This window comes from Hermetia illucens, chromosome 3 (assembly GCF_905115235.1).
Source record: "Hermetia illucens chromosome 3, iHerIll2.2.curated.20191125, whole genome shotgun sequence".
NCBI lineage: Eukaryota > Metazoa > Arthropoda > Insecta > Diptera > Stratiomyidae > Hermetia > Hermetia illucens.
Window position 1 is genome coordinate 73,478,858 of NC_051851.1, and position 144,179 is coordinate 73,623,036.

At 41.8% G+C, this 144,179-nt stretch overlaps 6 protein-coding genes across 9 annotated transcripts; 1 reads left to right on the forward strand and 5 right to left on the reverse strand.

Moving 5' to 3' along the window:
- Positions 1 to 4,982: 4,982 nt before the first annotated feature.
- On the forward strand, positions 4,983 to 6,660 carry LOC119652267 (lysosomal acid phosphatase-like). Its single transcript, XM_038056252.1, has 6 exons — positions 4,983 to 5,181; positions 5,241 to 5,336; positions 5,454 to 5,684; positions 5,749 to 5,901; positions 5,954 to 6,346; positions 6,420 to 6,660. Exons 1-6 carry the CDS (start codon positions 5,074 to 5,076, stop codon positions 6,564 to 6,566), a joined length of 1,128 nt encoding a protein of 375 aa, XP_037912180.1. The 5' UTR covers positions 4,983 to 5,073; the 3' UTR covers positions 6,567 to 6,660.
- Positions 6,661 to 14,873: 8,213 nt separating this feature from the next.
- LOC119651938 (lysosomal acid phosphatase-like) lies at positions 14,874 to 27,326 on the reverse strand. The gene is made up of 6 exons (XM_038055789.1): positions 27,080 to 27,326; positions 26,926 to 27,021; positions 15,730 to 15,960; positions 15,533 to 15,679; positions 15,089 to 15,475; positions 14,874 to 15,036 (listed from the first exon to the last, which is right to left on the reverse strand). Exons 1-6 carry the CDS (start codon positions 27,170 to 27,172, stop codon positions 14,893 to 14,895), a joined length of 1,098 nt encoding a protein of 365 aa, XP_037911717.1. The 5' UTR covers positions 27,173 to 27,326; the 3' UTR covers positions 14,874 to 14,892.
- An 8,066-nt stretch (positions 27,327 to 35,392) lies between these two features.
- On the reverse strand, positions 35,393 to 36,415 carry LOC119651890. The gene has a single exon (XM_038055712.1). The coding sequence runs from the start codon at positions 36,282 to 36,284 to the stop codon at positions 35,535 to 35,537; it is 750 nt and encodes a 249-aa protein (XP_037911640.1). The 5' UTR covers positions 36,285 to 36,415; the 3' UTR covers positions 35,393 to 35,534.
- A 5,794-nt stretch (positions 36,416 to 42,209) lies between these two features.
- Positions 42,210 to 60,980, reverse strand: LOC119652264 (testicular acid phosphatase homolog). Of its 4 annotated transcripts, none has more exons than XM_038056249.1 (8): positions 60,814 to 60,980; positions 43,778 to 43,883; positions 43,620 to 43,715; positions 43,340 to 43,554; positions 43,092 to 43,241; positions 42,633 to 43,025; positions 42,399 to 42,546; positions 42,210 to 42,344 (listed from the first exon to the last, which is right to left on the reverse strand). In XM_038056249.1, the coding sequence occupies exons 4-8, from the start codon at positions 43,541 to 43,543 to the stop codon at positions 42,328 to 42,330; spliced, it is 912 nt and encodes a 303-aa protein (XP_037912177.1). In that variant the 5' UTR covers positions 43,544 to 43,554; positions 43,620 to 43,715; positions 43,778 to 43,883; positions 60,814 to 60,980; the 3' UTR covers positions 42,210 to 42,327. The 4 variants fall into 4 exon arrangements, with proteins under 4 accessions (XP_037912177.1, XP_037912176.1, XP_037912175.1 ...); XM_038056248.1 differs by having other exon boundaries at positions 43,340 to 43,572; XM_038056247.1 differs by having other exon boundaries at positions 42,639 to 43,025; positions 43,340 to 43,558; positions 60,814 to 60,979.
- A 14,310-nt stretch (positions 60,981 to 75,290) lies between these two features.
- LOC119651419 (lysosomal acid phosphatase-like) lies at positions 75,291 to 97,395 on the reverse strand. The gene is made up of 6 exons (XM_038055013.1): positions 97,169 to 97,395; positions 96,792 to 96,887; positions 96,518 to 96,736; positions 76,800 to 76,949; positions 75,671 to 76,060; positions 75,291 to 75,588 (listed from the first exon to the last, which is right to left on the reverse strand). The coding sequence occupies exons 1-6, from the start codon at positions 97,259 to 97,261 to the stop codon at positions 75,445 to 75,447; spliced, it is 1,092 nt and encodes a 363-aa protein (XP_037910941.1). The 5' UTR covers positions 97,262 to 97,395; the 3' UTR covers positions 75,291 to 75,444.
- Positions 97,396 to 122,216: 24,821 nt separating this feature from the next.
- On the reverse strand, positions 122,217 to 140,830 carry LOC119652043. Its single transcript, XM_038055979.1, has 12 exons — positions 140,575 to 140,830; positions 140,417 to 140,512; positions 140,130 to 140,357; positions 139,930 to 140,067; positions 139,467 to 139,871; positions 139,264 to 139,404; positions 130,430 to 130,729; positions 130,274 to 130,369; positions 123,158 to 123,373; positions 122,953 to 123,093; positions 122,451 to 122,843; positions 122,217 to 122,393 (listed from the first exon to the last, which is right to left on the reverse strand). Exons 1-12 carry the CDS (start codon positions 140,674 to 140,676, stop codon positions 122,232 to 122,234), a joined length of 2,418 nt encoding a protein of 805 aa, XP_037911907.1. The 5' UTR covers positions 140,677 to 140,830; the 3' UTR covers positions 122,217 to 122,231.
- Between the last annotated feature and the right edge of the window lie 3,349 nt (positions 140,831 to 144,179).

The following is a 144,179-nucleotide window of genomic DNA, read 5'->3' on the forward strand; positions in this document are numbered from 1 at the left end:
AAGAGTATCTTCCTTAGGTTATGTTGATTATCATGTCATTTTGTCCACAGAATGGGGTACCATCACCACTAACGTCAACTATAATAGTTAACGAACTCCTAGGAAACTTAGCTAATCCTGGAAAATTCAGTATTCTATCTAATAGAAACCAACTACTAGAATTACTAGTAGCTAGGGCGGGGCTGAGCACCAAAACAACCATAGTACCATTTACTAGAAGGCTTGACCATTACAGAGTCATTAAAACGCATGGCGCACAAGTCTTTCTTGCTTGACTTGAAAGATCAAATATTTGCGTATTAAACTAGACCAAAAATTACTCCGAAAGACGCACATTGCGTCCAGAACATATGTCGTTACAAGGGACCATTCGGCTATCCGCACACAATCTTCTGAAGGTCCGGGGAACTCAACCAAGTGCAAAGATGTATAAATCGACAAAAATGCCAAAAATTCGGAGGCAAATGGCCGGTCTTACGGTCAACATGCCCACAGTGATGGCTGCTGTGAATGCTTTGCATCCAAGAAGATGAACGCCAACATATTCGACATCGACCTCAAAAAATGGGCGAACGAACGTCGCCTGCCGCGGTCCAACATGTGATGGTACCATTGAAGGTTTGCAGATAGGACAAGTAAATGGACCCGCCCCTGCATGTTTCTCGCAACCCAAAAAAAACTAGGTTCGCTGGGGTCGCGCCGTCGTCCACTCGAAGCACGGCAACACGCCGCCAATGAATGTTCGCCCCCTTAGCAGGCGTAATTTTCTGGTACGCACGGGCTCAATTTTCTGAAGCCTCAGTCCTCTCCACGACCAGACCCACAAGCTTTTCCCTCAAGAGTTAAAATTAGCGGCAGAAAGCTTGACTTCTATTATACTGCTACAGACAAGTAGACGTGAGTCTTGGCTTGCCCGGAACATTTTTGTAGAGCTTCATTTTAGTAAGAATCAGTGTTCTCATATAGGAGCAGACTTCCTGTGTTAGTCAGGACTGCTGATAGATTCGACAACCTCCCTTGGGTCGTCAGGAAAAAAATCAACTAGCAGACAACAACACTCTCTCAATTATTTTGTAGAACGCTTCCAAACTACGTTTTCGCGCACTCATTCAGAAATACCACAATATTACTACCGAATGTGGGGTTCTCACCCAGTTAGGCATGATGATAAACATAACACCTCCTTGAAAAAGGCCTAGTTTTTAACGTTGAAAAATACAGATTTGTCCAGCAGCAGGTGAAATTCCTAGGCTATCACCCTTATGGCATACAAACCAATCCTGCCAAAAAAGCAATCGGGCAGGTTGTGTTGATTCCAGAAGTCCAGCAGCGAGTAGACGCTACACTTTTGGTGTTCCCTCGACAGGATGGACCCCTAACCTCGTTTGTCGGTGCTTCAGACATTGCGATAGGCACCGACCTTCAACAGCTGATGAACCGAAGCTAGAAGCCGCTGCATTTCCTCACAAAGCAGTTGAATCTCGCTCAACGGAATTACATCGCCTATAATCGCAAATTACTAACCGCATTTCTGAGCACCTAGTACTTCCTAGTATTTCCTTTGAAAGCAGGCTGTTTACCATTTTTACGGCCCATATGTCTCTCACCTTTGCCTTACGGCCTTTGTGCCTTAATCTCCACACAAAAGAATTACACTTATAGATTTCTTTTTGCTACTAAGAATAAAAACGCGAGATAAAACTGCCTGGTCTAACAAAAGAAGTTTAAACTTTTTACTTTACAGTAATTTAATTTTCATCCGTCGGTTACGAAGGTTGGAGCAGAAGGGACCGGTTGTTCTGACTGCTGCTGACTCTCCACTCCTGTGGCGAGTTCTAAAACGGGTGGAGAACGCCGGCGGCCTCATAGATCCGCTCGCATTCGCAACATTCGAAATAAATTCCGAATGTTGCCAATGCTGCTGCGACACAAGACCACACCCGCAGAGAGGTCTAGCGTCAATACTCCGTTATACAGGTTAAATATCCGCTTGGGTCGCTTATCTCCCATTTACAGTTAATTCCGAAACATTGTAAACATTATTAAGTGCACCTGCATAACGGATGCACAAACCAATAGAATCATAAACATTATTAAGTGCACTTGCATAACGGATGCACAAACGAGCGAGCATCGTAGGTATTAAGGTAGCAGTAAGATAATAAAAGGAGGAGTCTAGTTGGAACTGTGGAAGGATGAAGATCAATAAAATATATTAAATTAATAACTTCAAGTGTTATTAATTTTAGTTACATAATAATCCACAAGAAGGGGCCTAGGAGGGATCCTTGTGAAACTCCACATGTCATTTGATATAATTTCATTCCTTCATCTCATTCGCAGCTCAGAAGCGATGGAAACCTCAATAAAGTCGTCGTTGACGCATATAAAGCCAGTTTTTGGGGTAAGACAGTTAAGTCACCAAGGAATGTATCCTGCTGGAATAGGAAGTACAAAAATGCACTGACTCCGTATAGCAATGCAATCAGGGGAGCAAAACGGAATGGCTTCAGGAAATTCTGTGAAGGATCGAACAAATCACACAAGCAACCAGGCATTACAAAGCTTCAGGCAAATACGGGGCAATATCTTCTATCTGTCTCACGAAGGAGGATGGGACATTTACCGAGAATGAGGGGAACAGAGTATACCTGCATCTCAGAGCTCATTTCACGAAGTCCTACCCCACCGTGGAAGGCACAAACATTCTGCCTAGAAATCATCTTAAAGTCTCTCCTAAGGGTGGTAAGGGCAGCATAGCCCCGGGATATATACCAAGAGCATGGAGGTGGGCAAAAGTGGTCTTTATTCTGAAAGCGGATAAAAAGGATCCTTTTCACCCTAAATCTTTCAGCCCAATTTGTCTAACATCGTTCACGCTCAAAACGATGGAGAAGGTCATAGACAACTATATTAGAAGATTCTAAAGCGTAATTCTCTACATCGGTCTCAACACACTTACCGGGCAGAACGGTCAACCGATTCTGCTTTCTATCAGCTGACGGATATACTACGAGATGCCGTAGAAACAAAAAAATAGTACTGTGTGCGTTTTTGGATATTGAAGGAACATTCGATAGCACATCGCGCTCAGGGATACGCAAGGGGTGCGAAACACCTTGGCTTTATGGATGGGCAAAATGTCAGAGAGTAGGCAAATAGAAGTACCCACAGGTACAAATTCTCAAGGTTGTCCACAGGGCGGCTACTATCTCCGCTTACACAAACTCCAAAGACTGACTGGCGTGTGTATCTTTGGCCTGATATGACCTGATTGTTCTAGATTCACTTTACGCGGTAATTAATGAATGCACTTTCGAATACTGAAGTACCGCGAGAATGTTAGAAGAGAACAAAGCAAAGTGACATCGCACTACAAACACACTTTTATTTTTAACATTGCATCAAAATTAGAACCTTTTTCATTGAAAAATCTTATGTTAAATCTAATCTAACTTCGATTATTTTTTTGACCAAATCCGGGCCTACTCCTCCACGGAGAACACCAACTGTCAATCGAATTAATAATAATAATAAATAAATTTCGAATGTTGTTAACCCCGCTGCGCCACATATCAGTGGAATGAGGACATGCCCATCGGCAGGTGCTTCTGGGATTAACCCCTGTCCATCTGCACATACACATGCAGGCAAGCAGGGCAGTCTTCAGGATGGCTCGGAGCATCGAAGGCTGATTAATAGCAACTAGGTTTCACTTGAGTAAGAAGTTTGAAACACCTTGGAGTAACAAGCCAAACTGGTAGAGCGTGGCTGTGACATACGACTTAAACTAGCAACTGATTACTAGGAACACTGGCGGATCCCTCACAGCAAAGAGAGCGGGTGCCGGGGTCATTGGTCCAAGGAAAATGTGCTTGCAGCGAATAAGTAAGCACACCAGCATATTCTAGGTCGAAATATTCGCAACGGGCAGATGCGCCTCCTTTAATCTTCAAAGGAACTACAACAGAACATTGCTAATCTGACTAAAAGCCAAGCGGCGATCAGGTCCTACCAGGTGAACTCTAAACTGGTATGGGAATTCCTTGAGAAACTGAATACGCTCGGCTCGCACAATAAGGTCTGGATTTGAAGATAAACTCAAGAAAATACGCACCACTTCGGTCGGTGTTGCCGTTTTCCTGGATCTTATGATGAGCATTGACAGCGGAGCCGAAGAGAACTGGTAGCACCTTTCTCTCGCATAACTTCAGCAGTCAAACGACCAATTGCGATGGTATCTGGGTGTCGTCTCATGCCCCATTCCACGACAGTTCTTGAGTTCTCCCCCACGCCATCCAATGCAAATTTTTAGAGAATTCCTTAATTACCGGCATATTTTCTCCTCGCATACCACGTATCTGCCCCTGGATCTTTGAGTGAGTACTACTCCAATATGAACCTTGAAAACTGCTTTATGGTCGAAGTTTGCCTGGTCTACCTTAGTACTAGCCCTTCGCTCCATTAATGCTTATAGATTTTCTGCAATGTCGCTGTATGTATTTAGATAAATATAATGTTTCTAAAGCAAAGTGTAATTGCAAAAATAGAATTTATGAGATAAACTGGTTTGTCTTGAACACAGTCTTTACTAATTTAGTTTTGTTAACTGTGTTCGCCAAACCTCTTGCCGTGGAGCAATAACCGGGTCTATGCTGTTGTATTTTCTTATTACTCTGAGTACACATATTTGTCCACAATAATATTTTATTATCACTTCCCTGTTCGCTGCTTTGTAATTACAGCAATTATCTCGTCCCGCCTAAACACTGACATCAACTAACATAATAGTGAGAAAAATCCACTATCTACTATCATATGCAAATACTGATGTTTACCTATTGTCACAAATTACATTATTTCGTTTGTTGATCTTCAGCTTCATCTACCCGTAACGTTGATCACTATAGTTATTTCAATTGGGTAAAATGATAATACTCTTGCATGCAAACCTTGGGAATCACCCGCCCTAATTTGTTACATTTAAAAGGTTTTTTTCTGGGTTTCTCATTGCTAATAGAACCATTAAGCACTCTAGTAGTTTATAAATGTTTTTTTCTCTTGTCGTGCCACATGGAGCTAACAAAATCCAAGGAAGGTTTGCTTTTATTGTTTAGTGCGCTAGTGATCACTTCATTGGACCATGTCTGCGGAAAGCCTGCACTGAAAGCTGTTTCAATGGTAATTCGTATATTTCATTTGTTCGTGTTGGCAGTAACCTTAATCTTATGTGATTCCAGTTAACTCGGCATGGAGATCGGTCACCGTTGATGACTTACCCCCTTGATCCATATTTAAATTACTCCTGGCCCGGAGGTCAAGGATCTTTATCACCGGTGGGTATTAAAATCATTGTGATATGTTGATTTAGATTTTATGTTGATAGAACTATTTTGTAAGATAAAGTGATAATTTTGAAATTCTTTTTGGTGATTTTTCTCAAAACTGTGCAGATAGGCGCCCAACAGCTCTACCATTCTGGGGTAATCAAGTCCCTTCGATATTCATCCCTCCTGAATAGAAGTTGCCATAATAAATCGTGCAGCATAGATACGAATAATATCCTAGTTCTAAGCAGTTCCGCCAGGAGATGTATCTCAAGCGCAACACACTTCCTAGATGCATTTCTGAAAGGTACTTGGTCCCCAGATTTGATCCGAATAATCCTTCAAGATGAAGACGAGGTAGTTTAAATTAGAGATTCAAGTACCATGACTACCGTGATAACCACATCCCTTTGATATACAGATTATACGTCCTCCTGGAAAACCGTGCTCTGATTATGAATACTTATACATCCGCGGGCCCGAATGGAATACACCTGAAGTGATTCATATTATTGATCGGCAGAGCCCCAACGGTCGTAAGTTTCTGAATATTTTGGAGGAGAACACAGGATTGGTAATTAACTTGAATATGCATTGCTTTCAATATTTTCCTAATTTTCCTACAGACCATTAAAAACACTTACGATATACTCGCACTTGAAGATATTTTACTCATCCAGCTCGATCATGGCCTCGAGCTACCTGCCTGGGTGAAATCGATTTATGACAAACATTTGAATCCAATGGCCCTGGCTTTATTCGATCTGTGGAGCTCCTCGGATTACATGAAAATTCGTGGAGGGCGTCTTTTAAACGACATAATTGAACGCCTCCAGAGCTACACCGAAGGATCAAGCAATCAAAACATTCTTCTCTATTCAGGGCACGACACAACGATAGCTAGCTTGATACATACCTTAGGGGTAAGAAAGCAAACTGACATCAGGCCTAATTATGGAGCAATGCTATCCCTCGAGTTGTACGAAAACATTGAAGTTAAAAATGATTTAGAAATCAAGGTAAGGCGTCCAAAATTGTTATCATTCAGATTATTAAGATTTACCAGTTAAAATATGTGGAAATTTTCCCTAGATCGTCTACTACCAAAAGCACTCAGACAATGACCCAATAATTATTGAAATACCGCATTGTAAGGTTCCCTGCCCCTTTAAGAAGTTCTCGATGAACATGCAAACGAAACTAATCAAAAACTACAAGGAATCATGCATACGAAGTTAAAGCCTGCAACTATCTATTCCGAGAAAAAGAGTGCATTTCCTGTAATATAAATTTTAGGTCGAATTCAAAAGCACAATAAAGAATGGAAAAAATAGAAAATCAAAATTATGAACAATGATACAAATAACCAAATGGGTGAGTTTAGAACATGTTAGGACCAAAAGGCATTCTTCTTTTTCTTTAACCTCTGTCCCATGCACAAGTTAGGTCGGCTCGTCGTGGTCGCTGGCTCCATTTTGTTCTATCCTGACAGGCGCGAGACGCCCTTCATTGTCCTTTATAGTCGGCCAACACTCAGAACCATAGAGTCCCACTTAGCGGACAACACTGCGAAAATTTCAGATTTGTGACGTTCGTTGATCATCATCATCATTAACGGCGCAACAACCGGTATCCGGTCTAGGCCTGCCTTAATAAGGAGCTCCAGACATCTCGGTTTTGCGCCGAGGTCCACCAATTCGATATCCCTAAAAGTTGTCTGGCGTCCTGACCTACGCCATCGTTCCATCTTAGGCAGGGTCTACCTCGTCTTCTGTCTCCACCATAGATATTGCCCTTATAGATTTTCCGGGCTGGATCTTCCTCATCCATACGGATTACAGCCCACCCTAACCTATTGAGCCGGATTTTATCCACAACCGAACGGCCATGGTATCGCTCATAGATTTCGTTGTTATGTAGGCTACGGAATCCTCATGTAGGAGGCCGAAAATTCTTCAAAGGATTCTTCTCTCGAACGCGGCCAAGAGTTCGCAATTTTTCTTGCTAAGACCCCAAGTTTCCGAGGAATACATGAGGACTGGTAAGATCATTGTCTTGTACAGTAAGAGCTTTGACCCTATGGTGAGACGTTTCGAATGCAACAGTTTTTGTAAGCTGAAATAGGTTCTGTTGGCTGACAACAACCGTGCGCGGATTTCATCATTGCAGCTGCTCTCGATTGTGATTTTCGACCCTAGACAGGAGAAATTATCAACCGTCTCAAAGTTGTATTCTCCTATCCTTTTTCTTCCCATGTGACCAGCGCGGTTTGATGTTGTTGGTTGGTTGGTTTGCGGTGCTAACGTTGCCACCATATATTTTGTCTTGCCTTCATTGATATGCAGCCCAAGACCTCGCCCCGATTGCCGCCTGCTCGATCTGGATGAAGGCAGATTGTATGTCTCGGGTGGTTCTTCCCATGATATCGATATCGTCAGCATAGGCCAGTAGTTGTGTGGACTTAAAGACGATCGTACCTCTTGCATTTACCTCAGTATCACGGATCACTTTCTCGAGGGCCAGGTTAAAGAGGACGCATGATAGCGTATCCCCTTGTCGTAGACCGTTGTTGATGTCGAATGGTCTTGAGAGTGATCCTACTGCTTTTATCTGGCCTCGCACATTGGTCAGGGTCAGCCTAGTCAGTCTTATTAATTTCGTCGGGATACCGAATTCTCTCATGGTCGTGTACAGTTTTACCCTGGCTATGCTATCATAGGCGGCTTTAAAGTCGATGAATAGATGGTGCAACTGTTGTTCATATTCCAACAGTTTTTCCGTCGCTTGCCGCAAAGCGAAAGTCTGATCTGCTGCCGATTTGCCTGGAATGAAGCCTCTTTGGAATTTGCCAATGATGTTCTGAGCGTATGGGGCAATCCGACCTAGCAAGATGGCAGAGAATATCTTATAGACGGTACTCAACGTGATACCCCTATAATTGTTGCACTGTGTCATATCTCCCTCTTTATGTATGAGACAGATAATGCCTCGTTGCCAACCGTCAGCGATTGATTCGCTGTCCCACACCTTGAGCACAAGTTGATGAAATACTTGGTGTAACTGGTCGCCTCCATATTTAACCAATTCGGCTGTAATTCCATCGGCTCCTGGCGACTTATGATTTTTTAGCCGATGAATTGCACGGACTGTTTCTCCTAAACTTGGTGGTGGCAGTATTTGTTCGTCGTCTTCAGTTGGCAGGACCTCTAACTCGCCGATGTTCTGATTGTTCAGTAGCTCATCAAAGTACTCAACCCATCGCTCTAATATGTCCATTCTGTCGGAAATCAGATTTCCCTCTTTGTCTCGGCAGGATGAGCATCGAGGTGAATAAGGCTTCATCCTGTTGACTTGTTGGTAAAACTTCTGCGTCTGGTGCGGTTGCTCCCTGTACTTTTTGAGTTCACAGGCTTGTTGGTTCTCCCAGGTTTCCTTTTTCCGTCTGTGAAGTCGCTTCTCCGCTCGACGGAGTTCGTGATAAGTCTCTGAAGGTATCCTTCTCCGACTCTGCAGTCTCCTCTGTAGGGGCGTGAACGTTAATGAGGCTTATATTTCTAAACTTACCTCGCAAGCGCAGAGTGCATAGCCGTTTGTTTATGTTTTCAAGGCCGATAACAGCAGCAACTCCGAGCACACGCTTTACTGGATGGCCACTATAATACATGGTATAATAGCTCTTCTCCGGGAAACCGGTCCCTGCCCAACGCATCTCCTCTAACGTTGTTACATCAGCCCTATATTGGGACAGGGTATCGGCTAGCTTCTCAGCAGCTTCATCTCTGTACAGGGAGCACACGTTCCATGAGAAAATGCGGAAATCGTTATTCCGTTGTCGTTGCCGGGTTCGTCATTGTATAATCCGCGCTTCGCGTTTCGGATGCATTTTATGCGAGAAACTTTCTACGCACTTTTTCCATTCGAAATACATACATATTACAGACGTAGATATTATGCTCATGCTAAACAAACAAACATTGTCTATTACCGAATACTGGTTTTAGAATCCACGAAATTCACATGAAATGTAAATGTTTCACCTTCTATAACTTTGTTCAGAATAGTTGGATTTCAAACTTAAAATTTCCCAAAGTTATGCCTTATGTTATACCTTATGCAAGTGGATGAACTTAAGGGGGTTTCCCGATAAATTTCTGTAATATGCTAATATACTCTTATTAATTTTATTTATGCAGATATCGGAACGGGATGTATTTTGGCTGATGCATTTGACTAGATTTCGATTAGATACACCTTTGTGATTTTTTTTCAGATTTTTCGGTTGGATAGGTTCTAAGAATGAGACTTGTTACATTTTTTGAGGGTCATATTTTGGGAAGAGAGGGGGAGGGGGTCTGCTTTCCAGCTAGAAAATCAAGATATCCAAGGTTTTTTCTTAGGTTCCCAACATAGACTTGTCGCTGAAGTAACGACGAAAAGCCTTCATGGATTTCCAGAAGGACTTGACATTTTTCGTTACAGATAAGTCACGCCAACGCTTCCACTTCGCGCCAGCAACAACCATCTTCCGTAGACGTTTGGCTTCCTCAAATAGGAAAAAATTTGCGGTACTGGATCTTGCCCTGAATCGCCTATACGCGATTTGTTTCCTTTTAAAGTACAATTTAAGCTCCGGGGCCTGCCACCTCTTCGGCTGGCCCATGTAGTTAGTGCAAATGAAGCCTTTTGGAAATATCCGTTAAGCGTTTGACACGAAGCAATGAATGCAATGCCTCAGGTGGCGAAGACAATAATGGGAATTTCATCTTGTTGAAGAAACAGCACATTTTAGGCTTTCTCCAGCGATCTCCAATTGAGCCATTAAACCAATTCGAACGAATTGTTATCAATTGTGTAATCGTATTGAAAGACTTGAAGTATTTCTTTTTGTCCGTCGAAAATGATCAAGTTGTAAATCTATGAAATATGATCGACGAATTCTAAATGTCAACCAAGCCGTTTGACGTACTGCCTCTCTTTCTCTTTGTGTTTGCAAAGCATGAGGCGGGGTCATACTAACGAAACGCTTTTCTCGTGCGATTTATTGTTCATCTGAAGTGGGTTGGTTCGCATTACTGTAAAGTTTAGTTGCCTTACAGCTTCGCAGTGAAAGACTAGATCTTCTCGCTTAGAACAGTGTAAAGCTGGCTTCACACGATGCTAGTAACTCGTAAAAGACACTAAAACCGAGTTCTCCCTTTTAGTACTTTCCCTCCGTAAATTGGTGTTCTGTGTTCCAGTAGATTACTCGGTGCAAGTATCCATACATGATTGGACTGTACGCCGTAATAGCACCATAGGAGGTCGATTACATGTTCAACGTCCAGCGCCCTACACACTGCTTTATGCAGATGATGTTTTCCTAGCATCTGATAGCAAAAATGATCTGGAGCCACTTGTCCAAAAATGGAATGATCGCCTCATTCAACACGGTTTCAGATTGAACCTAAACAAAACTGAATTTTTGACAACCGATCCCCATGAAACAGGCACAATCACTGTCAGCGGCAGTGATCTGCCCAGAACTGAGCGATCTAAATACCTCGGGTCTACGCTATCAACCAATAGAGAACTGCGTTATGAAATTGCTCCACGCATTAACGCAACCTGGATGAAGTGGTGTTCCATAACTGGTGTTCTTTGTGATCGACGTATCAACGAAAGTCTTAAATCTAAAATTTACCGCAATGTCGTCTGTCCTGTCGCTCTCTATGGTTCTGAGTGTTGGCCGACTATAAAAGACAATGAACGGAGTATTGCGGTAAGGGAGACGAAGATGTTGCGTTGAAGTAGTGGCATGACACGTTTTGACCACATCCGCGCGATCGATCTGGGGTTGCACCGATCGTGGAAAAACTGCAAAAGAGGCGTATTCGATGGTATGGTCATGTAATTCGTGCTAACAAGAAGTAACTTGCCAAGATTGGTCTGAACATCGAAGTCGATGGTAAACGACCAAAAGGCAGATCGAAACAACGGTGGCTTGATACGCTGGTTAGGGATTTAAAAGCCTCAAGATTGCATCCAGATCAGGCATTCGATAGAGCCAAATGGCGAAACCGATCGCGACGAGCCGACCCCGCTTGTGAATGGAAAAAAGGCTGAAGAACAAAAAGAAGAAGTCGATTGCTACTGAAGCAACAGTTGACTGTATAATCAGTTAAAATGAGCAGATGGGAAGAAGAAACCACTTTTACATTTGTGGAACTACATATATAGAGTATTTAGCAATATGAAATTTAATTCAATACTATTCAAAAGTTGACTTTAGTTATGGTACATATAATTATTATTTAGCAAAATCATGAAAAACTATACAAGGGAATGTCGCAAACGCAGCAAGTGGAATGTTTGCTTAGGTAGTTTCTGCGAATGGGTCCGTTAAAAAAATCATCACTTTCTACCCCTCCCACTCTCCGCCTTTCTAATAAATCTCAAAACTAAGTACTAATCGAGACCTTTCATTTGATACCCAACATGATGCATGTATGGGGACCACCCCTTAATCTCAACGTAAGAAGATGTCACTCACTACATGAAACTGTGAACGCCCAGACAGTTTCCACTTTCTCACCAAATTTCGTGTCAATCGGTATAGTCGTTTCTGAGAAAAGTGCGTGTGACAGACAAACAGACCTGCGCGGAGTTGCCAGATCTCCCATCAGGCGCGTCCCTTGGTGCGGATAAGGGAATGCAGGCGGATGGGTAGGAATATGCATATGAAGCAAACGCCCACCCGTGGATACAAACTGGCTATGGGAAGGATACCCAGAAATAAAACCAAACATGGAGGAACAGAAGGAGAATAAAGTTACGGTGCAGGGCTTCGGAAACCTAGTAAAGGCGGCTTTTGGGAGCACCGATTTGCCTTATCGACACGGCAGGAAAGATGCTCGAAAAGATCATCTACAACAGACTGCTCCCTATCATCGAATATAAGGATGGACTATCGGGGCGACAATTTGGATTTCGTCAAGCTGGCTCGAGACGCGATGTCATCTAAAAAAAGCGTTGGTCATCAAAAATGCGTTTAATTCCGCAAGTGAGGAGTGAATGAAAAGCTCACTGGCTAAAACGGGTGTCCCTAGTAATTTGACTAAGCTCCTGGACAGTTACCTTTCGGAGAGGACACTTTGGTACAACACGGATGAGGGATCCAAGCAATACACCGTCACCGCAGGAGTACCGCAGGGCTCAGTGTTGGGTGCTACCCTGTGGAACGTCATGTACAATGGGGTCCTTGTCCTTCCCGTGCCAAAGGAGGCCACGATAATCGGTTTCGCAGATGATATAGCTGTGGTTGTCGTCGCGAAACAACCTGAAGACGTTGAAATGTACGCTAACGAAACCATTAGCGCCATAAAAGCGTGGCTAGAGATGGCTCAGCTTGACCTTGCGGGACAAAAGACGGAGGTGGTCTTGATTACCAATCATAGGAGGAGGAGTGCGGTTAATATTCGTGTTGGTGGTCACGTCATCACTTCGAAACCGGTTATCACATACCTCGGGGTGATGATTGACGCTTAAATCAATTTCAAGGGACATCTGGACTATGCCTGTGAGAAAGCGGCAAATACCAGCGTATCATTAGCACGGATGATGCCTAACATTAGAGCCCCAAGATACAGTCGCAGATTACTTGTAGCCGGAGTGGTTCGCTCCACACTATTATACGCGGCACCAGTTTGGAGGAAGCACTAGCGTGTGATAGTAATCGTAGGAGGGTAAATATGACTTACCGCTTAGTGGCGCTAAGGGTGTGCAGCGCCTTCAGAACAATATCAGGCGAGGCAGCGTGTGTTATTGCGGGAATGATCCCGATAGACATTCTGACAAGTGAGACACGCTCCCTATACGAGACAAGGAAGATAAATCCTCCTAAAAAGGCTGCAGAATACCGAAAGGCGGCAAGGCGAGAGTCGCTGGAGAAGTGGCAGTAACGGTGGGACGACTCGCAGAGGGGTCGCTAGACCCACACTTTGATTCCCCGTATTGAGGAGTGGATCCAGCGACAACACGGCGAGATAAACTACCTTCTGACGTAATTCAGGCTGGATGATTCTCCCTTTTGTCTGGAATGTGGTTGCACACCTGAGGGCCCGGAGCATGTTATGTTCTACTGTTCACGATTTTTCTCGGAAAGGAGGAGTCTGGAACACTCCCTGAAAACCAACCTAAGCCCGCAGAACATCGTCAGGGAAATGTTGAAGTCGGAAGGAAACTGGTGTACGGTGAACTCCTTAATCAAAAGAATACAGGAGGAACTTGGAAGAGCGGAGCGCGCAAGGAGGACGCGAAGAACGGAAGGCGAAGCAATGCTTTGCGACGGTTCCGCGGGGAAGGAAGAAGGAGAAAGTGAGGGTGGCTTTAGTGGGTGACAATCCCACACGCGGCTGCAACCTGGCGCGGCAGTGTCTTTATAAGATTTCCACCTCCATCCATAACAAAAAAAAGACAGACAGACAGACAGACAGACAGAAGGACAGACAGACAGACATTGAACCGATAAGGTTTTGTTTTGCAAACCAAACCTTGAAAAATCGGACCAGCCCTTGTTGAACCCGACATTGTTTCATATTTAGATATACATACAAAGATACCATAAACCCATATATGGCACGTCAACCATCACTACACGCCATCGAAATTCTTCGTTCCCGGTTTTCCGAAAGGCCTACATTCCTTCTCCACACTTCGCTGCCCCGTAGTAGCATTGCATAATCCGTAATTACATTAATAGTATATGCATAGGTGTCTGGTCTGGTTAACGAAGTTCTTCATTAATTGTTGCCTCTGGCCAGAATATCAGCATAGTCGAGGTAATTAAGGAAAAATAACGTCACCATTCAAGCAGTGCAAACCTTTCCGCCAAGGCAGCAAAACGAATGTCACTGGCAATAAGAAAACAACAGCAACAAAATGGAACTCTGGCGGAAATTGCCTTGGACTTTAAAGCTTTTATCTTGATACAACACGTAACATTTTTCTGCGTCATATAAGATCTAAACTCCGTACACTGCTCCAAAACGATCTGCAAGTTTTTAATGTTGTTAATGATCAGGATGGAAGTTTTCAGAGTGGAAGCCAGATTCTTCTCTGTCTACTAAGCCATCGAGGCTCTCCTTAATGCGTTCCAGGACGATTTTGGCTAATATATCCGCAAGAGTGAGAATCACGCAAATACCTCTCCAGCTGTGACACTCAAGGCGGGTGGCATTTCTTAACGATCATTCACTTATTGGAAATGATCCCAGATTCCTAGCATTCAACATTCTTCATAGGACCATCCAAAGGCTTGCCACTACCTGCAAGCTCTTTCATGATGCTGTATATCTAAGTGAGACTGTTGCTTCTTGTGGCAACTTCTGCTTGCCTTAATTAATGTACCTTACCGTTTTTAGGAAGATACCCAAAATTTGTAAACTAGAACGGATTCTGATTTAGGAACAACGTAATGGCAGCATTAAACCAGGTTGGTTACTTTACCCACGAAGACCATCAGTCTATTTACCTAGCATAAAATTATAGTTATTAAGTAAAACCGATAAAAACTGCAGAAACCTTATTTTTATTCTGAGCACACTTCATCATAGTTTGATACAAGCTTCGACTGGACGGTTTCTTTGAATTGATTGAACGGACAAGGAGCCGCGCAATTTGGTATTTGAATGTCGATTGGGTTGTCATCTCCGTAATATAAATAGTAGAAGATCTGGAACAATCCATTGTTAATAAAGTTATCAATGGAACTTTAAATCGCTTACTTTTACTTCTAAATCGTCTGCAATCTCCGCGTTCTCATGAAGTTCCAAATGCAACATCGCTCCATAAGAAGGTCGGGCTTCAGTTTGATCCTTGATTTCTAGTAACTGCACCAGACCCGAAACGGTTAAATCATGGGCCGAATAGAAAATTATGTTCTGAGCACTAGTTCCGAAAACAAATCCTTCAAGTCTATCTATCATATCCTTCAATAGACGACCACTACGAATTGTCATAATGTCCGATTTGCTAAATATATCGAAGAATACGTCAGTTAAGGGTACGAGATATTTGTCATAAACTGATTCAGCCCATGCAGGAATGGCGAGTCCATTTGCCAGTTGAATAAGGGTCGCATCTGTAACGGTCACTATAGCACTTCCGATATCCTACAAAAAAACTGAAGTAAATATAATTACGAACTCTTTAGACTGATTCACACAGACCATCCCTGTAGAACTTTCGATGTACGCAATTAGTTGCTGTCCCTCATCACTTTGAAAATCTACCACTTTAGCAAATTCGGGCGAATTTATGTCAACATTAAAGTCGGTGTCATATTTAGGGCAAGGCTTTCCTGGGTAAACCAAAATCTGAAATATAACATGTTAGAACTAAAATTGTGGCAGCGTCCCCCGCATACCTCATCTTCTTCTGCCGGTGGAACATTCATCAAGTCCTTAGGCCACTCGATACCTACGAATGCATCCAAGAAACTTATCGCACTCTCAATGCATCTTACAATTGAACTGCTTTGAACGTAAATGTTATCCAAACTAAGAGTGCAGGAGCCTACACCACAGTTCTCAGCAAATAGAGGTGAATACCTGCTTGCCTTTATTAGTCCGGACCGAAATAACTCACGAACCCCTTTCTAGAAATATATTAAAATTTTATTAAGACTTAAAGTTGGGGCAGTAGCAAATGCAATCCAAGAGGAGAGAAGCTATTTGATTTCATCACTTCAGCTGGTCTTATGACTGCAAACGTAGGGTGCGCCCCTACGTTCGTGGGACCGAGAAGAAGCGAAGTAATTGACCTAACCATCTCTACCCCAAAATTGTTAGAGTTGATTACACACTGGCGAGCGCTAGACGAGGTCTCACTGTCAGATCGCCGATATCTAGAATTCAATCTGACTATTGCGGGCGAACAGTCTGCAGTACAAAGACGGAACCCTAGGAAAACGGATTGGGCAAAGTTCAATGAACTTCCTGGCAATAAAGTGCAGTTCCCTAGGCGACTAAGGTCTCCTTTTGTGCTGGAAGATGAATTGAAGACTCTAAACTGCACACTTTTAGAGTACTATGATGAGGCTTGTCCTATTTCCCGAGGCCAAAGCGGTAAAACGGTTCCTTAGTGGAACCGAGAACTGCAAAAACTCAGGAAATCGACCAGGCGGCTTCTAAACCGTGCTTGCAAAAGTAACAAGAACGAAGACTGGTTAAATTTCAGCAACTCACAACGTGAATATAAGAGGCGCGTTAGGTGTTCGAAACGAGACTCCTTTAGAACGTACTGTGAGGAACTGGAAGGCGAAAGAGAGACTTCAAGACTGTGCAGAGTCCTCAAAAGGGATGAGTCAGCCAAGCAGGATTCTCTTAGAAAACCCGATGGTCTTTTCACGAGCTCCAGGCTGGACTCAGTATAGACCCTCCTGGAAGTACACCACCCGGGAGAACGGATGAGAGAGGTGATAGGGGGAGAGTTGACGGTTCTTGCAACCCCTTCAACACGCAAGTGTTGCAAGGAGAACTGGAACACTGCGAAAGCGGTTGTTACCCATGAAAAGGTGAGAGCTGTCATACTGTCCTTTGAACATTTCAAAGCATCTGGCATGGATGGCATCTATCCAGCAATGCTAAAGGAGGGTATGGAGCATTTAGAGCGACCTCTAAGAAATATTTTTTGAGGATGTCTTCCTCTGGGCCACGTGCCTTCTTCTTGGCAACAGGTTAAGGTAGTTTTCATACCGAAACCTGTTAAAGATGACTATTCTAATCCAAAGAACTTCAGACAGATCAGCTTGACTTCATTCTTGCTGAAAGGTTTGGAGGGACTGGTGGAGCGTCATATTCGTGGAAACGCACTTAGGTCACACCCACTTAGTGAAAACCAACATGCTTACCAACGTGGAAAGTCCTGTGAGTCTGCTCTTCATTCTTTGGTCACAAAGATAGAGGATGCAACTTTAAATGGTGAGTACGCGATGGGAGTGTTCGTGGACATTGAAGGGGCTTTTGACTGTGCGCCTTTTCAAAAACTTTGTGATACCGCATGAGCGCATGGTGTTTATGATGCTTTAATTAAATGGACCCATGCCATGCTACCGCAAAGATTGCTGCGCGCTGAGGTAGGGGTCGATCGCTACCTGACTACAGAAGCAACGAAGGGTTGCCCCAAGGAGGTGTGCTTTCGTCACTTCTGTGGAGTATGCTGATCGACTCACTGCTATGCGAACTGGTAAATTTGCCAATACATGCTCAAGCTTATGCTGATGACGTGGCTGTACTTGCGGTTGATCGGGATCTTGGAACGGTGTGTAAGAATATACAACGTGCCGTTGATTTGATAGACAGCTGGTGCCTCAGACATGGTCTGTCAGTTAATCCAAATAAAACCACAATGGTTTTATTCACAAAAAGGAGAAAACTGGATGGACTTTACCTCCCTGAGCTGAGGGCTACTACCCTTCAACTCTCCGAAGAAGTGAAATATCTGGGAGTCACTCTAGATAAAAAAACTTCTTTGGAACAAACATGTAGAGGTAAAGATGAAACGAGTTCTCACAGCTTATGGGCTGTGCAGACGGACCTTTGCCTCGACATGAGGACTACCATCATTAGGCCGATGTTCGTATATGCATCCATAGTGTGGTGGGTTAAGGTGAGACAAAAAGGTTTTCACCGTGAACTAGGCGTACTGCAATGAGAGCAGCTCATAGACTAATTCGATTAGATCTATGGGAAAACAACGGATCTCGGGGGCACAGAGCATTGGAAGAGTTACTGGGAGGACTGAATCCAGTTCTTACAATGCCTTCTGATCCTCGTGTCGCGATTCATCTGTTTGGTAGAAGATATGAAATTACCCTGAAGCGTAGAGAAAACTGGGAAGACCCAGAGGAATGCGTGGTGGGATATACGGAAGTCTTCTACACCGATGGCTCAAAAACAGAAGAGGGTTCTGGAGCCGGAGTCTACCTCTCGAATAAAAACGAGAAGTGGGCTTTTCCTTTGGGACAATATGCAACGGTTTTTCAAATTGAAGTTTATGCGATCCTAAGGGTGGCAAACTAGGTGATTGACGAGCCGTTGAAGGGCAGGCGCATCGCAATCTGCGGTGACAGTCAAGCTGCACTGAAGGCATTGAGCAGTCCTTTGATCACCTCGAAAATCATTCAGGAATGCAGAAACCGTTTGAACTCTATGTCTAGATTCAATACGGTGGAACTACTCTGGATACCTGATCACTGTGGCATAGAGGGAAGTGAAATCTCCGACGCTTTAGCGAAAGAGGGGTCAACTCCCCTATGCCGGGACCGGAGCCAGCAATTGGAGTATCAGTAGCATTGGCTAAATCTGTTTTCAAAAACTGGGAACAAGTTTCCCATAATGACAGGTGGCAGAGCCTAAATGCTGCTCGACACACCAAACTTTTCCTGCCAGAACCGAACATACGTACCGCAAAGTTTATCCTGTCGAAAAGCAGGAGGACTTGCAGGTGTGTTGTGGGCATTCTGACAGGCCATGATTCACTAGCTGGGCATATGTTCAGAATAAGAATTACCGAAGATGATACGTGTTCCTCCTGTAATGAGGAAGCGGAATCCAAGGAGCATTTCCTATGTGAATGCCCTGCCTATGAACGCATCAGGCATCAGATCTTCGGTGCCGATTTTCTCCAATTGAGACGGGTAGCATCACATCCACTAACGGAAATCCTGTGATACGTTAACGAATCCGGAATATTCCGTTAGACGGGGGAGGCGAGTACAATGGGCCAACACGGCCTGAGTCCTCAGAAGCTGTAGCTTCTCCCCCACCATACACACACACACACAAGGCTTAAAGTTTTGTAATGGAGGGTGGATATAAAATATAATGATGGATTTAGGAAGCGTAGAGTTTCATATCCTTTCTTTGGCAGTATACCGGAAGGCATATTGCATTAAATGTTTCTTTGCGGTTTGTTTATTTTTGATTTAAACATTTACAAAGCAGACTCACAAAAGAGGCCCTTGAAGAAGCTGACAACAAATACGCGGCTACTACCACTGGCTTTACTTGAATACCGTACAAAAATCCAGTACCGCAAAAAGTAATCTAAAGTAGTATAGTCGCAGCCCAGTTCAGATGTCACCATCTTGGTACCACCATCAACTCAGCACTTAAAAAAAAATCGACATCTCTTTCGAATCCGATTGTGTAAATCCTACAGTCAGAGGATGCCTAGTTTAGTAGTATTTACAACCGAAGGACATTCTCGACTGTTATGCAAAAAAAGGCACGCCTTTTTAGGTAAAATATCGTTGACTGTTATTGGCAAAATCGCCAGTTAGCGGGCGAGGGTTCAAACGCAAAGATCGATTCCGGGCCGGTTTGTCGGTAGATCGCAAAGTGATTTTAAGGGGGCAAAACCTGACCTGATATGGGCACTGCTACCTGTTTACACGCCTTCCTTACAAGCCTGAATAGCTGAGTGAATTCTTGACATCAGTAGGACGGTACATTTTTTACTTGATCAAATAGTTTGTTGAAAAATTATCGATATTAGCAAGAATATTACTTGCCAGAATTCGAAAACTCCAATGAACGAATGCGGGTAGAGAACCTAATGATACTAAAAAATTCGTCGAAGGAGAAAACTTAAGAGAATAACGCAGAAACACATTAATTTGCCAAGCAAAGGACCGGTAAATAATTTTTTTCCTCCCATTATTGATTTATACAAAGTAAATCCGAGAAAAATTCAGCTAAAGCGTGAAAATTATGCGGGCCCTTTATTATCTCTCCGACTTGAGTTATTTGATTGTGCCAATATCCCCCGCTCCCACTCCAGAAAATTTCGCAACTAATCAACTATTCTCCCCTCTTCGCCTAGATGTATTGTCGCACACTATCCGCAACTATAATAAAGCTTTGGCATTATCGACTACAGTTTGGAGGTTGGGCACATCGTTCCTCGCACGTGATGGACATTTAAGGGAACCATAACCCTCTAGAGACTCACCACAAACTTACATTCTTTTCGAACCAGACTACATTCAGGAGACTCCCTCATTTCGCTATATAAGTAATTTGTAGCTTCTCTAGACTTCTTTCCGTCTTAATCACCTACCGCCATTTGCGGTAAAATCTCTTGGTACAGGTACCTTATTTAATCATTCCTCTAGAAATGGTTGGGGGTCCATCACTTTTGTCGCAAAAATGTCTCAACAATTAAGGCCACACAGATTTTCTACTGCCCCTTCGCAAGCTGGAGTAACATTAGCCAATCGACACGAAGAGAATAATCCTCATTAAACTATTGAAACATGTTGTGCATTACGTGGCACTAATAAAAATCGGACTCATAACAGAACCAGTGCCGGTTTTTCGTTGCTTAGTCGGACCAACTTCGGTGACCAGCGCCACGCCAACTGCGCAAAGCCTAATAATGGACTCCCTCCATTGGGTTTTCAGTTATCTACCTTTTTCCACCCCAATGCTGGTATAGTGGTTTCCCATGCATGGTGTAACCCACAATGCAGTTGTCATACTTTCTTAATGAAGGACCTATCCACCAATACTTCCACCTGCTAATAAACCCATCGAAGGATATCTCGCCCGAATGAGGGGTTCATTTGAAATTGTACCAATCCATTGTACTCAGGTCACACGAGGTAGACATGAGTTGAGTTCATGCCATCATTGGCATTGTTATCAACTTAATGTCGTAGTTATGTACATTGCCAGGTTTTGGACAGAACAACGGGCACGGATTTAGTGCTGTTAATGCATCAAACAGCATTAAGTTCTGTTCCACCATCAGCGGAAATAACGCTTACTACACGTAAAAACTGTCCAATACTCTCGACGTTCGTTCCATTAATACAAATAAGAAAAGTGGCATGACTGGTCAGATTGACAAAATTAGTTCCGTTCCTGCTTATTTTCAGTCCAACCCCGATTGCCCTTCCTCTAAATCAAAACCCACTTGGCCGAGATCCATATCTCAGTAGGAAAACCAGCATATACATTAGTGTCATCGAAGCGTTTGAGGGTCGGTTAATCCCCCAGCACAATTGAAGTGTTTGAGTGCGTTAATTTTCTCCTTGTCTGCCAACCAAAGGAGCATGCAGGACGACATCGATAACAAGAAGAAACAGTATCATTGACATCATACAACCTAGCGGGTCCCGTTTCGAACGCAAATTCAGATTTTAAACTGATGCAGCGCGTGACATTTTGGGCATTGGTATGTCACTCTGATAATAGATATTAGTTCCTTCGGAATGCTGACCTGCGTGGAGCATTGCAGATGCATTCCATGTAGCCACTGCCGAAAGCTTACTCAAAATCGATGAAAACCACGCGATTTAACCCCGCGATCTCTGGCAAAATGATGCAACAAGTGTTATTGTGGTCAGTATAGGAAGAAGACCTCCCTGTCGATTAAATTTTCAAAGTGTGCTTTCATTCTTTCCAGAATAATTTCAACTTGTATTTTTGCGGCCGGATGAAGCACAGAAATACCACTCCAGGTGTCTTTTTCCGGAATCTTAATAAACATCTTTTCTTTCACTCTATATCACTCCAGTTGTCCCACTCATGATAGGTTCCCTTTTCAGCAATCTTAATAACCATCTTTTCGCAGTCGCAACATACAAGCGAAAGTAAGCGACCATTAGATGATGGTCCTTTTCAAGGCCGAAGTCTACACCCATATTAAAAAGGCATCAATAAAATCTACTATTGATCGGTACCTAGTGGTAAGCCCTGTACTGGAAAGGTGTGTCGTTGATGACGAAGTAGTGAAAAATGCACCATTCCTGTTCCGGTCATCGGAACCATGCCTCCTCATCATGCGTGCGAGCATGATGTTGTTAGAACCCATCTTGACATTCAGATCAACCATCACTGTTGTCCCCTTGTCGAAGCATCTCCTAAGGTGTCAGTTGTTTTATTCGACATCAGAAATCTATGTTGGTGCGTTACTTTACACAATTGTGATACTCGTTAACCTAGACCTGAATCTCGCAGCCGAGATCTTCCCAGTTAGCCCTTAGCCCTTAGTCCAGGGACCTTGATTTACAGTAGTCTTCAACAGCAGACCGACACTGAATTCATATCTGCTATCACTAAGCCTTCAAGAGTGCAAAAGCGCGGTACCACTAGACGAATAGGGGTACTCTCTAGAGCCTCACATTACACATACTTCACTTAGACCCAAAATGTCCGACTCATATCGCGGGTGTGTGTAGGTTACAGAAACCAATTATAAACCATTATCGCTGGACAAAGGTCGTAGCCTTGAGATCGGTCTCTGAGACATTGTTTCCTACCCGGTAACAATAAAACTGAAAAAAATACAGATTGCTTGCCTTCAAATTTCGCCAATAAGCGAATGCTTTCTTAAAACCCTACATAAAAGACAACAGTAAACTCTTTTCTTCTTAACTGAAATAAGCTAGCCATACAGGTATACAGATGCTTATTATTAACAGTGAAAAGAAATAACTTTGTCCAGTGATACCAAGTCCTGATGAATAAAGAAGGGAAATGGATATAATTTTCAAATGTGAAGACCAATCTCAAAAATAAAAGTTTCGAGTCGCTTTCATAATGCATCATCAACTTCAAACTCATAAACGGACAATATTATGCATTAAAACTAGGTTAGCCAGTCCCTGCTGATAAAAAAGACACTGCGAATAGCCATGAAAGAGTATTAGGTCTACCACTCGAAAGCACTTAGAGATTTAAAATGCTAAAATTGCAAACGAGGAGCTCACAGAGGACCAATGATAGGCACAGTCTCCATAACGTAATGACAACGACCAAGTCCTTATGAGCTCTGTAAGTAGTATAAACGTCATCGTAAAATCAAAGTGGTTCCATTTTAACGTATCCAAAGATGCCTGAATATCTCCAAATGGCTTTAAATTCATTTAGTTTGGTCAAGTTCTCAATCCTAGAAATCTAGAATCCTGTTAGATCATAACGAACTATTATCGCGACCTAAACTGAAATGAGACTGTTTAGGGGTGTCATATATGGAGAACATACGGATAGAAGGCAAGTACTCCATTGTACATGATATTTCAGAGTTAGGACCCCAATCCAGAAAATTGAGAAACAGCTGCCGTGGTCTACCTCTTACTAGAGTATCCAGGAACGCCTTCTCTAGCCAAAGTGAACTTAATCTAACACCAAACGGCCGAACTTAAGTCTTCCTGATTTCTAGCGGTACCACCGTATACCGTGTATACACCAACCGTCATTAACATACCTTCCGAACCAAAGCCTCGACCACTGCTGTGGTGTAGACTCTAAAACGGGCTCACCAAACCTGAAACGGCCGAAATACGATCTATTAGCTCGAAGAACCGGATCAGCCGTATATATTTCGATCTCTTCAACATTTTCATTATAGTGCCTAAAAGGGCAGATACCCAAGCCGATTCGGTTACAAAAACAATTTTTGTCTCTTCCACCGGAAACACTCACTCTACAATGAAGAACATATGCCTACTTTTAACAGTCAACTTGAAGGCCCAGTTTATAAGTTTCCTTCCAATCTCGTAGTTCCTCCTCAGTAACCACAAGAATCGAGAAGGCGTCCTGGTCTTTTCTGGCATATCACCTTATCGTGGTCCGATAGCCTCTGGTAGTTGCGCAAGCTGATAACTAAGATGAGACCCACACTAGATGCAGCATGCTCTTCAGTTGGTGGCGAACATAAAAGTAAGTCCAACCAACTTGTAGCGCGCCAAAGCTTCTTCCTTTCTATTAGCAGCAAAGCTGGCAAAGTTGCAGAACTGCACATATATACATATTTATGATACAAGAGACATGGGTTCGGTTTAACAAAATGTAAGGTATTAGATGAGGAACTTACAGCGTGAATGTAATAGGCTCGTAAACTGCTCAAAGCGAGACGCCGTTCAAACAAACTGTGAGGAAAGCTTTCAAAAATTCCGTAAAAAAGATGGTCAGCAAAGTAGAACTATCTTATACAACCGGATGAAACTTTCACGAACTCGGTAGTTATGTCTGTACAGACTCTTTTGGAAATACATTATCCGGAGGAACCAGTGATAGAAATGGAAGAGGGAGTTCGCGATTTGAACAAACCTTCATAACGAAAACCTGGAAAAGATAACTATTCGAACCCAAAGAACTTCAGACAGATCAGGGAAGACTGACTGAACAACACATCTGTCGGTCGCGCCCACCAAATGAAAACCAACATGCTTACCAGCGTGGGAAGTTCTGTGAGTCTGCTCTTCACTCTTTGGTTTCAAAGATAGAAGATGCAAATCTGAAAGGCGAGTACGTGATAGAGATGTTCATGGATACTGAAGGGCCTCGATCAAACTTTAATCAAGTCGGTCTATACTATGCGACCGTAAATATTCTTGTATGCTAAAATGGGTACTGATTGCTACCTGAAAACCGCTTCTGTTTGATTTGCTAATCGACGCAACCCTTCAACTCTCCCAAGAAATGAAATATTTGGGAGTTATTCTAAATAAGAAATAGAGGAAAAACTGAAAGGAGCCCATGAGCTGCGCAGATAGACCTTTCCCTCGACATGAGGGCAACTCCAAATTCATTACACAATATACCGCCTTTGGATTTATATATCTAGATCGCTGCAATAAGAGCAGCTCATAGACTAATGCGTTTAGGTTCATGAGAAAGCAAAAGACGTGAGGGCGACGGAGTATTGGAAGAGTTACTGGGTGACCTGAATCCAGTTTTTCAATTCCTTTTGATTTTCGAACGCCTTACATCTGTTTGGTAGAAGATATGAAGTTGTCCTGAAGGGTAGAAGAAAACTGGGGTGAACCGGAAGAAAGGATTCCGGAGCAGGAGTATACATTTCCAATAGAAAGGAGAGCTGACCTTTTCCGTTGGGACAATATGCAACGATCTTACAGACTGAATTGTATGCGCTCCTAAGGGCAGCAACTTGGGTGATTAACGACCGGGCAGGCGCATCGCAATCCTCATCGACTGTCAAGCTGCACTGGTCTTTACTATATCTCGGGTCAATGACCTGGATGAAGTGGTTTCCACAACTGGTGTTCTTTATGATCAACGTATCAACGAACGTATCAAATCTAAAATTTACCGCAATGTCGTCCGTCTTGTCGCTCTTTATGGTTCCGAGTGTTGGCCGACTATAAAAGACAATGAACGGAGTCTTGCGATAAGGGAGACGAAGATGTTGTGTTGGAGTAGTGGCGTGATACGTTTTGATCACATCCGCGCGATCGATCTAGGGTTGCACCGACCGTGGAAAAACTGCGAGATAGGCAGCGAGATTGGTCTGAATATCGAAGCCGATGGTAAGCGACCAAAAGGGAGGCCGAAACAACCATTGGCTTGATACGTTGGATGGGGATTTAAACGCCTCGCGATTGCTTCCAGATCAGGCATTTGGTAAAATAAAGTGGCTAAACCGATCACGACGAACCGACCGCGCTTGCGAACGGGACAAAGGCTGAAGAAAAAGAAGAATAAAGAGAATCTACTCTAGGTACCTGGTTACGACGACGAAGAGAAAAATGAAATCTGAAGTGCCTTAGCAAAAAAGGGTTCAATATTCCCATATCGAGACCGAAGCCAATAATTAGGGTATCAGTATCATTGGCAAATGTAATTATAAAAAACTACGAAGGTTCTTTCGTTAATGATTGGTGGTGGAGCGTTAATGCTGGTAGGCATACCAAACTTTCGTGTTAGAACCAAGGTTGGAAGTGGAAAGTTTATTCCGCCTAAGAGCAGCGAAACATGCAGAAATACTTTGGGCATTCCGATCACCTATAATTAACTAACTGGAAATCCTTTCAGAAAATGGATTCTCGAAAATAATGGGTGTCCATCCTGTAATGAGGAAGCGGAAATCAGAGTTTCTATGGGAGTGCTCCCCTATGGACGCATTAGATATCGGGCTGATGTGCTTCAGCTGCAGCTGATAGCACCACATCGACTAACGGAAATTTCTTTAGACGGGGAGTGAAGTACAATATACTAATGGTCAGAGTGCTCAGATGCTTAGCCTCCCTCCCAAATTATATTGACCCATCTTGTTCATTAAAATTTTGAAGCATCCCACGGTGTCCAATTAGCCTCATAGCACAGCTGACTGGAGCAATTCTGCTTGCCTTTCCGTATCGCTTTCTTAAGACTACATCGAATATCCTGGTATTCTTCTTCTAGTTCCTGGTATTCCGGCGTGCTCCTTGCACTTTGCCTGGTGGTGGATACTAAAGATAATATGTTCCAAGAGTCCATCGGAATAGTGAGCTACTCAGATGATATATTCGCTGCCAGCTGCCAGTTCTGTGGAGGCCTTATTCTCCAACCAAACTGAAAGTGCGAACCAGATAGTGGTAAGAAAAATAGCTCCGCTTTCTATGGGCATTGGAGGAAGATATGATTTAGATATTGACTTTGAAATATATGCGAGCATACTATCATCACAGGAATCGTATGTCTTCGACGATGCGGTTTGCAAATCTTTCATCTTTTCGCGGCGGGTCTTATGATGATTAGGATTTCATAGTTAATCAAAACAGGTAATTCTAGGATAGTAAGTTAAATAAAACTAGCTATGGCATTCATACCGGCGATAAAGCTCCAGGACCTCCAGGCCATTTGTAACCAGCATAAGGATCTGTAGGGTAATCTTCGGCTGGCGATCGGTCACCATGCCGAGTAAGCTGCAAGGCAAAGATTTTAAATTTAAATTTAAATTTATTAAACATGGAGACTGCTTACCATAGATACGGCTCTTAGCGTAGACTGTGCATTGATGAAACCAAATAAGCTTATTGTCAAAATAATTAATAAACTAAACGTTAATATTTTCATTTTGGTCTGCGCTTTTCACTTAAGAAATTAATGAATAAATATTGCTCCTACACTAAATACAATTAAATTAAACTATAATTCGAGGTAAAGTCTATTCCGGGCTATTTGATAACAAAAAGCTACCGGAGAACTATGGTGAAGCATGTACCACCCAATAAACTCTTCCAGTGATATGAAGCTTCGCTGGAACCCACTCGCATTTATAGTAAAAGCCAGCCGCAACATCGCAATATTCCAAAGATAAATTTGGTAGTATCATCATTATTCTCTTTCGCAAATACAATCAAATCATAAACTACTATCATAAAACCATTCATGACAATATTTAATGCTCAGTGTACACGCATATCTATTTTTTTTATTCGTTTATTGTTACTTTATTTAGATTTTTTATATCATGAAACGAAGAGATGCTTCGCTTCAAATCTACACGTGATAGTAGTGCGAGATCTTCAATTCGATTGCCTAATAAAAGATAAAATTGGAGAGCCTAGCATGTTTTCTAAAAGTCCCAAGTTCACACTTGTTTCATACATTTCATAATCCAATTATTGAAGGGAATTTGCGTTATAGACACTAATTCGACAGTCAGACATTCGAGGGCGAAACAGGGAAGAAAACAGAGAAAAGAAGATTAAACCAACTCTAAACGGAACTCTAGTTTCCTCGGAAAATTTGGCTTTTTTAAAAACCATCCAAACAATCGAGAAAAACTCAAGGAAAATCCTGTTTGGGTAAAAGTTCATTTAATAGAATATTTTTTGCAACGTTGAACCAAAAAAAAATCGAAGAGAAGGTGATAATTCTACACAAATCATAACAGTGCACTATACTTGAAAAATCCTGTTGTTACAAGCTGTGACTTTAAATATAAAATGTTAGTAACAGTACCGGTGAATAGTCATACCAAGAACCGATAAACATCACGAAGGAATCCTTGATACGTGTAAAGTGTTAGAAAAATCCTTAAAGAACCTCAAATCAATAAATGAAATTAATTAGAAAGCAGGAAGCATAAAAGTTAAGCGTCACCGGGTATAGTAAGCTCTTTAATAGGGGACATTATGTTTGGTTTTAGATTTGTTTTTTAAAATTCAATTTTTACATAATGTCAACGTCAATGAATAAAGGCATATGTTTGGAAAAATAGATAACCCAACCAAATCAAACGGAATTTTGCCTGAACTAATATTTCGATCGATGAGGTGTCTCCGCAAAGATTTTCTCTTTGTTATAGTCAACTCTGATAGTTCCGCGCTCATGAAGTTCCACCTCACTCGTTAGAAATCACTCACTTAAGGTGGTAGAGATAAAAAAATCTATCTTTGCAAAATTTCTGCGCATGTCCAAGAACCTCTGACGGAGGGTGTCCTGCTTATTGCGGCTTCCCCAGAAATGAAGCGTTCAAGGAGACGAACTTGCAAGAGTACGGTCACTTCTTATCACTAAGGTTCTTCCTGGCTGTTCACTGATAATTTTTCCACAGCTGCCACTGCTACTTTTCATTCCTGTAGTAGTCTGCTGTTGCTGGGTTTTCGGTTAACCCTACTGAAACACAATCTCTTATAGTTGGCCTTCTATACTTTATATCCATCATTTACAAGATGCCTTATGACTGAAAATGCTCGCTTTACATTCACTCTGCAACAGCTTAATTTTCTGGCACGTTGGGGCACTGTACTATAGGTCGAGTTGCACTGACTTGCTGCACGGTTGGCACGATCCTGCACCTTCAAAGCATGGGTTACATAGGAAAGGAAAAAGGAAAATGGAAGTTCATTACCCCCGTTAAGTAAGTGAGTTCATTGACAGCGGAGATGAGCGCATAATTTTGGGAAACGCCGTCAATGTATCTCCTCCTGCGGCAAAATGCTTTGTTTCATTTCTGGAGAATGAGAGATAATTTCCAGCAGATAAAGTACCGAGTATTTGCGCGAATTTACCAAATAAGAATTCATACGAGCTTTATGAAAGAATATGTTTTTGCGGACGTGTAAGGAATCAAGTCATCGGCGTCTTCTAGGACCTCCATGGAATTAAGGTTAAAACATGGTTCAGTAAGGACAGCAGTGAGCATTGAAAATAAGGCCGCTGAAACAATGAGCATTGGGGAATATCTACGGAGCATACGTCTGGTGGTAAACCTATTGACATAGGACTTCCGCCCTTCTAGGAAGCTACGGATTAGCTCGCAGATGCGCGGATGGAAGTTGAGTATTTCACATGCTGAACTGATTGGCAAACTGGAGGCCGGGAAGTCTGCAGTTGATTGATTGACTGATTTAGTTATTTTTTAATATTCATAATTTAGTGCAGAAACTTAGTCAAGATGTACAGTAGCTTAGCTTACTGCTCAACTCTAGTAATAATAGGAAGGTTAACTATTTTTTCCTTAATAGAAGATTTAGACTCTTAGAACTGTTATATATATGTTCTAACCTAACCAAATTAATCTATTTCCAGTGAATTTCTTAAGACAATATCTTAAAAATTATTTACGTATTGATATATATTGTGCAAATGTGAACTAGTGAGTAAGGAGTGATCGAATAAAGGAAATGGCCGATCTAAACATGCTGTTGTGAAATTGTACCGCTATCAACTATGCTAAAGTTTCCGTGTGGGGTAATAGGATAGCCTATTGCGGATCATTTTGAGATAGCTGTTCTGTACTGTCTGCAGCTTCAGAATGTATGGCTTTGTGCAAACACTACAAGCGGGAGCGACATATAACGGGTTGGATGACCATTTTAAATATTAGCAGCTTATTTTCGAGGGACAACTTAGATTGCCGGTTTATTAAAGGATATGATAATTTCATGCATGCAGGTGTCGTCTGAATGGTGCTTCAAGGTAATTTTTGGATCTAACCTTAGCCTAAGGTATTTCATGTCAGCCGACCATGGTCGATTTTGCCAAGAAAGTGTATTGCCGTAGTTGGAAAATTCCCTCTTCCTTTTCCCAATGAAAAACACACAGTTAGTTTTAGCTATGTTTATTTTGATCTTCCATCTATGAAAATATTGGTATAATTTCTCTACTTTGTTTTGAAGAACTACTATTATATTTTCACATCGTAACATGTAGAATAAAACCAAGTAACCTCAGCAAACATAGATAGCTGGCACTGAGCATCGGCTGGCATGACCATTGTGTAGATATTAAATAGAGTGGAACTCAAACAAAAACCCTGGGGAACTCCTAATACTGCTTGCCCAGAAGCGAGTTTACATCTTCCTGTTTTAGCTGCAAAGGTAGGATCAACTAAAAAGGACTTTATCTCCGAGTTATCATAATCTTGGCCGATGCCGGATTTTACTTAATATTAGCACTAAGTGCCAAGCGTTTAGGCTCGGACGATCCTACCTACTTAAAAAGGGGCCGGTAGTGGCCGGTGGTAGGTTAGTGTGCCGAATAGTATAGTTCACCTTCTTCGCCAAGTATTTTCGTTCAATGTTGTTATTATGGGAGATAGCAACATCGATAATATACCCGGCGTGACCCGTCTTGTCAAGCAACCGCACATCAGGCTTATTGCGTGGTATGTAGCGATCAATTAGAACTTGCCGTCCCAATACATGCTGCGAACAAAACTATCAAGTACTACATGTGGCTCATATCGATAAACCATGCTTGTATGTAAGGTTTTGTGAATCACCTTAGAAACAGTGCCTGTCCGTAAATTGTATTGATCGTTCTCCACCCGCTGTAGCATGGCAACCACGCCTTTCTAAATGCCACACATGAATCCCTCCGTCTCAGCACAGAGCTTACCAGCATACAGCCATCTGTCTGACAAATGCAAATTGTCAAAGACAATTCAAGTGTTTATCATGCATCGACTTTGACTTCCATTCATCGACGCCCTCTTGGCGTGCCCTCAACCCACTCAGAGGATTACAAGATCAATACTTCAAGTCAAGTGAAGTTAGCGCACAGTATTCTAAGATGCTTATCAGGCATCATTCAGTAGCCATGAAAGGGGGTTCAGCGCCATGCAAAACCAAAGGGGAGAGACATAAGACATCGATTAACCAGGGTGTGCGGGACGCCTTCGCATAATCGATCTAGCAACTGAAGAGGTTTCTTTAGCCTGTAGTTGCTTGTCACACAACTACCGAGTCGATAAACTGTTGCCTGCAGTGCGGCGTGGTGTTGTTAATGCCGCGACCTCTGCCTTCATCGACTATTTGTCACCAGTTTCCGCGATGACCACAAGTCGAATATGTTCTCTGCTGATAGCCGGGATTGTGTCGCTACGAGTAACGACGCAGTACTGGTCTGCGATTCACTGCATAACCAAGTTGTTATATTGTGCCAAACGCTCGACGAATCTCTGATGCAATAAGGGGCGGTAAGGTATTCTGCCTGCCCGCGCCTTTATTTTATAATAGAAGCGGATGCTAAAGAAATTCATTTCCTCAGTCCACCTCATCTGCTGCCTACGCGAACCTGGTTGAAGGTTGTTACGAAACAGCTGCAGCAGGTGGAGCAATATTCCTGGTTATTGTGCCGCCTAGGCGTCGAACCGTCCCATGATTCACGGTTTCGACGCCGTGCTATCCATTACGAGAGCCCGACCGAGTCACGAAGTCAGACGACTCCCGGCGGCTATCCGTACCTCATATTTTTACTTCTCCTCATTTTTTTTTAAAACCTTATTATAATCGATCTACTGTTAGTCTGTTTGTCTGTCTGTCCGTCTGGCTGCCTTTTCTTTTTTTTTTTTGAGGAGGTGGAAATCTTCAAAAGACACTGGTCTGGACACACCAGCGTGTGGGATTTGTACCTACCAAAACCACCCCCGACTCCCTCCCTGCTCCGCAGAACCACCATAAGGTATTACATCACGGGGTGGAGTCAGCTCACTCTATACGCGGCGCACGTGACCGCGCTTTTCTCCTCTCCTCTGCCTTTCGCAGTTTATTTTGAATAAATGTGATCATGGAGTTGACCGCATCCCAATTCTCTTAATGTACTAGCATTTTCAGCACCAGATTTTCTGGTACCAGCACCTCTCCTAGAGTCTCCTCTAGATTCCTCCTTTCTTCCACAAATCTCGGACAGTGGAAGAATACATGCTCTGGGTCCACTGGGACTCCATCGCAATTTGGACAGTCGGATGAGGTGTCCAATTTCAACCTGTGCAGGTATTAGCGAGACTGAGACAGTCCTGAAGGCAGAGCATTCACTCAGGGCTATCCTCCTGTAGCCTACATTCAGTTTGCTAGTGTTAACTGACATCCGCAACGTCTCCCTCCAAACTGGTGTCGCATAGAGCATGATTGAGGTCACCACTCTGGCTATAAGCAACCTAGAGGTATTCCGTGGCCCTCACACGTTCAGCATTCTCCTCCTGTACGTGTTGCTTATAGTTGAGCTTCCTGTCTATCACCACTCCCAAGTATTTGATGGTCGGCTTGGCAGTGATGATATGATTCCCGATTCTAACACAGGCGTAATTTCTCTTCCGGCGCTTAGTGATGAGGCCCACTTCTGTTTTTTTCCTCCGCAAGCCTCAGATCAGAGCTCTCTAGCCAACATTTAACAGCACTTATTGCTTCGCTTGAGTATAACTCAGCATCTTCGAGATGATTTGCCACAACAACCAGCGCTATGTCGTCAGCGTAACCCATCACTCTGGCTTCCTCCGGAAGGGGAAGATTCAGTACATCGTTGTACATAATGTTCCACAGTAGTGGGCCCAATACGGGGCCCTGCGGGCCACACGCGGAAACAACGTACTCCTGGGGTCCGTCATCGGTGTCATACCAGAGCCTTCTTTCAGTTAAGTAACTATCGACGATAGCAGCGAGATAGGCGGGAATACCAACCTTCACTAGAGATTTGCGTATTAGATTCGAATTGGCCGAATTGAATGCATTTTTCACGTCCAGGGTTACTACCACGCAACATTTGCTGGTACTACCTTTTCCGTGGATTGCATCTTCGGCCAAGCCAGTAACCAAATTGATGGTAAATTTTCACTTGTGTTTGACACATAAAAATTCTGTGGAACCGCTCCAATTGCTATGTAATGATCCCATGACCCGGTTTCTAATTTACCGCTTTTACCCGAATCTCGACTATGGGTTCTAATGCTGGATCCACTAACATAACACCAACGCTGGAAGGTGGCAAGCGACCATACGACACTACCGCTACAAGAGCCAGCGACTATAACTGCCCTGCCGCTCTACCCCGCGTCTTAAACACCTGGTTTTCTACTCTTGATGAAAGGCTACTCCTTCCATTTTATCTCCATTTCTGCTACGACTTTTTACGGCCCAATGAACGTTGTCCGTTTGCAAAGTTTTCAACCTTACTTGCTGAACTCCAAAAAACCTTAAGTACTTGCACCATCTTCTAAACCAAAGGACCGTATCATTTTCGTTTAAAACTACTACGTCTCCATGAATTACCTACCCAACTCCATTTACAAATTTAACTCCAGCTTGTAACAGATTCAGGATCGGAGGGAGAACAATGCTTGGAGCTCAAATCGAATTCGCAAATGAAACTCCAGAAAATGAGAGGAAATTCTTGGAGGAATGTGAAGCCACATTTGAATCCCATTATTATAGAGAGATACGATTTTGCTGAAGACCTAGGGAAATTTGACACTAAGTGGGTTAGTGACTATTTCACGAGAATCAGGAGAGCGCATAAAGGAGAGTTTTTCATGGACCTCCGGGCATATGTCTTTCGTCCCACGAGATGAAAGAATGCTCAACTACCGTTGCAGGTACAAATTTAGGAAAGATGAGCATATAGTGCAGTGTCGGCGCAATAAAGAACCTGGACGGGATCTAGCAGATATACTCCCGCAAACAGCAATTACGAGAACGATATCTGTACGGGTAAACAAGTCGTGGAAAGCTGGTAGAGTCCAGATCAAGTGGTTCGTCTGCAGGATACTGGAGATATCTCCAGATATTGGTTTTAGGTGTCTGATAGATGCCCATATTTCAAGGTCTTGATCGAGCAAGCACGATTGGTCTACAGGCTTTGACTACAAATGGTACGTCGTAGGTAGCCGAGAATACCCACTCTCCAAGAAAGTCTCAAAACCAAAAGGTCGCTGAGGTTTATTCAAATAAATTCTGATTCAGCACGCGTTTTCCTGTGTCAGTCAGTTCAAGAGCACCATGTGAACGTGGCGATTACTAGCAGGGAAAGATCACCAACAAACGCGGAAGGTATGCAATTTTGACGACTGGAAAGTCCCATTCGAGGAAATAACTACAATCTATGCCAATAGATTTGCAAGAGGAGTTCAGGTCATAGCAACATAGTAACCTATACGCTCCGGAGGCACGAAAATTGTAAAATATGAGCATCTGTTACTTGAATTAGTGCTAAATGCAAGCATGTTATTTCCATCGCGGGAAACTTCAAGGCAGGCATGGGAGTGAGAAAGTTAGGTCAAACTTTCAGCTACGTGATCACATGCTCAAAATAATACTACCGAAAACCTAATGGAATGGGAGCAGACGTAATCCATTTAAGGCATTCCACCAGGAAACCGACATTAACTCGGTGGAGAAGCGACTATAGTAATAGGCTTTGTCACATTTGTCAAGGAAGCAAGGAGTATGTCGAAGGAACAGTGAAGTTTTCGTGCTACCGGATATACCTTGCATACCCTCAACACATCTGCCAATCTGTCACCGGGAGCAACTGTAGGCATAAGCTGACAGGGCAGTACAGAAAGGAACTGTGCTATCACCCTCCCTTAACTGTGGTCTCCCCTTGCATGGAAAGAAAGGTGGAAGTCCTCTCTTTGACCAGAGAATCATTGTTGTCATCTATCTGCGGACTCGATACATCTCCATTCAATGTGCACTGAACTTGTTCGAACGAGTATACCACCTGGTCCCGGAACTTTTTGTTCGTCGTGGAAGAGATGGTCTTTTTCGTTTCATCTGCGGTTAACAGTGGGCCATCTAGAATACAGACCTCCTAGTCCGCAACATTGACGGGATCCCAGGACAGTAAAGCATTTATAGACGGTTTCCTCCTTCTTAGTTCTTTTCAATGATCAGGGTGAAAGGTGGGCTCAAAGTTTTTGGTAACCAATTATTCCTAAGTCGCATGAGTAACTGTCATTTCCGCTCGCCAGCTATTTCCAGCAGTCGCGATTTATACCGATTGAATTTATATAAACGCATTCTTCCGATTCTCTATTCTGCAGAAGCAAGGATAAGAGAAATTGTTCAATAAAGTATGTAGATCTATAATTCTCCTAGAGTAAATAATCGTTTCTTATAGAATTTCTACAAAATCTATTTACACAATTTCCCAAAAACCCGCACAACAAAAATTTCACTGAAAGAGCTCTAAACGTCCCAATACAATATAATTAGCTCACATACGAGGAATTCCTGAATTGTTTTTTCTTAGTATTGGCTTTTCCACTTTTCCTGGAAACAACCGGCGCTTTGAATTGCTTCACGGATTCCACAGAGGACTCTTCTTTGACCGGGGTTGCACCGCTTTGTAACCTTTTGAGGCGATACTCACGATACTTTTGAGCCATAATTATATAAGGAAATTTCTCTTCATGCGACATCGCTCGCCAGTTTTGTCCACCCTTTTTCGATAATTCCTTCATTGCTAAACTCGCGTGCTTTTTCCGAAGTTCCCGTAGATAATTAAAAAACGGATTTTGTGAGAGATATTCCAAATCGACAGATCCAGCGGGACACATCGCTCCAATATGCTCTCTTTTTATGATACCATAACCCTGAGGCTGACATCTCCCCGCGCGTAAAGCGTCAGCGGTATCAATTTTATGAATATCATACACGGAAGGATCTTGTTTCAAATCTGATGAAGATTTATGAATACTTCCGAAACTTCCCTTATTCTGAGCTGTGATCCCGGAAGACTTACTATAACTTTCTACTATGCCACTTAAGCTTTCCGATTTCATCACTTTATTCTTGACACAAGAGCATGCAGTCTTCTTTAAATGTTGAATTTTCGGCCTCTTGCCACCGGATTTGGATTTTTTTCGTCTCCCACGATAGTATACACGTCTGCCATCTTTAGAACCACGATAGTCACTGCCGTGCTTATCACGCGAATGGACACTTGCAGTGTCTCCCATACTTCAATGAAAACTTATTAAAAATTAACTGGGATTTTTGCTGTCAGAGACCAATAGTCCAAAATTATATCTTCAAATCTAGGGAAATAAAAATGTAAAAACATGAAAACACTCTCGTCAACCTGACATAATTGGACTGCAACTAATTTTAGGCTTACTCTTCCCTTTTGGATTTCGACAACTTGACTGTTCTTGAGAAGTGCCTATATTGCTCTATTGAAGATTGATTCCTTGTGCACCCACATGTAAGGCAGATACAATAAAACTTCTAGGCCACCTTAATTAGCGACCTATGTGATGGCAGCACCACAAACGTTAATGTAATAATAGAAAGTCCACAGGGAGGCAAGAAAATGATGTCGTCTTTGATAAAGTTCCTAGTAGAATACTCACGGAGCAAGTCTATTATTCTAATAATATAAGCATGACGATAAAGACAGTCTGTGATGTTGACACTGACCATATTTGGTGAGAAGAATTTTTGTGTTATTTACGTCAACCAAGATGACATAGCCCCTCCTGAAGTAAAATAGATATCCTGGACCTGCATATTTGGACTACATATTATGGATGCTTGGCACATACTTAAATTCCAAGAACGTGGTGGGACGTCGAGAAATATATCTTACGGTTAAATGTTTCCTCTACCTTGCTGTAGCGCCTGGAGCAACTGCTTACACAAAGACAAAACCGACTTCCGCAAGCAGTTGTTAACAATCTAGCTACCCTATTTATTGGAAACAGTAGAATATTTAGAAACTCGACTATGATTTAGCGTGGAAACACTTTATCCAGGAACAATATCAGAAGTGGTAAGATTTTGTACCCAGCCCGCCGTTATTTCGTAGTAGAAGCGGATGATGAAGAGTTTCGCGAACCTATTAAATTGGTCGCCACAAATTGTCACCCTACATCTGCAGCTGGCGGAGCAATGTTCCTGGTCATCAGACTCGAAGACGTCAAACAGCACCACAATTAGCGGTTTTGACCCCGTGTTTGTCCATGACGGAAGCCGGTTACGGACTTTCTCGTTCTTCTCATTAGATGAATTTGCATTTTATCCCTAACTGCCAGGCGTGGTGATAGCTTCCTCAGTGAGTAATCAGTAAGACTGCAAAATTCCTGCACTTTCCTCACTTCATCATCATCAACGGCGCAACAATCGATATCCGGTCTAGGCCTTTTCTCAATTACCAGCTGAAACCCTGCGATGGCATACAGCCATTGATCCATCCCTCATCGTTTCACGACCCGGCCTAGAACCGGCTACGGTGAATTTCATTACAAACGGCGTCCAACATGAAGCCCAAGGTTTCCTAGATTCAGGCTTAAAATATGTTACTTATAGGTTCCTTGAATCGGTAGAATATAGCCTGTTCCGGCTCCCAAATTTGTTTTGGTGGTCGGATAGAAAATCAATAGATTGTCAACATTTCGCATGCATTTATCTTCATCTTTCTAGTTCTAGGTTTCACGCTTTCCCCGGAAGTAAGTGGTGCTAAGCCTACATTTTCCTTCCCACCTTGTAGAGTAGAGTTTCCTGCGCTATCATTGGCAGAATACCACAAGAGCAAGTCGTTTGTTGTGATTGTCTTGGGAACTCAATGCCTCAAATGGGGTTGCCTTCTGCAAGTCTCTGAAACTATGGGCCTTTGCGACTATATGCTGAAAGGTATTGCCGTCCGAGCCTCTGTAAAGTGTTTTTCCCTACCTTTATGTTAAAAGACTATCATTCTATCTTCTTCATAGGGATGAAGTAACGGATGAGATGAATCCTTGATAGATTACGGAGGTAGCCGGCTGCATGCTGTGCCGTTCCGCCCTCAATGATTCATTCTCACTTTGCTCTCTGATTCCAAATGAAAAAGATTGAATTTTCGCGATCCCTTTTGTTTGTACAACAACTCGATTGTTGTTTCTTTGTACATAAGCACTGTGGATGGGAGCTTTTCCAGTGCACATGTTCCAACAAATTCTGAGGTTGGGATTGCATTTTGGCAAAAATTATACAAGGAGTCGATAATTTAAAGAGGAAAGAGTCCTTGAAATTTCGTGTAATTGATATTTTTGTGGATTTAGTCGTTGAATTTCTAAAATTCCTCATTTTTGAAGTTTTGTGTAATACAAAACCTTATTAAAATCAGATTACAGGCTGTCTGTCACGCGCATTTTTCTCGGAGAAGGTTATAACGATTGACACCAAATTTGGTGGAAAGGTGGGAACTGTGAGCGCTTACGCATACAGTGAGTTAGATCCTGCAACGTCAAATTTACATCCAAAAGGGGGTGTACATTTTTTTCACTGAATATAGTCATGCGGGGTACCAAATGAAAGGTCTCGGTGTTAGTTTTGACATTTGTTGGAAAGATGGGGAGTACGGGAAGTCGAAAATGATAATTTCTTTAACGGACCCATTCTCAGAAAATACCCAATCGAAAAATCTGGAAAAAAATCACTGTCACTGTATGGTGCCTAGGCTCCAAAGTACCCTCCATACCAATACCTGTTCAAATAAAATTAATAATAAGAAATTACTGTAATTTTTATTGCTTTGCTGCAAAACCGCCTTAAGTTCATCCTAGAACCTCGAAATGCAACAAAATAGGTTATAATATGGAGCATAATCCACCAAAGCGGTCAAAGGGTAGTATAGGTCTCAGGGCGAAATGTGGATTGGGACCCACTATGGAGCATAAAACCTGGGAGACGCCTGCTGAACCAATAGCTCTACTACCAAACCCTATCTACAACTCCGCGTGTTAATCGCTAGGAGTTCTTTCTTTATGAAAAACTACAGACGGACAAGGATAAAGGCGAGTCTCCGGCGTCTAAAGGTCCTCCAGGTTGGAGGTTGGGTAGGGCTGACAACCCTACACGGAAAATCGATGTTACGAAGCCAGGGAAGGAGCCTCGGACAGGATGGATTTCGAAACGGCGAACCCGCAACGACAAAGGAATAACGATTTTGTTCATTTTCTCTTGGAACGTGTGCTCCTTGTACAGAGATGGAGCTGCCGAGCAGCTAGCGATACCCTGTCCCAATATAGGGCTGCTGTAACAGCGTTACAGGAGATGCGTGGGACCGGTTTCCTGGAGAAGAGTCGCTACACCATATATTATAGTGGCCATCCAGTAAACCATGTGCTCTGAGTATGTTTTTTAGTCACCCAAGAAATGAAACCTGCTGTTATCGGCTTTGAAAACATAAGCGAACGGCTATACACTCTGCGCCTGCAAAACAAATTTAGAAATATAGGAGGATACCTTCTACGAGGCAGTAGAACGGACCCTCGAAGCCTGTCCCAGATATAGTATCAAAGTCATACTGGGGAATTTTAACAGCCAAGTAGGGATGGAGTACGTATTCAGGCGATACGTTGACTCCCATATCATCATCAACGGCGCAACAACGGGTATCCGGTCTAGGCCTGCCTTAATAAGGAACTCCAGACATCCCGGTTTTGCGCCGAAGTCCACCAATTCGATATCCCTAAAAGCTCTCTGGCGTCCTGACCTACACCATCGATCCATCTCAGGCAGGGTCTGCCTCGTCTTCTATTTCTACCATAGATATTGCCCTTATAGACTTTCCGGGTGGGATCATCCTCATCCATATAGATTAGGTGACCCGCCCACCGTAACCTTTTATCCACAACCGGACGGTCATGGTATCGCTCATAGATTTCGTCATTGTGTAGGCTACGAAATCGTCCAACCTCATGTAGGGGGGGGGGGGGGGGGGGGGGGCGGATTCTTCTCTCGAACGCGGCCAGGAGTTTACAATTTTTCTTGCTAAGAACCCAAGTTTACGAGGAATACATGAGGACTGGCAAGATCATAGTCTTGTACAGTAAGAGCTTTGACCCTATGGTGAGACGTTTCGAGCGGAACAGTCTTTGTAAGCTGAAATAGGCTCTGTTGGCTGACAACAACCGTGCGCGGGTTTCATCATCGTAGCTGTTCTCGGTTGTGATTTTCGACCCTAGATAGGAGAAATTGTCAACGGTCTCAAAGTTGTATTCTCCTATCCTTATTCTTATTCGTGTTTAGCCAGTGCGGTTTGATGTTGTTGGTTGATTCCCATAGCTTACATCAAAATACAAATGATAACGAACTGCGGATTATTCAATTAGCAGTGCCAGACGAAATGGTAGTTGAAAGTACCTGGTTTACGCGGAAAGCGGTCCACAAACAAACGTAGGCCTCTCTAGACGGGAACACTTTCAACCAAATTGACAAAATGCTGGCCGAACGCCGCCACCTCCCAGGCTTGTAGAATGTCAGAACAACACCTATAACCGCAGTCAACAGAGATCCTGCTGATGAAGCATCAATAAATGATCTTCACAATCACCTGAAGAACGCCACAAAAAAAGTCGAAACGGCTGGTTTGACGATGAATGTAAGCTAGCAACGGAACAGAAGAATACTGCATACTGAGTAATGTTGCATTCTCAAAGAACGCGGACACACGGAGAGGCTTATGACGAACTCCATCGAGCGGAGAAGCGACTTCACTGATGGAAAAAGGAAGCTTAGGAGAACCAACAGGTCTGTAAACTCGAGAACTACCGGGAGCAACCGCACCAGGCGGGCAAGTTTTACCAACAAGTTCGCAGGATGAAGCCTTATACACCTCGATGCTCATCCTGCCGAAACAAAGAGGGAAATCTGATTTCCGACAGAATGGACATATTGGAGCGATCGATTTAGTACTTAAATTAACTACGACGGGCAAAACAGTCCGTGCAATTCATCGGCAGAAAAATCATGAGTTGCAAGAGTCGATGAAATTATAGTCGAATTGGTTAAATATGGAGGCGACCAGTTACACCAAGTGGTTCATCAACTGATGCCCAAGGTGTGCGACAGCGAATCAACGCCTGACGATTGGCAAAGAGGCATTATCTGTCTCATACATAAAAAGGGAGATATCACACAGTGCAGCAATTATAGAGGTATCACCATCTATAAGATATTCTCCGCTATCATGCTATGATGATGATACATCTGTTTGGTGGAAGATAGGAAGTTACCTTGGAACGAAAAGAAAACTGGGAGGAAAAAGAAGGATGCGAATGGATATACTGACGTCTTCCACATCGATAGCTCAAAAGCGGAACAGGGTTCCGGAGGAAGAGTCTACCTCTCGAATAAAAGCGAGAAGTTGACGTTTCCCTTGGGACAATATACAACGGTCTTTCAGGCTCAAGTATGCTGAATAGTCCTTTGACCACTTCGAAAATTGTTCAAGAAAGTAGAAATCGATTGAACTGTGTTTCTAAATTCAATACGGTGAAACTACCTTTGGCACCTAGTCATTGGGGTCCAGAGGGAAATGAAATCTCGGATGCTTTAACAAAAGAGGGTTCAATTTCCCCCATGCCCGGACCGGAACCAGCAATTGGGATGTTAGTAGCATTGGCTAGTGCTGCTTTCAGAAACTGGGAACAGGCTTCCCATGATGGCATATGGCTGAGCTTTAATGCTGCTAAACACACCAAAACTTTTCCTGTCAGAACCTAACAAACACACTGCAAAGTCTATCCTGTCGACAAGCAGGAAGACTTGCTGAAATATTGTGGGTATTCTGACTGGCAATAATTCACTAGCTGGGCATGTGTTCAGAATAGGAATTCTCCAAGATGATACGTGTCCATCCTGTAATGAGAAAGGTGAATCCACGGAACATTTTCTATGAGAGTACCCCTGTTGCTGCTGATGTACTGCAACTGCAGCGGGTGGCATTACATCCACTAATAGAAATCCTGCGATAGGTAAACGATTCCTAGATATTCCGTTTGACAGGGCAATCGAGTAGAATAGACCATCAGGGTTTGAGTGCTCAGAGGCTTTGCCTCTTCATCGCCTCAAACATGCAAGACCATCTTTAACATGGTATCTACAGTAGGCTTAATACTATATTTTAGTTAAAAAGAGTTTATTTCGACAACTGTTGCAACAAAAATTTAAAATATTGCATTTCACTCTCTTTGAATAGGTCCCAAATGCGCTGTTGACTCGTTGTATTTTCAGGAGAGACTACTGAACGACTGAACCTTGAAGGAAAAACATATTTGGCACGACATTATTATGTAATGGTTGTCACTTACTTCTACTCTCACTGCAGGTCTTTTCGTAATCGTTTGTTACTTTTGGATTCATCAAATCTTTGAACTCTTTGAATGTACACAGTTTGTTGGAGAAAGGTAGTTTGATTTCGGCAGGATGCTGATCAGCATAGTTTTTAAAATAAAATAACTGGAAAGTAGGAAATAGTTAAATTCAACCTGCTGAACGGGTTATTTCTTCAAAACTTTAACACCCAGCTGAGTAAACCAGCTCACCTTCACCTGATAGTCGTCCGGGATATCTGGATTCTCGTAGAGTTCAATTGCGAAACACGCTCCGTACTCGGGCTTGATATCACATTGATCAATAATTTCCATATGATGCATCAACGCACTTATGGTTAAGTCATGAGCAGAATACAGAACTATATTTTGCCGAGAGGGGTCCGACGTTACAGCGTCCAAACGTTCGATCATGTCTCTCAAAAGAACGCCGCTTCGAATTTGCATATAATCCGATGAGCTCATCTTATCAAATGCAAACCTGGCTATAGGATGGATATATTGATCGTACAGAGAATAGGCCCATTTAGGGAGGGGGAATCCATTGTCCCGTTGTACTGATAAAATGTCGTCCAACAAGAAAACTGGTCCTATTGAAGTCATTTCCTAAAGTAGAAATGCACGAGAGCGGCACGTATACACTTCCTCTGAAGCTATTGTGAAAGAACATACCAATCCAGTCTTTTCCTCCAAAAGTTTGAAAAATCTAGAACCAATATTGTTTGATTTCAGGAAGTTCTTAACATCCGGATCTTCAAATGAACAACCACTGAACAAAGTTTTATAATATGGAGAACATGATTTCCCTTTAACCAGAAGAAACTGCAACGATGTAGAAAGCACAGTAAAATTATTTAAAACAACATTGGTACCAACTGCAAAGGGTAGGGGTGTCAAAAAGGGTACCAAATATTGCTCACCTCATCCTGTTCATGCGGTAATACATTTATAAGATCCTCGTTCCATTTGCCAGTTAAGAAGCCGTCAAGGAAGTATCTGGCGCTTTTAAAACATCGTTCCATGGAACTGCTCAGCACAAATATATTAGCGTTAACTGAAGAATTGTCGATAGAGCCTAGTAAGGACTTATATCTCGCGGCTTTCAGCGAACCGGACATTTTCATTTGCCGTTCACCTTTCTTTAGAGAAACCACTGGAGCAGTTTGATTTAATTATAAGTCTGAAATCAGAAGAACTTACTTTAGATAAAGCTCCCAAGCCGCCCGGCCATCGGAAAGATAAATATGGGTCCTTGGGATAAACTCCATTTGGTGCTCGGTCTCCGTGCCTTGTGAGCTGCAGAATATACAAACTTAAAGGAAAATGATTTTGAAAGGAGATCAGTAGCTTTGGCAAACCATTAAGACTGCTTTGAGTGTAGGTTTTGCAGAAGCTCGTTTTTGACAGCAAACCAATAGAAATCCAAATAGCATTCCAGTCATGTTGAATTGCATAATATTCGATCTAGCAAAAGCAAATAAACTAAAGATTTGTTATCCGATTTTGAATAAATAATGATTTTAATAACTGAAGTACTTCCCAGAATATAACTTAAATCGAAACTTCGTTGACCGTCTCAAGTTCCCAGATTTTTTATGAGCCCCGTGTTATGTCTGTCCATTAAAAGATAGAAAGCAAACCAGGAAAAAAACGTTCGTGTAGGTCGCATCGGTCGAGCGTTTCATAATATCATATGTTGTCTCGTTGTCGAGATATATAAATCCCCCCCTCCCTTTTTGAGAATAGTGCTTGAAGCAAACAAACAGATAACTAAACAGGAAGACAAACAGTTGCTGCATCTCCCATCGCATGTTACAAAAAAATTGCCATACTGCAAGGTGTCTTCGTACTTCCTTATAAAAGGAATGCTGAGAACAAACGAGCTGCCGATATCCCTCGATCGCTGTGCCTTGGTTGTGGGTAAATTGCCCCCGTGGTATCCAATTCTAAGTGCTAAGTGATTTATATTTGAAGAAGAGGAACGTGTATTCAAACGAAGGATGATCCTACCAAAAACATTAATAACAGAGACGTAGAAGGCTAACCTAAAAGAAGCACGCTGTCCAACAGAGGCGATTTTGACCCTGGCCAGATTGTTCGAGATTTACTGCCGCAGGAGGTACCGCAGGACCAAGATGTGGACACATTCAGATGAAACCAGTTTCGCGAATATCAAAGGCAGCAAAAAATAAAGCTCATTGAAGCTCAATAAATGGCTTGAAGGGTGAAAGAATCTGAAACCTGATAGAGAACGGGTTTTCGATTCGAAGGAACTCCCTTTCATTTAGTTTGGACCAAAACTATGTGAGCTGTTCGAACTTATGAAGAACAAGCACAATGAAAGAAAGTGAGAGCCATTAGAATCCTTTACTACAAGTGTAAAGCAGGAAGAAAGATCCCTAGAGAAATGCGAATCCTGTTTGACCAACATTGTTACCGCCAAACAAAAAAATATGGGGAAAGAAGAAGAAGAAGGTCTTCTACGTAAACAGCGGGAGCCCAAAGGGAAAACAGTCATACTGCCAGTTCCTAAAAACGAAACTAGGAGTTCCGAATAGGGGAAAAAACAGATGCTCAAAGTACGAGCATCGATAAGAGAAACCCAAAGGAAAAGAAAACGGTCAATACACCAGGGGTGCAAAAAATAGTGCGATGAATATCGGCCGGAAGTAATTATTATCTCCAACAGTAACAGTCTGTGGTAAACGGAAATACTAAACAAAGCCAAAGTTGCCTACAACCTAAGAGGTCTAGGCAGAAATGTAAGCACCAAACAAGCAGGAAAAGCCATGTCATGTGCGTAGTGCAAAATTCCACGGTGGGCAAATTTGATGGTTTCATTCAGGTTCTCAATCATAGCTGAGTCGACTGATATCCTGAACTCCGACCTTCCGCAGGACAGCCTAGCAGAGACAGACGTTGTTGGCCACCATAAAAACTCAAATTGGATGACCTGTTTGCCGTCTGGAAGAAAATACCTCATTAAAGAGGTATCACAAACGCCTAATGTTTGAATATTTCGCTGATATATATTTAAGATGTGAAAAAAAGGGCATATTCGCAAGTAGTTCAGCAAGGATCCAAAATGCATATTGCGTAACGAAAAAAAAGATACGGAATATAGAGCATATTGCTGCAAGAACGAATACATATTCATGAAGATGTCGCTAGCAATAAGGAGAGAGAGAGGCCCACAAACAAACGGGAACACTTTGAACCAAATTCACTGCCTCGAACACGGCCACTTCTCAACTTTGATAAATGTCAAAACATATCGCAGGCCATTATAGACTGGGATCACTATTTCGTCGGTATGGTATTCCAACTTCAAATAACAACACCACCTCGAATGAAGCCATTCATAACAAAGACCTACGTAAAACCTATAACGGAGAAATGGATTGCGCAATAGCCACAGCCAACAGAGGTCTTGAAGGTCTTCAAATGATCGTCACAACCACTTCAAGGACGTTATTATTTGTACGGCCGCAACTAACTCTGCTCCAGTCGAAAAAACATTTCAAATGACTACTTTAACGATGAATGCAGCAGAACCAAAGCAGGAGGCATTCCGAGCAAAGCAGCGAGGACCCGTCGAGCGACGAAGCGACTTCAAAGTCGGAAAACCGGAAGCTGGACGCTTCAGGTATAAAAGGTTTTGTGTTTTGTTATAATTACCTAGCACGTAATATATCCATATAGGAGTATTATGTGAGAATATCCACTTTCGCGTGATACTGACATTCAAAATCTTGAATATGCACAGAAATGGCAACTTTGACCTATTATAACTTTGTTAATAATAGTGCGATTTCCACCAAACTTGGTGATCTATATTATAGTCTGTATTGCTGTAAAATCTTGTGATTCTAAGATGAACTTAAGAGGGATTTTGCAGTTAATTACTAAAAATTATACTAATATACTGTTATTAACTTTGCTTGAACAGATATCGGTATGGAGGGTATTTTAGAACCTAAACACCATATAGTAACAGCCCCCCGATTTTTTTAGATTGTTCGGTTGCATAAATAATGAGCATGTGTCCGTGAAGGAAACGATCACTTTCGACCCTTCACACTCTCCACCTTTCCAACAAATGTCAAAATTAAGACCGGTTCGAAAAGTACTACCGAGACCTCTAATTTGATACCCCACATAACTATAATTGGTGAAAAAAAATTTACAGCCGCCTTTACATGTATGGAGACTCCCCATAAATTCGACGTGCAGTTCTCAATATTGAGTACAAGATCGACCTCACTGAAACGTTTGGAAATGCATTAGAGGTACTCGCATTCGACGCCACCAGAACATTGAAATAAATGAAACAAAAGGGAAGGTACATGAATCTTTGAAAGTTTAACGCCACATTACACTGTCCAACAGTCATCCTAGTGAACGCGTATTTTCGGAATGTCTTCTGGGTATGCCTCGAACAAAGTCGAGAAAATACGGCAATTTTCGCTAAAGTGCGCAAAGTCGTGGCTGATTGGACATAGGTGTCGTTCTGGAATGGTATGGGCATTTAGACGTCTGTAATCGCCACAAGAAATGTGAAATGGCGAAGACCAACAATAGTCCAAAGATCTGCAAATGCCTGTCTAAAAAGTTCTTCGAACTCTTTTCGCGCAACTGCAAGCTTCTGCATTGGCAAAGAAAGCACCTTACAAAAGATGGTGGAATCGGCAGTGTTTTACAGCATTGTTGAAATGCAACCTCGCTATCATTGCAGATTGCAATGCGGTTTCCTTTCAACCGTTCGTTAATCACCCAAGTGGCCGCTCTTAGGATCCCATATACTTCAGCTTGAGAAAGCGTAGCATATTGTCCCAAAGCAAAAGCCCTCTTTCGTTTTTTTTTTCGTTCTCTTGCTGTTCTCTCTTTGAGGAATAGGTGTAGAAGACTTCCGTATTTCCCGCCATGCATTCTTCTGGGACTTCCCAATTTTCCCCACGTTTCAGGATAACGGTATATCTTCTACCAAACGGATGTAGGGCGAGTCGAAAAACCAGAAAACATTGTAAAAACTAGACTCAGTTTTCCCAAAAACTCTTACAATGCTCTATGCCTCACGTCCGTTATTTCCCCATAGATCTAAACGAATCGGTATAGGTGCTGTTCGTATTGCCAAATAAAGCTGCACTGGATGTTGTGCTCATGGCACCGGCAATACCCAGACACACAGTTCTTTGCACCCACCACACTACGAAAACATAAGCGAACATCGAACAGTTTCTCCTTTTTGCAAATAATACCAATTTGATTTTATTTGGATTTACTCTGATGCCTGATGCACCAATTGTCAATCAAATCAACGGCGCGTTGTGTATTTCTACACACTTTTCCGAGATTTCGACCTACAACTATCACCGCCACGTCATCTGTATAAGCTTAGGTGTGTATTTTGCCTTTGGCTTGCTAATGAATCGATCAACATACTGCACATAAGTGGCAATAGCACACCACCTAAGGGGTTGCCTCTCGTCGCTCAGCAGCAGTTTCTGCGTTAGTATAGCATAGATCCACTCAATTAAACTTTCTGAAATGGGCCACAGTCAAACGCCCCTACAATATCTACAAACACCCCCATCGCTAACTCATCCTTCGGAGTTGAATCCTCTAGTTTTGAAACCAAGGAACTAGTGAGCAAGCTCACAAGGCTTTCCACGATAATAAGCATGTTTATTTTCATTTGGCGGGTGCGACCCTGGCGCCTCTCCACGAACGTGATGCTCAACCACTCTCAACCAGAAATCTTTCAGCAAAAATGATGTTAAGCTGATCTGAAGTTCTTTGGATTCGAATAGCCATCTTTTTCAGGACAGTGTACCTTTTCATTGGTAACAACCGCTCTCACGGTGTTCCAGTTCAAATCGCAACACTTACATTTTGAAAAGGTTGCAAGAACCGCCAATTCACCCCCTTCCACTTCGCTCACCAATTCTCCCGGATGGTATACTTCCAAGAGGTTGTGCACTGATTCCAGCCTGGAGTTCATGAAAGTACCATCTAGTTTTCTATGAAGTATAAAGCCTGGCAAACGGCCGCTGAACCAGCATCAAGAGCTCTACTACAAAACCCTATCTCCGCCTCCCCGTGTTTATAACTGGGCGTTCGTTCTTAATGAAAGGGGACAAATTGCACCAATTCGTCCTCCAGGTTGGGGGTTGAGTAGGGCTGACAACCCTTCAAGGAAAACCGAGGTTTCGAAACCACGAAAGAAGCCCCGGACAGGATGGAGTTTACAACGACGAACCCGGCAATGAAAACGGAATCACAGTTTGCACATTTTCTCATGGAACGTGCTCTCCCTATACCCTGTCCTAATAAAAGGCTGATGTAACAGCGTTACAAGAGATGCATTGGACAGGGACCGGTTCGCTTGAGAAGAGCCACTACACCATATATTATAGTGGCCATCCAGTATACCATGTGCTCGCAGTAGTCAGCCAAAAAATGAAACTTGCTGTTATTGGCTTTGAAAACATAAACGAAAGTTTATGCACTCTGCGTTTACGAGGCAAATTTAGGACCATAAGCCTAATTAATGTCTATGCCCCTACAGAGGACATTGCAGAGTCGTAGAAGGATACCTTCTTCGAAATAGTTGAACGAATCCTCGAAGCCCGTCCTATGTACCATACAGTCAAGTAGAGACGGAGCCCGTATTCAGGCGATACGTCGGCTTCCATAGCTTACATAAGGATAGCAATGATAACGAAATGCGGATTAATCAGTCAACAGTATCACACGGAATGGTTATTGGAAGTACCTGGTTTGCGCGGAAAGCGGTCACATAGGTGGGCCTCTCCAGATGGGACTTTCAACCAAATTGAGCACGTGTTAATTGGACACCACCACCTTTCACCCTTGGAGAATGTCTGAACATATAGAGGCGCGAATATAGCCTAGGATCGCTATCTCGTTGGTACCGCCCACAATCCGCTCTGACAATCAGCTGGGAGTGAATACTGCAGCCATCCAGAACAAAGCCCTCCGTAACACAGAAGGGGGTAATGAATGCCACAATAACCGCAGCTAACAGATATGTTGGAGATGAACGATCAATAATGATCTTCACCACGCCCCGTCATTAATACGGCCACAAAAGTATTTGGCCCTAGCCGTAAGAAAAGTCGAAACGGCTGGTTCCACGATGAACGTAAGCTAGCGGAAGGGTACTGCATATCGCGTAATGTTGCACTCCCAAAAAACGCCAAGAGCCAATGGAATTACAGCCGAATTGGTTAAATATGGAGGCGACCAAACACACCAAGCATAAAATAACGTTCAAGGTGTGGGGTAGCAAATCAATGCAACAAGACATTGTGTGTCCCATACATAAAAAAAGAGATATCATGCAGTGCAGCAATTATATAAGTACCACGTTGCTCAATTTCATCTATAAGATATTCTCTGCTATCTTGCTTAGCCAGGCCAATGAGAGCAAGACGAAATACATGGTGGCAACGTCAGCGCCAAAAACCAAGGAACGAAGCACATGGAATCGCATTGGTCAAACGAAGAGAATAAAGATAGGAGACTACAACTTTGAGACCGTTGATAATTTCTCCTATCTAGGGTCGAAAATCACAACCGTTAACACTTACGACGAAGGAATCCGAGCACGGTTGTTGGCAGCCAATGGAGCCTATTTCAGCTTACAAAAGCGGTTCGGCTCGAAACCTCCCGCCAGAGGGTCAAGGCTTTTACTGTACAAGATAATGATATTTCCAGTCCTTATGTATTTCTCGGAAACTTAGATCCTTATCAAGATAAATTGCTAACTGTTTGCGCGTTCGAGAGAAGAATCCTCCGAAGAATTTTTGGCCCCCTACATGAGGATGGACGACTCCGCAGCCTCTATAACGATGAAATCTATGAGCAATATTGCGACCATCAGATTGTGGATAAAATCCGGCTCGACAGGTTGCGGTGGGCACGTCACCTAATGAATGCGGGTGAGAATGATCCAGCCCGGAAGGTCTATCTATGGTAGAAAAAGGAGATGTGGCAGACCCTGCCTCAGATGGAGCGATGGCGTAGCTCAGAACGCCAGACAGCAGGGATATCGAATTGGTGGACCTCGGCGCAAAATCGGGATGTCTGGCGTTACTTACTAAAGCAGTCCTAGACCGGATACCAGTTGTTGCGCCGTTGAAGATGATGATTGGGTAATGGAAAACATATGCCATCGCCGATGTGACCAAGTTTTGCTCACACCGTACCACCAGAGACTCGATCCTCTGAGGTTTAATGACTCTGAGAATAGCTGCATGTGGAGGTACAGCAGTTCTCGTGTCCTCACCCTTAAATGGCCTCATCTCAACACACAGGGCATCCGTCTCTTTTCCACCTTCACTGTGTGTGAAGTGCCATTCGCGTTACTGGTTTCCTCGGTCTATTCAGTAAACGGTGTAGGAGAACTTAATACAAGTGGGATTTACTCTGTAATCCCTTCGCCCAGTGCTAATCACCGCGGGACACGCGTATGTAGTTCCTGATGGTACTATAAGGTGATGAAATGTTGACCTTACGCTTCTTGGGCGCATTACCAATCTGGAGTCTGGTGCACCCAGTGTGGGTCTCAGCGAGGTTACCAGCTTGTTTGCACTTTCGTCAAAGGTTCCGCTTCCTTCCATTGGATTTCTCTGGACATAACTGCACCTAGAGGTGGAGCCACATCCATGTCCTCATTTGCAAGGTGCTTCACCATCTTCTGCTGCAAGCTTGAAGCTTTCCCAGATTCATGGTGTCCAAGCCGCTTGGCTCCATTTTAATATACCGGTTTGGAACCATGAACTCACATAAGGATGAAGAAGAAAGTTTTGACAGGTAGGATCCAGCCTATAGTCCCGTCTCCTTGGGATTGAAGTTTCCTTCTGCCGAGCCTTTATCTTCCGCTTATTGTAGATTTGAGCTATATATGATTCCACGGATGAGGCAGCGTAATCGGATTTCCAGTTTCTCCCAAGGTAATAATTGCCGTACGTTTTGGACACCCTTAGTGTAGTAGTAAACTACTACGGGCTCCCCGACCACGACAAGGTGATGTCCGAGAGGGATCATGGAATATATTGACCGATAGTGACACGGCGACAACGACTGAAGAAGAAGAAGCGACCCCGCCTAGAAAAACGTGCCTTTTTGAGGGAAATCACAGATTTGCTCTAGTGAAAATAAGTTTAACTTAAAAATATGTCTTCCTTGTGTTTCGTGTTAGCTATCAACGTTAGATGTCTGTTGGTTATTCTTATCTTATTTGCAACTGTTCGAAAGTATTTCAATTTTCCTTTCTTAATTTGTACCGGAATTTGAATGTGTTTTCCCATTTTATTTGACACTTTACAGTTAATTTCTTCATCATTCCAGCTTATCCTAAATATAAATTTATCTAACCAAATTTTCAAGGCTTCAAGTTTGTTGAGTGATGTTTTTGATAATTTATTAATTCTAGACAACATGGGTAATATCTACTCATCGAACATTTCTTATCACCCGCACAAGTGCAACGCGAATTAAAAGTAAATTACTGTGAGAAATTTAAAATAAGCGCAAGTGCTTGCTTAGTAAGCAAGTTTTGTAAATAAATTAAGGAACAACACTTAGAAAATAGACAGTTTGTGGAAGACCACCAAATTATTAAATGGAGTTGTAGCGTCCACGCCACAAAAGTATACAACAAATAAAATGTGTCAAAACTACATTAAACATAAAATACGAACACTGTACACACCAAAAAATAAATCTAATTATCGCCATATTTATTCATAGACTGGTTTCTCAAAAGCAATCATTTTATTTTTATCGAGCTTCCTCATACAACATATGCATACACTTTCTAATCTATTGTTTTACGGGAACTTGCTCGAGACATATTTAAACAATCTTATACACCGGGTTCTTATTTTACATTTTTCTCCAAACACATGCATCAGCATCCATGAATAACAGACACTTACAATACACATGAAATTGAACTGTATAAAGGGAGTTAAAAATGTTAAAATGAGTTCAGTTTTACTACTACACCGAGATCGAGCACATCAATTCGTCGAGCGCGCCAAGTTCCTAATTTGATATCTCGCTATTATTCTCACCCCTGTAAAATCCCAATCCTGTTATCATTTTTATAATAAAGTTAAACTCGTGTGCTTATAGTCTTAATATAAGTTCAATTGAGTAGTTCTTATAACATAAAAGTGTAGAATTTTGCTTATTTACCGTACCATACTTCCCAAAGAGTAAAGCGTTGCCTGCTCCGTTTTTGAACAAGTCTAAAGTTAAGCTCTATAGCAGCTCGGATTTGTTCACCCAATCAGGTAAGTTGTGTTTTCTAAGCTAGTTTACCTCTTTGTACGTGAAAGCCAAGGCATCTAGCTGCTTCGCCCCAGAACTATTTCCCACATACGACATCCACTCATTACTAGATGTCAGTCGTCACTAAGCCAACACCTCAGGTACGTTATTTTAAGGACTCTTTCTAGTAGAGTATCTTTTAATTCCAGTTTGTATGATGTTGGGGTTTTCCTATTTTCACCATGTTGGTTCTTGGCATTCAGAGATAAGCTGTACTTTTCGCTGAAGTGACTTATCTTATCCAATAAAACAATGGCTGCCTGTTAGCAAGGTACCATCTGCATTTCGAAGCAGCAACTTTATTAACAGTCATGCCTTCTGTTACCTCTCTTAGTATCTCCCTGATCGTCAGACATAAGTTAATGGAGAGTCTCATTCATCGTTTGCCGCCTTTGACTTATTTATCATAACAGTTTAGTCTTTTTGCATGTCATATAAGGGGTTTGGGTCAAAAGGTAACTTTCTTATCAAAAAGTCATCTAAATTGTTTCGCGCTACTGAAACTATGACATTATATGCAAACCGTGTTAAACCGCCGCCATATGACTTTGATTGTCTACAATCAAGACTCATAAAACTAAATTTGATGTTTACTATTTATTTTCCTTAGATATCAAACAATTATTTAATTCTGAATCTTAACAGATACATTCCAACGAGCAAATTCTTATCTCAGCCAGATTTTTATTGCCACCGTTAGTTCTTGTCTATAGATTCTTCTCTCGTTAAGAGAATAAACACCACTTACTGTTTTATGGCGACAATAATTCATCACCACACTTAACAATACAAAGTTTATCTATAATAATATCATTTCATCCACTCCTTATCACTCGATGAACATGATAGCATAGCATATGTTATATAGAGCTTTATTGGCAAGTCCAAGTTTAAAGATTTCAATAGCATAATGGCAGACAGCAATTTATGATTGAATAAACAAGAACAGATTTAAGAAGCCTGTCTTGCTACGTAGGACAACATGTTCACATAGATACACGTCTATACGTTATTATTTGTAAATTATATTTGTTTGAAAATTGTTGAGGACTCGAATTAAATAATAATAAAGAGTTTCAATGGTTTTATTTCTGCTAAACAGGTGTGAACTTGCGCAGGTTTGACAATTCATATATGCTCACTTTTCAAATAAGAAAACTAATTTGCGTATCTATTATATAAAAGCAATGAGATAACGATTTACGATGCAGACTCTTATATTGAAGGAAAAAACATTTGAAGGAGGAAAAGCTGATGGGACTCATAAAGACTTTTGCGTGGTATCATACCTAACAATTGTAACCGAATAACCCTCGTTCACTTAATAGTACTTTATGATCTGGATCATAACAATTTTACAAGTATTATTTGTAGATCTATTGACATTTTATCTCTTAGGGAGTAGTAATTTGACGCGAAAGACCCACTATGACCTCTTATAACTTTTTTAATAATAATATGATTTCAACCGTTTCCAGTATGATGCTTGCTATTAAAATCGGCTCTTTTCGGCTCTAGAAGGAGCTTAAGCGAGTTAGTAAATTTTAAAAATATAATAAAGTATGATTATCAACCTTATTAGAGCAGATATCCTAACGGGGAGTAGTGCTGTTGAAGCCTAGATACCATGTGAATGGACCGCCATATTTTTTTTCTAAATGTTTCCGTTGAGAATACTTCTTTGTAGTCCCCCCCCCCTTCCGACCAAATTTTATCACAATATGTGCACCAATTCTGCGAGAAATGCGTGTGATAGACAGTCAGATAGACGAAAACCTGTAAGGAGTTGACAGACCTCTCGTCAGGCACGTTCCTTCGTGCGGATAAAGGAATTCTTGGTGACTTGCATACATTTTGAGATGTTTATGCGTTGCATGGACATAGACATGTTTATGCGCTGGTCCAACCATGGGCGAAAAATTGGCTATAGGGAAGACACCCAGAACGGGAAAACCGAAAAACACATACCCACGCACCAGTTGTTGACGCAAGCTGGTACAATACCCAGCAGTCTTCCCGCCCCCAAATGTCAGTGGGACGTGCATATTCCTCTCCGCAAAGACGATACGGCGGCTTAGGTAGGGATGTGAACATTTCCTGCGGGTTTGGGAATCCAACACGCCACTTTGTTGCAATCTTGAGACTAGTGAACTGCAGTTTAGTAAAGGGTAGCAGGCCCTAAACTAGGAGAAACACCTGAGTTAGTGTAACTAACTGAGGAGATGTGCAGCGGGAACTATTTGTGATAGCCTACGGAAATTTCGACGGCTGCAGTTTGGTAGGTGGAAAATTCAAAGAGGGGAAAGGACGCTGGAGGACTAGGACTTTCTAAGCAGCACAGGGATAGCGTGAAACGGAATGCAGGCGGTTACCACAGATGTGGTCCATGAACGCAAGCTTGTGCCTAAATTTGGGACAAATACCCTAACAAAATTATTGATGCAAGGAAGGAATTAACAAGAAAATTAGAGGGAAAAGAGGATATAGACAACACTCTGGTTGATTGTGAGACCACCAGAACAAATAACTTAACCAGCGGTAAGGAGGTGGAGGAACCTAGATCCCATTAGATATAGTGGAAAAATACTACGCTCTCCACCCAGACTTGTGTAGACGGGTAGAAGACTTGGTACTGATAATGGCAACCTCAACCACTGCGATACTTCACCCGATCTTTTGGGCTTTAAGGACTTGCGATTATTAGCAGACCATACATAGGAAAAGACAATGCAGCGTGAGCCACTGACAAAAGTAGAAAATGCGGAATTTTAACGACAGGAAAGCATCGATTTGAAGAAATAACTGCTACACCCGGTAATGAATTTGTAATAGCTAAAAAAAATGGTGTTTATATCTACAGTTGCTACGCTCCGCCAAGCGCAACAAGGATGGAATATAAACGAATTTTACATGTGTTGGACCTAAGTATACAATCCCCCATTGCCATCGCGGGAGACTTCAACACATGGAGTGGGAAAGCAAAGTCTCAAACAAGAAGGGACTAATATTGCTGGAAGCCTTTTCTTCGTTGCATTTTGCTTGCTAATATAGGGAGAACCTATACATTCCGTAAAGGAAGGAAGAAAGAATGAAGAAATTGGAAAACGCGTACCAAATGCCTGCGAACATGAAGAAATTATCAAAGCAGGAAACTATATATATAAAACTAGCGAATAGAAAAAAGCAAGTTTTAATTATTACAAATAAGATACAGAACTTGCCAGAGAAATCTGTAGAAGGCAATCCGTGAGAGCAAACGGGGAGCTGCGCGAAAAGATCGACATCAAACCGCGTGGAGGAGCCTATAGAGTAGTAACGGTTAACCCGAAAGGAAACAGGGCCCAGCAGATCAACTACCCAGTTTTATTGCTAAGAATCATAACCACGCTGTTCCCACCACAAAACAAATTCACTATTATGGTCGAAAGAGAACATCTCCTCAAGGACATTTGAACTATAACAAAAGATGCGCTTACCATTGCCTGCGCAAAGGTGGGGGCTAAAAAGCTCCCGGCTTGGACGGAATACCGGACGTGGCTTTGAAGACAGCGATAAAAACAAGACGGGGGTGGTTGATTTCCACTTTTAATACCTGTTTTGAAAAGCGCACCATCCCAATTCATTGGAAATGACATATCCGGGTGCTACCACCAAAGGGTATGTGAAAGCTGTTGGAGCACATTATATGCAAACGGCTGCCCCAATTGTAGAGGAAGCGGGAGCCATGTCCACAAAACAGTACGGTTTACGCCGGCTGACCAAAAGAGGACATATGAAGGCAGTGGTCAATCTGGCAGAGGAAGCAATTGCAGATATACCATACCAAAAAATACTGCGCTATCATCACTCCCCATGTGAGAAATGCTTTCAATTCTGCGCAATGACAGTATATTATAAGATCCCTAAGCCAGCTGTATATTCAGCTAATCATCAAGGACTATTTCGTGGAGAGAAAGCTTCTCTATGGTACCGACGAAAGCCCAGTTCAATAATTAATCACCGGCGGTGCTGAACCCACTACTTTTGAACGTGATTTATAACTATATTCTATATATCAAACTACCGCGACAAGCCCTTATTGGCTACGCTGATCATCTTGCCATTGTGATAATAAATAAACATCTTAAGAATATTGTCTGGTTATGTGAGACATTAGCCAGGCGGATCAAGGATTGACTGGTATCCAATGGAAGCTAAACTAGACTTTACGTATAAAATGAATGACAATAAATAAAAGCTGACAATTCTGGTATATGTACACTACATGTGTTTTTAAAAAAGGTTTGCTAAAAACTTCAAACTATCAAAAAGCTCCTAAAATTTGCATACTAAAAAGAACTTTTGAAATTTACTTTTAGAATAAAGTACATGCAACATATTAGAAGGAAAGTTTCATTGTCTCCGAGAATTTGGGGGTGCAGGGCAAAGTTAAAGAATCATGAGAATTCGTCCAAAAGGCGAGACCGTCGTTCGGTAAGCGGCGCAGCGTACAGTGACCGGTTGCACTTTTCTCACCCCACATATTCTATAGCATTTGTGACAATTTTTCTTAAATATTTTCTTTAATTAAATTGTCAAAAGATAAAAGATATTAGAAAATAATTATTTTATTTATTACAAAGTGATTTTAAGAACAAATAGTACACCGGAGGCTAGGCGCTTCAAGTATGAAAGGTTTTGTGTATTTTTTATGTACAAATATTTGGATACACAATGATTAAATTTATACATAGTGCATTTTACAGATCTCAAACGTACTTAAGGGGGGTTTGCAATAACTTTTCAAAATACAATAATATATAATTGCTAATTTTATTTGAGCAGATATCACAACGAAGAGTACTTTGAGGCCTAGATACTATGTGAATAATGAGCATAATTTTTTGGTAGTGTTATTTCTGAGAACGGCACCTTGAAGTCATTGACCCATTTCGGACCCACACCATACTCCTCCCGTTAAGTGGTATCTGGAACAATGTAATTCACCGCGTGCGTTTTGGTTTACAGTTTCAACCTTTCTACCAAATTTCGAATCAATAGCTTCTCGAACATTGACAGGCATATATAGCGGCGAAATTAAGCGTGGCCGTAATAAGTCAAGGAGGTCCAGCAAATGTAAGGAAGAGAGTCTACAACTAAGAGAGTGTAAGGGGCAGCCTAAATATATGCTTTGCAAAGGCAAAAGGATGACGTCTGTCGGCACATCACAGGCAGCAGCAGGGGCCCAATGTTTAGGAGAGCTTTGGATGCGATATAGAAATGAGGTTGATACAGATCAAACTTAACGAATGCAAGGCAAGACCTACTCTCACAGACCATCTGTAAGAAAGGAGTCGAAGTGGGCATAGTCACCGAGCCTTATCACAACAATAAGGGTGGTGCTAGGGGCGAGTGGAAACGAAGCCATTCAAGAAACGATAGCAAAAAAGCTGGTATTTACATTAGCAGTCAGATCGGAAATGGATCATACGGCAACGAGCGTTCCCGCGGAGCTGCAGGACTAGTCCGTGAAAACGTTTGAAACGGAAGCATTCATAGAGATGCTATGGGAAGGCCATATACCCAATGGTGCGGCTTAAAAAAAAGTAGCACAAATGGTGAGACGCATAACGAGAGCACGCAATACTGCCATGCCGAGGCGACAAATTCACGCCGATAGGTGGTCAAACTCTTGGTGGAACGAAAAAACCGTGGAATTGTGAGCTGCATGCTTTCGAGCAAGAAGGATATGTCAACAATCTAGATAGACCAGACTTCGGCCAGAAACAGGAAGTATAAACAAACCTTCGGGTTAGACTTAAGCAAGCTATGCGCACCAGCAAGGGAGATTACTTTAACGAACTTTGCGTGGAAGAAGACTAACCCCTGTGGAACAGCCTACAGTGTTGTTATAAAACTAATTTTGCTCCTGAAGTCTCATAAATAACCGGGACATCTTTAATCGAACCGCCCGTGTCAGCTTTATAGAGACGGCAAGTAAAATTCTAGAAAAAGTTATCTACAAAAGATTTCTTTATATCATAGAATGGCCTCAAACTCCCTGCTAGGAGTGAATAGAAAGCGTATTGGCTAAAACAAGTGTCCCTAGTTACTTGACTAAGCTCCTGGAAAGTGTCGAAAGGACACGTTGGTACGACACGGGTGAGGGCCTTAGGCAGTACACCTTTACAATAACTGCTCTCCTATGGAACGTGACCTAGAATGGGGCCTTCCTCCTTCCGGTGCCAGAGGAGACCACGCGCAAGGAGAGTGCGAGTCGAAGGTTTTGCCACTTACGCGCAATCCTCCCCGGAAAGTAAAAGTTTGCGGCGGTTCTACAAGGAAGGAAAAAGGATGAAATGGGGGTGGTCTTGGTGGGCGAGAATCCCACACATTTCCACTTCTAGTCAAAAGGCTCACGTTGTTTACTAGACTTTACTAGATCATCTCGTCCATTGTTACATACCGTCGCACGAACTTCATTAGATTACACTGAATAGATTTCGACGGTGTTTCTTGAAATCGTAACCTATTTAGGCCCTCTAGAAGTCGTGCATTTATTTCTATATTTGAAGTTACTGAACCAGTTGCAGATAATTTTTTCCAAGGAGGCTGAATTAAAGCCGTTTTTTGGTTTGGCCAATACTTTTCCCCATTAAAAACAATGTTTAATTAAAACACGAAACTGCTTGTTGTACATGTGTTTCACATTAACGAAAGTTACATCACATAAACGGGTGCATCTTTGAAACTTTGTCAAACTTTACAAAAAAACTTCTAAAAATTGGCACTATTAGAATATCATATGGAAATTTCTCTTGCACAGACCCATGTTGTAATTTGCCAGAAATCAAAAACCGCAGCAAATTGGTAAAGTGCAGGCTCATGTAAGCTATGACAAAGATACACTTTCTTGGTGGAGAAGGTAAAATTTGCTTAAAAAGACTTCGGTCCAATACATCCTACGACGAAAAGACTCTTTTACCCGATATTGAAATTCAACTACATTGATAATGAAAGGTCAGGGAGAATCATACACACCCTAAGAATTCTACCTGGTTAAAGCTTTACATCATAATTACCCAACAACTATAACAGCTTGAGCATTCGAATTCGGAGCCAGGACTTCTGCTAGTTATCACAACTTTGAAGTTATCATGACTTTAGTGATGCAAAGACGGTGCTTTTCTTAGGAGTGGTTATGGCAGCTAAAGCGTTAAGAAATCGGGCAAAATTTTAGTTTTGAAGCACCCACATTTACGGAATCTCACACCCTGATCTTTGAAACGAAAGATTGAACTCTAAATTTAATGTTTAAGTGAGGATGCTGAACAACAAATGCAGTCTATTTCAAATGTTTGCACAAATGGTCAAGAAGGAATTGTGAGTACTTACCGAAGGTTCGGTTTAGTTATGGATCTTGCCTACATTAGCTTTATGCTTTATCCACAGAGATCATTAGGCAATCTTCGAGAGACACTCAATTCTAAATATGAGAAGAATCTCCGTACAGTCTGAGAAACGTTAGACGAACAATCTTTTAATCCGGTATCCTAGCCTTGTGTATATTAGGCATGCTTTAGAGAGTGCTCTCCACTTACCAGAGTGCGTGGTACGTCTCCAGCAGAAGACAATGACTGATCAAGTCATAAAACATTGGGACCTTGAGCAGATTTAGATATAATCGCCCGTCAATGTGCCGCTGTCATGACTTACTTTATTGTTGTTATAATATACATCAATGTAAGGCGTCTGTGTATCATGTCCTATGAAAAATCATCACAAGATTTCGTAGTGCAAAGAAATGGTTCACTATATATAAAAGTGAGTTTGGAAGCTGGGTCGCCTGTTTTTCATTTTCGATAAATTTGACAGCCCTCAGCAACCAGTCTATACGACGCCTAGGGATTACGACTGCGATATATACATACTTATATTTTTCCTTTATATCATCATCCTACTTATATCTATGACATATCAACAAAATCAAAATCAAACAGATTTAAGTCACGAACAAAGTGCAACTTTATTTTAAGTCAAGCAATGGACCTACCTTACTTCTGTATAAGTTATTTAGTCCTGTCGGTCTCGGCAACTATATAATCTAGAAATTTGGAGCTTTATAAGAATCAGGAAATACTAAAAATGAACAATTTTGAAAAATTTGACAAGAGTATGACATCATTGATCGATTTTTCATTTAACTTATTCATTGCTTTGATGTTTACGCCAATTAAATGTGAGTGAATTTTTCAAATGAAAGAAAAATTATAAAAATGTCCACAGGGTGAATTGTAACGTATTAAACTGCAATCAAATCATTTATTTGATCATAAGTTCACCCAAATAAGAAAAAAACGAAATAAAAACGGTAGATTCACTCTTCCTATGCTTATCTGGAGTTGATATTGTGGAATGTAGGATTCCACAATATCAACTCCAGATAAGCATAGGAAGAGGAAATAACCACCTTCAATAGATATTTTAACCGTGGTAAAAACCTATCTACCTCTTCAGACAAACTCCGCCATCTTATTTCATATGAGTCGGTCGACGTACCAGGGCAAGCTTCCGTCCTATCAAAGAATGAGAACGGATTCTTGATGCAAGAATCGCAACAGGATGTAAGCAATGTAGTCTGGCCCTCAACGCTATATATTGTTAGACTCACTGGTGGAACGAGAAAACTCAGAAAGCAACACATCGAAATATGCGCTTTTCAAGAAAGTCGATGATATAGGACCAAGAGATGCGACATAAAGTGTAAACGCAGTAAAAACGGCTCCTCTACTATAGTAGCCCACGTACTTAATATGGTGTCCGTGTTACCTAAGCACTGCAGCCTGATATAGACCTAGACCCCAGGATTTACTTCTTTACCACCTATGCGCACCCAGAGATGCCTATCTGATACCAAGGTAGATGCAGCTGATGTCAACAAATGCTCCTCAGCACTGGCCGTTGACCGCTTTGGCTGAAACAACGCAAGGAATCGATTAATCCGGCGTGAGTTGAGAGGCGATGATGTCAGGAGAAAGAATAACGAGCTTAGCATAAACCTGTAATTGAACCAAAAACATGATATATGATACAAACATACGGACATACAAATCATCGTTGTTTCTTTGTTTTCTTATGCCGAGCTGGCGGGGAACTTCATTTAATAGACTCGCCAGAAAAGAAAACGCAGTGACGTCATTGAGCGAGCAATTTGAATCTTATCTAGGTGAACGCATCCAGTTTAATGTTTGTTACTTGTTACTTTTCAAGTGATCAATCCGTTTTTAACAGGAAAGTGGGAAATTGATGCATGAACGGACAATTCTTCAAATTACTTTAAGTTTCGGCAGTAATGGTTTGAAAGGCTAGCAAAATTTGCACTGAGCGGGATTCGAACCTTGAATATTCTGCGATATCTCTTCTCTTTTGGCTTGATTTGAATTTGAATAATAGTGGCACAATTCTAACGTAATCGTATATTAAGATTAAGATTAGAGTTAAAGTTTAAAAACTATTAACTTACATTGATATGATCCTCACAATTTAAACCTGACTCCAAGGAAACTGGATTCCTTCGGAACATAGCGATCCACTTCTTCCGAAAATCTCCTTTCGGAACAGCCAAAAATGCTTTCTGCGAGGTTTTACGTAGTTATTTGTGCAGCAAGGCGCGAAACAATATTTCACTGACCTCCTTAGCATTTCACGATGCAAATTAATCTTGACAGTTTTATATTTTTATGAGTAACTGCCAGTTGCCGGGCTGCTGAAGTTTCTTGGATCGACTTGTGACGTGACACAACATGGCGCGGACTTTTCAGTCTGTTTGAATTTGGTTGAAATTTAAAATGCTGATGATTTCAATCACACAATTTTTTTTAAAAACTGTCTTTGGGAGTTTTGTTAGATTGCACCATAGAAATTGTTTCCGTCATTAGTGAAAATAAGGCGGGGAGTCTATTCTACACGACATTTCCTTATGTAATATCGCACCCTTTATTGTATTCATTATCCTATCTTCAATTTCCTATATTATATCCAGACTCCGTAATATTATTATAGAAATTCAAAATGTTTCCCCAAAACCACCTACTTCAAATTTTCCAAAACCGTGGACCTATTCAATAATCAATTATTACATTTTTAAGGTATTGTGTGAAACAAAATCTTATTAAAATCTATTCAATATCTGTCTGTCCGTCACATCCTATTTTCTCGGAAACGGCTGAATCTATTCTCATGAGTTTAGATGAGAAAGTGTCCTCCTCCCTTTACATATAGCAAATGGCGCCATTTTGTATTTAGTCACAAAATATGGTTATGTGGAGTTTCAAATGAAAGAGCTCGATTAGTACTTTCTGAAACTGGTCTTATTTGTTATATTGAGTGAAACATAGAGGAGTGAGGACTCAAAATATGTGCCCCAAGAAGTGAAACAGGTCTCGTTCTTAGAACCTATCCAGTCGAAAAATCAGAAAAAAAAACACAATGGTATATTTAAAGGAAATCTCTATGCTAAATCTCTGGATCTCATTCCGATATCTACTCAAATAAAGTTATTAGGTTGTTGCACATGAAATGGCCGATTTGTTACGAAAATTTGAAACGATTGTACAGCTTACCAAGAATCTATTTAATTAATCAAAATAGGTGCCATCCGATTCAAAATACTTCTCCCAGCGAGATACAAGAGCGTATATGCCAGTTTCGTAGAAGTCCAATTTTCAGGGGTTGATAAACTCGTTGAAGGCAATTTTGATGACTTCTTGTTTCCTCAACTGTTATTCCGCCAAAAAGTGATCCAAATGCTTAAAAAGGTGGTAGTCGATTGGCGAAAGGTCCGGTGAATATGGTGGATGAGGCAGAGTCTCATACTGTAATTCGTTCAACTTTTGAACCGTTGTTCTGGATTCATGAGGTCGTTCATTGTCATGAAGGAGTATCACATCATCTCTGTTGATTAATCTCGGCCGTTGAATACTCAATTTTTGGTGCATTTCCTCGAGTTGGGCTCAGTATTTCTGTGCATTTATCGTTTCTCTAGGTACCAAGAAAGAATAGTTGATAACTCCAGCTATCGACCACCAAACAGTCACCATTACCTTCTTCGGATGGAGGCTCGGTTTCGGCATATGCTTCGGTGGCTCATCAGCATCTAGCCATTGTGCTGATCGGCGACGATTGTTGTATAATATCCAATTTTCATCACATGTCACTATACTGTGCAAAAAGGAATCGCTTCTGTTGCAGGAGAGTAAAAAACTTCAAATTTCCATTTGAAGCGCCATGTTTAGCTCCGTAAGGGCTTGATGAACCCATTTGTCGAGATTTTTCACCTTTCCAAGTCATTGCAAGTGGCGGGAAACTATCAAATAGTATACGTCCAGTTTCTCTGCAATGTATCTCACAGACTGACGTGTGTCGGATTCGACTAGCAAACGCAACTCGTCGTTATCAATCGATGGTCCAGGATGTCAACATGGCTCATTTTAATGGTTTACGTCACCTAACCGGAATTTTTCGAACCACCGCCGTGTGGTTCGTTCGCTTACCGTATCAGCTCCAAATGCGCTGTTAATGTTTCTGGTCGCCTCCGCTGCTTTATGACCGAGTTTGAACTCATACAGAAAAAGTATACGTTCTTGGCTCTTTTCCATCCTTTTTTCCTTTTTATTCACTGTTATCACAACGATGGTCAAAACTGAAATGACTCCTTGATTAAATGTAGCGCCAACTGGTGGTGGTTTGATACAGCAAAGTTGCAACTAACTTCACTCGATTACCAAATCAGCCATTTCATATGCAACAACCGAATAATATAATAACTTATTACTATATTTTAGGAATTTACCCGAAAAACGCCTTAATTTCATCGTAGAAGTGGCAGATTTTGCATTGGTATAAGGAATAATATAAGAGGGCATGACAAACCTAAACTTGCGGTTTAATCCAGGGCAGAGGCAACTCACCAGGCGCTGCCTCACCTCTGCTCTGGGAGCAGCATGACCCAAATGGTTACAAGGCGGTATTTGCTCCATTTTACTAATTCAAAAGCACGTCATGTGTACAAATTATAACAAACACAAATCCGCCTTATAAAATTGTTAGACCCAAGACGGCCGAGACAAAACTAAAACTTTTGTTTAAAAATCTAGGGATTCCTAAGTCCGCCATCCACTTAATGGCAGACCAGGCCAGTTGGAAAACAACATGCTTTCGCGGTTATGGTCCACGGAATCCTCATCCTTAGGCAAGCACCCAAGTTGCAAAATTTATGACTTGCGGCTTCGTCCATTGTATTTCGGTTTGGACGAACAGGAAACTCGGTTCCCGTCAGTCTTCTTTGCTTTGGCGGCGAAGGAGTTTATATGAAAAATTAACAAAAATCTAGCTACAGCCTAGCTTACACTCAAACTATGGGCAGTTTAAACTAGGATATAATTCGTACCCTTGCCGTGTTTGCGATTATATAAAGAAAATCCTTTTGCACCTTTTGCAACTTTCAGTACGCTGCTCCCAGAGCAGAGGTGAGGGAGCGTCTGATGAGTTGCCTCTGCCCTGGAGCGTTAGTCGTCTTTCTTTTGTTAACTTGGGCGCTCAGCCCCAAACTTGGTCCATACAAATTGAGAATAAGTTTCTCACTATTTGGTCTGATCCAACATCAAATAAATGTGAACTTGGTATCCCTCATATGCCAATCAAAAAAAAGTTACTTATTTAAAAGGGGGGAAATATTTCGAAAATATATGAATAATGAAAGGAGAAAGCGAGTACCTTAAGACAAGCTTTGCTAAATAGCAAAATTCGAACCCAAAGCAATAACAAAATACGATGAAGTAGAAACTTGGCCGAGGCTATAAGCGGTTAACGTTTATTTTTCTCGGATGGACTTAAAAAAGTTTCCAGTAAACTTTCAAAATATAATAATATACTGTTATTAACTTTATCCAAGCGGCTTTTTTCTGAGATTTTTCGGATGGCCAGATTCTGTGAATGGTCCTGAGAATGATCATTTTGAATGAATGTGACACTTTGTGCCAAAAGGAACTGTTAAATATATTCAAGGCCGGTCGGTCAACTATCTCATGACGTTTGCAGAAACGCAAAGTTATGGACATTCAAAGTTTTTCATTTCATGTAAATTAATTCCACTCTAAGAGGTGTATGACGTCATCACCACATAAAGTGATGTTATATGAACGAAGGGGTCATTTTAGTTTTCCTTTGTAGGTTATGTATATATATGTGCTAATCGAGTCTGCGGGTTATGCCCGACAGGATAGACATGTATGTACGTTAGTACCAGTGGTATTTACTTTAAGTACATATATGTGTGTTTGCTTTTGCTCACGGAATATAATGAAAATACCTTAGATTAATTTAGGTGGGCAACGTTTGTTTATTTAGGGTTAACACAATATTTATGTCTTTGATATGTATGTACATACATATGTATATCTGGAGTTTAGCAATTAATGAAGAAGTATTTTGCGTTTTTAACTATGTGTATGGAAAGCCCTGCATAGAGAGTTCCTCATATAAGATAAACACAAAACCTTTATACCCGAGCGCCTAGCTTCCGGTATCCCGACTTGTTTCTAATAGTTAGCATCATAATGTTAAGTACATATCCATTCCAGCGCGCGATTAAATGTATTTTGCCTAATGCATCTGCACAGGCGGTAGAGAAATTTTATTGTATGTAACCCTCCCAAGGGGGGGGAGGGGATTCTTTTCTTTCTGGTGTCGAGCAATAATACGATCATATGACGAGGATTCAGTTTTCGGGAAGCACATTTTAGACTGAAATGGAGAAAGTTTTGTGCGGTGCATTGTAAGTGAAGAGTGAGTTAGAGAGATGTCATTTTTTTGCGATAAATATAGGATATTTTTTCCAAAATTCGTGGAGTGCTAGGTGGATGTGAATAGTGAAAAGAGTGTCCTGCGCCGTTTCTTCCAGCTCGTTGCTTTTCTTTTGAATAATCAACAGCTCTCAAATATTCCGAGGACCATCGGAACTCAGGATCAGTGGCATAGGTAAAACCCCTTTCCACTTTAACGCGCCGAGTATCGTTCGACTGCCAACGACCGTTAAAAATATCAAACGGGTATACAATATGCTATATGCAGTGATTAGACAGTTTGTAATGATATTTCAATCTTTTCTTGAAATGGTATTTATAATTCAGTTCTCGGATTATAGCCGAGTGATTTGGCTTAATGGTTAGAGCACTAGGCTGTTGCATCGGAAGGTCGCGATTTAAACTTTACTGGTAGTAGAGGAATTGGTACCGTGAATGTCTGGATGCCCCCCACATTTTCTTCTGTAGAGTACCATTGCAGTCTTAAAGCTTTAATACGCTTGAAGACCCAGATTCAAATAAATTGTATCCCCAATGATTGAATTGATAAGACTGACTAGGCCTGACCAATATGCGAGGCCAGATAAAACCAGCAGGATGACTCGGAAGACCATTCGATGTCAACAACGGTCTACGACAAGAGGATGCCCTATGATGCGTCCTCTTTAACCTGAGCCTGGAGAAAGTGATCCGTGATGCTGAGGTAAATACGATGGGTAACATCCTCTTTAAGTTCACCCAACTACTGGCATGCGCTGAGGATATCGACATCATGGGAAGAACCACCCGAGACGTACAAACTGCTTTCATCCAGATCGAACAGTCGGCTCTAGACCTTGGGCTGCACATCAATGAAGGCAAGACAAAATATATGGTAGCAACGTCAGCACCGAAAACCAACCAACCAACAACATCAAAACGCACTGGTCAAACGGGAAGAATAAAGATAGGAAACTATAACTTTGAGGCCGTTGATAATTTCTCCTATCTAGGGTCGAAAATCACAACCGATAACAGCTACGACGGTGAAATCCGCGCACGGTTGTTGGCTGCCAACAGAGCTTATTTTAGCTTACAAAACTGTTTCGCTCACACTCCTCACCATAGGGTCAAAGCTCTTACTGTACAAGATAATGATCTTGCCAGTCCTCATGTATTCCTCGGAGACTTGGGTTCTTAGCAAGAAAAATTACGAACTCTAGGCCGTGTTCGAGAGAGGAATCTTCCCAAAAATTCAACGCAATCTATTAGCGATACCATGACCATCAGGTTCACTTAATCCGTATGGATGAGGGTGATCCAGCCCGGAAAGTCTATAAGGGCAATATCTATAGTAGAAAAAGAAGATGAGGCAGACCCTGCCTAAGACGGAGCGATGGCGTAGGTGAGGATGCCAGACAGCTTTTGGGGATATCGACCTCGACGCAAAACAGGGATATCTGGAGTTTCTTATTAAGGCAGGCCTAGGCCGGATACCAGTTGTTGCGCCGATGATAGTGATGATGAATGATTATTATTATTAAATACATTATGCGAAATTGGACAAAAGCACGCTTTCTCGAAATCAAGCGGGAAATGCTTATATCAGCTCCACGCGACTGCTGGTTGAGTAACATAATTTTCTGATACGCGATACTTTTTATTGCACATCAAACGTCGGCAGTTTTATCAAGTCAACGTACTACACGCCTCTTGATAATGCTTCCAGCTAAACAAGTGTGGTTTGAATATATATTGGTATCATAAATATAAATGTGTCTGGATGACTCAAGTGGTTAGAGCGCAGGGAGCTCGTAATAGAAGATCGCGGTTCAAATCTCACAGGCATTGGGATTTGTTATCATGATTGAAGGTCGGCTGACTGGTAAAGCTCAGCTGTTAACTAATTTCTGAGTCAAATCAGGGTAGCAATCTCAGGCGAGGGCAATGCTGACCACATTACTTCCTACAGTGTACTATAGTGTACCGTTATGGTCTTGAATGAAGTGGTCTAACACACTACCAATATAGATTGTTGCGCCAAATATTATTAATAACTCGCATGCAGCGCCTATAAGCGTACGTAGTGTATATTAAAAATCAATTAGTTTTTTTAACCTGAGATGTCCTCCTCTTCTTTCTAACTCCCCGTATGTAACAACACTCACGCATCAGCAATGGGTATTTTCAAAGGCCACGTTTCATTAACAACTGAGTTAAAAGAGTTGACGGTTGACGACATGATCCATCGTGCTTCTTCCCTTTCGATCATGGCATTGGAATCACGAGTTTTCTAGCTTCATGCGTGGTCGAGCCAATACTTTTTCCCCATTCGGCTTAGCGTTTCCTTGTAAATTCTTGCGGTTTTGTGTTTCAGGCTCTAGAGTAATCTCAATACACCGAATGAAAGACACAGGGAAATTTTATAAATAACGTGAGAAGGATTCAACATCCTTCTCGAGTTCCAAGCCTAGCGAGCATAGAGACTCTTCAGAGACATATTAAAATTGGTTTACTGCCTGTCTGCTGATCTGTCTACCTGACTGACTCTTTTGTGTATTATGACTAGAGGACATTTTAGAAAAACATTCCTACTACAGGGTTCATGAATGAAGTGAATCATCTAATCTGAATCGGTACTGGTATTTCCTGCAACCACCATACCCTAACAGGAATAGTGTGGGGTGGTAGTTAATTGCGTTGGTAGCTTCACTCCACAATTAAGGAAATCAGTGTCATGTATTCTTTTGAGATAAATTCACTCCACTTTTCCCTCCCTCTTGACAGAATATCCATTGACACTATTCCCGCAATAACACACGCTTCCATGTTTGAAATTGCCTTAAAAGCACCGCACTCTCTTAGCGCCATTAAGAACTAAATCATAATCGCTAATGCATCCTCCCATCGGGGCTGCTTATAATAGTGTAGAGCAAACCAGTCCGGCCACAAGTAATCTGCGGTTGTATCTTCGGCCTCCAATGTTAGGCATCATCCGTGGTAGTGAATCGTCAGCTTTTTCTGTCTTTTCACAGGCATCGTCCAGGGTGTACCTTGAAATTGATCTTTGCATCTATCTTGCCCATCGTCATGTTAGTAACCAACTTTGAAGTGATTCTGTGGCTACCAACTAGACCATTTCGCCTCCTTTAAACTTAGCAAACATCTTCTCAATGGTTGATTTTCCTGGTTCAAAATTCGAATGTTCATCAAGCCAAGCCTTGGCTTCAACAGTCCTTTTTTCGCCAAAAAAACAATGCTTTATTAACACACGAAATTCCTTTTTATCAATTTTCCTCAAACTAACATAAGTAGCTTCATTTAAAATGCTCAATCTCATAACATATATTTCGACAGCTGTCAAATTTGTACACGTATCTTTTGAAAGTTAGGGTTAACTACAAATCATATTAATTCAATACTAATAGCGTCACCTGTGTGTTAACCCACCTAGTACACATCTTACTTTTCCATTCATTCACAGGTACTAACTCCATATATTTAAGGTCAAAATATTCCAGTATGAAGTTCCGTGAAACTAACTTGAAGAAATTATCTACGCCCAGGATTTAATAGTAATTTCCCCAAATCCATGAAAATTAGGCGAACTTTGAACTTTAAACAAGCCAGTAAAATGATCTTCACATTTCTTCTTTCTGAGCCAAAAGAGTTTTGAAAGTAACTTTGTCAACCTCTTAGAAATTGGTTAAAACTTCTAAAACACCCGCGTGATTTTGAACGAAACAAAAGCTGATGCAAAAATTCGATTTAGCCCCGAGAAAGTAAACAGTCAATGGATTTCGATGAATAATACAATAAACTTTCGGGGCTGATTAGAGATCAGTTGTCTCAAAATCAGCGCATGAAAGTCAAGGTTACAATTTTTAATAAGTAATAAACCCAAGAGCAAATGGTTAATTCTAGAGGTAGTAACTACGACCTTTTCTAAAACCATAGCATTTACGTCCTTCGAAACGATTTTTAAGTTCGGTCGTACCTTTTGTCAATGAGTGCGTTGGCAATTTCTCAACATAACACTGGCCGTAGCCAATAAATTTCTCTGTTTGAAGAAAACGAAAATCAAAACTACCCTATTATCTTGAAGCGACAACCACAATAGAATCTAGGTTGCCTTGTGAACGAACACAGGTGCAGCTTTGGCTGTATGGGAAAGCGAGAGTTAAGTTAGTTAATTTTTGGCCTTCATAATTGTCCTGGCAAAAGAACCATAGAGAGTATAATAATAACAATCGTTGAAGCGACAATCCAATTGGATCGGGTTATGAAGCGTGTTAGAGCACTTCATTCAAGACCGTAACGCTACATAACAGTACACTGTAGGAGGCATTGAGGTCAGCATTGCGCCCGCCCGTGATTATTATCCTGATTTGATTCAGTTATTCCTTCACCGTTAAGTCGACTGACATCCAACTTCAAATACGATCCAAATCTATCTGCCACCTGTCATATTTGAAACGCGAGCCATCCGGACACAGAGTGTGTAATGGTTCCAGAAATTAGGAATCTCAAAATGAACTTTCAACTCTATTAGGTAGTTCAGGAGCCTGATTCGACTCCTTTATACTTCGCTCCCTTTCTCCCCGAGACAAAAATATGCACTTTTTGATCCTGACTCAAATTCTCGTACATAATCCCGGAAGCCAAGAACAAGGTAGAAAAATCTTGGGCGGTTTTCTCCCTCATTTCATATTCCTTCTTCCGCACTGTGCGCGTCCTGGGCCAGTCATGAAAAGATGTTTCTGCCTTCCGAAATGACAACAACCGTCCCACCAATGATCTTACTATCCACGTCGTTGTTTTCACCCTTCCAGCATCTGACTGTTTGTCCCTAAAAGGGTCATATTCCCTCTTCCTATGTTTATCAATTTATACGATTCCCCCCCCCCCCTCCCTTTTGCTACCAGTGCCGCTTAGAGGCAATAACAGGTGAATATTAAGTTGGGATAGTCAAAACAGGTCAAAATTTCTTCCTGTAAGAAGAAACGTTTAATCGAAATAAAGTTTCCCTAATCCGCGACTCTTAGATTTCCTGCATTAATAATATTCACCACTCGATCGGCGGTTCAGCGGATGTGTTCCTTTCCTCTGTCATGATCGGAATTCTCAGGGAGTATGCGTTGTGGCCAACTTCTATTTCAGAGATGACTAGTGGAACGTCTAGGGTCAAGCAGTGTACTACAGGACCCAAACCCCCATACCCTTGGAAATCAAATGAACGTGCAATTTAAAAAATATAAAAATAAAACAAAAATATAAACAATCGGGACCCCCTACCAAACACGAACTCGCTCTCCAGGCACCAAGATCAAGGTTGGTCTACTTCGAAGACCGCAGCCAATAAAGGCACTGCTCAAAAAGCAGGGAGAAGCAAAAGTACCTCTGAGATCAGTATATCAAACGTCAAGAAGGAAACAGTCCTCAATAGTGCAGATGACAAATGGTACCCGCGTTATATAAAAGAAGACCTGAAAGAAGAAGAGGCGCTGAGGAAGCTCAGGACAAACCTAAGCCTTCAATATCAGAACCAAGAAAGAAACAGCCGAGATCAGCCCACAGGTGGAGAATGCTTCCAAGAAACCCAAACTCGACCGCAATAGGGGGGAATACTGGACAGGTCAGCGGTGAAGGCAGGAGTCAGGAGAGTTGCCATTAGCTATGGTAGTGCGGTCAAGGGCATGCAACTTTCGACTGGCCCTACTGCCGAAATCATTTATGTAGCAAATATTCACTCGTGAGGAGCAAGAAATTTGTTATATTATTCAAAGGACATGGAGGCTGGCAAAAATGGTCTTCATTCCGAAAGCGGGTAAAAACGAACTTTCCTATAGCTTATAAACAACTATATTAGGATAACCGTGCTAATTTGCAATCCCTTACATCAGTGTCAGCACGCTTATCGGGCACGTTGGTCAACCGAAATTGTGCTATATCAGCTAACGGATGTATTACGGAATGCCATAGAAAGGGTCTTTGAACATCGAAGGAGCGTTCGCTGACACAACGCACACAAAGACACAAGATGCCTACATTCCCTTGATCTTCTGTGTACTCAGCATGTTAGAAAGTAGGCAAATAGAAGTACCGACAGATACAAATTATGTTGTAATGAACATTACTCACGGTTGTCCACAGAATGGAGTACTATTACAGCTTATGTAGAGCATGTTAGGGGATGAACCCCTAGGAGAGCTGATAAATGCTGGAACACAAGCCCTGGGTTACACCGACCACGTTGTTTTAATCTGTAGGGGCAAATATGAGGATACCCTATCTGATTGACTAAACTGTACTAAGAATTACTAGTAACTGATGCAAGTGGGGATGTGCATTAATCTAGCCAAATTCACCATAGTGACATTCAATAGGCAGCGAAAGCTTGGTCACCTGAAAGCATTAGGTTACCTGGGATGGACTTGAAGTGAGGAACTGAGGATATTTGAAAATTACACTAGACTAAAATTTACTGTGAAAAACGCATATTGAAAGGACGTGTTGGAAAGCTACAAGGACTCTGATGGCTTGCAGGTCCATGGAAGGAAAAAAATGGGGATGCACCCCGAAAATGCTGCACAGAATATACACTGAAATAGTAAGGCTAATGATTACCTATGAGGGCAGAAAGTTGTACAAACTCTAAAGACTTCCTTGCGTAAGAAGTATCAGTGCGGCAATGAGGACATACCCAAAAGCATCGCTGAAGGTCCTTCTGGTAGTAGCTCTTCTTCATATTCATAGACAGATGCATGCAAGGAACTCGTTCATAATGACTGGAAGTATCAGTGAGGCGAGGCACTGCCTAGATTCAAGGAAAATTGGAATTTTTCCTAGGAGGTACCCCGAATTACTAACGGAATAACATGACATCGAGGTTTCATTTCGATGAGGAGTTTGAAAGAGTTTGATGTTACAGGGCAAGCTGGGAAAGCGTGGCAGTGACATGCGGCTTAATCCAAGCCGTCAGCAACTAATTACCTACTACACTGACGAATCTCGCCACAGCAGAGGGACCAGGCACCGGGGTCACTGGTGCAAAAAGAACTGACTTTGAACCAGTGGATAAGCACACTAGCATATTCCAGACGGCACTGTATACCAATGACAGATGTGCCTTCAACCTCCAAAGAGGCTGTATGAGGCAGAACATTACTATTTTGACCGACTAGCAAGTGGCGATGAAGGCGCTTAGCTCCATCCAAATGAACTCCAAAACGGCATGGGAATGCCTTGAGAGGGGTTTCAGGCCATTTTCGAAGGCAATGACTGGTCAGGATGCTAACAGGAACGCCTCTACATGGACCGGAATCCTTCTGTGGAATCGAAAACGAGTTCATATCTACGACATTGCAGAATGAAGAGGAACGGCTCAGGGAACTATGCTGGGCGAATCTACCACTCAAAGGCCTTAAAAGATTGATTAGACCTCACCAAGAAGACATTAAAGTATCACCTAGGAAAACTGCAAATATTTACGGACACCGCCTGCAGGTTCTGTGCGGAATGTGGCTAAACCTCAATACCTGTTTTGGAACAATGTAAGGTATTTGTGCAAAGTAGGTCGTGGTACCTGAGAGAATACTTAATACCAAACGTCAGGTTGAAATACTTGGAAGTAGATAATATATTAAAATTCTTGTCAGTTACAAGCTTGCTTGACATATTGAAATTTCGTTTTCTTCCGTCTCTTCTTCTACAGCCTTTGTCTCGTTCAGAAGTGCACGAGGCTCATCTTGATCTATTTCGCCATTTTCCACCACCACTTGGGGAGCAACTTACTCCCTCTTTTGCAGTTCTCGGGCTCCTCTTTTTTGAGTACAACCCAATGTTTACAGAAAAAGTTGACAGACGGTTTCGTCCAGGGCAGAGGCAACTCATCAGACGCTGCCTCACCTCTGTCCTGGGAGCAGCGTGACCGAAAGCGACGATCGATGGAAAATGCTTCACTTAAATATAATCGCAAACACGTAATGAGTACGAATTATATTTAAGTGAAATCCGTCACAGTCCAGACCTAAGCCAGACCGATGTAAATAAATAATATTTTTTGTTGAGGATGCTGCGAGTCCTAGGTCCGCACCCACGTAGTGACGGACCGAACCACTAAATATAATTCGTACTCATTACGTGTTTGCGATTATATTTAAGTGAAGCATTTTCCATCGATCACGCTGCTCCCAGGGCAGAGGTGTCAACTTTTTGTCTTTTTCTGCTTCATTGTCTTTTCTAGTCGGCCAACACTCAAACTCACAGAGGGTGACAGATGGCACGACACTGCAGTAAATTTTTTATTGGAAACGTTGATACGTCAGTCTCAAAGAATAGGTAATAGGTGCACTATAACCAGTAAAGTGAGTTCTTCTAGGACACAGTCCAACGTCCATTAACAGAAATAATATTGAGAAATTTGCTTCACGAGTAGCCCATTGTTCAGTAGCTTCACTTGTTGTTCCATGAAGAATTTTGAAAATGGGTCCCAATATAAAAGTTGGAAGTGTGAATCTTAAGGGTCCTGCTCAAGTGGCGTTAACTCAATGCTAATTCGTACCGATTCTGCACGAGCTGGAAAACTTGCATCTGTGGGTCTTACACTTTGTTGAATTTTTATTTTTATTTCTTAGTCATTCTTAGTCGCCATTTTTTCATAAAAAGATCAACAAGAAATAAAAAAATCTATTTTCACATGTTATTTTTATTTCTTCTAAAAAAGAACTAACCTGAAAACATGTATTTACAAACTATTCATGGATATATATATGTATGTACACCTTTAAATTACATAAATAAAATCAGCGAAATTACTAATACCTATTTCCCTATCTCCTATTTCATAACCGGCATATATTATCATAATCCAAAATGAATTTTGTTCTGATAATTTCCTTGAAACGTTTAAATCCGCAGGGCGTTCCACAGCCTGGGATTTGGATTTCCGTGGGATGTTCATTTGAATAATCCTTGAAATAAACCAACTGAAGAGAAATAATGTTTTGTTAGGTCTGTGAGATGTGAATTCAGTTTACTTTGATATGTTTTTAAATGAACCCAACTTACTTTTATTTCAAAATCATCCAAAAGTGCTGAATTTTCATGGAGTTCGAAAGCTAACGATGAACCATACGCAGGTCTTGGACTGGTTTGCTCCAATATTTCCAAGCAAATACTAAGAGCGCTTTGGGTTAAATCGTGTCCGAAGTAAAGAAAAACGTTCTTATTTGATCCCTTCGCTGCCTCTTCCAAGCGTTCAGTTATGTCTTTAAGGAAGACGCCACTTCGGACCTGCATATACCGGGATGAGCCTCTCTTGTCGAAAGTGAACTGCGATATCGGCTTAACATATTGATCGTAAACCGACTCAGCCCAAACAGGCTTCTGTAGACCGTAGTCCATCTCAATCTCGGTGATATCCTCGAGGATGTAAAGCGTTCGCAAAGATGTCATATTCTGTAAAAAAATCCCATTTCAGCATATGTGATAGGTATAGCGAGGATTTACTCAAAGCCTAGATTGTCCGTTTTTCGAAAATTGCAATAACGGGGAATGTTTATTATGACCGTGTTGACTTTAAGACCCAGATTAATAATTGAATTTGAAAAGCTGTTTTTTAAGGTGTTGTCCCATCAATTAAATATCTTTATGTCTATCTATCTGTCACACCCAATTTGCTTGAAAACTTGAAAGGCGAATCAGCTCAACGTTCAATGTCAGTTGAAAAATAAGAGAATTTAGGTGTAATATGAACGCACCAAAAGATAGAGCAGATCAAAGCCTATGCAATAAAAGATTAAAATCACAATAGTGCACATACTTATATAAAATTTATACCGTCAAATTACATATAAAATAATGTATCCCTCTATGTTAAAATTTCCTAGGGTTCCTAGTACCCCCAAGAAATATAAAATGTTCAATTCAGATCGTATTATAGGTAGGGATGTTGGAAATTTTGGTGAAAATCCCAATATTATTTACGAAGTTAAAATAGGTCCAAAATTGCTTAGAGAGCAGGAAAAAATTTGAAGAAAAATACTGAAAATATCCTGATTTTAGTTAGTTTGGATAAAGGTAGTTAACTTAGTTGAGCAGGCATCAAATATTATTTAAAAACTCTGAACTTTTATAAGAGTTTATATATGATTCTATCAATTAGGGAACAATCCATTTATAAACCATTTTTACTCACCAGTCCTGTGTTATTTTTAATATACACCGAGAACTCAGCATAATCTTCTGGAGTTGGGAAAAATGAAGACATTTCTGGCTGATATATATCATATCCTTTCTGAATTGTTGACGCATATTTTGGACAAGGACGACCAGTTATAACAAGAAACTGAAATGAAAAATTATTTGAATCACAATTAATAACACAACGAACGAATGAGGGATGGAAAGCTACAGTCTGAATGACTGCAGCGTCTCAAGAAATAGGTGGCGAAAGTGGGAAAACTTCGCGGTGTAGATCGGTGATTGAGGAAGTTACCACACTTGGCAGTTAGGTATAAAATGCGAATCCATTAAATGGGAGAAGGGGAAATCTTTGGCTTAACTGGGTCGTGCTTCCGTACTGAAAAGCGAGGTGTCGTATTTCGGCGAAATCTATAGTGGTCGCAAGTTCGCGTAGGCAGCGGAGAGCTTACTCAATTTTGACAAATAAATAGAGTGCCAGCTGCGATTCAACATTTATTCCAATGCTCTAGCTACCTTAAGTTTTGCGTTTTTATGATTTTAGTAGTGTAAATGCCGAGCTTTTTTAAGAGATTAAAATACCTGTCGCGGTTAAAGAGTTGAGAAATCGAAAAAATTCACTTAATATTTTTCACTTCGCGAATCGCATGGGAACCAGTTTGCGCAGCGAATTGTCAAAATACTTTTTAATATACACTAATTTTACATGCTTGCAATTTTACATGCTGCAATTTTAATTCTTCTGGCAGCCTTTCACCTTCCATTTAGCCTTCTGACAATATTTGTCCAGTATATGTTGATCTTTGCTTGTTACCTATGCAAAAAATCAACCGCGCAAGAATCACTTTTTATTTAACATCAACCGCACCTTAGTCTTGCAGCAGGTCTTCTGGCTGTCCACCAGTTGCTTCACCGACTACAAGCCAACCATTTCTAGGTAAAATTTTTCGTGGAACGGGTCAAGTAGATTTTCATGTATCCAACTCTTAAGGAGGTCATTCCGTGTAAAGGCCGTTTTTTTGCCTTTCTTTGAAAAATTATTTTGGAGGACTGGATGCAGATAGAAACGTGATTTTTTCACCATATGATATCGTGGCTAGTTTTCGGAATACGTGTCAATTTATGCACCCATCTCCAAAAAAAGGTGTTTTTCTGCTGCCACGCTGGAGGGCGCTGTGTTCATCTGAGAGAAAAAAACTAAACGGCATTTTAATGTGGACAATTTTCCACGGTCCACAAACTAGGATAATTAGAAAATATTAAAAGGTAAATTTTTGGTAGGCTTTTAAACGTAATTTTTTGGATTTTTTTACGACTTTTTTTATGAATAAAAATAAACGACCACTCCCATTGCAATTATCCTAGTTTGTGGACCGTAGAAATATGTATTAAAGAAATCGTGAAAATTTCAAAGAATTTGGTTGGATAGATTTTGAGCTATGGTGGCAGCCGATTTTCAAGATGCAGTTTCGAGAAAAACGCATTTGAAAATTTAATTGTGATTATCAACAGTAAAATTTTAACTCATCATTAATCTGCTGTACCTGGTCCATAGAGAGTATCCTCAGTTTCTTGAAAAAAGCTTGTAAGGCCGATTGTTGCTCTCTGGTTTCAATTCTGGCTCTTTTAGAGAGGTCAGTCGATCGTCGTTTGGACCGCCAAATTCGCGCTTCATTACGGCGGTCGACATAAACCTGACATATGTGAGCAACTTGACATCCCATTTTCACTAGGATTTTGAGAATGCCATTGAATCCTTCATTGAAAACAATTACAGCCAGAAAAGGGGCTATTTCTACGACCTTGGCCCCAAAATGAAGGTGTTTAGGAGCGAAAGTCCAGATCAATACATTTAACGACTCATTGTTATTCTGGGTCTCTGCTCCTAAACATCTGTTCAAGAGATCATCTCGTGACAAATCTTCGTAGATTGGTTTGATGATTGTTTGAACTTCTTCAGTCAAAGGTGCCTTCTCGTGGTGGGAACTATCCAGTTCTCCTTTAGCTTCCGCTATGTGCCATTTGCACCAACTGTCCTCGCTATTTGCACCAACTGTCCTCGCCTGGACAATTTTGATGCTGAGGATTTTCGTCTGTACAACATTTATGGAAGAAAGTTGCCCAAATTTCTTGCTTCATTCCTTCTATGGAATTTGCGTGTCGACGAATAGCTAGCCCAAAAAATATAGTGAGGTCGTTAGTAACCTTATCAGTAAGTTTTCGAGCCCCTTTTCCACCAATGCCTTTGTGATTCTTCTTTGCATTTCTAAGCCGCGTTCCCATTCTTTTCTCGACATGTCCTACATATTCCTTTTTTACTTCTACGTATATTTTATTATTTGGAGAAATTTGCAGAAATACCGGAGAAAACTCCACCAAAATCCAATATACAATATAAAAAACTTGGCGCAATTGGAACATTCATGTTCATGCTTGTTAAAAGTTTCTTTGCTGATGTTGATGCGAAGTCCTTTTTCTTCTCTGAAGTACTCGTTTTTTAGTGCGAGCATGACGTTGAACGTTAAAGCGATCTCCCTTCGTACGATCCATTTAAAAAAATCACTGAACACACAAACAGCACAATACTTACAACAAAATTTAATTGAGTATAGCTTGAACGGCTTTCAGTGCTCACTCTAGACTGGATTATCCTTTTTATTCCAAACAGCAAATAAGTTTAGACAATTTATTGGTTTTTCATCTTTTTATATTTATACCTGTGTTCGAATTTATAAGGCTCAGGTAAAAAACTAACAGGTAAAAAAAGATTCGATGCTCTTTCTCATCGAGTACTCAAGCCACGGCTGCAAACTCCTTACCTGTTTAACACTGTAATTTCTGAACGACTCGGAATATCGGAAAATCCCTTTGCCCACATATTCTCCACTATATATAGATACAATTCATGCAAAAAAAATCGATTTCTCCAACCCGACACACGGGATGACCCCCTTAAACTATTTATCACCCGCTCCTACTACGAAATAAAAACGGCGAGGCATTTACAACATTTTAACGCCATTTGTTGTACCAAAGGTTCGCCGAACGTTTCCCCAAATATGCGAACGCGACTGTGCAATGGTTTGCAGACCAGTTGTAGTTGCTCGGAGCGACACACAACCCCGACTGTCTTCCAGGAGCATGTTCAACTTAAAGTTGACTTGGAAATCAAGGCTCTGTCCCCAGCCAGCAGCATCAACAACATCACACCGCACTGTGGCCAACAATTTCAGTGCCCGCCGAAGCAGTTTTCTTCACTGTGAGGCTGAAGTAACCGCGGAAATTCGGTGCGAATTCCAAAGAGCGCCTAAAGAATTTTTGGAAGTGATTCATTTGCGTAGACTAAGTATTACCAGGATCTATGCTTCTCAACAACTCCGAGAATTCTATTTCAAATTAAGAGAATCGCCATGCCAGTATCCCGGCCATGAATTTTCTAGATATTACAAGAATGAAAGTTCGGCGGGCCATAAACAGCTCGAAGAACTGCGGGAGCTCTAGTCTGGGTCCACCCTTCCTGTAAGAATCGCCTGCCTTGTCTCAAAAAAGAGCACACGCAGGACCCCCGGAGAAACAAGACTGATTAATTGGCTGCCAACCCTCTACAAATTAATAACCTTCGTTATTATTTAAATAGTTAATTTAGTTTAAAAAGTTCTTTAGTTGTTATAACGATTATGACTACACCGCGTACATATCGCTAATCGATTTCCTACATCTGCATCGCATTGAGCTGAAGCTAATAAAGATTTTTACGAAAGTCATTTCATTCTTCTGAGGACCCATCCGCATACTCTCAGGGGGATCTATTGAGTCCCCTTTCCTTTTATATCGCACTGATCCCTCTTTCATCGCTATTGAACAATGCTAGAGGGCATGGTTTCGCAATAAAATATGGCGTACATGCTTAATATACTTAGATGACATCAAGGTGTTTGCTGATACTAGTCACCATCTTAGGACTCTGTTGCAAATAGTAAACACATCCAGCTGTGATATTCGGGCGGAATTTGGTCTACAAAAATGGCGAACAAAAGTAGTTTCCGAATGTTTTGATGAACTACATGTCGGGTATATCATAGCATTGGTGGCCTCCACATCCAAGCTCTGATTTGAAAGATACTCCGCTGTCCGAATTCCTCCGTCGTGGTGTGCCGAAAAATTCGCTCATACGAACGAAGAGCTGGTTTCTGATAGGAATTTTACAGTGAAATATGAAGAAACATAACAATAGTGCAGTACTCTGCTGCAAAGAAGATTTTCGATGTAGAGGAAAACAATGGTTTCTATGGGCAACTATAAGCTGTTCAGCGGAGGCTTTCCACAGGTGACATTGGGATGATAATGGGTGATCTGAATGACAAAGTAGGCTCTGACAACACCTTTTTTGGACATGTGACTCAGAAGTGAGACCTTGGTGACCATAGCAATAACAAAGAAAAGATTGTAAACTTCTGCAACTTTCACCGCCTCGCTATCAGCCCTACAATATTCAAACAAAAACCTCAGAACCTACTTACTAGCAACGCAGATTTATTCAAGGAGCTGTCTTCTGAATATAGGTAACAAAAGCCGAACTGACATCGGCCTCGAAAAGGACCCTCGGTTCATTGTCGTTTATTTATGCTTATATACTGCTTCTGATCACAAGCAAGGAAAATAGTGGGCCCTTAATTCAATACAGGCTGCTTCCGCGATCCATCCGTCATCTAATAACGAGGACGCTTTAGTTACACAATGAAACTATTAAAAGCTAGCCTGGAAATATGATGAAATTGATGAACACTGAACCGCCATAGAAAATGTCTTTATCTCTGATGCGATGATATTGTCACCCACAGAGTGAGTATAATGCACCATTGCAGTCATAAAATGGGTTCCACCATTGGGCTGAAGCGAGCACAGACAACAACAACTTCACGACCATATATCGCACTTGCAGCCGGTTGTAATCCTTTTGTTGGTCGCCTCGTGAGGGCATCCGCGATCCTTGTCCGGAGAACCTGAAGTGATTCAATGGTCCATGTCATGTTCCTCAAATATCTCGAATACGTTAGTGACATCTTCCAAGTAATAGACCTTGGCCAGCTCTGAACTTGAAAAGGGAAGCAAACCGAGTTAGGCAGGAATACCAAAAAGAATCAAAATTCTCAACCTGAATGATCATTGTACTCTTCTATTTCTATTAACGAGCAGAAGTGTTGATATCATAGATTGGTATACCTGAGAAAAATTTTTTCAGTTAACGGATGCACCGAACTTGATTTTAAAGCGCTGGATCCATCTTCGCTGAGCAGAATCTGGAAATGCAGTATGGGAAGACAGCTCTCTCTCTCTTCTCTGTCAGTGTTACTCGGAAAGCTTCAAGGTTGCATCGCACATGGGAGTACTTTGGCCTGAGACAATTACATTTTCAAATAGGTACAAGATGCAAATGGGACCCCCGCGCAGTCAGAGCTCCATACACAAGGAAGCGCAAAACCTTTCATACCTGAACTGGTCATTAGGTCACAGTATTTTCTCTCCGTTTTATAGAGTAAGGCACCGCATCTATTCTTATATATCGTACACTTACTCTTCTTCTAGATAGTTCTTTCCTGATTTGATGCCCACAATTTTGCTTATTTGTGATAACCAACAAATTATCTATATTTGTTTGCAAAAGTTTAGTACGTTAATCATTTTCTTGGGGGTCGTTGACTTTCTGTGAGAGTTATATTTCAACGGCTTCAAAAACCTACGTTCAAAAATTATGAGTAGTGACTTGGTGAAGTGTTATGTCCAAGTCATCAAGTTCTTCTTCCAGGGGTCTCTTCAGATAACCAAAAAGCAATCACGAAACAATTGTTTACCCCTATGAGCTGGCAAAATCAAACCATCACAGTATACTACATACGTACATATACATTTATGTGACTGAAAAATTTCCACATAATTTTCATCACCTAATCTAGATGAATTGCTGAAACTTGCTAAGTCACGCCTCGCAAAATAAAACAGAACTTCGATCTAATTTTTAAACACCCGAACCTCTGTTTTTAATCGAAGGCCAATCAAACATCAAAAATATTTGGGGGCAGGTGGTTCTTTTCAACAGCAATTACTCATAGACGATTTTTTGCGAGCCCATTTGGCTACCACCGTATATCAGGGACTGTAACAGCAAGGGGCAATTATAGAAAGATTTCGATAGCTTTTATTACTTCAATAAATCATCTGGATTAAACTTGTTGGCTTTATCTATCTCTCCCATATCTTATCGTTACTTCCTCATGAGTCAACATTCAGCCTCTTGGGCTATAATTTTAACAATCTTTATTACCTGAACTCGGACTTTTAAGTTTGCCACCATTTCTATTAATCACGAATTAGACTGAGCCAAAAACGTGACCAATGGAAAAACAAATGAAATTTCCGCTCAGCGTTGACGAATTTAATCTGGAAGGCGAGGCGTATTATGAATCACTTGATAAGAATGCTAGCACAGGATTCCAAAAGTTGCACGAGATTACGGTCTATATCGCAATATCAACATGGTACCGCCCAGCATATCTTAGGTAAGCATGACAAACCATAAAATAACGCCAATAACTCATACGCTTTAGACATGAAAGGTTTTATGATTTCTTGTATAATCAACTTTGAGGGATGGATGACAATACTTATGAATGACAAATAGTTTACACTAACAATATCTCTACCTCCTGATCGCTGAGGATTCTTTCAAAACGAAAAACTACAGATGGAGGAATTTTTCGGCTGTAAACTCTACCTGTGGAGAGTATCTATTACAGACCCACGGAAAGAGCGAGAGAGAGAGAGAGGATTGATTAAGCAACGGTCATGAAAAGAAAAAAGACAAAAAATACGTTTTCGCATAGAATATGGGATGTACAGACTGACAGCCGCTCTGTAATTAACCGATGCTCCATCCCAACACATAAGATCAATGTTACTGGGTCGCCAGAAATGAACTGGACAATGCTGGATCTCGGCCATACAGTAAACCGTATGCTAGGAGAAGGTTTCCCCATTAGCCAAAAAGTGATACTGTTATTGATTTTGAAAATAAAAACGAGCAGGTAAGCATCCTGTTCTCCTAAGGCAAATTTCGAAACGTGAGACTCGTCCTACAATTACTAGTATTTCACGAAATAGGACAGAACTGCAGGCAGAGGGGACCACTTTCAATCAAATTGACCACCTTGCAGTTTTGACGAATGTCAGGACTTCTGAGGGTTGGGCAATACAGATTGGGATGATACCTCATTGGCATGGTACTCCGGGCTCAAATAACAAGACCACCTTGACAATTAATCAATCAAAGCACTGAAGTCATCCAGAAGCCCTGGTTATGAAGCCGATGAAATTAACTAATTAAATATATGAACGACCAATTATGAAGCGAAAAATTCTTGGCTCCCTACAGAAGGATAGGCGATTTCAGATCCTACATAGCGAAGAAATTTATGAAGGATACCAGATCGTTTAGTTGTGGATAATATCCGACTCAGTAACTGCGATAGGCGGGTCACTTACAGATGCTCACAGAATCGAAGGTACAAAGAAAATTTTTTTTTTAAATTTTCAATATTTCAGGAAATTCTCATCAATTTTAGAAGCAAACCTGTTTATTTGAGCTAGCATTTCACTAGCTAGCAAATTCACTACACTAGAAATTAAAGGGGTTTCCTCGAAAACTGCGAACTTATGCCATAAAAAATTGAAGGCACAAAAAGTTATATACATATGTATATGTAGGGATGGCCCTCTGAGAGCACATGCTCCAGGAGAATTCCTGGAGGATGTGTTCTCGGTCCGGTTATTTGCGGTTGGCTCCCTAGTGGGAGTTTCATGGTGGTGGTGGTTATGCCTACATCGCGGGCAGAACTCTTCGGAGCGCGAACGTGGAGTTGCACTGTACAACTCGGGTGCCGTACCCCTTAGCTGCGGCAGAGGTGTTATTATAGATAGGCCTCGCATCCACTGGTATGAATGCTGAGCCTGCACTCAGTATAAACCAGGACCGCTGTGCTTGCATGGCGGGGCTCTGATTGTGGTCACAAAATCAATCCGTGTCCGGAGAGGACCGTGAGATTATGCCTTCACGGCAGGTACTCACGTTAAACCCCCCAAGACTTTCATGTATATACATTACTGGTGCTCAGACGTGGCGGTGAGGAAGACGGGGCGGTAAACCTGTCGGCCAAACCAAAATCAAGTGGCCGAGGCGAACCTACATAGTGGTGGCACAGGTAGACGCTGTACTCACTTTGACTTGCCGGCTGTGATGCAGTAGACGAATGCTCCTAAGGCCTAATCAGGGCGATCAGACCCGAGTCTGCACGGGGACTCATCAGAAGTGGCTTCGGCCACGAAACCTCACCAGGGGTATACTGGTACCATGGGAACCGGGGTAGCGCCTGGACTCATATACTTCGGGAGAATTCCCGTCGTATATGAGTACAACTCGGTTGTTTACGTTTGGTCCCCTAGTGGGAGTTTCATGGAGATTGTTGGAGATGCTCAAGCGAAAAGAGACCTTCGGGCCTCGGCGTGGTGTTGCGTTTCAATACGGGTGCCTTACTCCTTAGTTCGGTATGAGACGCTAGAGGGCCAGAGGAGGATGGAAATCACGTCGGGAGTAGCGCAGGGATCCATCCTAGGGCAGGACCTCTGGAACGCTTCCTACGATAGTCTGCTGAGACTCGATATGCCCGAAGAGTCGCGCCTGGTCGGTTATGTAGACGACGTTGCGGCACTTGTTGCTGGACGCACTGTTGAACAGGCGCAAAGCAGACTTGGCATATTGATACGATGGGTAAGCGGATGGATGACTGCTCACGGTTTCAACCTTGCGCTGGAAAAAACCGAAGTAGTCATCCTGACCAGAAGGAGAATCCCGACCTTGCGTCCCATACCGATCGACGAGTTGACTATAGAGTCAAAACCAGCGATTAAATACCTTGGTTTAATGCTCGACTCGAAGATGAGCTTCTTCCAGCAAATCAAAGCAGCCGCGGACAGGGCTGCAGCAGGAGTCACGGCCTTGAGTCGGCTAATGGCGAATATCGGCGGCCCTATATCAACTAGGAGACGTCTCCTCATGGGAGCAACGCAGTCCGTCCTTCTCTATGGTGCGGAGGTATGGGCTGATGCCCTTGACAAGGAGGTGCATCGTAAACGCCTCGCTCAAGTGCAGAGGTGGGGAGCTTTGCGAGTGGCGTCAGCTTATCGCACCGTCTCCGAACCAGCTGTGATGGTGATTGCGGGAGTGATCCCCCTTGCCCTCCTTGCGAAGGAGCGCAAAGCTATCTATCGCCATAAGGGCGAAAACTTAAGAGAAGTGGTTGCCCGTGAAGAACGTCAACGCACCCTTAACGTGTGGCAACTTTCATGGCAAAATGAGGCAAGGGGCAAGTGGACTGCGCGGCTCATCGACAAATTAGACCCATGGTTGAACAGAAAGCACGGTGAGATTGATTACTTCCTTACCCAACTTGTAAGTGGGCATTGAGGTTTTCAGTCTTACCTGCACAGGGTTAGGAAGGCGCGATCTCCTGATTGTGTGTTCTGCAATAGAGTGGCGGATGACGCTGAACACACCTTCTTCTCTTGCGAGAGGTGGGACGGCCTCCGCCAGCAGTTTTATGCAGACGCAGGGGAGCTCTCTCCAGACAACATTGTCAGAGAGATGCTGAAGAGCGCTGGCAGCTGGAATCGTATTGCGCATTATGTTCGAGTTCTTCTTACTACGAAGAAGATTGAACTCGACCGGCAGAGGGATCGTACGGTAAGGAGTTCCCTGAACCCTGGCTGGATCATCCTTATTCATATGGATTAAGTGACCCGCTCACCAAAACCTATTGAACCGGATTTTATCCATAACCTAACGGTCATGGTATCGCTCATAGATTTCGTCGTTATGTACGCTACGGAATCGTCCATCCTCATGAAGGTGATTAAAAATTCTTGGGAAGATTCTTCTCTCGAACACGGCCAAGAATTCGCAATTTTTCTTGCTAAGAATCCAAGTCTCCGAGGAATACGTGAGGACTGGTAAGATCATAGTCTTGTACAGTAAGAGCTTTGACCCTATGGTGAGACGTTTCGAACTATATTATTGAACGATTTTTGAAGTGGTGTAGAAACTCATTGATGCCCTCAAGGCTTGCTGGCTTTCGATGGCGGTGCGCCAGTCCTTCAAACTCTTGTCAGTTATCCAGGCGTTCACTCTTACTTTCACATATACTTCAACCTGTAACAAACATTTCACTTCTTAGTCTTATCAAAAGGTAGACCTTTGCTTCTGAAACTAATCCTATTTCTGAGTCGTCGATGTAGAAAATTCAACTATATCCTGCCAAGCATTCTTTGATCTATCCCAGTTTTCTCTGCACTTGAGGCTAACTTTATATTTTTTACCAGCCGGAGTATGAGTCTTCCAATTCCAATTATAATAGAATGCAATACTGGAATCACATTCAGTTTCACCAATAACTCTGCCAATGTTTTGGGTCCACTGTTCGCATTACAGTCTATTAAAAGTTCTGCCCACATCTTCGTCTTACGTTTCGAGCGGAATAGTTTTTGTTAGCTGAAAAAGGCTCTGTTGGCTGCCAACAACCGCGCGCGGATTTCATCGTCGTAGCTGTTATCGGTTGTGATTATGAAGAAGGAAAATGGCGGAAGTTTGATAAATAGACCTGGTAGGGGGCGGTTACTAACGCCTCTCGATGAACGTTATATTCATCAGCAAATCAATAAAGAACCAAAAAAGTCCATAAACAAAATACGAGCTGATGCCCCTGTAATAATCCGCAAACCGTTTTCTACTACTATTTTTAGTACTTTAGAACGCTCCAGAACACGACTTTAATGGATTCATTCATTTCCAAAGTTAATAAGAAGAAAAGGCTCGAATTTGCTAAAAAAATACGTTAATCACAGTCCCGATTTTTGAAAAAATGTAATTTGGATCGATGAAAATAAATTGAATCTATTTGCCTCTGATGGGAAGCAAATAGTTATCAGCAACAGTAACGATGGTGGCGGCGGAATTATGTATGGTTGCTAATGAAGTCGGAAATTTGGAATTTCAGCCCTAGTGCTGCCAAATTGAATCTACAGGACGTGCATTGGTTCCAACAAGCCAATGATCCCAAGCATACGGCGCACAGCGTTAAGCTCTGGTTGCTGTACAACACCCCGAAACAACTCAAAACTCCCCCACGTTCACCGGATCCTAATCCAAATTAACATTTGTGATTATTTTTGAAAAAATTATCCGCAAAATATCCATCACTAACAAAAATATGATAAGAGGCGTAATCCTTCAAGAATGGCAAAATGGCAGAAATGGCCATCTAATACTACGGAGAAGTTAATCAAAAGTATTCCCAGACGATTGCAAGCAGTGATAGATACCAAATCAAGTATTAAAAGGACAAAAAGACTGAAATATTACAGATTTAATTTCTCTGTGCCTTCAATTTTGTGCTGAGTATAACATATATATGTACATGAAAATGAAAAGGATGATTTTTATTATGTTATTAGGAGGAAACATATTGATTTTGCAAAAGCTAAGGCAAAGTTTTAGCAAGCCTGACTTGGTGACTGGGTCGGGCTCTCATAATAGACAGCACGGGGTCGAAACCGCTAGTCGTGGGGTGGTTCGGCGTCTAGGCGCCACAACGACCAGGAGCACAGCTCCGTCTGCTGCAGCTGTTTCGCCACAAACTGTGGCGACCACTTCAGCAGGTTCGCGGATGAAATGGACTGAAGAAATGAACCTCTTCGTCATCCGCTCCTACTACGAAATAACGGCTGGGGCGGGTACAACATGTTACCGCCCCTTCTTGCACCAGAGATTCGTCGAGCATTTCGCGCACATGACTGTGCAGCGAGTGGCAGACCGGTACCGCTTTATTACTCGCAGCGACATAATCCCGGCCAACATCAGGGAGCGTATTCGACTTGAGGTCATCGGGGAAACTGGTGACCGAGAGTCGATGGAGGCAGAGGCGGCGGCATCAACAACTATCCCAGGTTCTATGCATCTCCAGCAACTACGGGATTCTATCTCAAATCAATGATAAAATTGCATCTCGGCTGTATGCTGATATGTCGCTGCTCCAACTACAATCACTCGTGTATTGTGGTGCAGTTACGGCTATTAGATTGCACGGTCAGAAGATTCGCTTTCGTGTTATTGGTTTGAGTGACCAAAGAGATCCACCATGGAAAATTCGTTTGGAACGTCGGTGGGACTCACTAAGGCAGGACATTGCTAGACTGATTCTGATCAGCACTGGCAATACCAGCAGACGGGTAACAAATAAAGTGCAAAGGGGTTACCGGAACTATGCCATCCCCAGTGAGACACCCTTAGTTGAAATTCTGGACACACTAAAGCAGAAACTTTCTGTCATATGCAGTCGGTTACGACGGTATGGGGAAAGTCATTCCAGACGTGTCCAGAATGCAACATACGCGAGGAACCAGCGGACCTTTTTCAGATCTCTCAACGAATCCCAACAGAGTGTCCAGACAGTACAGTTTTCGGTGACGGAAGCGAAAGAGTATTGTGATGGACTTTGGCGGTTATCCGCCCAGCATGCTGAGCCTGCTCAGTGGATCACCCAAAGAAACCTCTTTAGTTGCTACATCGATTATGCCAAGGCTTTCGATAACGTCCCGCATACCTGGCTAATCGATATTCTACATCTGTATCGCATTGATCCCAAACTAATAAAGTTTTTGGCGACAGTCATGGAAGAGTGGCATACCACCTTATCCGTGCGTACATCTCAGGGTGCTAATACCTCAGAGCCCATCCGTATACGGAGGGGCATCTTCCAGGGGGATTCGTTGAGTCCCCTTTCGTTTTGTATGACACTGAACCCCCTTTCATGGGTACTGAATGAAGCTAGAGGGCATGGTTTTGCAAGAAAGTATGGCCTACGTGCTAAGTTTGAATTCGACATCCAAGCCATCCACAAAGGTCATCACGAGCCGCATGCCGGACATAGCATTGGTGACCTCCACATCCCAGCTATGACCGGGACAGACTTCTTCAAGTACTTAGGAATTCTACAAGGAACCCATGCTCGAGTTGATTGTCTGAAGGATGCTCTGCTGTCCGAATTCCTGCGACGAGTAAAGCTGGTGCTGAAATCGCATCTCTCGGGGAAGAATAAAATGAGCGCGTTGAATGTATTCGCTATCCCTCCACTGGCTTATGCATTCGGAATATTGCCGTGGACGAAGACCGACCTGGAAAACGGATACATCATCGCCAATTCGACTCGCTGCGAGTTTATTTTTACAGTAAAGAGCAGGCGATTCCCTTGCATGCGGCTGTCTGTAAAGCAGACTGTGGGCTGACTCCACTTAACTTGAAGGATCAATCTTTTCATCTTGAGTGGGGTGAAGTCGGACCAAGAGCGGATCGATGAATGGAAGTCGAAGGTAATGCACAGTAAACACGTGAATTGTCTTTGGCAGCCATTTGTCGATTTACATTTGTCGAACAGATGGCTGTGTGCTGGGGAGCTCTTTGCTGAGATGGAGGGGTTCATGTGTGCCATTCGGGATGGCGTGGTCGCCACCAGAGCTTATAAAAAACTCATCATGAAAGAACGGGTGGAGAACGACCAGTGTAGAATGTGTGGTTCGGCGTTAGAGACGTTGGACCTCATTTCTGGCTGTACTGTTATGGCACCGGTGCAATACATCACCAGGCATAATGCTGTATGTAAGGTTATCCATCAAAACTTTGCATACAAGCATGAGCTGATCACGGGAACATGTCCGGTTTACCGATATGAGCCGCAAGCAGTACTTGACAGTTCTGCTTACAGCATGTATTAGGACCGGCAAGTTCTGGCTGATCGCCATACTGACGTACTGTTAGTTGACAAGACGGGTCGCTCCGCGTATATTATTGATGTTCCTATCCCCCACAATAGCAACATTGAACGGAAATACGTGGAGAAGAAGGTGAACTATGAGCCATTGGCTCGGGAAATCAAAGAAATTTGGCGCCTCGTGCGGGTGGTTGTAGTTCCCATAATATTATCAGCTACAGGTATTGTACCTAAATGTCTCACGGCTTCCCTCGATGTTCTGGAACTTTCGCACAGTCTGGTTCAAACCATGCAGAAGTACACGGTTCTGCATACGTGCTCGATGTTGCCGGGAGTACTCGACGGATTCTCCCATTGACCTGCCACTACCACCAGCGCCCTAAATGCTTGACACTTAGTGCTAGTACTAGGTAAATTCCGGCATCTGCCGAGATTGTAATAACTCCAAATAATAATAATCGTTGGCGCAACAAGCCATATTGGATCAGAGCCTTGAAGTGTGTTATAGCACTTCATTCAAGACCCTAACGGTGTAGGAGGCAATGTGGTCAGCATTGCGTTCGTTACTATATTTATAGGAAAAATATTTACCAATCGTTCTTTGCACGTATCGGTGTTCACAGTTTACTTATACATATACCTTTTAAATTCCACAACAATAGTTAACAGACAAGCAGACTGGCATTGTAAGAAGTGGATAAATCCCCCACCTTATGATTCATAGTTCTAGTGCGTGGATCAAAGTACCTAGGAAAGAGAAAACACAAAATTATAATAAAATGGAAGCTAAGATATAGAAACAACACTGCCAGTGACCCGTATTACATAATCCACTGCATTTGTTAAAGTGAGGGAACAAAAGACTTTCCCGCTTAAGTTCAAGGGAACACCGCACATCCCTCAAAGGATAAAAATGTGGAAGATATCTAGTTCACAAAGCGACATTTGGTAAGATTCAAACGACCAGAATGCAAATACCACTGAAGGTAGCGCTGAAGTTTTTGACTACATGAAAGGTCGTGTTGATTGTCTCACCTACGGACACTTGGCGAAAGCATGCGCAAGCAGTTTGATCGATGCAGAAGATATGTGGACAAAGACCTCATTACCAAACAGTGCAATAGAAGCCCCAAAAGTTTTAGTACTATGTAGTACTAGGAAAGATGAATTGGAAAATGAACATATCGTTGGAAATGGTATTTGTCCAAAGTTGAAAAATATGTTAACTGCAATGAAAACAAGAAGTTAATTTAAGTCAGTATAAGTTTAAGAATTCGGCTGGAAAAGCAACGTTGTGAGCATACAGCGATCAAGCATTAGAAGTTTGCATGATTCAGTTAGCTATTGGCTTTTTTTGGGTAAAAATTAATGGCATATATGGGTTGGTAATGGTATATATGGTATGGGCTCAGCTACTACGCTCCACCAAGTCTTAATTCGGAATCATCATCATCGACGACGCAACAACCAATATCCGGTCTAAGCCTGCCTTAATAATAAACTGCAGACATCACCTATACAAATTAGAGAATGTCCCGAAGCAGTTTTTGGGGATAGTAGTATAGACCCTTGGGAGGATCAGTAGAAAAAAACGATGGCTCAGCTCATTAAGAGTAGCAGTAAGGGGTAGATCAATTAAAAGGGTGCGCACGAATTGGACTTAGTAACGAACATCGTTAGAGGAATACCTACATACTACGCTAATCCCATGTTGAAAATTATGCAAAGGCTCAACCAAAAAGTAGTGGGTAAGCTGATTAAACGTCAGCCTCTCAATCTCATGCCTCTCGCCTTTGTGCTAGGTCCACGGCATAATAAGAAAGAAAAGACTATATATATGCCGCTCTACCCTTTGCTCCTTAAAGTACTGATCAGCAGACGAACACATACATTCCAACCAGAGGCGGGTCGCTGGAAATTAGCAATTCTGTCAACTTTAGGGGATGCTCCTTGAAAGTAAATCAAAAGCTCCAATCATCACCACCAAACTATTCAGGATGTTAATGGTAGCCAGTAAGGAATGGACTTAAAAGCATCCATCATCAACAGCGGAATCGACACCCTTATAATACCCCGATTCGAGAATACCAAGTAATTTGATGATGGGGGTCATGAAGGTTCTATGTAATGCTCTAGTTAAAAACTGTACGAAGTCATTCTTAACTTCGCTAACGACTAGCCACATCCCTTCTGGACTGCCTTCCAAAGTTTGCCACCAGCAGATTGAAAACTTCTGCAGAGTCCTTGCAGGAATATATTTGATACTGGAAAATTCCATACTAAATACACGTACTTAGCTTCGACCTCTATGCTCCCGTTTTGATGGCGTTAAACCTATTGATCAGCTGCTCGATTTTGGCATAACAGGAAATATAAAATAAGTCAACTGTCCATGCAACGGTGCTATGCTCTAAGCCCCGCCATTCATTCTTTCCTGTGATATCCTCAAATCTGCAACGAATTTATATCAAGCCTAACAAGCTAAAAACAAAATAAACGGATTGGCTGCATATTTGACAAGGTTCAGGCTAATCTCAATTTTTGAATTGACTAAATAATAAGAAAAAAACCAAGGTATTTCGAATTGTCATAAATAACGATCCCAGATAAAGGCAAAGATATAGCGTTTGTCATATCTTAGAAATCTATATGCCCATTTCCTTCGTTTTCCAAGCTATTCAAGGAGCTCCTACAATGCAAACTACAATTACCCGTGAACGAGGAAAAAATTAATTGCTGAAGGCTAGTATGTGTCTCAAGTGAGTTGCAGACTCGGCACTACTATTTTCAACAAATACCTGGATAATACATGCTTACAGCTCTACTGTCAAACCTTACTTCCCCCTCCACGTTAATAGCCCGGCATCGTAAAGTAGCAGACGAGGAAGGGTGAACGATGAATTCTCTGTTCTGTAAAACCAAGATCAGCGAATTTGTTGCTCACAGTATGCTTTTGGCATGTACCCCGAAATTGATCCTCGGATCGGATCGGAAACAGGGCTAGTCGTCGACAATGGAACACCCTTGGAATCTTGAATCTGGAAGAATTCCCAGGAACCTTCTTAAAGATAAGATGAAAGGGAAGTGACCACGGGAGAGGACTCCGTAGATAACGCTAGTCCCAAGCGACTCGGTTTCTGAAATTAGAGGACGCGGTCACTAGACTAACAAGAATTGAAACGAAGTCTTTGGGAGACGAAACACCGATATCGGACTTTAATGCCATAGAAGCGTCATCGGATTGAAATACAATCGAACAGGGACGAGGAAAGCATTCCTTCTCCTTTCAGCAGAAAGGATGGAGTTATCGAACAAGTCTACCAATTAACTTGAGAGATAATTTGGCCCGCATTCCAAACACCGTGACTGAAGATATTAGAATTGAAAATTACATTGTCGCTTCCAAATGCACCATCAAACAATGGTAATATGCGACAGGACGCGGTGTACTTTCAGGTTGTGTAGAGCCAGTGGGAGGCTCCATATCTTTGTAGAGTCATGAGCTTCAAGCCTAAGGAACCGAGAGCTTCTCAGATTATGATCTAGTATACCAAGCCGTCGCTGCTTAGATCGTGCTTTGGGTCATTTTCTACCAACTTCGGCCGCCTCTATTGTAATCAATTGGACGGAAGATTTTAAATTTGAGGCACTCATTGAAGCGTTGGTCGCGATGGATGCCAACTGTGGAGAATGAAGAGAAGTACTTGCTTGATAAGGACCTGCGGTGACACGCTTTGTTCACGCTGCTCCCAGGCCAGAGGTGACTCAACATCTGACGATTTGCCTCTGCCCTGGTAAGAAACCGTAAAGCCGTCTTCGCGTAATATTTTTGAAGTTAATAAGTGCTGTCTACTAGACTGTCTCGAATGATGCAGGTATCGAAATCGCGGGGTAGTGCAATTGACGCTTTAACGAAATGATAAGCACATGCGGTGGAAAGCTTACCTTCTCAGCATTACAGATAAAGAGGGACGAAAAGAGGAGATCTATAACTGGAGGGCGACAGTAACGAGAATTCTTAAAAAAAGACCTTCAGACTGATCCTTGCCATCAAGGGGTTGACCGACATCTCTAAGACTACTGCAACCCGATGTCTACTTCCACGTGGTGTTTGCCACGGAGTTCTTTCTTAATGAAAAGCTGCAGAGCGAGTCTCTCCCGCCTAAAAACGGAGCAAATTGTTCCAAATGGTTGTCCAGGTTGGGTGGGGCTGACAGCCCTACATGAAAAACAATTGTTACGAAACCACAAAAGGAAAACGAAACCCGACAAGCGATTTTCTCATGGAAAGCAACCTCTACAGGAAATACCCTTTCCCAATATAATGCTAATATAACAGCGTTATAAGAGTTGCACTGGACAGGGACTGGTTTCCTTATCGCTTTCAAAACAAAGGCGAACCACTATGCACTCTGCGAAATATAAGCCTAATTAACCTTCACGCCCCTTTAGAGGAGACTAAAGAGTCGGAGAACGATAGCTTCTACGAAGGAATAAAACGGACTTGTCCCAGGTATGGAATCAAAATCATACTTGGAGACTTTAACAGCCAAGCAGAAGCGGAACTTATATTCAGGCGGCATGTTGGCTCCCACTGATTGCATAAAAACACTAATGATTACGGACTGCAGATAATGCCATTCACAGTGCCACACGAAATGGTTGTTGAAAGTACTTGCTTGCGCGGCAAGGGAACCCAAAACAAACGTGGTCCTTTCCAGACGAGAGAACTTTCAAGCAAGTTGACCACAACAAAGTGCTTCATAACACTTGTAAGGAAGAAATAGATACCGCAATTAAAAGAGGTCCTAGAGAGCATCGACAAATGATCTTCACAACCATTTGAAGAACGTTATCGTTGATACGGTCACAAACGACTGGTTCTATGAATGTAACCTAGCAACAGAATGATGGGATGCTACATACCAGGCAATGCGACCCTCTCGATGAACGCGGGCACTCACCGAGACGAATTTACGAACAACTCCCCGATCGTCTCGTTGTGAGTAAAACCCCCCTCGATAGGTTGCCAAGGGCGGGCCACCTAATTCATATTGGTTAGAATGATCCATTCCGAAGAGTCTATAAGGGCAATGTTTATGGGAGACAAGGAAAATGTAGCAGAAAGGCCGGCTTTAACAACGATTGCATGATATGCTAGATCATGATTTGAGAGCCTCGCAACTCCAAGCAGATCAAGCTCTTGACCGAACAAAGTGGCGCAACCGATCAACATGAGTCGACCCTGAATGAATGAATGGAACAAAGATTGAAGAAGAAGAATTGGTGAACATCGGTTATTGAACCGTTGATGATAATGAAATCTGCTATTATATTGATGTATAACTTCCATTCTGAGAATATTGTCCTTAATTGCGTCATACTCATTCCGCAATGTAAGTATTGATCAAAAGGTAAAAGTGGCAGTGGATGGATCATGCATTAATATAAGGCAAAAACTCCATCGCACTATCCAAATATCCGGTTGAAGGTAAGTTGAAACAAATTGCCAAGAGCCGTTGTAACGATGGTATGTCGATGTGATTGTCGTGCTATGCATAGTAGTTTATAGTATTATTCGTAACTGTGCGGTATATTTTTTTTAAAAAGGAAGACTTAATAAACACCTAACATCCACCAGATTATCAATAAGAACGACTGAAAGCCGTACTCAAAGCATGAAGGCAAAGGATACGATCATAAGGATGCCCTCATTATTTCAAGATAGTTAAATAGGTTCTTTCTAAAGCTTAGGATTTGCATTATTGAACTTGCTGAGTATTTTTTCTTTTAACTTTTTAAGAAATGATTTGCCATCTCTTTTTCAATAAAGAACACTTACCTTATCCTCCTTTCTAGGCACCACTTTGACCAGACTCGATGGCCATTGTTCCAATAGAAATCCATTTAAGAAATTTTCAGCACTTTTCACGCATCTATCAACACAACTACTTCGCACGTAAATCCTACTAAGATCCGAAGTATCATTTTCTGTTTTCACCAAAGATCCATATCGAGATGCTTTGTGCATTCCAGATTTGAACATTTGGAAAGTTCCTTTCTGGGAGTAATTGTCTGAGTTATAACGTTTGATTAATTAACCTTACAATAGATACCTCTGTCAATGCGCCGAAGCCACCGTCCCATGGATAGTGAATGTGAGGATCCTTTGGGTAGCTCGCAGACGGAGTTCGATCCCCATGTCGAGAGAGCTAAATTCAAGTAAGAAATAAATGATTGGCATACTACGAACATGATATAAAATAATAAACGTCCAACTGCTCATTAAAAAAAAAAACAAATGGAATAATCGTAGCCTTTCACTTCAAATGAAATGAAGTCACTAAAAACAAAGGCTTTCCAATTGTTTTTCCATTCAAAACAAAAGAAAATTAATGCATATAAAACTATTCTATTACAAAGGTCAACTGCTCACAATAATCTGATATTGCACAGATATCAGTATACAATGTATTTCAGAATATCTACTCACCAATGCAACTGCTATTATTGAAGGTTTCGCCAGAACATATTGTTGACAATAAAAAACAATAAAAGCGAAAAATGAAATTCTCAGTACTCTCATGATAACAAGTAACAACAACTACAAAATCAAAAACTTATTATTATAATATATTTTGTACTATTTCGCCACAAATTAAGACGCCTAGTCTTGAATGACACCACACACTCTGGATTCTATTTGCTTACTAAATTGTCTGATCAATCTAAATCTGAAATGTCTACGAACATTTGCATATATGTACATTTAATAATAACATTAATAATGATAAGTTCAGCCAATTAATTACAGTTAAGTACGAGCTTAGTCAGTTATAATCTGTTTAAATGGGAGGCGTAGAATTAACAAAATTAAGGAGATAATGCATACATACTGAATCGTTTATATAAGAAAGCGCCAGTTGCGTAATTCTTATTGAGAGATAGAGCCTTTGCCAAGGACACTTTTTAATCTAGGTTTTTTTGTCAAGTCTTTTTCCTGTCAATCACGGCCTTAGTGCTCTTGAATGACAGTGAAGATCATGTTCCAAATGTTGCTCGCATATACATATATAGATACTAGCCCTGTAAAAAAAAGCATTAGCGTATTACAGGCGGCTGGTATAATCACTAAAAAAGTGCCACGATTAATGAGGCTGAGAACCTTGGTTTTCCAAGCAGCTTTCCCTGATATTTTCTATATCCTTGTCCATTTCGTCAAACTATATCACAAGGAAAGATAGTAGATGTAGCATGTCCGTCAGGATGCCTGCATGCAGACTGATAATATATCTTCTTCCTTTTCTTCAGCCTTTTTCCCGTTAACAAGTCGGTTCGTCGTGATCGGTTTCGCCATTTGGCTCTATCGAATGCCTGATGTGGGTGCAATCTTGAGGCTTTTAAATCCCCATCCAGCGTTGTTTTGGCCCGCCTTTTGGTCGTTTACCATCGAATTCGATGTTCAGAAGAATCTTGGTAAGTGAATTCTCGTTAGCACGAATTGTGTGACCATACCATCGGAGACGCCTCTCTCGCAACTTTTCCACGATCGGTGCAACCCCACAACGATCGCGGATATCCTCATTTCGGGTGTGATCAAAACGTGTGACGCCACTAGTCCAACGTAACATCTTTGTCTCCATTACCGCAAGACGTCGCTCATTATGTTTTATAGTTGGGCAACACTCAGAACTATAGAGAGCGACAGGACGGACGACATTGCGGTAAATTTTACATTTAAGACGATCGTTGATACGTCGATCACAAAGAACACCCGTTGCGGAACGCCACTTCATCCAGGTTGCGTTAATGCGTGAAGCAATTTCATAACGCAGTTCTCCATTGGCTGATAGCGTCGACCCGAGGTATTTAAATTGCTCAGTTTTGGGCAGTTCACTGCCGCTGACAGTGATTGTGCCTGTTTTATGGGGATTGGTCCTCAAAAATTCAGTTTTATTTAGATTCAATCTGAAACCGTGTTCCATGAGGCGATCATTCTATTTTAGGACAAGTTACTCGACATCATTTTTGCTGTTAGATGCTAGGAAAACATCATCTGCATAAAGCAGTGTGTAGGGCGCATGACGTTGGATATCCCGTGTGACGGTGTCCATAATAAAAACAAAGAGGAGTGGTAAGAGGGCGCTTCTTTGATGAACACGAACAGAGACACGAAGCGGTTTTGATACACCCGCCATACTTCGAACTTTACTTTTCGGATCGTGGTAGAGCAATTGTACCCAGCGCACAAGTTCTTCTGGCACTAAGTGTTGTCGTAAAGCATACCAGATGAGTTCGTGTGGTACACGGTCAAACGTCTTTTCTAGATGCAGAAAGGCAATGTAAAGAGGGCGATGCTTCTCACGGTGTTTCTCCATGAGTAACCGCGCAGCGTATATTCCGTCAGTAGTTCCGCAGTTGTTGACAAATCCGGCTTGATTCACGGTTATTTCAACGATTTCGCGAATAGGTTGTCAAGAATGCGTTCAAAAGTCTTCATGATATGGGAAAGTAACTGGATCGGACGGTAATTAGAACATTCTGCTGGACTACCTTTCTTTTTCCATATTGGAACAGCAGTACTTTCTTGCCAGTCAGATGGTGTTCTTCCTTCCTGAATAACCCGATCAAAGAATTCACTGAGCCACAGTGTTGGATCCCAGCTTTTCGCTTTCCAGAGCTCAGATGCGATGTCGTCAGGTCCTGCGGCTTTTCCCGATTTCATTCGTTTTATTGCCTCCTCGACTTCAGTTGGGCTGGCAGGTGGAACTGGTCCAAATGTCGGCAATGATTGTGGAAGTGGAGGATGAGCAAATTCTTTAGTTGAAATCTGCTCGAAGTATTTTCGCCATCTATCCGTTGCAGCTCGACGGTTGGTGAGCAAAGTACCGTTCCTGCCATTAACGCAACAGAAGTGTTCGATATCCTGTGTACATTCGTCACGGCTTTTAGCAAGTCGATATAAATCTCTCTCGCCATCCCGAGGGTCCAGTTTATCGTACAGATTTTTGTAATGATTCGCTCGGGTGACAGCGACCGCTTTCTTTGCTTCCCGGTTGGCATTCTTATAAATTTGCCAAATAGCAGGCGTTTTATCGTCGAGAAATTTGTGTATAGGCGTTTCTTTTCGCGGACCTTCATTTCAACATCAAAATTCCAAAGCCAAGTATCTCGGTTGATGTACCGCTTACCTGGCTTGGTGACCCAGAGGATTGCAGAGGCCGCTTTGTGGATCGTGTCTTTCATTTGGTTCCATGATTCTTCCACATTCGTAATGGTCGGCAATCTTATGAGTGAGATCGTTTCCTTTTTCTTCCCACCAAATCGCCACCATTTAATGCTCGGCGGGCCAGTGCGTTCTTCACGCTGTTTTATCGGTGGCTTAATTCGCAGGACGGCAATCAACGGACGATGTTGAGGTGCGATGGTCTCATAGGGAACGACTTTGCAATCAATGACAATGGTAAAATGTTGGCGTCTTATGAGAATATAATCGATATGAGTTTTACTGTTCCATATTCATATTCCATATTCCGTATTCATAAGTACATGGGTGTCATGGGTGTCCGCAAAATCGATTATACGCTTGCCACCTTCATTGCGCGCTCCGAACCCTTTTCCGCCATGGTACCTGTTACCGTCTGCCTTTTCACCCACCTGACCATTAAGATCGCCGGCAATGATAATATAATCGTCAGCAGGCACGTGACAAGTCTTTTCATCGAGAAGTTTCCAGAAGGCATCTTTCTCGGCTTCAGGTCGACCTGTCTGTGGTGCGTACGTGGTGAAGAAGTGAATAGTGCGATCAGCTGATATAACGGTGAGCTTCATCAGCCGATCATCAAATTGTTCGACTTCTTTAATGGCATCACGGAAACCCTCTGAGATGGCAATGCCAACACCACGTTGAGTGTGTGGGTTACCAAAATAGAGAAGTTAATAATCATATTTACCGAGTTCGCGTTCAATGTCGCAGCCAGCCGAGACTATCGAGTTTCTTGCAGAGCGCAGATATCAATACGCCTTTTCCGAAGGGTACCAACATTTAGCGTGCAGTCACGTATTTGTTTTGTTTGTTTTGTTCGTACTAATTTGCTTACATCTTGACGCCGTCCATGCGTCAAGAACCCTTGCCCATTTATCGACAGGACCGGGAGCCCTTCATGCCGCGTCAACTGAGGCGGACGCCCTAGCATTTCTCCGGGGCTTGTGACTCAATCCGATTATCATGTTTGTAACGACATTGTATGCATTTTCTTGGTCGGCCTGTCGCGGGGCCTGTCACCAAGAGAGATCAGGTAGGATTTAGCACAGTGGAATAACTACAACTATACTCTATTTATCTCTTTCCCTGATCTCAGCATTTTATTTTTGTTTTACTGAGGATAGTACAGAGTAAGTTGCCTTTAAGGCAACGTACTCTGTACTATCCTCCTTCTTTACCTTGGCGTGGGACCAGCATACTATGTTAATAGCATGGTGGAGTTATGTAGACTGATAATATATGCAGCATCTAAATATTAAAAACGCCAAATTCATTATTAATTTCGCGCGTTACATGTATACGCCATTTTTGTTGTTTTCTCCCTTTGCATTGCTCATCATTATCTCTATCCATCAGTTGCATATCAATTCGAACATTGATTGTAAACATGTTTTCATCTAATGAAAATCTGCAGTCTCATGCCAACAAAACATCATAAATTTTAGTTTTATCGTTCAATACGAAAAATGCAGCCGCAAGTCATTCTGTGAACTGAGGAATTTATCTTGAATTAGTGCCAACGATAACAGCATTTCAAAGGCGATTTTCATGCTTTCCCGGCGGCGATTATAGTATGGAGGCCAAAATACGTCCAAACCAAGCGGTCAAGTTCAAAGACCAAAAATAGGTAGCAATGAATGAATGATGACTAATTAACCATTTTTAGGTATTTACAAGGCTACAATGATTCAAACGCAGAAATAACTCAGAAACCGGAAGCTAGACGCTTCAGGTATGAAAGGTTTTGTGTATTTGTTATGTAAGAAGATTTCGGTGCACAACTATGTCCGAACTTTATGATTTTATGTTCCAAATCTATATGCATTTAGCATTGTACACTATTTACTTAAATGTGATATTAACATTGTTTATATGATATTTTAAGACTGAACTCAACCCTTTTGTTACCACCCAAAAAAATCTGCGGTGTTTACCACCCGGGTACCCATGTACACTGCTGCAACCACTCAGCTATCCGGACGAAAGTATTTAAGCTGAATATAATAATATATTATTATTAATCTGTTAAGGGGACGACGCACCACGTCCTTAAAAACTATTGTCCCCTTTTACTGGTTATAGCGTACCTATTAATCATAGTATCTCAAGCAAGTCTATAACCGTTAGGAACTTTAGTATATTCCCTACTTCCTGATCTTTCAACTTTGCATCTTGTTATGGTATCCTTGCCGCAACTGGTTGATCCCGATTTACGGACTAGAGCAGCGTGACGCGCTGTAGCTCTAGCCAGGTGCGGTGGTATACACGGGATCAGGGGCGAGCAGCTAGATAGCTCTAACTCGGCTTCCAATGCAGCGTGGGCGCTGTAGCACTGGCCTGACCCGTGGGCAAGGTGGAGAAGCTATACTCCTAATTCCAATCTAGAAGAAGCTGAAAAGCTATACTCCTTTTGAGTAACAAAAGTGCTGGAACTCAGTTAGATATGGAATGAATTTTATTTGTGAACTCTCGCCTTTTATACAATTTCAAATTCTAATGGGACTAATTTTTTACCTACCTAAATTATTATTTCTAGTTTACAAAATATTGGGTCGGTGTCATTAGTGCAAGTGCACGGATCATTGTGCATTGCTATAGTACAATTTATTTGTACAATTGTACTGTGAATTCATATTCTGTTAATAAGTTTATGATTTGTAATTTATTATTATTATATATCATGACAATCTGGCATTAAGTGTTCTCCCAAATGACTCGACCTACTTTTCACAAATGCCGGACACTGTGCCAGAACGTGTATAGAGGTTTCATCGCACTCCGCACAGAACCTGCAGGAGGTGGAATAATATATAGTTACTTTTGAATTACAAATAGTAATGTTTGTAATCCTAAATTAGGGATAATACCCTATATCTTCTTAATTCAGGAAAGAAAGGTTCCTTCAAAAAATCCGAAAAAAGTCAGGAGGCCTGGGCTACGAAATACCTTCCATACCGATATCTGTTCAAATAAAGTTAATAATAGTATATTACTATAATTTTTTGTAACCGTTAAGCGAGTAGGAGAAAGAAGTGGGTGAGGATTTTAGGGAGTAGCACATAGAGTGACACTTTCTGGCATTTAGCGCTAAACAATTAGTCGAGCACCAACAAACCAGAATATCCAGGTTAGACTGAAGGGAAACACAGTCCATTGGCGACGATATAGCGGAAAACAGCTTAAGGTCGCCTGCAAAGAGCAAACAGGGACAAGTAAGGAGGGGAGGAAGGTCGTTAATAAAAAATAAAAATAGCAAAGGACCCAGAATAGACCCCTGTGGGACCCCAGAAGAGGGGGAGAAGGAGCGGGAAGTACAGCCGTCAAAAGAGACGCGGCAGGATCGGTTGGAAAGGTAAGAGGCAAGCCATAAAACAAGTGGTACGGGAACGTTTAGGGACGAGAGTTTGGATAGAAGTATCTTGTGATTTACACTGTCGAAGGCTTTCGCGAAGTCAGTGTAAATGGTATGCACTTCTTGCCGTGATTTTAAACATTTGGCGACAAAGTTGGTAAAATCAAGCAGGTTGGAGGCAGTGGACCTACGTTTAACGAAACCGTATTGCTCTTTCACTATGTGTTGGCCAAAGTGGGCGGACAACCAGTCGCTGACATATCTTTCCAGGATTTTGGAACAGGAGGAGAGGAGGGAAATGGGACGGTAATTCTCGGCAAGCGAACGACCGCCACTTTTGTGAATGGGGATAATGAGAGCCTCTCTCCACAAGTTGGGAAAATGATTCTCTTCGAGGCTTTTGTTGAAAATAAGAGATAGGGGAAGGGAGATGGACTTACCAGTTTTGAGCAAAAGGAGGTTTGGAAGACCATCGTAGCCAAGTCCGACATTGGCATCAAGTTTGCCAATGAGGTATTCGACAAGAATAGGGGTAAGAAGGGGAATGGTAGTCGATGCGGGGCAGGCTACATCCACTATCAGGGGGAATTCCGAGGAAGGGGGGGGGGGGTGAACATAGACTGACGAAAAGTAGCGGCAGAGTAAATCACAAGATAGTTGGGGGGAGTTAGCTGAGAAGCCAGAGAATTAAATGGACGGAGGGGATAACTGGGCAGGGCAGCGGGAGTTGCGAATGTGGGACCAGAAAGGTTTCAGGTTTCCGCGCTTTAGCGAGTCTTCCACGCTGGACAAATAATCGTTTCTGGACTTACGTATTAAAGATTTGACCGAGGAACGAAGGGATTTGAAAAAAAAACTAAGTCAACAACGTTTCTAGAAGACAGGAACTTCTTTCTCGCAGTCTGTTTTTGACGTAGTTTTTCGTGAATTTCAGTGGTAAACCAGACGGAGTAAGAGCGTAAGCACTTAGGAGAGGAGGGAACGTAACAAGGAAGAAGATCAGAATAAAATGGTATAGAAAGTGTTAAGTGCTTGGTCACACGTAAATGGAGAGAGGAGGGGACCCTGTTGATTGACGCCAGGGCTGAGTTCAGACCTTCGAAGTTCGCCTTACGAATGTTGAACTTGGTAGGCTTGCGAGCGACAAGAGAGTGGAGTCGGGATATCTGAACATCGAACTCGAGAGCAGGATGATGGGCGTCAGAGGTAACGTAAGACGGAGCATGAAGGGATTGGGAAAGATAACATGCATGAAGGTTAAAGAGGACAAGGTGAAGAGTGCGATCTAGAGGTTGAAACCTTTAATGACTGGATGATGGGCATCAGAGGCAACGTAAGACGGAGCATGAAGGGATTGGGAAAGATAACATGCATGAAGGTTAAAGAGGACAAGGTGAAGAGTGCGATCTAGAGGTTGAAACCTTTAATGACTGGATGATGGGCGTCAGAGGCAACGTAAGACGGAGCATGAAGGGATTGGGAAAGATAACATGCAGGAAGGTTAGAGAGGACAAGGTCAATAGTGCGATCTAGAGGTTGAAACCTTTAATGACTGCACCATAAGTCAAAGTTGTCACTTTTGTGGCAATATCTTGCATTCTAAGACTGAACGTATCGTATTGAAGTGAGTGGATTGACTAACCAAATGCATGAACATTACGTGTTAGGTACAAATGGGAGAAATGCGCACCTAAATATGCTTATATAATCAATATACAAAACCGTTCATACCTGAATCACTTAGGTTTCGCTTTCCCGATTTGTTTCAATGAAAAATCAAACTATTAACCTTAACTATCTGCTATTTTGTAAAAAATGCATATTTTCAAAATCCTTCGATCAAACTCTGGTTTTCACTGTGATTTAACTTAATCCATTGATGTTGCACTGGGATCATGTTAAAGGAAAAATGTAAACGGCATTTTAACGCGCAGATTTAACCACAGTCTGCAAGCTGGGATGAATAAAAAAATATTGAAAGCTACATTTTTGGTGCCTTGTTAAACTTTTTTTGTTAATTTTGGTGTTTTTTCAAGGCTTTATAATGGATAAAAAAAATACTGAATGAATCGCAGTTATGCAAGTTTGCGGACCGTAGAAATATATTTTGAATAAGTCCTGAAAATTTCAAAGAATTTCGTTGGATAGAGTTTGGGCTATAGTGGCAGCAGGTTTTCAACTTGCAGTTTCAAGAAAAACACATTGAAAAAGTAGAATGCGATTTTTAACCATAAAATCTTAACTGACCATTAATCTGCTGTAGCTAGTCAGGTTTATAGGTTTCTTGAAGAAACACATGTAAAGCATTGACTTCAATTCTTATCATTTTAGCGAAGTCATTTGAACGTCATTCGGCCCGATAAATACGCGCTTTATTACGGCAATCGACCTAAAACCTGTCGCATGCCATTTTACCTGTTTAACACTGTAATTTCCGAACTACTCCGAATATCAACAAATCACTTTGCCCATATATTCTACACTATATCTAGATACAATTGATCGCAAAAATTCGATTCCTCGGATCCGACACACACAGGATGACCCCCTTAAGTTTTCTTAAAAAATCCTGAAAATGGGCTTTTTTTGCCCAACAAGTGGGGCTAACCCCATAATATCAAGCGATACGCAAGTCTGCACATTTCGATATTAGTATCTCCAGCACTGAAAATATTGCTAATAGTAATACCATAAGTCCAAGCGTCATTGATCATGAATCGAAATAAATTAACCAGTAAGGGCGTAGACAGATACAAAATTTAACGAAATTTATGAGAATCTAAATACTTCCGTGAAAGGTGTTTACTTTCTACGGAACTCAAAAATTCTTTTCGGCAGATCTAAGTGCGGTTCACATATATACACTTGGATTAAACGGTTCCCAAAGTAATCATGTGTTGAGTTAACAACATGAATTAATAAAAAGCGTATTCCGAGCTTACATTGAGTTGATTAGGGGTTGGTCGCACTGTGAATTATACTCGAATAAAATTTGTTTTTTTAGAAAAGTTCACACTTGTTCATCTTACTTGCATACTCAACGGCTACTAAAATAAATTAATTTTGAACCAGCATTTCTATTATTTTAGCAGCCGTTGAGTATGGCAACAGTCGATCAACAAAGAAATCAGTTGACCCGTATATTAAAAATACAGTGCAAAATATTTTACCTAATCCTATAGAGAATATGAAAACAGAAAATAAAGAAATAGCCGAGTCATCCGAAAATGGCCCATAAAAGCAAATGCAAAAATTCAAATGGAACTAACTTTAAAAAATATTGATGTCAATTTACCCTTATTATATGAAGCACTTGAATACCTCATATTATAGGAGTAAAATTACACTCTAGTGTATTTTGAAAATTTACACTATAAAAGTGGTAATAAAATGCACACAAATGGGTGTCAAATTAAACGTACTTTTGTCATGTATACAACGCATTTTTTCTTCAAAAAAGGTGTATTTTTATTTGTTTTACGCAATATGCGCGAAATGAGAATATCAATTAGATAGTAACTATCGATGCTTGTACTCCCAATGTCAACCTTTCATACATCTCTAAAAAAATATTCATTCGAAATCAGACTGTTTAATAAACTCTAACTCCCCATCTTCTTTGCCTAGTACTCAAAAACGCTCCATCATTTGGCGATTACGTCCGCACACGTCAAGTCACAAACAATGAATGACATAATGCAAAGAGTACATTCTATTCCGGTGTGATTTTATACGAAAAGTTTCGCAAAATCACTCCAATATTGAACGCATTGAAACTGTAGTACCTTTACGAAACTTATTCTGTAATATTACAACGATTTTGGTTTATTTTTGAATTACACTAAGTTTCCAGTAACCATTTCATCATCATCATCGACGGCGCAACAACCGGTATCCGGTCTAAGCCTGCCTTAATAAGGAACGGTTTTGCGCGGAGGTCCACCAAATCGATATCCCTAAAAGCTGTCTGGGGTCCTGACCTACGCCATCGCTCCATCACAGGCAGGATCTGCCTCGTCTTCTTTTTCTACCATAGATATTGGCCATTATAGACTTTCCGGTCTGGATCATCCTCACCCATACGGATTAAGTGACTCGCCCACCGCAACCTATTAAGCCGGATTTTATTCACAACCTGACGGTCATGGTGACACTCATAGATTTCGTCGTTATGTAGGCTACGGAATCGTCCATCCTCATGTAGGGAGCCAAAAATTCTTCGAAGGATTCTTCTCTCGAACACGGCCAGGAGTTCGCAATTTTTCTTCCTATCCGCCCTAGCAAGATAGCGGAAAATATCTTATAGATGATACTCAGCAACGTGATACCTCTATAATTGCTGCACTGTGTGATGTCTCCCTTTTTATGTATGAGACAGATAATGCCTCGTTACCGGTGGAAGAGGCAAAAACTAGTTTTGCTCCCGAAGCCGAATAAACACCCAGGACACCCATCTTCATATCGACCGATTTGCCTTATCGACACGGCAGGAAAAATGCTCGAAAGGGTCATCTACAACAGACTGCTCCCTATTGGATTTCGTCAAGCCCACTCAACGATCGACGCCGTAGACGTTGTTTTGAAGCTGGCTCGAGACGCGATGTCGTCTAAAAAATGCTGTGCCGTAGTGACGTTGGACATCAAAAATGCGTTCAATTCCGCAAGCTGGGAGTGGATAAAAAGTTCACTGGCTAAAACGGGTGTCCCTAGTTACTTGACTAAGCTCCTAAACAGTTACCTTTCGGAGAGGACACTGTGGTACGACACGGATGAGGGATCCAAGCAGTACACCGTCACCGCAGGAGTACCACAGGGCTCAGTGTTGGGTCCTCTCCTGTGGAACGTCATGTACAATGGGGTCCTTGTCCTTCCCGTGCCAAAGGAGGCCACGATAATCGGTTTCGCAGATGATCTAGCTGTGGTTGTCGTCGCGAAAGAACCTGAAGACATTGAAATGTACGCTAACGAAACCATTAGCGCCATAAAAGCGTGGCTGGAGATGGTTCAGCTTGACCTTGCGGAACAAAAGACGGAGGCGGTCTTGATTACCAATCGTAGAAAGAGGAATACGAGTAATATTCGCGTTGGTGGTCACGTCATCACTTCGAAGCCGGTTATCAAATACCTAGGGGCGATGATTGACGTTAAAATCAATTTCAGGGGACATCTGGACTATGCCTGTGAGAAAGCGGCAAATACCAGCGTATCATTAGCGCGGATGATGCCTAACATTGGAGGTCCAAGGTACAGTCGCAGATTACTTGTAGCCGGACTGGTTCGCTCCACACTATTATACGCGGCACCAGTTTGGGAGGAAACATTAGCGTGTGAGAGTAATCGTAGGAGAGTGAATATGACTTACCGCTTAGTGGCGCTAAGGGTGTGCAGCGCCTTCAGAACAATATCAGGCGAGGCAGCGTGTGTTATTGCGGGAATGATCCCGATAGACATTCTGACAAGTGAGACACGATGCCTGTACGAGACAAGGAAAATGAATCCTCTTGAAAAGGATGCAGAATGCAGGCGAGAGTCGCTGGAAAAGTGGCAGAAACTGTGGGATGACTCGCAGAGGGGTCGCTGGACCCACACTTTGATTCCCCGTATTGAAGAGTGGATCCAGCGACGACACGGTGAGATTAACTACCATCTGACGCAATTCCTGTCAGGACATGGCGGTTACAGGAAGTACCTGCACCAACTCAGGCTGGATGATTCTCCCTTGTGTCCTGAATGTGGTTGCACACCTGAGGACCCGCAGCATGTTATGTTCCACTGTCCACGATTTCTCTCAGAAAGGAGGAGTCTGGAAGACTCCCTGAAAACCACTCTAAGCCCGCAGAACATCGTCGGGAAAATGTTGAAATCGGAGGGAAACTGGTGTGCGGTGAACGCCGCCATCAAACAAATACAAGAGGAACTGGCAAGAGCGGAGCGCGCAAGAAGGACGCCAAGAACGGAAGGCGTGGTCGCGTAAAGCGCAGTCCACCCCGCGAAGTAATGCTTTGCAGCGGTCCCGCGGGGAAGGAAAAAGAAGAAAGTGGGGGTGGTTTTAGTGGGTGAGAATCCCACACGCTGCTGCAACCTGGCGCGGCAGTGTCTTTCTAAGATTTCCACCTCAATCCATAAAAAAAAAAAAAAAAAAGATGATGCCTCGTTGCCAATCGTTAGGCATTGATTCGCTGCCCCATACCTTGAGCACAAGTCGATGACCCAATTGGTGTAATTGGTCGCTTCCATATTTAACCAATTCGGCTGTAATTCCATCGATTCCTGACGACTTCTGATTTTTAAGCGACGAATTGCACGGACTGTTTCTCCTATACTTGGTGGAGGCAGTATTTATCCGTCGTCTTCAGTTGGCGGGACCTCCAACTCGCCGATGTTCTGGTCGCTCGGTAGCTCATCAAAGTATTCAACCCATCGTTCTAATATGCCCATTCTGTTGGAAATAGAATTTCCCTCTTTGTCTCGGCAGGATGAACATCGAAGTGTGTAAGACTTCATCCTGCTAACTTGGTGAAACTTTCGCGAATGGTCTGGTTGCTTCCGGTATTTTTCGAGTTCACAGACCTGTTTTTCTCCCAGGCTTCCTTTTCCGTCTGCGAAGTCGCTTCTCCGCTCGCCGGAGTTCGTGATAAGAGCCCGCGTGTGCCCGCGTTGTTCGAGAATGCAACCTTACTCGGTATGCAGCATTCTTCCGTTCCGTTGCTAGTTTACATTCATCGTCAAAACAGCCGTTCCGATTCTTTTTGCGGCTGGGGACAAGTATGTTTGTGGCCGTATTTATGATAACTTTCTCCAGGTAATTGTGAAGATCATTTGTTGATGTTTCATCTCCGGGATCTCTGTTAACTGCGGTTATTGCGGTCTCCATTTTCGTCTTATAGTTGTTGCGGAGGGCTGTGTTGTGGATGGCTACAGTGTTAACTCTCACCTGATTGTCAGAGGGGATTCTGGGTGGTGTTGTTATTCGAGCTCGGAGCACCATGCCAATGAGATAGTGATCCGAATCTATATTGGCCTCCCTATATATTCTGACATTCATCAAGGCTGAGAGGTGGCGGCGTTCGATCAGCACGTGGTCAATTTGGTTGAAAGTGACCCCGTCTGGAGAAGCCCACGTGTGTTTGTGAACCGCTTTCCGCGCAAACCAGGTACTTCCAACAACCATTTCGTGTGACCCTGCTAATTGAATAATCCGCAGTACGTTATCATTTGTATTTTGATGTAAGCTATGGGAGCCAACGTATTGCCTGAATACGGGCTCAGTCCCTACTTAGCTGGTAAAATACCCAAGTATGATTTTCATATCATATCTGGGACAGGCTTCGAGGGTTCGTTCTACTGCCTCGTAGAAGGTATCCTTCTCCAACTCTGCGGTCCCCTCTGTATGGGCGTAAACGTTAGTGAGGCTTATATTTCTAAATTTGCCTCGCAAGCGCAGAGTGCATAGCCGTTCGCTTATGTTTTCAAAGACGATAAAAGCAGGTTTCATTTTTTCGGCTGACTAAGAAACCTAGTCCGAGTACATGGTTTACTGGATGGCCACTATAATATATGGTTTAGCGACTCTCCTCCAGGAAACCGGTCCCTGACCAACGCATCTCCTGTAGCGCTGTTACATCAGCCCTATATTGGGGCAGAATTGTCAGTCCTACCCAAGTGATTAACAACCTTAAAAACTTACTAACAGAACAAATCAGTCATACACTACCTAGCATGGCGTGTTCACATGAAGCACAAAGTGAAGATTTCCTTAAACTTTCTTTTAGTGGGACACACTAAATTCGCTCCGAATCGAGTTTTTAGCCTGATCAAACAAATCTCACTGGTGGCAGTGGAATTTGTATCGTGATTTGACGTCGGATACCAGTCGACTCAGCTGTGAATGAGTACCTGAGTCAAATCAGGGTAATAATCTCGGGCGAGCGCAATGCTGACCACATTGCCTCCTACAGTCTACTGTGGTGTACCGTTACGGTCTTGAATGAAGTGCTCTAACACACTTCAAGGCCCTGATCCCACATGGATTGTTGCGCCAACGATTATTATTATTATTAAACAAAAGTATGCAAAGACGAGCATAGAGACATTCCAGGATCTCGTCACATGCACCATTAACGCATCACCAAGTGGCTTCAGCACATCAGACCTATCAACAGGAGCAAGTTTTGTGAAATGGTTCCTCTGGGACAAGTTTTTGAGAGGCAGCCGAAGAACCTACTAATTGTTTGTTTCTATTGTTTTTGTAAGGTTAGTTCGTATTTTCTATACAATTTATTACTTTTTTTTTGGACCTGCGTTGTTTTTTTTTTCAATCGTTCATTACACGTCATCAAACCTTGCGATATTATGGTATGTGAAAGAGGAAATCTTGTAGGTATTAAAACTGTTAAAACCTGAAAATCGACATTTTAGGCATAAGAGCTCTTCTTCCGAGCTGGCGATCAGCGAAAAAGATCGATTGGTTACATTAGTGGAATGAGAATGGTAATACAACCGCAAGCACAGAAATATTTTCTAGATAAATAGTCTAAGACCAGTAAGGCATGCTCAATGTCTCTCTATCTTCAGCGGCGATGTGCATACATATATCAAAAACAAGTCGGAATACCGGAAGCTCGCGCTTCGGGTATAAAGGTTTAGTGTTTATCTTATCTAAGAAATTTCAACGCACATTTTTCTATCCGTATACAGCTACAAAACTACGAGACATACATACATATTACAGCCGTAGATGGTACGCTTACCCTAAACAAACAAACTGCCTATTTCCGAATATTGTACATTTATATAAATTGATCGTACCCATATTTCCGATTTACTTCTTATATCTATCTGAATTAGGTACTACCCGCAAAGTCCATTAGCACGCATATACTATATATCTACATACATACATGTCTCGTTGGAATAATTGATATTCACATACAAATGATTAAAAAACTAAAACAAAATAATTCTTTTCCACCCAATTCATACGAACTTACTTCGTTGTGGTATTGACGAATTGATATGTGATGATGACGTCATGCAGGTTGTAAAGTGCACGAAATTCACAAAAAATTGTAAAGTTTTACCCCCTATAACTTTGTTAATAATAGTTTGATTTTCTTCAAACTTGCCCAAATTGTGCATTATGTTCTTCATTATACGCATGCCAAATTTTGTACTTCTGGAATGAACATAAGGGGGGTGCTGGGTAAATTTCTAAAATGTGGAAATATACTATTATTAACTTTATTTGTGCAGATATCGGAACCGGATATATTTTGAGGCCTAGATTTCGTAGAGTTGCACTACTGTGATTTTTTTCAGATTTTTCGGTTGGATAGGTTCTGAGAACGAGACCTGTTACACTTTTTGATGGTCATATTTGGAGGCCTCACTCCCCTATATTTCACCCAATATCAAATATTGAACCAGTTTCGGGTCCCACCTTCTCACCAAATTTCGTGTCAATCGGTTTCAATCGGTGTAATCGGTATAACCTTAAAAAACCAAAACAAAATAATTCTTTGGGACCCAATTCATAAGAACTCATTTCGTTGCGGTATTGACGAATTGATATGTGATGAAGAGGTCATGCAGGTTGTAGAGTGCACGAAATTCACAAAAAACTGTAAAGTTAACTTTACAACTTTGTCAATAATAGTTGGATTTTCTTCAAACTTAACCAAACTGTGTAGAGATGCACTACTGTGATTTTTTTCAGATGTTTCGGTTGGATAGGTTCTGAGAACGAGGCCTGTTACACTTTTTGGGGGTCATATTTTAAGCTCTCACTCCCCTATGTTTCACCCAATATCAAATATTGAACCAGTTTCGAAAAGTACTAATTGAGACCTTTCATTTGATACCCCACATGGTTACATTCTGTGAAAAAAAATTTTGCACCCTCCTTTCACATGTATGGGGAGCCCCCCTTAAACTTAACACAGAATGGCGTCAGTTGCTGCATGTAAAGGGAACGGCAGATCACATACTCCTACCAATTTTCGTGACAATCGGTCCAGCCGTTTCCGAATAAATCGGCTGTGACAGACAGACAGACAGACAGACAGACGGACAGACAGACAGACAGACAGACAGACAGACAGACAGACGGACAGACAGACGGACAGACAGACATCGAATCGATTCTAATAGGTTTTGTTTCACACAAAACCTTAAAAAAAGCGTGCTGACTCTACGCCGGGCTTTCATCAACACTTGTCTTAACGCGTCATTAGAGTTCTCTGACCTATCATAATCTCGAACTAAGTACATACGTCGGTGTGCAGGTCAAATACTCGCAGACATATTGATTAGAGGAACAAATATGGACAATATTTAAGTTACACATGGAGAAAAAGAAGGACACATAAACTGCGATATGGAGTGAAACCAAATAAAATTGTTACACAGGAACACAGATTTTTCGGAAGCCTAGCCAGACTTGAAACTTGACAAATAATAGAAAGGGAATGTCCTTTTTACTTCATTTACCATTTGTTTTCATATAAAAGCAATAAATAAATGGCTCACATCAATCTAAAAATTTCGATCTGATTCTTGTAAAAGTACCTCCTTAAAATGTATGCAAACTATCAATATTGCTGCTTCTTTTACGTTTTGCTGTCCTATATCCAGAGAGGTGATACACATAACAAAGAAGGTCGAAAAGATCTTTGATTTTCGTTTACGCCATTTCATTCTTCTTAACAAAGCTTGGAGCTAGAAATAGCGTTTACCAAAACTCCCAAACTATGGTCAAACATTTTATTACCTCTGGCCGAGATATTCTGCGTTATCTGCCATCTGACACCCCCTCCTACACATATACACTTTTCAATTTAAAAATATAACTGAAATAAAGAGAAATTAAATTGCGGCATATCTAGATTCAGATGCCATAAAATTTTAAACTGAAATTTGACCGCGCCCTCAAAGCCCAATTTTTCTCGGGAAATGACTGGTCACTCATATGCGACGTGCCTTTTTATTAATTCTTTTTTGCTGATTATAAGTAAACAATTACACGAGGTTTGATAACGTTAATCCCCAAACCCAAATAAGCTCTCCCATAAATATAAGCAAGGAAGTGAAAGGCGCCTTGGTTTGATAATTAGACTTTATGTAAACTCCATAATTAATTTAAATAAGCGAAAGTCAACTGTGATTTTTACTCTCATCCATGTCTGTACATACGCCAGCTAGTCACTGTTTAATGAATATTCTAATTGAAATTTATTATGCGCTTATCAATTTTTTTGGTTGCAAGTCACATTTATGAGTTTGAGTGATAAGTTTATAAACACCAATGTCATGCCTCTCTCCATCGCGCCGAAAACGTGACAAATTATCAAAATCAATGATGTGTATCACGTGAAGAGTGTGAAAAATCTATTTATTCGTGTACACGCGTACATAATATCCACAACTTTTTCTTTGTCAGCTGATAACATGGCCAGATAGGAATTTTGAGTGTTGACAGTGTTTTTATCAATTTCGGTATTGTTGCGTAAATAATGACCATTGAGCTGTAAAATTTATATCACACATGGGACGGAAACATCAAGCAAATAGTGGAAGCAACCGTCTGTAGAGAACAGAGCACGTTAATCCCTTTTCACAAGATGATCCTAGTAGACAAGATTTAAAGTTGTTACTCTAAATTGCCAAACTAGTAAATACAAGTTTGGAAAAAATGTCGACAAAATTCATCATTCGTGGGTTACTATTTCGTGATTACATAATAACAAGAGTGATTTTGAAATTCTAAAGCAGCCGCCCTGTTAGTGTTCAAAAAGATACTCAAAGTCATCCCTGCTTATCGTAAAAGGCAACTAAAAAGGATAGGAATTTCCGGCCTAACGACCAACAGTGTCTCGGATAGGAACTACGACCTTCTGCTATCGAAAACATATGATAGGTTTGTCAATGAACATGGGGCTCCTCGACAAAGGGCATCTCGAGCGACAATTCCGGCGATATAAGTTGGACATTCTGTGCGTAAATAAGATGGTGGACTTTCGAGAGTACTCCCCTCCCTCTTACCACACTGATGACAATGCGCTTTTGGACTTTGGAAAGCCAAGTGGTAGTAGGCGCGAACCCGATATCGGATTTTTAGTGACGGTGCGCTGGGAGCCGGTTTCTGCCTGCAAGATTCCGGTCCAGGTTAAGGAGCATCACAATTATACAGTGCTATGCACCAACGGAGACTTCCAATATAGTAGAGAAGAATTCTTTCTGCGAGCAGAAAGACGCAGTTTAGCAATAGCTTTCTAAAGCTGACATTATGATCGTGGCGGGTTATCTAAGTGCCAAGGTGGGCTCTGAACATTTTATTCGTACATATTATGAGGAGAAACGGGCTTGATGATCGTAACGATATTGATGGGAGGTTTGTGGATATTTGCAGCTTCCACCGCCTCTCTATTAGTGGCACATTGTTCCAGCATAGAGTGTGTTTTGTTTGAGCAGTACCGTAAAAGCAATAAGATTGGCTACTTTGAGATCAGTAGTAGAGTTGTCTTGTAGATGTGTGTAACAACAAGTAGCAGGTGTCGACATCGGCTTCGTAAAGGATCACCGTCTAATGCTCACTTACGTTGAATTGCATGTTGAGTTGCTACTTTTTGCACGGTTGGAGGGCTGCAATCCCCCAAATTCAACATTGATCGCTTGATCCAGCAGTCGCTCTACATTCGGAGAGCTATTTTGCTGTTCAAATGACACATAACCTGAGTAACCCTCCTGAGAATATTGTTAAACATTGGATAGCTATCAAAAATACTCCTTTCTAGGGTGCCATATAGACCGTCAGTTCTGTCTGGCTACCGAATCATCACATCTGATGAAGTTCCGCCTCTCGTAATCAAATGGTTAGTCGCCGTAACATGCTGATAGGAACTGTTCATGCGAACAGAAGGGATATCATTTCGACCATCAATACACTCAAGCGGAGTAAAGCCGCTTAGCTTCATGGTCTGCCTGCAGAGTTATTCCCCGCTATATCAGCAGTTTCTGCAAATCTGCTGCTTGCTTACGGAAATCTTAGGATTCCAAGACTTTTCCCAGAGATAGACAGACGGGTTTTTTCGTTAATATTCCAAAGAATGACACTCACCTTGAGTACGACAATCCGAGGGGTATTTGAGTGCTTACAAAGACGATAGCTAACAAAAATAATAGCTAAAATTATCTTGAAACACATCAAGGAATATCTCAAAAGCAGCAGCAAGACATTTTTGGAATCGAATGTGGAGTTCACCAGGGCTCTATCCTGTCACCGATTTTATTTCTTTTTGTTATCGGTGACGTTCTTCATGCTGCCTTATCCGGAGGACGCGGAGGAGTTCAATGGACAATGCCATCTTTCCTCGAACAGAACGACTGCGCTGGTTACATCTATTTGCTCCCAGTCAGACAATAATAGAAAATAAACAGCAACAAAACCAAGGTGCTCAGTCTGACGAGTCAAACATGGAAGGCTTTGATCAGTTTGTGTATCTAGGAAGGGTAATTTTTACCGAAAGTACCATCAAACTGGATGTCGCTCTACACATTAAAAGCACTAGATCCGCCTTCGCGACAGAAGGGGTCACAATTCCCAAAATGCCTGACAAATGAGTCGCCCAGGGAGCACTTGGTGTAAAAAAGTAGTGAAGAAGTATAGGGTTATCAGGAAGTGCTGCAATGAGTTGAAACCGACTTCAGCTGTGTACGATGGCCCGTAGCCGTGGCTAAATTTGAAATGCGATCTATGTATCTCTAACTGCTCCGATAACTTTATCAGCATTCGGAATTCTTACCTTCAGCTGACAGGACTTGGAATCGTCTACTACCAAAGCCCTCTGTAAAGTTCGTCAGGTACCAACTTCTGGAGCGTCAGGAATTGCTTTTTTCCTTGAAAGTGACGACAACTATGTGAAGTATCGGCACTCAATCCAAATACTTCACCTACTTGTACCAATGATCATAAGTCAAACGTGCCTCCAGGCTACCATAAGTTACTTCCTGAGATGAGTTGCAACAGTACTTCAAGAATGAAGTTGGGTCATCTTCTCGACTCTCTTTTGCTAAGCTTCCAAAAGAGAGCAACCTCGACTTAAAGTATTTTTGGATCCAACCATAAAAATACACTAATTCGTGGGTAATCTCAGAGCAACAGTGTGTTTGGCGTTTAAGAAGCGAGCCCCTCTTCTTTGCTGTAATAATGAGGCGCTGTCGATGTTGACTGAGCTCTCCAATTATTTTGTTAGCATCGCAAACCCGATGGAGGCGTCGATTTTGCCGCTGAGTATCTTTTTGGGTTTTCGGGGCGCCCATCTGTTAAACGTGGCTTGACCATGAGAGCTTTCGCAATTTTTCACCTTATAGAATTTCAAGTAATCGGATATACCGTATACCTCCCTATTGTGCAGATTTCACCGTCCGTCATCCTTCTCTTTAGATTGACTGTTTTTAGGACTTTTCTTAGCACCCTCTTTTCAAAGGCGTTTAGATATTTTTCATAACCAAATGGAAATCTAATTTGATGATAAAATATTAAACCCCGGACTCCCCAAAAGATGCTTCATTTTTTGCTGTGGCAGATCGGGCTGTATTAGTCGTGAGACGGGGGAATTCGGATTGCAAGTAAACATTCCTTTCGCGTTGAACCCAGGTACCCCTCCTCTGGTTCCCCTGATTGTCTTGCCTTACATATTTCCCCGTCCTACTCTATTCCAATATTATTTCTTCTTCGTAGTTCCACTACGCCTGCCACTCCCACTTATTAGAAGAACTGTTTATAATTTCTTACTATCACACCCCCTTTCTCCTATTTGGCGATTTTTCCTCCTCATGCTCAACTGGCCCCATCATGCTAACTTTCTAGTTCAACTATGTGTATCCTTGCGGTGTTTCTATTGATTAAATTCATGGTAATAATTGGACGATTCTTCTTTTTCGCTAGTTCTTTATTTTGATACGCATATACCAATATTTCGGGAACCGTTGTATAGCACTGAAGTAGGAAACTAGTAGTTTCTTAAATATTGGTATATACATACCAAAATAAATAATCTAGGACTCTAGGAACTCTTTATTTCTATTTTCTCGTGCATCCCCATACATCAAGATTAACGCTCCAATGCTATTCTTGCTGAGTTCGATTTCCGAAAAGCCGACTTCAACGGTCTCAGTATAACTTTAACGCCTATCAACTGGGGTCGGATATTACTGAACGTGCTAGCAAGCTCTCAGCGTTCTTCACGATATCGTTTCCAATCTCTTCCAATCGATTAGGTCACTTCTTTCTCCATCTAAGCCGATGAAAAAATTCCTTTTAATGCTACCAAACAAATTTCTGTCCTCCGAAATATCCGCCCACACTTCAGACCGGAGTTAGACAATTTTTGTTTAGGGACTGAGGAGCCCTAAGTTCACATCCACTTGATATCGGACCGGACCAAAAAGAGAGCAAATGACTCGTTTTGGTCCACAGACTCCCCTTTTAGGGCTGAATACACAAAGATCAAAAGTTAAAAGAGGGAAAAAACCATAAGCCGTCTTTGTCTTTCTTTTAATTGGACAATAATATGTATAGGAAGCTTCGCACTGTACCAACAAAGCCATGTCTCTCAGGTTTAATGGGCAGAATATTAAAGGCATCGAACAGTTTCTATATCTACAAAGCCTTGTTTCTGCCAACAGCAGCTCCGAACTTAACCCCGCTCAACACATTGTCTGTTGCCCAAAAAATTCAGCAGAATTTCAGCGCCAACATCAAATTAGAACTGTTACCTGCCAATGTTCTCTTCTCTCTGCTACTATGGGTGTTTATTACAAACATATATAAAGTGGACATGAGTGGAAATACGCATTTAGATGAAAGAGCGGAAATGCCAACCACGCCAAAAATAGAGAAACCTTTCAGGCCGAGTTGACCTAGCTATACTTTGAGATCTCAAATTAAAAATAAAGAGCAAGCAGGAAAAACTTAGAAGCTATAGAGACCTGATATGAACCTGTACAAAAACAATACCAGAAGATCCGCCGCGAACTGGAAAAGACCAAAAGAACGACGGCAGCAAAACAAGAGAGTGTCATCTCGAAGTCCGCTACTAAATAGGTGGAAATGATGGTCGACACTAAGTTGAACTTCAAGCGGGACTAAGAATGCGCCTGTCAAAAGACATCTAATGTAATAATGGCTTGCAAGCATATTTACTTATATTGGAAAGGAGCGAATCACTGTTGGAGACTGCACACAGCTGGAATTATGTAATTCATACTATAGTACTGTATCCGTCACTAGTATGAGAGTCGGTTATAAAATTATTGAACCAAAGGAAGATAAATTCTGTTTACTGCCTGATATCTGCTGGAGTTTTGCTTCTAGGATATCAACAAATCCGGCATTATAAACATTCAAGACAAGCTATTAAAGAATGCAACAACCTGCAAAGGTGACAGTTAAGCTCGGATCACGTAAACTTAAAAAGATATAATGCAAAAGTGTACAAATCTCTCTCGTTGTCGTTACGGTTACCCAGACCATTTCTCTACTAAATGTTCACTGACTGTCTGCGCGTCCGTCTGCTAGTCTGTCTATCTTTCTTTTATTTTTTATTTTTTAAGGAGATGGAAATCTTCAAAAATCTGGGTGCTGAACATGACAAAGTCCCACCCTCGAATCCGCTCCTGCCCTTTGGAACCATCGTTAGGTATTACATCACGGGACGGAGTTAGCTCACTAACCAGGTTCCATTCTCCTTTCCGCGTTGGTAACGACGCCTTTCTCGTCGCGTCCACTTTTGACAGTTCATTCCCGATTGCTGATATCATGGAATTGGTCTCCAACGACTCCTCGATGGAATGGATCAAGCTGCGGGTCTAACGAACCTTTTCTGAGTGGTCCCATCGCTGCTGCCATCTGCTTTAGGATTTTTTCATCTGCGATAAAATGAAGATGGACCTGGCGTTATATATGTCCATCATCTCGTCTGCCAAGATGTCAATCGACATCATTCCTGAAATGATGAACGCCGCATAATCTGAGACTGTCCTGAATGCAGAGCACATCCTTAGGGCTGTTCTTCTGTAGACCGCACTCAGTTTATGTGCGCTAGATAAGATGCGCAGGACTGTTCCCCAAATTGGAACTGCAAACAGAAAGATGGAACTCACCACCTGGCTATTTGCAGCCTGCAAGTATACTATGTGTCCGGATAGCTGAGTGGTTAGAGCACAAGGCTGTCGTACGGAAGCTCGCAGTTCAAATCTCACTGGTGGCAGTGGGATTTGCATCGTGATTTGACTTTGGATTCCAGTCGACTCAGCTGTGAATGAGTACCTGAGTCAAATTAGGGTAATAATCTCGGGCAATCACAATGCTGAACACATTGCCTCCTACAGTGTACAGTAGTGTACCGTTACGACCTAGATGAAGTGCTCTAACATACTTCAATGCCCTGATCCAATATGGATTGTTGCACCAACGATTATTATTATTATTAAGTATTCTATGCACCTCTTACTTTGGGCACCATTCTCCCTAAAGCCATATTCGTGGTAGATGCATTGTCGCAAGTATACCCTATGTGCTGCTTAAAATTGAGCTTTGCATCTATCATCACCCCCAAAGATTTCATAGCCGGCTTAGAATGGATGATATGATTCCCAATTCTAATGTGGGCGTAATTTCTCTTCCTACGGTTGGTGATGAGGACCACTACGGTCTTTTCCTCCGCAAATGCCAGTCGAGCTCTCTGTAAACAACCCTTAACAGCGCTGATTGCCTCGCATAACTATAACTCAACAACTTTGGGAGGCTTTCCGAACTCAACCAGTGTTACGTCGTCGGCGTAACCCACCACTGTGGTCTCCCCGGGAACCAGACTGTGAAGTACATCATTGTATATGGTATTCCACAGCCCAGTACGGAGCCCTGTTGAACACTCGCGGACAGTGTACTCCTTGGATCCATCATCAATGTCACACCCGAGTGTCCATTCTTGCAAGTAGTTATCGATAATAGCAGCAAGGAACTAATAGATAATAGGTAAAAACACCAAACGCCGGCAGAGACTTTTGTATAAGGTTCTAATTAGCCGAATTGAATGCATTCCGCACGATTAGGGTTAAAACCACGTAGTATTTTCCAGTATAACCCCTTGTATGAATTGCATTTTCGGCCGAGCTACAAACCATCTTGATGACATTATTGGTTGGTCTGACTTCATGGGACCCATCTGAAAAGGTTCCTTGGCTCTTGACAACCAGGAGTAATCTATTGTATGTAAATTACCCGCTTCAACATTTTTCGTGTAGAGTGTAAAAGACATATGGGTCTACCGAAGGATAGTTCACCTGAAGGTTTACCAGCCTTAGGCAGCAGTACTAGCTTCTGCCGCTTCCTTGACGCACGAAAGATCCCTTCGCTTCGAACAACTCCGCAAAGATATCCGGTATACATTTCACGCAAATTTGAGGACCTTATTCGGTATGTCATCCAGACCTAGCGTTTTACTGTCTTTATATCTGTCTGTCTGTCTGTCCCACTCACTTCCACAGTAACGGCTACTCATCTTGATATGCAATTTGGTGAAAGGTGAGAATTCCCTTTCAGACAGTTCATACTTGAAGCGCCGAACATTCGGTTTTGGACTTGCTTCATTTTATTTTCAATACCCATTGGTAGCTTTATCCACAAGGTTGACAATACTCGCCCTTAGCAATATTTTAGATTGTCTGGAAAATCAGTCACGCCAACAAAATTTGACACAGAAATATATATTAGAAATGCAAGAATAAACTAAATTAAATTTGAGATCAGGTGGAAGAATGCTAATTTTGTATGCAGCCGGTTAATTCCATTTATTTCGTGTAGTGCAAAGTTTCACATCTTTGTCTTAATATGAGCTGCTTTCACACACCATTTAACACTATAAATTCAAAAGTTTCATTCTACAGTATATTTTGTGCTTTATTTCTACATTCAGCATCGTAATCTATAACAACTTTTGGTCGCATAAGTGACTTAAATTTTTTAAATGGACAGGGCTCTTCACAATCAGGAATCGAAATGAGCACAGGGTCATCGTCATGAGTATCTTTGAAGTAAAATAACTACAAAGAAAAGAAATCATTACCTTCTTTCTAATGAAGAAAATACTAGGAACCAACCTGAATTTCCAAATCGTCTACCAGTTCTTCGTTATCATGAAGTTCGACAGCTAACGTGGCCAAATAGTCAGGGACATCAGAAGTCTGGTCGACTATGCCCAAACGGACCATCAAAGCCGCCAAGGTTAAGTCATGGGCTGAATACAGCAGAATATTTTCATCGGATGTTTTGTTAGTAAACTCATCTAGCCTGCGAAGGATATCCTCCAGGAGACGACCACTTCGTATTTGCATTCGCGCCGATTTGGTCCATTTAGTGAAGATGACATCTCCTAGCCTTTTTATGTGGGATTCATAGATACCGTCAGCCCAATCGGGTATATCAAATCCATTGTCTAATTGTACCTTGAAAGTGTCGCTTAGATGGAAATATCTTCGTAGATTGGTAACGTCCTAAAAGAGAAAACATATTTATATCGAAACTAGTTGATCAAACAGTCAAATAGATTAGCTGATAAGTAATAGATCAGAAAGGCATTACATGTATATTGCAAACACCTACCAGTCCAGTATTCTCTGATAAAAATGAGAGCAGGTATCTATCCTCACCGATTACATCAACTATTTCAGGATCATCGGCCCTAAATGGCTTTTTGAATATCCAGTCATATTTTGGACATGGCTTCCCGCGAATAGTCAGCATCTACAAAACAGTTAGCTCAGTAAACCTTGTAAATTTTCGCATAGTTTTACCTTCAAATTTGTACCTCATCCTCAGATTCAGACAAAACGTGGATTAAATCATGTGGGAATTCTTCAGATTCTAAAAACCCACTCAAAAATTTCTCAGCACTCTCGACACATCGCTTTATGTTACTACTTTGAAGATATATTTTCTTCCTATCAAAGTGATCGCCTGCTTTGAGGTCAGCATATCGTTCTGCTTTCAAAGCTCCCGAAGTCATAGCCTGTTCGGCGCCTTTCTGGAAATTAAAATAAGGGAATTGTTAAGGAACTATACGCAGACCTTTGAAAAACGTTATCCCAATACAAAAATTAGCAGTTAAACCGAAGCTTTAATGAATGAACGCTGGTGGTCAGATTATACTGATGAGGACAGAAAGTGACATGTGAATTCAATACCCTTCATTTCAGTGTTTGTTTTTTCAATACGAATATTTTCGTTGGTTGGATCGTGGATCAACCACTTCACCAGATATGGTGAATGAGCTCGAAATCATAGGAAAGACTTCAGAGGGGACAGGTAGAGAGCAGTAAAATAAATGAAACAATGTCCGAACAAATAAACAGATTCTGGAAAACAAAGCCTTATTCAAATCGGTTTACTATCCGCCTGTCTGTCCGTCACACGCATTTTCCTGGTGAATATCCCACTGTTACTAGCAAAGTTATAATAGGTCAGCTGTCGCTTCTGTGTAAATTCAAGACTTTGAATGTCAATATCGCTTGAAGGTGGATACTCTCACATATGATATGCATATATTGCGTGCTACGTACTAATGGGACAAATACACCCTCAAATCTCTTTCTAAAAGAAATGCACAAAACCTTTCATACCTGAAGCGTCTAGCATCCGGTTTCCTGACTTGTTGTCAATGATTTTCGTAGACATATATCTTGGCAGCTACTTGCTGCCTTCTTCAGCCCTTCTTCAGGATTTCGCTGAAGAAGGCAGCAAGTCTGTCAATACAAACACGCCGAACGCATCACGCAATACTAAATGAAACGGAATACCGGAAGCTGAATATTTGAAAGGTGTCGTTTAACCCTATGTGAGAAGCTTTCTATACATTTTTTTCCATTCGTATATAGCTACAAATTCAAAATATTCCTTGATATATTTCCAAATTCTGAGACATACATACATATGTACATACTAAAGACATAATTATTATGCTCATCCTGAACAAACTGACATTGCTCATTATAGTAAACGTAAAGTACATACATCCATCTGATTAGTTCCACTTCATTCCGTGCCCAGACATATCTTAGCATAATCATACATGCTATATATATATATATATCAACCTCAGAAAGACTGCAATTTCCAGCGCATTCTATAAAATTGATGGCGGTGGGAGTTGGGTGACAAAAATTCCACTCATAAGGGCTGGTGTTAATGCGGTGTATGTGATGCACTGCATTTGTGTGCACCCACGTCGTTCAAGAAAACCACATTAACCACATGTGTCACGGACCACTTATTTGCCTCACCCCTACCCGAAAGGTATACAATAAGATTCCGTGCTCCTTTGCGGCTAGATTTGCTCCTCCTGTATATAGTCCTCCTGTTCTACCTCGAATCATTGATACTGATATACAAATAACTAAAACAAGTCAGAAACCGAACGCTCAGCGCCTCAAGTATGAAAGGTTTTGTTAATTTTTTATGAACAATTTTCGGGAAGACGATGAGTTTGTCATGGTATAAATTTTAATGATGAATAATACCAATAGTGTTTGAGGAAAATTTGTCCAGGAAATAGGTACTCTATCTTCAACCGTTATACCGTTTTTCGTGAATAGAGTCAAACAACTTGATCTTACCAACAAAATCACAATTTCTTATTCCTTCAATAATTTAATCCCAGATTTGGCACCATTTTCGGAAACTACATAAAATTTCTTATAAATGGATATTTTTGCAATTGCAAAGGTTGCAGTCGAAGAAATATTAGAGAAGTTTCAACATCAGATTTTTTAAATTTCAATGTGCATTATTGTAACGGTACTTTAAACATACAAAGTTAACAAAAACTGCCCCATTATATTAGCTTTCAAATGACACTCAAATATGGTAGTTTTGAATGCGCACAATACAATAATTGACACACTAAAACACTAGAACTACCATACTTAAGGGGGTCATCCCGTGCGATGGCCGTTCTTTTCGCTTCTCTAGAATTTTTTTGTGAAGAACTGGATAAAAATACAGATACGACGTTTTCACCATTTATTTATTAATATTTTGACCTTCATCATCAACAACGGCGCAACAACCGGTAACCGGTCTAGGCCTGCCTTAAAAAGGAACTCCAGACATCCCGGACTTGCACCGAGGTCCACCAATTCGATATCCCTAAAAGCTATCTGGCATCCTGACCTACGCCATCGCTCCATCTCAGGCAGGGTTTGCCTCGTCTTCTTTTTCTACCATAGATATTGCCCTTATAGAATTTCCGGGCTGAATCATCCTCATCCATACGGATTAAGTGACCCGCCCACCGTAACCTATTGAGGCGGATTTTATCCACAACCTCACGTCATGGTATCGCTCATAGATTTCGTCGTTATGTAGGCTACGGAATCGTCCATCCTCATGTAGGGGGCCAAAAATTCTTCGGAGGAGTCTTTTCTCGGACGCGGCCAAGAGTTCGTAATTGTTCTTGCTAAGAACCCAAGTCTCCGAGGAATACATGAGGACCGGCAAGATCATAGTCTTCTACAGTAAGAGCCTTGACCCTATGGTGAGACGTTTCGAGCGGAACAGTTTTTGTAAGCTGAAATAGCCTCTGTTGGCTGACAACAACCGTGCACGGATTTCATCATCGTAGCTGTTATCGTTTGTAATTTTCGACCCTAGATAGCAGAAATTGTCAACGGTCTCAAAGTTGTATTCTCCTATCCTTATTCTTCCTGTTTGACCACTGCGGTTTGATGTTATTGGTTGGGTGGTTCATCGTCGGTGCTGACGTTGCCACCATATGTTTTATGTTGCCTTCATTGATGTGAAGCCCAAGATCTCGCCCCGATTACCGCCTGCTCTATCTGGATGAAGGCAGTTTGTACGTCCCGGGTCGTTCTTCCCATGATGTCGATATCGTCAGCATAGGCCAGTAATTGGGTGGACTCAAAGAGGATCGTACCTATTGCATTTACCTCAGCATCACGGATCACTTTCTCCAGGGCCAGGTTAAAGACGACGCATAACCACACGATACTTTCTTCACAAGCGGGACCATCTAAAAATCGCCGAGTTCCTATCATCCATTCCCAAATTAACAACCAAGTGAAAAACATCCTAGGAAAACGTGACATCGAGGTGATATCTACCAGCAGACCAGAGGACAGGATTACGAAGCGTCAAGAACCCCAAGGAAGATAGCGAGAAAAGTGGAAAATGTACCAGATAACCTGCACAGATTGTGAAAAATCATATATAGGGCAAACTAGAAGAGGTTCAACGACCATACAATATAAGGGAAGCAAATCTGACGAAAGCAAAAAGTAGACCAACCCATGCTCTCAAATCATTAATAGCCAGACACATCATCGAGGAGAAACATATAATACCGGAGGATAATCTAAGGGCAATTAAGGAGGTTAATGACTTTCGCAAATTGAACGCATTAGAGAGTTTCATCATCCACAAGAGAGTGATTTAGGAACCTCAACAGCTGGCTTTTCGGATTAATTAAGTAACAAAATTAACTAGCAATTAAGGTCTCGATTTAGGTATTTAAGGACAAGCTGAATGATAAGGTGGGGTGGGGTGGTCAAAAGGTAGTATAGGTCCCAGGGCGAAACGTGGACTGGTACCCATGATGGAGCATAAAACCTGGGAAATGCCTGCTGAACCAACACCAACAGCTTTACTGCCAAACCCTATCTCCACCTCCACGTGGTGACCACTGGGAGCTCTTTCGTAACGAAAAGCTGCAGACGGAGAAGGAGAATGGCGAGTCTCCCGTGCCTAAAAGCGGGACAAACTGCACCAACTGCTCCTCCAGGTTGGGGGTTGGGTAGAGCTGACAACCCTACACGGAAAACCGATGTTACGGAGCCACGAAAGGAGCCTCGGACAGGATGGACTTTAAAACGACCGACCCGGACACGACAACGGATTAACGATTTGCGCATTTTCTCATGGAACGTGCGCTCCCTGTACAGAGATGAAGCTGATGAGCAGCTAGCCGATACCCTGTCCCAATATAGAGCTGATATAACAGCGTTACAAGAGATGCGATGGACAGGGACCGGTTTCCTGGAGAAGAGCCGCTACACCCTATATTACAGCGGCCATCCAGTAAACCATGTGCTCGGAGTAGGTTTCTTAGTCCGCCAAAAAATAAAACCTGCTGTTATCGAAAGGCTATGCACTCTGCGTTTGCGTGGCAAGTTTAGAAATATAAGCCTCATTAACGTTCACGCCCCTGCAGAGGAGACTGCAGAGTCGGAGAAGGATACCTCCTACTAGGCAGTTGAGCGGACCCTCGAAGCCTGCCCCATATATGATATCAAAATCATACTTGCAGATTTCAACAGTCAAGTAGGGACGGAGCCCGTATTCAGGCGATACGTTGGCTCCCATAACTTACATAGGGATACTAATGATAACGGATTGCGCATTATCCAGTTAGCAGTATCACACGAAAGGGTTGTTGGAAGTACCTAGTTTGCGCGGAAGATGGTTCACAAACATACGTGGGCTTCTCCAGACGGGACCACTTTCAACCAAATTGACCACGTGTTGATCGAACGCCGCCACCTCTCAGCCTTGATGAATGTCAGAACATATAGGGGGGCCAATATAGACTCGGATCACTATCTCGTTGGCATGGTGCTCCGAGCTCGAATTACGACACCACTTACAATCCCCTCTGACAATCAAGTGAGAGTGAATACAGAAGCCATCCACAACACAGCCCTCCGCGACACCTATAAGAGGGAAATGGATGCCGCAATAACTGCAGTCAACAGAGGTCCTGGCAATGAAGCATCAACAAATGATCTTCACAACCACCTGAAGAACGTTATCATTGATACGGCCACAAAGATACTTGGCCCCAGCCGCAAAAAAAATCGGAACAACTGGTTTGACAATGAATGTAAGCTGACCACGGAACGGAAGAATGCTACATACCGAGTAATGTTCAATTCTCAAAGAACGCGGGCACGCGCAGAGACTTATCACGAACTCCATAGAAAGAGAAGCGACTTCACAGACGGAAAAAGGGAGGAAAGTTACATCAAGTGGTTCATCAATGCCTGACGATTGGCAAAGAGGCATTATCTGTCTCATACATAAAAGGGAAGATATCCCACAGTGCAGCAATTATAGAGGTATCACGTTGGTGAGTATCATCTATAGGATATTCTCCGCTATCTAGCTAGGCCCAGAACATCATTGGCCCATACCAAAGAGGCTTCACTACAGGCAAATCAGCAATAGATCAGATTTTCTCTCTGCGGCAAGCGATGGAAAAACTGTTGGAATATGGACAACAGTTGCACCATCTATTCATCGACTTTAAAGCCGCCTATAGTAGCATAGCCAGGGTAAAACTTTACACGACCTTGAGAGAATTCGGTATCCCGACGAAATTGATAAGACTGACTAGGCTGACCGTGACCAATATGCGAGGCCAGATAAAAGCAGCAGGATCACTCTCAACACCATTCGACATCAACAACGGTCTAAGACAGGGATGCCCTATTATACGTCCTCTTTAACCTGGCCCTCGTGAAAGTGATCCGTAATGCTGAGGGAAATGCAAGAGGTACAATCCTCTTTAAGTCCACCCAACTACTGGCCTATGCTGACGATATCGACATCATGGGAAGAACGACCCGAGACGTACAAACTGCCTTCATCCAGATAGAGCAGGCGGTAATCGGGGCGAGATCTTGAGCTGCACATCAATGAAGGCAAGACAAAGTATATGGTGGCAACGTCAGCACCGAAAACCAACCAACCAATAACATCAAACCGCACTGGTCAAACAGGAAGAATAAGGATAGGAGAATACAACTTTGAGACCGTTGATAATTTCTCCTATCTAGGGTCGAAAATCACAACCGATAAAAGCTACGATGATGAAATCCGCCCAAGGTTCTTATAAAAACTGTTCTGCTCGAAACGTCTCACGATAAGGTCAAAGCTCTTACTGTTCAAGACAATGATCTTGCCAGTCCTCATGTATTCCTCGGAGACTTGGTTTCTTGGCAAGAAAAATTGCGAACTGTTGGCCCCGTTCGCGAGAAGAATCCTCCGAAGAATTTTTGGCCCCCTACATGAGGATGGACGATTCCGTAGCCTACATAACGATGAAATCTATGAACGATACCATGACCGTCAGGTTGTGGATAAAATTCGGCTCAAGAGGTTATGGTCACTTAATCCGTATGGATGAGGATGACCCAGCCCGGGAAGTCTATAAGGGCAATATCTATGGTAGAGAAAAAAAGACGAGGCACACCCTGCCTAAGATGGAGCGATGGCGTAGGTCAGGACGCCAGACAGCTTCTAGGGATATCGAAATGGTGGACCTCGGCGCAAAACCGGGATGTCTGAAGTTCCTTATTAAGGCAGGCCAAGACCGGATACCGGTTGTTGCGCCGTTGATGATGATGACAGTGTGTTAAATTCTTATTCTCTTACAGTATGAATTTTTACATAATACCTAGACCTTAGACGGCAGGAGCAGCTGCTGCCAGCTAATTTCCATTTCTATACCTATTATAGCGCGCCCCATTCTTTACGCTGTAACTTTATTAAAAATATTTTGAATTTCAATCTGAGATTTTGACAATACAGTTACAATATGTTATATTTTTAAAATCGGAAAAAATCGATTTTTCTAAACCATGACACTGATGACAGAAGATAATAAAACTGAAACACAGTGTGGTTAAAAATAAATAATGACGATAATTCCCTATGTTTCACAAAAGAGGAACTGACTTATATGATAAGGTACAAAAGGCATCTAGCGCCCATTTGCGATCATACTGCTTTTGTTATGATCAAAACCACAACTAGCATCTATAAATTATGGTACAATTTTTTTCCCAATTCAAATGAATATATTCCTATATGAACTCGAACTCATTTAAAATATTTTTAAATACATATTTACCGGTGATAAGGCTCCGAAACCTCCGGGCCATGAATAATTAGCATATGGATCCTCGGGATACGATGCAAGTGGAGCACGGTCACCGTGTCGAAAGAGCTGCATAGAAATAAGAATGAAAGTCGCCCAATGAACCACACTTGGAGCTTAAACACTTACCAACGCAACTCCCTTTACAACCCCTTCAGCGAGACCGTATTGAAAGCAAGATACTATTAAAACTATAAACAATCCCACTGAACGCATTTTCAACAATAAAACTAAACTATTTGATTCGGAACTCACTTTGGCACAAAAAAAGTTTTTATCCCGACCTAAAAGTAGTAATCGCAGTAACCTTTCCAACCAACTAAGGCGAATATCCAAGACGTTATGATTCGAGTTTCTGCATCTTGGAACTAATAAAATCTGTAAAATAATGATCCGTAGTATTTCGTCATGGAGTAAAAAGAGTTCTACCATTGATCAAACCAGTTACTGTAGACACATTAATTTAGAGTGACCTAAAACCACCTTCACAAATTTAAATTATTAATCGAAAATGTGAATTTAGCACGAAAAACATCAACAAAAACTAATCAAATGGCTCAGTTTCAGGTTACTGGTCTCTGATTAACCAAATTTGCATGTTCCCGGTTTCGACTACCAGCTAAGAGCTACTTAGGCCATTCTTGACCTTAGAGAACGTATGCATAAATAATTCACGGATGTCGTTCAACTTCTGGGGAAGTTACCCGATTGTCTTAATATTTGAAAAGTAACTAAATGTTGTGTTAAAAGGTACCAATTTTGCACGAAACACTATACACATATATATTGACACTTGTAACTAAGAAACTCGCGTTAATATTCACACGATGCTCTATGAAACCTAAACCTTTATTGGAAAAATAGTCCCTGCTTCATCTAGATCAGTTCCATGGTTTCAATTCGACCTGAATTGAACGCAAACCAGTTATACACCTTTCCACATTCCTTCATATATGTACATACTTAATTCGCGAATACCTAACGTTAGATTTATCGCAACATTCGACTCAGATTAAATGAAGCATTAAGAATAAGTTAGAATTTCGAACTGGAAAATTGACCACGAAAATTTAAATTAGTTCGTTTAGATACATGGGGTAGTTGTACTTAGCGGGAACTAGTCTGCGCTATTAATTATTAGTTGTTGTAATCGAAAGGTGAAGGTCAATTTTTAAATAAAAAACTAATTGAAAGTATTAAGTTACGAATATACATAATTGCATAACACGGAATAATATCTGTAATTGTATTTAGATGCTTATGAATATTTTAATGTGTAACGTGTTCATCTGAGCCATGACGGCTCTAATATTATGTATCTATAATTCGATGCGGGAAATTTTGTGACGACAGATTTACATATCTTTAGAGAATGCATAGATTTGAATTTTGCTTTTCGAGGAAGAACTAGTAAACTGGGTATTCAAAACTTGTTATTTTCGTTCCTGAATTCAGCACCATTCTTTCATTTATTAGACAAAAAAATCAGATATGGGATACATAAAATTCACGTCACTAGTGGTGAATGAGTGGGCAGTTTTCTATAACTTATGGCTGTACTGAAACCAACAGCAGCAACCTTCGAGAGCGAGCCGCCAGACGGACCAGCGGTTTCTATCCGGGCAACCATCGACATAGAACTGGACGCAGCAAGTGTCAGCCACAGTACTCCTACCCCAAAACAGTTGCCACCGGGGGTACCCAAAGAATAAAGGCCGGCAAGAATGTCGGCTACCGGAAGCCTGCGAAAAAGGAAAAGTCCACTGGAACCAGTACCAGAAGGCCATCCACATTGTGAGCAAGATTGTGAAAAATAAACTTTCGAAGAGCGGAATGAAAAGGACCTCCATAAATACCACAAAAAATGTCAAGGAGTCCAACAACAATGACCAAAGAAACCAGCCGAAGCAAATACTTACCGTCTGCAAGAGCAGAGCGTACAAGAGCTCGGAAGGTATGCAACTACTTCAATAATCAAACCAGCAACAGCCGTGGAAACATGTACTGTAAAATCTTGCAGTGATGTTGCTAGTAGTCACTTGCCGGTAGCGCTTGTGGGTGGTAGTTCCGCTAGGATGTGTGTACGTGTATGTTTGAGGTGGGGAGAGGCAAAACCTCTGAGCACTCAGATCTTAGTGTTCCATTGTACTCGATTCCCCTGTCTAACGTAATATCCCGGATTCTTTTATGTATCGCAGGATTTCCGTTAGTGGGTGTGATGCCGGAGCACATCAGCACCAAAAGTCTGATGTCTGATACTTCCGTAGGCGGGGCACTCACATAACCATTATGGGAAGCTTGTTCCCAATTTTTGATAGCAGCATCAGCCAATGTTACCGACACCCAATTCCTGCTTCGGGTCCGGGCATGGAGAAAATTGAAGCCTTTTCTGCTAAGGCATCCGAGATTTCACTTAAGAGGGCGTAGAGCTCAAGATTATCCAATATGACGAGATTCCCAAGAGACGGCTACAAATAGAAACTTCATGGACCCACTGGAAAAGGCGGACTACAAAGCGCAGTTCGGAATAAGGAACGCAAAGTTGAAAGTGTTCCAATCGCGGACGGTGACCTGAACCCAGTCTTGGAAGATATAAAAATCGACACACAGAAAACACTAATGACCCCCTTAGCTATTAGATCATGTTGTGGGTAGTTCAAATAAAACTGCTCTCTCAACTCAAAAGGCACTTCAACTAATCTTTTGGTCTTCCTCCCGGAGGAAAAGAGCGACGTCGTGTTAGTACAGGAGTCCTGAAGCGAAGGAATCTTAACCATCAAAGGACCCCAAAGAAAATATTCCATTTTATTTCACAACAAAAGGGACACTGATCAGGACAGAGGATGTATCCTCGCGAAAACGGACATATTTCCTCAACTTACATGGCTCACCACAAACCAGCTCCACTAGCTACAACATCAACGAAGAAGACCAGCGTATTGATAGACTGGATTGTTAATACGAGGCACACGCTTCGGGCAAGCTCGGAAATCAACGAAAGAAGTGAGTTGAGTTTTGCTAAGATAAACCTATCAGTGTGTAACAGGGGCAATACATCAAAGCTTCCTGTCAACTGTGGCAGTTACGAGGAAGTCCTTGAGATTGCCGTACTAACCGGCAATGGGACTTCTTGGGTAATGAGCTGGAAAGCGTCTGAGCAGAGATCCTTCTTATCTATCTATCAGCAATACAAAGACTGCCTGAAGAGGTATAAATCGACCATCTGCTGCCAGTGATGGTCGATTTATACCTCTAACATCGGTAGCACCAGTAATTGTGAGAGATTCAGTAAGATTTTAAACAAGAAATATAAAAGCTCAACCATTCTTAACAAGTCAAAAGGATAAAATCAGCTGAACAGTTTCTCCTCATATATATATCCGGGCCCAGACAAAATAATGTCAGTTGTGCTGCAGAAATAGCAGGAAAGGGTTGTGTCTTAGCTTGTAGAGATTTATCGGCGCTGTATTTCTACTGGCGTTATCGACATGATGAGGAGGACAACCTTAAATATACAAACTGCCTTCATCCAGATCGAACAGGCGGCGTGAGATCTACGCGACCAAATATACAACAACAACAAATAGCACTAGTCATATAAGAACAATAAAGATATTAAAATACAACTTTGAGACCGTTGATAATTTCTCTTATCTAGGATCAAAAATCACAACTGATAACAGCTACGGGGATGAAATCCGCGCACGCTTGTTGGTAGCCAAGAGAGCCTGTTGCATTTTGTAGAAACTGTTTCCCTGTTCCGCCCGAAACATCTCACCATAGGGTCAAAGCTCTTACTGTACAGAACAATAATCTTGCCAGTCTTTAAGTGTTCTTCGGAGACTTGGTGTTTTTAGCAAGAAAAATTGTGAACCATTAGCCGCGTTCGAGAGAAGAATTTTTAGCGCCCTACAAAAGGATGGACGATTCCCTAGTTTATATAACGATAAAATCTAATAGCGATACGATGACCATCGGGTTGCGGGCAAAATCCAGCTCAATAGGTTGCGATGGACAGGTCACTTACTCCGCATGAATGAGGATGATCTAGCCCGGAAAGTCAATAAGGGCAATATTTAGATGGAGCGATGGGGCAGGTCAGAACACTAGATAGCTTTTAGGGTTATTTAATTGATGGACCTTGGTAAAAAACCGGGATGTTTGGGAGTTCCTTACTAAGGCAGGCCCTGACCGGATACCGCTTGATGCATACGTAGATACGTACCGCGATCCTGGAGACGGACGCGCGTGGATTGCATACGAACCTTCATATTGAATACACTGCAGCGTGTAGTGCCAAACTACGTTAGTCTAGATATTGGATAGCAAAACCCTATGGCCATAGTAACATTCTAGATAAAATACTTCGGTAGCTCCATAAATCCCCAACGGATTACGCTCAAGACGAGCTTCACGAGGAATTCGGGCCGTTTTAACCGGCGACGTGTTGCAAGGTTAAGACACTGTCTTCTTCTCTGGCAGAATCAAAAATGGCATGTAGAGACGGTCGTACGACCTTCGTCAGTGTATTCCAAGAAGACGCGCCGATATAGTCGATACTGCTAGCGTAAAATAGTTTACTGGCCAAACGGCCAGTGAAACTCTCAGGCTGATGACGCAGTTCAGGGTGGCACTGAACAAACAAACGCTCTGCCTCCTCTAAGTTCCTAGTTATAGGACCATAACAGGAAAGAGCGGGCTAATGGACTTTTCAAGAAGGGAGAAATCATCGCACACTACTTAACGACCGCTGCCTCCATATAGCGAAGGCTCACCAGCTACGCCAAATCGAGGAGGATTTGACCCTACTTTAACAAGACCTAATCGGAGGACCGTTTTGGCGAATAAAGGAATACAGCGTTTTATATGGAGCCATGCTGTTAGACTCGGCATAAACTACAATTCACGTTATCCGAATTTATGATCGGAAGGAGAAACTCTCAAGCCCTTCCTCAGCGTTTGCCTAACTCTAACTAAAGTTAAGTTGGGGACTATTATGCGGTTAAAGGAAAGTCGGACCGCGTCCTTTTTCTGTCCAACCAGACAAACGTAGATGTTTGTCTAGAAGCGAATGAGTCAATATCAATTTCTGATGAAAATGAACACTTTAAACGGCTTTGTTTTTATTAATACTGATAACAGTTCTAATTATATTTATATACGGTTATTTCGGAGATAAAATCTAGAGAGGTGTGTCCCGTTGGATCGGTTTGAAAAGACTACCTGCACATCGCACTACGGCTGGAGCAGGGAGACCGGTTCTTCTCCATGCGATCCATCCGTCTCGAAACCAGCGAAACTTTTTCACCGCCGGCTCTCCACTCCTGTGGCGAGTTCTAAAATGCGTGAATTTCGAATGCCGCGAATCCTGCTGCGCCACATCCTTAAAAAATTATTGTGCCCTTTTACTGGTTATAGTGTACCTATTAATCATAGTATCTCAAGCAAGCCTATAACCGTCAGGAACTTTAGTATGTTCTCTACTTCCAGATCTTTCGGCTTTGCATCTGGTATTAAGTGTTCCCCCAGATGTCTCGACCTACTTTGCAAACCCAGGTATATAATAATACCATCAAAGGATATCGCACTGCGTTCTAAAAGAATTGTTGTGCCCCTTTACTGGTTATAGTATACGTATAAACTATAGTATTTCGTTTAAATCTATAACCGACAGAAACTTAACTATGTTCTCTACCTCCAAGTGTTTTAACCTGGCATTTGGTATTAAATATCCTCCCAAAAATCTTAACCTCCTCATAGAATCTGCAGACAATGTCCGCAGCGTACGAACTGGACCGAGAATGGCACTGGCCCATATTGTGGTGCTGCTGCTGCTTTCCTAACCAGCTCGGCCGCTACCTCATCGCCTTCTAAGACAATCTGGCTTGGAACCCAGAGTATCCACACCCTATTGAACGAGCTGAGTATATTCACTTTGTTAAAGCATTCCCATGACAGTTTAGAATTTACCTAGTAGGATCTAAGTACCTTATAACATAACATTGTTTTACCCCCCATATAGTTCATTTCGAGGCTGAAGGAAGCACTCTGTCTAGAGCGTATATTTCTGCCTGAAGTACGCTGGTATGCTATCCCATTGGTTCAAAACATCTTTTCCTTGGACCAATGACTTCAGCGCCTAGTCCCTCTGCCGTAAGGAATCCGTCAGTGAACTTGGTAATCAGTTGCTGGTTTAAGCCTTATGTCAATTCCACGCTCTCCTAGTTTGCCCTGTTGCTCGAACGCGTTTCAAATTTTCACATTTGAGTGAAACCTTGTTATCATGTCATTTATTAAAAAATCATCAGCGTAGCCCTGCATCTTTATTTCAGTGTTTATTAGTTCTCCTAGGAATTCCACGCCTTGTGTGGCGTGGGGTGAGTAGTGTTCATGACAATAGAATTTGCATCTGTTGGTACTTCTGTTTGCTTATTCTTTAACATGTTGCTCACCTAAAGGCCACAGTTGGTTCCCACTTCCTTGCGGATTAGGGCACACAGTACTATTTCCTTTGTTTCTATTGAATACCCTAATACATCCTTCAGCCGATACAGAGTGTATTGACGTGGATGTTGGGGATAGCATATTAGAACGTTAGCTCTAACATAGTTGTCTATGACCTTCTCCACCGTTTTAAGTACGCTCGATATCAAGCAGATTCGTCTGAAATATTTAGAGTGAAAACCCGCTTTCGGAATAAGGACCACTCTTGCCCGTCTCCATACCCTTGATACATATCCCAAGGCTATGCTGTTACTTGCCCTAATTAGTTGAGATCCTAGGATGATTTCTGTTCTGGGAAAATGCCACCTTCCCCGGGTGATTTTCGTGATTCGCTGCCCATCTTACTCTAACTTCCGAGGATACCTGTTTCGCTAGTTTCCAATTCCGCTTTTTACCCCTTCGGCCCATTTCTGGGGTATCAGGCAGAATGCTATTGCCTTCCGCCATGGAAGGAGGCCAAGAAGCTTCCCGGTCTCAATTGCTCCGGCTTTGGTAAGGTAGACCATCACCATATGTGCCCCTGGTATATCATCCCCAGCACATGTCAACGATTTTGTTTGTCTCTTCCATCCTGGCAGTTTAAGGACAATGGTTCTAAGGAAGCCCGGCGTATCCGCCGCCGTACAATCTACCAGTATAAGATCTGCTCAAAATACCGTGTACCGGTGAACATTTCATTTTCATAACGATGAGATTCACAATTATTTCCTGCTCCTCCCTAGTGAGTATTTGCTCCGGATATACTTTCTGCAGTATGGCCAGTCGAAAGCTGGACTCGGCTGCTGCCTTCACCCCTGGCCGCCTCAAGATTTCCCCTTTCTTAGGCTCAGGTTTAGATCTCTTGGAAGCATTTCCCTTTTGCTGGCTGCTCCTTACTTGCTTAGCTCTAATACCGAAGACTTAGGTCAATCCTGAGCCTAACACCCTGAATTCAGGAAGGTATTTTTCAACTCCTCGGTCTAGATCCGTGGCCTTTTGTTAATAGTAGGATCACCTCGTACAGGGTATGGCTGCCACCACCCACTAACGACCATCAACGCCAGAGACAGATACGTTTGCTTCCAGAAGACTGTGTTCCGCATCAGTCCGTCCTGCAATCTACTGCTTGACCGTAAAACCCAAGTTTATTCAGGTTTCTTTGAACGATGTCGCGAATACGGTTTTCACGAATGCGTTAAATAATTTTCATGAAGTGAGATAGCATGACAGGCCAGACCGTAATTTGAATACTCTGCCGGATTACTTTTCTTTTCCATTTTTGAACGGTGGTGTTCTCTTGCCAATCTGATGGTGTTCTACCTTCCGATTGAAGTACTCACTGAGCCACAGTTAAGACCAAGAAAGTGACCAATAGTAATGTTTTATTAATTCTCGCGAAAAAAAAAACGGATACAATCCATCACAAAGCACCATTAAAAGTCTGCTTACTCACATTGAGAACCCTGTCGACACCTCCGAATGGGCATCAAATCTCTTGGAGAGTAATAAACGAAAGCTCACCCCCAGTAGGCCCCCGGGCAAAATAGTACAGCAGGTAGGTTACTTACAATCAAAGTGGTAAGATCTACCGCATTAGTTGCAGAAATATCAGGAAAAGCAATAGATTGCAATCGTATATTCAAAAAATAGTAATCTTTACAAATATATAAGCTCGGAAGAATTGAAAAGAAGAAGATCAAAATAAATAAATCTTTAAACCATCGAAGGAAGACCCTCATTCAGTTTCCGGAAGGGCAGGTTTAAATTGAGCGGTTCAGCTGACAATGTCACCAAAAATTCAGAACACGTACTTTACTGTCGAAGATCGAAAACTTTGTTAATAATGACAAAACTCCTAATAAACTTTTCCGAGTTAAACTCCACAATTTGCTTGTTGGGGAATATTTTGAAGCCTAGATACAATACATATGTGGAAAGCACTGCGATTTATTTTCGGCTGGGAGGTTTCTGAAAATAAACTCTTGAAATAGGTGACTACATTCTGTACCCTGCACTTCCCCTTTTACAACAGATATCAAAGCAAACACCTATTAGGAAAAGTATTGAACAGGATACCCCTTTTGCTAGAGCACCCCCTAAAACTCTGGTTAGAATGATGTCCAAGTCCCACCTCTCCACCAAACTTTTTGTCAATAGGTGTAACCTCTTCTGTGAAAAAAGCAGCAAACTGACAGACACACAGTGAATCGGTGCCATCAATGAAAGCAGGAGGCTTAGAAAGGACCAGATCCAGACCAGATAATTAGGATGAAAGCGACCACACTAGAGCGGATGGGCCAGTATCATTTAAACGATCCCAATTCTGGTTGAATTTAGATGGGCGGAAGCCACATAAAGGTTGTTAGCTTTTGCACACACAGTTTCATCAAACTACTTTCTTCCCCCTTAATAACTGAAGATACCATATCATTAGCTTAAAAATTTGTCATATTTATTCAAACCAAGGCGATCACATTTCAACTACTACAAACTTCATCATAATTCGTAACAAGTTTTGACTTCACCAGCCTTTTGAATTTTTCATACCCACAAGGCCCTGGACAGGCTGGTATTTCTATATTGATTGGATTTTCATCAGCTTCATCTCTGAAGTAAAATATCTGCAAATAAAAAGTAACCAAAAGTAAATCTAAGTTTCTCCAATAACTCCAAAAACTCTTACCTTTACTTCGATCCCTTCCCTGATCCGTGAATTATAGTAAAGTTCTAAACTGATCACAGCAGCATAAGCTGGTCGTGTCCCAATCTGGTTATTAACCTCCAATAGTATTGCAAGGCCCTGAACATTTACATCATGACCGGAGTAGATCAGGATATTTTGAACATCATCAAGGCCAGATTTTCCGTAAACATAACGATCCAGCCGTTCTATTATGTCGTTTAACAGGGCACCTGTTTTGACTTGTAGCTTCTTCGAAGAGGTTGCCTTTAACATCGCCAAGTCATTAAGTGGTTTAATATATTGATGAAATACGCCGGAAGCCCAAGGGGGTAATGCTAACCCATTATCTTGTTGAACAAATAGAGCGTCTCCTATTAGTAAATAATCCCAGAGGTCAGGGACCGTCTGAAATATTTTTTTTTCATAAATTTTATGTTATTCTTTAATCTATCAAGAAACTTACCGTACCCGTCTGGGCTTCAAGATATTTTATGAATTTTCCATCTTCAGACAATGCAAGGACATCAGGAGCATCCAAGCGCAAATCATCAAGGTATTCATCTTCGAATTTAGGACAAGGTTTTCCAGGGGAAGCTAGCATCTTTTTAATAATAAAGATCAAATATAAAAATATCAAAGGCGTTATTGCTCTGAAGGACTTACTGGATCTTCACTATTTTCTGGAATATCCATTGTGATATGGTTGTTTAGAAATGGTAGAAAACCATCTAGCAAACTCTGAGCACTGACAATACAACGGTTTACGGCACTGCTCCTGACGTAAACGTTTCTCGGCCCGAAAAAGATGTTGTTATCGTAAATATTGCTCAGAAGTTTCGAATATCGGGCCGCTTTTTTCATTCCGGACTTGTAAAGCTGTCGTACTCCTTTCTGTAATCAGAAGTTAAGTTAAATATAATATAACAATAATCACACTATCCTGATCTTACCGGCGTGGGTTCGCCAATACCCCAAGGCCACGTGTAATAAGCGTAAGGGTCGTTGGGGTAGGTCCCTGTGGGAGCCCTGTCACCATGCCTAGTTACCTGTTTAAATGAAAATGTATCAATTCATCACGGACTACCCAAGAGACACGATTCCGACAAACCATTGCAGTTGCTATTAGTGTTGAATTTTCAGCGGATTCTGTTTGGGACGACATGGAAACCACAAATGCAAGGATGCACAAATACACGTTTACACTAATCATTTTGGATTAGATTAAATGGAACTAATATTCGGTGAACTTCTAGTTGGAACCTAGACTACACTAAATATCACACTATCCAACGGAAACCGCTTGGCACCCAGCGAGCAATGCTAAGAACTGCACAGTGAGAAGTACTGGAATGAGCGATGATCTGCTGGTGCCTCTACACATTTATATCTAAACATTGTTTGCATAAACAGAATTAATCTCAGTCTTCATGTGCAAATAAAGAATTACAACTTGATCTTTATGTTGTGTCATTAAAAGTTTATGAGCCGTCGGATTTTGGTCGTGATAATCTGCCTATTCATTTGATATCGTTGTCATATCACATTGATTAAGGAAAAACTGAAAATATTTGAAGCGATCCCCAATAGGTCCAAGGTGAAGCATTCATTCCGATTTGAAGTCAATTCAACGGCATGCATATGTTCTCCGTAGTTTCGTTCCAACGAGAGGATTCTAGGAAGATTTTCTAACATCATTACGCTTGTTGTCAGATTTATGGAAACCTAAAGTGAAGCATACAAGAAAGACGCAGTCAGTCAATGGTGGTGACTTTTTCGCGAGAAATCCAGCTTTATAAATTTTATCCTAAATACATATGTATGGTGCGATAGCTATCACCAAACGCTTACCATCATCAGACTTCCTACCCAACCATACTCACTATATCAGGATCAAAGCAAAAAATTCAAAAGTTGGAAAATTTGGCTGAATTTTGAAAGTATTACCTAAAACAAGTCGGGAAACCGGAAGCTGGACGCTTCAGGTACGAAAAGTTTTGCGTATTTCTTAGTACGTAGCACGTAATATATCCATATTATGTGAGAGTATTCACTTTCGGGTGATATTGACATTCATAGTCTTCAATTTTCAAAGAAGCAACAAATTTGAGGTATTATAACTTTGTTAGTAATAGTGCAATTTCAACCAAACTTGGTAAGATCATGCTCTATATTATAGCCTATATCACTGCAAAATTGCATGGTACTAGGACGAACTCAGCCTCCTGATTTTTTTCAGATTTTTCGGTTTGGTAGTTTCTGAGAATGGCCCCCTTAAAGAACCCCCCGCGCTCCCTACCCTTCCAACGAATGTCAAAACTAAGATCGGCTTTGAAAAGTACCAATCGAGACCTTTAATTTGATACCCCCCATGACTATATTTGATGAAAAAAAAATGTACACCCCCCTTTTGCATGTATGGGGACCCCCCCCTTAAATTCGTCGTAAAAAGATGTAATTCACTGTGTGCGTGAGCGTTCACAGTTCCCACCTTTCTACCAAATTTGGTGTCAATCGCTATAACCGTCTCCGAGAAAAATGCGTGTGACGGACAGACAGACAGTAAACCGATTTTAATAAAGTTTTGTGTTTACACAAAACCTTAAAAAGCAAAAAAAAACAGTTTCTCTCAGCCCTAGATACAAAAGCTTAAGGCAACCTGACGTGTGTTCAATGTTTTTTATTATCGATTTTGGTAGTGAAACCCCCTGAAAATATGGTTTTAATGAGTAACCAATGCACATAACGGGGCCTCAAGGCTGATTTTTAAGTGTTTTTTTGAAGTTTGTGTATAAAACAAAACTTTATTAAAATCCATTCAACATCTGTCTGTCTATCGCACCTGATTTGCTCGAAAACGGCTGAACAGATTTTCACGAAATTTGGTAAGAAGGTCTGATCTGTGAAACCCTTTACATATCACCAGCGCCATTCTGTGCTGATTTCGAGCGGTACTCCCCATACAAGTAAAGGGGGGCGTACAATTTTTATACCAAATATGGTCATGTAGAGTACCAAATGAAAGGGGTCGATTAGTGCTTTTCGAAAATTAAATTGTTTCTAATATTGGATAAAACATAGAGGAGTGAGGGCTCCAAATGTGTGCTCCAAAAAGAGAAACAAATCTCATTCTCAGAACCTATCCAACCGGAAAATCTCAAAAAAAAAAATCACAGTGGTGCATCCCTACAAAAAGTAGGCTTCAAAATACATCCGGTTCCGGTCCAAAGCTTGGCCGGAGCGTGACAATTTTTGCTTGGGAACTGAAGAGTGCTAAGTCCACATCCACATAATGTTGAACCGGACCAAGCTTTAGTCCCAACTGTCGTGTTGTTGTGTTTTGCGAATTATAAAAGGGAGCATACAACACATACGTTGCCTCTGACATGGTACGAAACCGTAACCGTCTTTTGATTTTTGAACATTGGATCATCATCATCAACAGTGCAACAACCGGTATCCGGTCTAGGCCTGCCTTAATAAGCAACTCCAGACATCCCGGTTTTGCGCCGAAGTCCACCAATTAGATATCCCTAAAAACTGTCTGGTGTCCTGACCTACGCCACCCCTCCTTCTCAGGCAAGGTCTGCCTCGTTTTCTTTTTCTACCATAGATATTGCCCTTATAGACTTTCCGGTCTGGATCATCCTCATCAATACGGATTAAGTGACCCACCCACCGTAACCTATTGAGCCGGATTTTATCCACAACCGGACGGTCATGGTATCGTTCAAAGATTTCGTTGTTATGTAAACTACGGAATCGTCCATCCTCATGTATGGGACCAAAAATTCTTCGGAGGATTCTTCTCACGAACGCGACCAAGAGTTCGTAGTTTTTTTTGCCAAGAACCCAAGTCTTCGAGGAATACATAAGGACATTGGATGTTAAACCCACAACGAGGAGTCGGTCGACCTTAAAGATGGGAGCGAGTTGCGCTTTATCTGGTCCGTTTCGACCGGACGCGGACTTAGGACTCCTCAATCCCTAAACAAAAATGTTGTTTTATTTCTCTAGTAATTTGTATATCAATTACTCCAGACAGATATATGTGTGTATGTAGGTATAGCATCGGTATTCAATATACGTATTACATGTGTACATATGTATCCTTTTGTGCACAAAGTAAATCAGAAATATGGGTACGATCAATTTATATTTGTATAAAAACGGGACAAATTGTACCAACTAGTCCTAAAAGTTGGGGTTGGGTAGGGCAGACAACCCTACATGGAAAACAACAGTTAGGAAGTCACAACAGGAGCTACGGACTGGACGTATAACACAACGACGAATCCGGCAACGACAAAGGAATAACGATTTGTCCATTTTCAATGGCAATATAGACACGGATAACTATCTCGTTGGTATAGTGTTCCGAGCTCGAATAACAACACCACCTAGAATCCCCTCTGACAATCACGTGAGAGTTAACACTGAAGCCATCCACAACACCGCAATAACCGCAATCAACAGAGGACCTGAAGATGAAGCATCAACAAATGATCTGTACAACCACCTGAAGAAAGTTATCATAAATACGGCCACAAACATACTTGGCCCCAGCCGCAAACGGAGTCGAAACGGCTGGTTAGACAATGAATGTAAGCTACCATTCTCAAAGAACGCGGGCACGTGCAGAGACTTATCACGAAATCCGTCGAGCGGAGAAGCGACTTCACAGACGGAAAAAGGAAGCCTGGGAAAACCAGCAAG

What these genes read in the sequence shown, in the direction of transcription:
- LOC119651938 (XM_038055789.1), bottom strand. Translation starts at nt 27,172, where the DNA reads ATGAAAATATTAACGTTTAGTTTATTAATTATTTTGACAATAAGCTTA. An exon ending in TCGAAAGTTCTACAGGGATG is followed by an intron (nt 15,476 to 15,532) that starts GTCTGTGTGAAT and finishes GTTTTTTTGTAG; the next exon opens with GATATCGGAAGTGCTATAGT. An exon ending in CAGACGATTTAGAAGTAAAA is followed by an intron (nt 15,037 to 15,088) that starts GTAAGCGATTTA and finishes GGATTGTTCCAG; the next exon opens with ATCTTCTACTATTTATATTA.
- LOC119652267 (XM_038056252.1), top strand. Translation starts at nt 5,074, where the DNA reads ATGGAGCTAACAAAATCCAAGGAAGGTTTGCTTTTATTGTTTAGTGCG. An exon ending in CACTGAAAGCTGTTTCAATG is followed by an intron (nt 5,182 to 5,240) that starts GTAATTCGTATA and finishes ATGTGATTCCAG; the next exon opens with TTAACTCGGCATGGAGATCG. An exon ending in AAAATGATTTAGAAATCAAG is followed by an intron (nt 6,347 to 6,419) that starts GTAAGGCGTCCA and finishes AATTTTCCCTAG; the next exon opens with ATCGTCTACTACCAAAAGCA.
- LOC119652264 (XM_038056246.1), bottom strand. Translation starts at nt 43,873, where the DNA reads ATGCAATTCAACATGACTGGAATGCTATTTGGATTTCTATTGGTTTGC. An exon ending in GCTTGGGAGCTTTATCTAAA is followed by an intron (nt 43,559 to 43,619) that starts GTAAGTTCTTCT and finishes GTTTCTCTAAAG; the next exon opens with AAAGGTGAACGGCAAATGAA. An exon ending in CGGACGACTATCAGGTGAAG is followed by an intron (nt 42,547 to 42,632) that starts GTGAGCTGGTTT and finishes CCTACTTTCCAG; the next exon opens with TTATTTTATTTTAAAAACTA.
- LOC119651890 (XM_038055712.1), bottom strand. Translation starts at nt 36,284, where the DNA reads ATGGGAGACACTGCAAGTGTCCATTCGCGTGATAAGCACGGCAGTGAC.
- LOC119651419 (XM_038055013.1), bottom strand. Translation starts at nt 97,261, where the DNA reads ATGAGAGTACTGAGAATTTCATTTTTCGCTTTTATTGTTTTTTATTGT. An exon ending in TGCCTAGAAAGGAGGATAAG is followed by an intron (nt 76,950 to 96,517) that starts GTAAGTGTTCTT and finishes TTTTCATTTCAG; the next exon opens with TTTCTTGTTATAACTGGTCG. An exon ending in TTAAAAATAACACAGGACTG is followed by an intron (nt 76,061 to 76,799) that starts GTGAGTAAAAAT and finishes ATTTTTTTACAG; the next exon opens with AATATGACATCTTTGCGAAC.
- LOC119652043 (XM_038055979.1), bottom strand. Translation starts at nt 140,676, where the DNA reads ATGATTAGTGTAAACGTGTATTTGTGCATCCTTGCATTTGTGGTTTCC. An exon ending in TTGTAAAGGGAGTTGCGTTG is followed by an intron (nt 130,370 to 130,429) that starts GTAAGTGTTTAA and finishes ATTTCTATGCAG; the next exon opens with CTCTTTCGACACGGTGACCG. An exon ending in TATCAGAGAATACTGGACTG is followed by an intron (nt 122,844 to 122,952) that starts GTAGGTGTTTGC and finishes TTTCTCTTTTAG; the next exon opens with GACGTTACCAATCTACGAAG.